General features: G+C 37.0%; 4 protein-coding genes across 7 annotated transcripts; all 4 read right to left on the minus strand.

Annotated features, from left to right (window-relative positions):
- Positions 1-12444: 12444 nt before the first annotated feature.
- Positions 12445-15746, minus strand: cyp26a1 (cytochrome P450, family 26, subfamily A, polypeptide 1). The gene is made up of 7 exons (XM_067429529.1): positions 15453-15746; positions 15067-15291; positions 14505-14786; positions 14259-14414; positions 14022-14156; positions 13767-13919; positions 12445-13677 (listed from the first exon to the last, which is right to left on the minus strand). Exons 1-7 carry the CDS (start codon positions 15639-15641, stop codon positions 13339-13341), a joined length of 1479 nt encoding a protein of 492 aa, XP_067285630.1. The 5' UTR covers positions 15642-15746; the 3' UTR covers positions 12445-13338.
- A 13248-nt stretch (positions 15747-28994) lies between these two features.
- Positions 28995-95048, minus strand: exoc6 (exocyst complex component 6). 4 transcript variants are annotated; one of them, XM_067429222.1, is made up of 24 exons: positions 94892-95048; positions 77730-77901; positions 75669-75716; positions 75437-75527; positions 74991-75036; positions 71108-71312; positions 68449-68598; positions 66403-66471; positions 64661-64744; positions 64534-64580; positions 64297-64417; positions 58149-58220; positions 57902-57999; positions 57693-57798; positions 57401-57510; positions 51799-51910; positions 51581-51715; positions 49590-49769; positions 48957-48986; positions 44615-44756; positions 41085-41158; positions 35427-35539; positions 32093-32104; positions 28995-30119 (listed from the first exon to the last, which is right to left on the minus strand). In XM_067429222.1, the coding sequence occupies exons 1-24, from the start codon at positions 94987-94989 to the stop codon at positions 29987-29989; spliced, it is 2448 nt and encodes an 815-aa protein (XP_067285323.1). In that variant the 5' UTR covers positions 94990-95048; the 3' UTR covers positions 28995-29986. The 4 variants fall into 4 exon arrangements, with proteins under 4 accessions (XP_067285323.1, XP_067285325.1, XP_067285324.1 ...); XM_067429224.1 differs by lacking the exon at positions 48957-48986; XM_067429223.1 differs by lacking the exon at positions 32093-32104.
- An 8191-nt stretch (positions 95049-103239) lies between these two features.
- adam8b (ADAM metallopeptidase domain 8b) lies at positions 103240-121167 on the minus strand. Its single transcript, XM_067429925.1, has 23 exons — positions 121031-121167; positions 120637-120719; positions 120388-120494; positions 120214-120289; positions 119711-119787; positions 119379-119562; positions 119211-119264; positions 118889-118960; positions 117881-118047; positions 117445-117526; positions 117159-117301; positions 116002-116179; positions 115764-115853; positions 110807-111002; positions 109350-109452; positions 109050-109221; positions 108878-108958; positions 108688-108772; positions 108476-108587; positions 106624-106783; positions 105934-105978; positions 103877-103951; positions 103240-103628 (listed from the first exon to the last, which is right to left on the minus strand). Exons 1-23 carry the CDS (start codon positions 121083-121085, stop codon positions 103572-103574), a joined length of 2454 nt encoding a protein of 817 aa, XP_067286026.1. The 5' UTR covers positions 121086-121167; the 3' UTR covers positions 103240-103571.
- A 15760-nt stretch (positions 121168-136927) lies between these two features.
- LOC137056233 (orexin receptor type 2) lies at positions 136928-138210 on the minus strand. Its single transcript, XM_067430252.1, has one exon. It carries the CDS (start codon positions 138084-138086, stop codon positions 136968-136970), a length of 1119 nt encoding a protein of 372 aa, XP_067286353.1. The 5' UTR covers positions 138087-138210; the 3' UTR covers positions 136928-136967.
- Between the last annotated feature and the right edge of the window lie 1621 nt (positions 138211-139831).

The following is a 139831-nucleotide window of genomic DNA, read 5'->3' on the forward strand; positions in this document are numbered from 1 at the left end:
TGTCTCTCAGAAATCAAGATGGGCAGAGGATCACCAAAACCCCCAATGCTGCGAAGAAAAATAGTGGAGCAATATCAGAAAGGAGTTTCTCAGAGAAAAATTGCAAAGAGTTTGAAGTTATCATCATCTACTGCGCATAATATCATTCAAAGATTCAGAGAATCTGGGACAATCTCTCTGCGTAAAGGTCAAGGCCGGAAAACCATACTGGATGCCCGTGATCTTTGAGCCCTTAGACGGCACTGCATCACATACAGGAATGCTACTGTAATAAAAAATCACAACATGGGCTCAGGAATACTTCCAGAAAACATTGTCCGTGAATACAATCCACCATGCCATTCGCCGTTGCCGGCTAAAACTCTATAGGTCAAAAAAGAAGCCACATCTAAACATATTCCAGGATCGCAGGTATTTTCTCTGGGCCAAGGCTCATTTAAAATGGATGTGGCAAAGTGGAAAACTGTTCTGTGGTCAGACGAATCAAAATTTGAAGTTATTTTTGGAAAACTGGGACGCCATGTCATCCGGACTAAAAAGACAATGACAACCCAAGTTGTTATCAGCGCTCATTTCAGAAGCCTGCATTTCTGATGATATGGGGCTGCATGAGTGTGTGTGGCATGGGCAGCTTACACATCTGGAAAGGCACCATCAATGCTTAGAACATATGTTGTTCTAAGTTCTAGAACAACATATGATCCAGATGTCGTCTCTTTCAGGGAAGACCTTGCATTTTCCAACATGACAATGTCACGCCCGTTTCACACATACTCCGTCTACAGTGCGTGTGCGTTGCGTGTTGGGTTGCGTGTGCATTGCAGGAGCCCCACACCCTGTAGTGCTTTCACATATGCTGCGTTTGCAGTCCGCAACTGATCCACTGTTGCATACCACAAACACAGCATTTATTCATTATTTTTTAAAATCCAAAAGTTTTTACTGAACATGCCTCGTCAGAATTCAAATTCTCTTTGTTTACTCTTTAATAGAAGTCAGGTTACGCAGCCTATTTAAACAACATTTTATTAAATTCATTTATTCATATTTATATACTTTAGATTTAGCTCACACAAATGGCAAAACATTTAAACACAGGTTATAGCCTTAAATCACAAACATTTTAAATTAGAAACTTACAATAGTATATTCAAAAACAGCCGACTCTCATCTTTTCTTTCGTTTTAAAAGTACACCCTTTTAAAAGAAATCCTGCAGGTCAAAAAGAACTTTGCTTTTCACCTCCAAGAAAGTATGAGTGCTATACATTATGGCACATTTTTTTACCTAAATGCCAGGTAAGGTGTCGTTTGGTTGCTTTACTTGAAACAAGAGTATATTTTAAATGATATGCATCTGTGGTGAAATTACTAGATTTTCGCGTCAGCACATGTTTATTTTAATGCGAACATTGTTCTATCACTTTAATGCAGCAACGCAGCGCAGCAAAAAATAGACTCGGTACGAAAACGATCCGTGCACTGCTGCAGACGCAACGCTCCTGGAACCGACTGACGGACCGCATCCGCGTGCAGTGTGAAAGCTGTCATCCGTTAACATGGGTACTGAAAAAAATACGCAACGCACACGCACTGCAGACGGAGTATGTGTGAAACGGGCGTCAGACCACATACTGCATCAATTGCAACATCATGGCTGCGTAGAAGAAGGATCCGGGTACTGAAATGGTCAGCCTGCAGTCGAGATCTTTCCCCCAATAGAAAACATTTGGCGCATCATAAAGAGGAAGATGCGACAAAGAAGACCTAATACAGTTGAGCAACTAGAAGCCTGTATTAGACAAGAATAGGACAACATTCCTATTCCTAAACTTGAGCAACTTGTCTCCTCAGTCCCCAGACGTTTGACGACTGTTAAAAATCAATTTAAAATCAATTTATTTTTCCCTTAAAATTATACATTTTCTCAGTTTAAACATTTGATATGTCATCTATGATGTATTCTGAATAAAATATTGAAATGTGAAACTTCCACATTGCATTCAGTTTTTATTCACAATTTGTACAGTGTCCCAACTTTTTTGGAATTGGGTTTGTACATTTAGCAATATAGTGGGTTAATTTTGTACAGTATGATGAATATTATGATGTTATGATTATCTACGTCTTTCTCAAATGACTAAATTCTAAGTTCTAAGTTGTTCAAAGCGCTGCTGATTTTTAGAGGCCAGACTGAGATGGCGAACTGAAACATGGCTTGTGTAATTAATTGCTGATTTAGTTTAAGATGTCCTACACGTGTTATTTGAAATAATAAAATAATCCTTAATGCTGTTATTGGGTGACATTTCTCTAATCTGGCCTTGAGGTCTTCTTATGACAAACAAGATATTTTCACGTATTCATTCATAAATATATGACAAGGGAGAGGTTTCCACATCTTATCTGGATGAAGTTCGGCCCTGTTATGGCTCGTATGACCTCGGAGCAACCACTTCTGAAGTGTGCAGAGTAATAAAACACTAGAAGATAAAACGCTATGACGTTTATTGTTGTTTTTAATTCCCTACTGTTTGTTTGGCCATCTATTTCAGTACTGGAAGCGATGCATTTTTCAGTAAAGCAAGTAAATAGACATTTATATTGAAAGGAATGTAACCCGCATAATTACTTTCACAATCATTTTATTGCTGTTCTCCACAGAAATCTGTGTTACTCAGGACAGAGCGTGGGTGAAAATATTGCGACTGCAGAACAACTGGAGTCCTGACAAAGTTCATGGCTAGACTGAACTTTTGAACTTTTGCTGGTATGTGGCTTTGTGCTGGAGTCCAAATCAAACATGTAGCATAAAGATGCAGTTGTAGATTTGCTCACGTCTCACATGGATCTCGCAGGTTATCTGCCTTTGATTTGCCACTGAAAGCCAAGTGCACCGGGCTAAACATCAACAAAACTCAAACATCTCCAAAGATTCATTTATTGCATTCATCAAAGCTGAGCTCAACACATAAACCTTTACTTAGAACCCCAAATAACATTTATCAAGCCATTCATTAAATTACAATACATTTTGTGTTGTGACTTAAAAAAAAAAAAAAGATAATTAAGCACATTTTCCAGTCATATTTTCAAGTTTGACTGGAAAATCTTTTTTTATAATTGTTTCCACCACACAATAAAAAGTAGGTAATTGCAATTTAGTGTTAGGTTTAGGGTAAGTTACTTGTAATTATGCATAATTTACAGTTTGTATGTACCCAACTTTTATATATATATAAATACAAATACAAAATATGGTATACAAAATACAAAAAAGGTCTAACTTTTTATCTCACAATAACTCTGACTTTTTGTTGAAATATATCACACAATAAAAAAGTACTTAAATGTGACTTTAATCCATAGACTGTAAGAAAATATGTATGTAGTGTCCGTAGCATCACCCATAGGATTCTAAAGAGCAGTTTTGAAGCATAAAGTAGCCTGTGGATGCCAGCCAAACTTAGCCCCGCCCACAACATTCAAGGTTGGGAAGTTCGGTCTGGATCAAATTGAGCTGTTCGGACCAATCAAATTGTCAGGGCGGGGTTTATTCGATGATAGACAGATGATAAACAGTGACGTATTATCCACTTCACAAAAGAGCGCTTAGGTTAAATTTGTTTACTAAACTGAAAACTTGTTCATATATGCATTCACCTTTACTCTCAAAAATAATGATTGTCTTGGTAAGTACTTTGTGTATCCTTAAAAAATGTTTATAACACCGGCAAAGATTGTTTACACTCATCTTCTTCTACTTCCAGAATGCGTGCAGTTGAGTTCTGTTGACTACTATGCTTCGCTCAAGTCAACATACATCACTTACTCCGTTGCTCTGACTGGTTGTAGGTCTATTCAGTTGAGTTGAGAGACATTTTCTTTCCTGGTTTGTTTAAAACACGCCCCATAATAACAGGAGCAGTATCACACTCATATTCTGACTAGAATCTGAGTATTTGCCTCACAATTGCAAGAAAAATTTGCAGTTGCGAGTTACGAAGTCAGAATTATGTCATTCCAATTGTATGTCTTGCAATTCTGACTTTATTTTAGAGTTGATTCTGTGTTCACCCTCACACAATTCTGAGTTTATATCTCAAAATTCTGAGGGAAAAAAGCCAGAAATGTGAGATATAAACTCAGAATTGCAAGAGGGTGAGGGGTGGGGAGAGACAGAAATGTAAAAAAATAAGCTCCCAATTAAAAAAAAGTTATTGCGACTTTTTATCTCACAATTCAATTTTTTTTTTTTCTCGGATATGCAAGTTTATAACTCACAATTGCGAGTTTATCAGTTATGCTTTTTTTCCCTTGCAATTGTGAGACAAAGTCACAATTGCGATAAAAAAGTAACAATTGTGAGGTTGAAGTCGCAATTTCCTACTTTTTTATTGTGTGATATAAACTTGCAATGTCAACAAAAAAGTCAGAATTGTGAGATCAAACGTTAGACCCTTTTTGTATTATTATTAAAAAAAGTTGAGTGCTTACAAATAACTGTACATTTTGCATAATTACAAGTTACTAACCCTAACCGTAACTCTATAGTAAGTAGTTAATTAATATTACGCAGTTGAGTAAGTACAATGTAAATACATCACCTTTGCTTGAAAGTACAATCATCTTGGATGTTTAAGAAATTTCAACTTAAATTACATTAAACTGGCTTAAAAATTTGTTGAATCTATTATAACTTATAAATTAAGTTTTTTTTTAACATATGTTGTCATAACTTATTGATCATACAGTTTTTACAGTGTGGCAAAAAAGCTTCCATAGTTTTCTTTTTTTGTGTGTTTGTTTGCTACACATCCTTAAACAACTGGCATTTTAAACTTTTTTAATGCGGGAAAAGAAGTCTTTTCATGTTTTTACGGGTCTTTTCAGTAACTGAGATGTGTTGTAAAGAGAATCTATAGCACTAACGTACGTTTGTTCAGGTTTATGTGTAGGACACAGAGACGCCGCAAACCTCAGAATGAGCAGCTTGAGGCCACCACGAGGCATGAACTCTGAGGACTGTTTGAACTTGCCTTAAAAGTGCGTCAGAAGGCCATGATAGCAGATGTTGTCTCAGAAAGTCAATCATTAGTTCCCACCTCAGCGGATCGCACAGTAATTGGTTGTCTTGCGTCTTGTCTGGATGTCTTGAGGTGTTTTAAGGTTGTCAAAAACAAATGTACTTGGGAGGCAAGTGGATTCGATGTCAGGATAATTGCTGTTTTCGTCTTATAGTTGATAAAAGAAATTACATTTGAATATTCTCATTTTCAAGCCTTATTTCAAGGATTACTCAAGTCCACAAATTATTTAGTTATTAATTATTTTCAGCATTATGACTGAAATTCATTTAATTCAGTTTGAATCATTTTAGTAAATCAGTTCTTTTGGACTGTTCAGTGCAATAAATAAATTCATTCATTCATTCATTCATTTAATTTTTTTTTTAAATATGGATTTTAATATTTATTAATATGGACAACCATAATTCTGCTCTGATTGCACACATAAATTATATAATTTAAAAGTTACATGTTTGAAATTTCGAATACAGTCGCCTTAAAGGGGTGGTTGATTGTCTTTGAGTGTGTATGTGAAGTTTTAGCTCAAAATACCCCACAGATCATTTTTATAGCATGTTAAAATTGTCGCTATTTGAGGGTGATCAAAAACTTGCTGTTTTTGTGTGTCCCTTTAAATGCGAATAAGCTGCGGAGGTGGGCGGAGCTTCAAGGACTCCATTTAGCAGCTCTGATTACCTCATGCAGACAGGCAATGATACTGTTCAGCCTTTATATTCAAACCAGAGTCGGACAATGAGGGAAAAACACAAGAAGGACTGACAACGTGTAGATTCAAACAAGATGTTCTTGGATGGTTAGTTGATGAATGTATGTAGAAAGTGTGACGTTAACTATCTTCAAGTCATTGGTTAGCATATTCTGTCATGATAATCTCACCTGGGAGCAGGGTGTATGTAAATTTCAGGGTAAGTGATGTCAGTAACCCGAGAGAAAGCTTGTGTAGTCTCTACCAGCAATTTGATGTAGACTTTAAATAGCAATTTCTTTAAAAGAAAATATCTCTCTTCGCTTTGAACTTTGAGCATCATAACTTTGCTCAAACAGCAATATTACACACTAACTAAAGTTTAAAAAGTGAAATCATAATCAACCACATATTTTGTTAATCCAGGAACATGTCTTACTTGGCTAAATGAAGCTTAGGGACATGTTTAGTGGTGTGGGTAGGTTTAAGGGTGGGTTAGGGGGTCATTAAAACAGTGTAATTAAAGATGAAATTACATAAATGAACTACAACTGTAATTACATTCAGGTATTCTTTAAAGGGGTAGTTGCATGCGATTTCACTTTTTTAACTTTAGTTAGTGTGTAATTTCTTTTAAAGTTACGGCTGGAAACGGAGATATTGTCTTTTAAAGTTACGGCAGTTTATTGCCTACAAAAACGGCCGGTTTGGACTACAGTGAGCTTCTTCCCGGGTTGGTGACATCATAAACCCTTGCTAGTCACCGCAGATGTGACTTCTTCCCGTAATGGTAAGGGCTGTGGTGTTTCCGGAAAACCTGTGCTTGGCACTTCAGCCAATAAAAACACATGAAACTACATTTGGCCATCTAACCAATCTAATACCATTGTGTTTTTCGGAGGGATGGGCTTCATAGAAGCAGGAAGCACACCAGCCGTTCAAAGGACAGTGGAGACAGCGGTGTGGAATAAAGGTCAAATATATGAAAAATACAGTGTTTAAAAAAAAAGAAGTATTAGGACATGTTATACTGTGCACCATAAACACAAACAAGCCTAGAAAAAACCACGGAACCACCCCTTTAAATATAAGTACAATCTAAAACATGTATGTACGCAATATGTGTGTTGTTTCAAATGATTAATTTAAAGCTTTGTACATAGTTAAAGACACTAAATTTAAAGTGTCTTGGGGAGACACTTTTCAACTATAGCTTTCAACAACTGGAAATAAAGCCAAAACAGCCTCACTAATGGTTATAGTCATGCAACTTCACCTGAAAGCCACAGGTAAAAGCAATAAATCATCTTCACTTTCAATAGGCTCCTGTTATTTAGCTGCCTAGACTGGAACAAGGTCTTCTTTCCAGGAGATTTAGGGAATTTGTTTTCACTTGTTGGCTGCTAGCATTGATGTCATTCTAAGGACTAAAAGGTGCATGCTTGCTGTTTGCGCTGCTGATCGAGTGAGAAACTCGAGCCGCGTCGCTCGACCAGAGTCAAGCTGCCTCTTGAACTGTGTTGGGTGTGGGACTGTATCCTCGCTCAAACAGAGTAATCATTCATCATTAGATTTGACCACAGGTTCTCACCTATACCTTGTTTGACATGATAGAATGAGCTCATCAAACAGAGAGTTATTCATCTTTGTTTACTGTGATGTGAAACACTTATGCATATATTTCTATCATAATGAATATAACATAATGGATATGACATTGTTGATATGTTTGGTCTTGGCGAAATAGATCTGCTACGCTGCTGCTGTTGAGCAAGTACGGGACTTGCTACTGCTAATACATACACAACCGCACTGAGTAAGTAAAACATGCTGCTGCTGTACAATATGAATTACCCATAGTAGATCTATACAGGTGGAGCTGGGGGAGCTAGGTGGAGGGTTTCTAAAAGCCTGCTGCAACTGCTACAGAAAATGCTGACCAGTATTTGAAAGTTTAGCAGCGAGCTCATTGGCTACTGATACAGCAGGAACCAATCAGCAGTGCCCTATAGAGAATAATGTGATTGCAAGAAGATTAAGTTAAGGAAAAGGAAGCAGCGCCTGAAAATAGGCTAACTTCCGTCAACAACCTGCTATACTTGACTTGACAGAGAGCGTGCTGGGGATTATTTTCAGACGCTACGTAATATCATTGCACCGCTGCACCCATCGCACGGCACGGCAGCAATGTTCCTTATTACGCAGGAATGAGAGTATAGTTCCATATCGGTCTAGAAAATTTTGCTCAATTTTCCGTTGGCCTTATAACATGATGTAACTACAGAAGAATCAAATTTTAAACAGGAAAAACGAAACTCTATGGTCTTTTTTTTTTTTTTTTTGCGAGATGCTAACGGCCTAATCAGATTCAATGATCTATGCTAAGATATGCTAAAAGTGCTACCGCCAGAACTGGAGATTGGCTGAATCGATTTAAAAACAGTAAAATGCAACTGTTTAACTCTAGGGGAGTTGAAAAATGACCCTATCTTTAAAAAAGTGGCATGTTCCTTTAAATAGGGCATTATTTGAAGGGTCAGCACAAGGGTTTCGACTCAGCCTTGAACTTTACTTAAGTATACTAAATAAAATGTACTTTTGAACACCCTGAACTTAAACTTTTCCTCCACTACTGTCAGCTGATGGTGTTTTCCTCCTTGCCATTTTTAGTTTTGGCTTGCTTAGTTGTGGTTTAAAAGACGATTAATATTTAGTAACGAGTTGGATAGTGACTTATGAGCTGAATAATGACTCTAGCTTTGCAACATTGACACTGTTATTGGACTGAACTGGGCTGAATAATGACGCTATTGTCGTCCCCAGAGCTGATAATAGCTGAATTGAACTTGTTTCATAATAGATGAACTTTGTAACACTGACACAGTTATGTGAAATGAATTGAAACAACACTGAAAAAAATGAGTTGAATAATGACACTATCATCTTATTCTGTAAAGCTGCTTAACCATTGAAATTGAATGAGTGGATTTTACAATATTAACATTATTTTCCTGTTTATCAATTTAAAGCTGCTTTGAAACATCCGTATTGTATAAAACACTATAAATAAACGTGACTTGACTAGTTTAATATTTACAGTTAGAGGTTTGCACAAATCACTAACCCAAAGAATGAGCAAAGCTGTTCACAAATGATCTTAAAAATAAGTGTTTAAATGTGTCTGAATGATGTATACATGAGGTAGGTCACATACTTATTTCACTTTCTTGTACAATTGGTCTTCGCATGATATTTTAAACTCATTTTCCCCCATCAATAGTACTAAAACAGACCTGCAAAACTTCCAGCTCGCGAGAAATGGATAAATTAATGTCTCTGTGAGGTCATGCCTCTTTTTGTAAATGACTGAACTTTTCCTGACCCTGGAGACCCGTGAAAAGCCCCCTCTTGATTATAAATAATAGCAATGGGCTGCTAATAGTTAATCCGATTGAGAGCTGGAAAAGTCTGATATGATTCAGCAGGAGGGCAAGAGGGCAGCAGACGTGTAAATGCTTTTAGAAACGTTCTCGTTGACCCTCGTGCTAATGAAAAAGTCATTTTCACTTCAGTGTTGGAGAGCAGTATCAGACATCTTTAACACTCCCCCTGTGAAGTTTAGCTGACGTTATGGTTGTGAATCAACCACTAACCCTAAGTTAATGTAACAGACGGGAACTATGACTCAAATAATGCAGCTTTTTGTGCCAAAAAGCAAAGTCAAGTCACATTTATTCATATAGCACTTGCAGCAAAGATTGACAAAACAGATTCACAAGTGTAATTTAGCCACGTGCAGCTCTATAGAAGGCAATAGTGCTATTAAAGGGATAGTCACCCAGAAATGAAAATGTGATGTTTATCTGTAGCCTGGATGCCAGACGAACTCAGCCTCACCCACAACATTTTTAGGTCGGGCAGTTCGGTCTGGCCTCGATCCATAGAGGAGTAATTATCCCCAAACAGAAACTGTTCGGACCAATGAAATCATCAGGGCGGGCTTTAGACGATGACGGACAGATGATAAACAGTAACGTAATCATCGACGTCATCAAAGGGGCTTGGATTATAGTTTATATATGCATTCACCTTCAGTATTTCTCTCAAAAATGATGATCATGTTGGGTAAGTACTCCGTGTATCATTAAATAATTCTTTTATTTTTTTTGCAACACCGGCAAAGATTGTTTATTCCAGCGTGCGTGCAGACAGGGTTGCCAAGTTTTTACAATAAAACCCTTCAACTACTAGCCCAAAACAATAGCTTCTCGGGGGGGGTTCTCCGAGGAAAAAATGGTGTTTGCGGGATAAAATGTGTGTTATTTTGGCAAGGTTGCCTGCTAAAATTCACACTCATGGGTCTATATATCACATAATAGTCGCTTCAACCCACGGACACAGAAAGCAACCCGCGGAAAAAAACGCAGACTTGGCAACACAGGTTAGTTGAGCTCTGTTGACATTTGACAACTAGCATAATGCGTCGCTTCGTTGCTCTGACTGGTTCTCGGCCTGTCCAATTGAGGTCTTTCCTGGTTCGGTTGAAACACGCCCCTTAATCACAGCCCAATGGATATGACCACGTCAGGCTAGTTTATCTGCTTACCCCCAGTGCATCCAAGATGTAGGTGTCTTTGTTTTGTCAGTATAACGCAAATTAAGATTTTTAACTTCAACTGTTGCAGTCTGCCAGTCATAATGCATGTGAATAGGTAACAACTCTATGAGTTTTTTTTTGAATGCTTAGACAACACGCACAAAACCCCTGGTGCTTGTGAAGACACATTAATGTCTTAAGACATGAACCGGTTTCTGTAAGAAACCCAACAGTAATTATGTTGTTGTTTTTTTAACTCAAATCCAGACGAATCTCATCTAGTGTTCCCATCCGCTATTACTATTTAACTGGTAAGGTCAAAACCGCCGTGATCATAGATATATATAGGTCCCTCATTAGTGCCTGTACGGATCTGCCGAATGAGGCATCTACATAATATATATCTATGATCATGCTGGTTAACAGACGGAAGTAATGACGGATGGGAACACTAGATGAGATTCGTCTGGATGTGAGGTAAAAAAATAACAGAAACCGTTCGGTTGTCTTAAGACATCAATGTGTCGCCACGAGCACCAGGGGTTTTGTGCATGTTGTCTAAGCATGTTTTTTTTTACTCTCATAGAGTTGTTACCCATTTACATGCATTATGACTGGTAGACTGGAACGTTTGAAGTTAAAAATCTTTATTTGTGTTCTACTGAAGAAACAAAGACACCTACATGTTGGATGCACTGGGGGTAAGCAGATAAACATCACATTTTCATTTCTTAAACTATCCCTTTAAGCTCAGTTCAGTGTTGGTTTAATTCAGTTCAGTGTCTGTTAGGGTTCATTTCCAATAGTGGGAGTCAAATTCCGAATATTAATTGTAATGCATTGCAATAGCTCTGGCTTAAGTAACATGACTTTGCACAGGCATCACTTACATTTTGTGCAGAAAAAAGGGACTTCTCAGCTGAAAATGCTTCTTTTGTCCCCTTCCCTTATGCTAAATAACAAGCAGTTCAGTGTCTGAGGGAAAACACCCTGCAATTACACTGATTTACACTGTGTTCAGTTCAGGGGAGTGAATAAAAACAGGCCTCTTTCATTTGCTTGCTATAAATTCTGTATATACTCACAAATTTCGAGAAAAAATGGCTCTGGGAATAAAAAGTTTTGTTGTCGCCCCTAGATGTCAAACAATAGGCCGGACAGACGTTCTTTACAAGGTGATAGGAGGAAAAGTTCAGCTGCATCTCTCCCAAGGCCTGGACCTGCAGCGATAGGGTGGCTGAACATAAAGGTGTCAGCCCTGCGGCGGGACGCGTGTAAATCAGCAGCAGAGAAAAGCCGAGAAATGGCTGAGAGAGGCATCCGCCAGCATCTCACCGCCTTCTCTGTCTCCCTTGCCGTGTCACACAAGGACACGTCCCTTCCACATGACCCCTGTGCGCTGGGAGACGCGCCTCCTCCGGGGGGTAATGCGCTCGGGGGTCGTTGGAATAACCGGACCCCAGCCTAATGAGTTTTTCAAACGAGCTCGTACCACAATGATGATGACTGCACTGTAACATTTGTCCTTTGCAAGTATACTTAACAAAACATTATTACTCAAAAAAGCAGGGACAGCACAGTAAAGTATCATTAAATAATATGTAAATACATTTTAATTTAATTAAATAAGTACTTGCATGACTTGTTGAAATATCGATAGAAATTTAAGAATCAAGTCTTTTTTCTAATGATTTAAGAGTTAACCTTGTGAAGACTGACATATGAATAATAGTTAGAAAAGTGTTTTTTTTATTTTTATGGAACAGTTTATTGAACCTTTAGACAAAATATTTTAATAAATTGTGTGTGTGTGTGTGTGTGTGGGTTCTTTTGTTAAGAATCATATTTGATACATATGGCTCATATAGTATGAGGAGAATATGGAGCTCATATTTATGGAGGCCCAAACTGTGCAACAAAAAAAAAAAGCAGTTGCTGGTTTTTATTTGACCAAAAAATACAATAAAATACTGATAGCTTGTAATGTAACTATAAGATCTTTATAAAAGTATAGCAGATACTTTTATAGCTTTATAAAAGTATAGCATTAGTTTTTATTGTGGAGGAGGAACATATCAAGGCACTGCAATACAACGATGCTTTAGAGATTAACAAACATGCCTCAAAAGCCTGATGTTTCATATTGATACACATATTTTAACATGATGCCAGTAAATGTTCATATATATTGCGAACAATACATAAAAGGTATTCTTTTTAGAAAAATCAGTAAAGATTTCACAGCAAAAAGACGTGTACAATGAGCTGACGGTGGACGTTTTTACATTATATAAGAAGGCCCAAGTACAATTACAAACAGGGCATATTAAAGCATAGTTCAACATCCATCTACTTCCAGACAGAGAGCAGTCTGGACGTTTAATCTGATTGCCACTGATCATTTACGGTCATGAAGTTTGACTGTGTTCTATTCAAAACCATCCTCCTTATCTGCACCCACATTTGGTCTGTTTCAGGGCTCCGGGTACTTTGCATTACATAACGCTTTAGCTGTTTGAGATCTCAACAGGGTCATGTTTGCAGATTTAAAGCCTTTTCAGATAACATACTGATTCCCTTTTTTACATGAGAAAGGATCAGGGAATTGTCCAGGACGTTTAATCTTGAAATTTGCATTTGCATCCATGTGAATCAATACTTAAAACCTCTTGTAAACAACTTTGTTTTATTAAATAAAACCCATATGATAAAGAGTAAGTTAAATAAGTTGCATACAGTACAAAAGCTATATAACACAACTACATTATAAATATACATCACAGACACTTTGTAAAATTACAGTGATCCATGAAAAAGTAGTGCCCTCGTTTTTTGCTTTCTTGTATAGACTTATATACACATCTGTTTTATATATATATATATATATAAACAAAATATAAAATATCCAATACATCACAGATCTTCTAAAAACATATGTACAATGTTAGTTCAGGGCTCATTTCCAGACTAATTTCTGACGTAACTACTGAACTTGGTGGGGAGATTGTCCACTGGGTACACTGTTGGGCCCGTTTTCATTGTCGGGGGTCCGTTGGAAAGAATCCAGTTACATTGCTGCGTTAGCTCAACTAAAAAGATCTTGAGTAACACTTTGGCGAATTCTTTGCCCACACACATCCGGGAACCGCCGCCGAAGGGGATGTAGTTAAACCTAGAGCCGTCCTCCAAGCCTTTGCTCATGAATCTCTCCGGCTGGAACTCATCTTTGTTAGGAAACACCTCTGCGACGTCATGCGTGTCACAAATGCTGTAAATGACATTCCATCCTTTAGGAATCTGGTAACCCTGAAGAGAAAAATAAAACAATTCAGTGTTAAATTATAATAGAGCCTTAAATTATAATATTAAATGAACAGCCTTGAAGTTTAACTCACATTCAATTCAAAGGTTTTGAGCGCCACTCTGAAACCTCCAGGTACAGGAGGGTTGATTCTGAGGGTTTCTTTAATCACACATCCAGTGTACTTCAGTTGTTCCAAAAGCTCCATACTTAAGGTCTTTCCAGGTGAGTAGATGCCCAGCTCAACCTGCGGATTAAAAAAAAACAAAAAAACACATTAGCCCTCACATTGGTTTACGTAATGCAATCAGATTGAGAAGAACTCAATGCAAAACTTTTTGCATCATACCTTCTCCTGAATCTCCTCTCTAACTTTCTGCACCACCTCTGAATTCAGACCCAAGAACATCACCAGTGAGGTTGCAGTGCTGGCGGTGGTCTCGTGACCTCCAAACAGAAGCTCAGTAGCGGCTTCTTTCATTGCCTGAGGAGGAAAAAACTCTTTGTTAATGATATTTGAAGACTGGTTCCCACCTCACTTTTGGGCATGAAACAATATCAGATATGTCTAATAGGAAATAATCACCTGCAGACTGAAAGGCTCTTCACTTCTCCTGCTGTTCTCAATCAACAGCTGAAGAGCATCTTTGTGTTGTTGCTCATTTTCGTTGTCATCATCTTGAATTTTCTTCCTGATGTTCTCCTCGATTTTGGAGTGAATGAAATTGCGTGCTCTCAGACCCTGCCAAACAAAATTACAGATTATTATTACGTGAAATGTATTAAACGTACCAAAAGAGACATCTTCGAACGTCATCCTACAATAGCTTACCCTGTACAAGCCACTGAAGGGAACATCAATAGGCAAGGAGAATAAGTTTTTGATCATTTCCTCGAAAGCTTCCACCAGTTCCTGCTCGTCCGTCTTGATTTGCTCCGGCTCGAAACCAAGCAGGATTCTCATGGCTATACGGAACATGAGCCGCTTCATCTCCGGGTAAACCAGCACACACGCATCTCTTTGGAGCCAGTCTTGTATGGCACTCTTCACCTCCTCCTGGATCACTGGGATGTAGTGCTCTAGAGCATCTCTTGAGAACGCTCTCATAATGGCCTAAACAGAACATTAAAAAATGAAATAAAATTCAATGCAACGATTAAAGTTGAGCTTTAAGATTTACATTGAGAAAAAACTTGTGAAACCATTTGAGGTTCCTCAGAAAATCTGCAGATGATGCCTCAAATATTTTTTGTTTTTTTTTAAATCAAGGAGCATCAAATATAGCAGCTTTAGTCCCTCAGAGAGCAGTATAGGAGAAAGTCCTTTTGTAAATGACTCCCAATGCAACTTAATATACAAAACGCAATACAAAAGTATTCATTAGCATCCTTACCTTTTTCTTGTTTTTGTGTTGAGTGCCATGAACATTAGAGAGTGTATCAGAGCCCAGGATAGTTCTGACTGATGCTGGCCATTGAACGGAGACCAGCTTGTGTTCGCCCAGCAGAATCTGCCTCACGTTATCAGCTCCCATCACCCTGACAGTCGGGTTCCCAAAGAGGTGCGTTTTGTAGATGCATCCGTATTTCTGGCGTTTCATCCGGAGGAACTTCCTTCTCTGTGTAAAAGGACAATGTGTTATTTGCGCAAAGTTTCCAAACGCATGTTTTGTTTCACATGTATCCGAAATTAACACAGCAAAACATTCGCGAGCATCGCATTTACAAAGAAATACAATCAGATGAAATAGTGCAAATTGCAATAAAGACGCACGCGTACCTGGAGGATCAGCTGGAGCGTTTCTCCAATGAAGGGTAAGCCCATTGTACCTGGCGGCAGCGGACTACCGCAGCTCGGATCGACCCGTCGAATCAATAACATCTCCCACAACTTAACCGCGGCGAGAAAGAGCAGAACGGGAAGCACTATGGTGCAGAGAAAGGTGACTATGAGAATGTACAGCCCCATTCTTGAAACGCGCAACGAGAGAACTTCTGGATAGGAGACGCGTCTTTACGCGCAGACTGAGAGCGTTCTGGCTTGTGCGCCCTTATATATCCATTGCGCGCAGGTCTCCTCCTGTTACCTTCCTCAGATAAATTAGTTCACACAAAGTTCATCTTTAATTGTGGTGTCATCTCGCCCCGCCCACAGGGCAGAAGCTGCTCCAAACTCTGAACCATTTGTTATAGGCGCATTTTAATACCACCTCCTGTAGAAGGCAGACAATCCTGAGATTTCACTTTGAAAAGGTGTTAATTCCCCCGACACAAAAGGAAGCATCCGAGGCTCTTTTGTTGCCAATATTCCCGTCGTTTACACCCATTACTCTGGGCTTGTGTGCCATCAGAAATGCCGTAGAGGATTTAATTGAGGAGCTTAAACTGTGAAGCTCTACTTTTACATTTTAAATCCCTTAAATGTCCCTCTTTTTGTCCTTCTTTGGCGTGGGGGTCCTTTACACAGACCATTACACAGGTTAGACAGCTTACCTGAGCAGTTAAATTACAATATTTTATCTCAATTTAAAAATATAAACATATTTAAACATTTAATTTATCACTAAAAAATAAAATTAAAAAAAGTTTAACGTTAAAACATTAAGATTATTTATAATAGTGACTTTCTAACTAACATGCTATGTTTCTATTAATATAGACACATTTTTTGTATCTTTGCTAATGGATCTGATTACTATATACATTGGAGTCTAATTTTATAAATATGTATTTCTGTCTGTTTATCTAACTAGACATCACTGTGTTTCAAATAAGCTATGACGTGTTGTCAGGACTGTGGATCTGATCTCATATTAGACTTTAACCTGGAACAGTGCCATAGATGCAATGCCCTGTTTTCAAGTGGAGCAGAGTGTGCAGTAATATCATAAATATGATGATTGTCTCGCTGCGGGTTCAAACCCAGGTCAGCTTAAAAAGTGACGGAGCAGAGCAAGGTTACCAGTACATGAAGAGGAAACACCCACCGCAGTCTGAATTACTGTTTTTACGACAGCCATAACGTGGAAAAAACAAGCTGGGAAGGCAGTCAATTAAAGAGACAGGATGGCTCCAAATTTTTCCCTCTCTTCATTCTTTGATGTGCGTCTGCCCTGCATTTCACCTTTCATCCTGTGTGATGGGATGGGCAAAACTCACGCATGACATATCTATGTTTGCGGGTATTTTAGGTATGTGTCTATGTAAGCAACTCGTGCATATGTTAACCCATTACACGACCGTTGCCATATTTATTCTTCGACATGACCCGACCGTGCCAAATGCCCAAAGCGAACCTTCAAACTTGGCCTTATTTGTGAATTTGTGCAATTATGACTCCTGTTTTCCCTCGTAAGAGTCGTGGCGGTGTGTGAAATGCTTTGACGAACCCAATAAACTCTTTCAACCAGAGCCAAGAGCAATGCAACCTGAAGTTCAAGGATAGTTCACTAAAGAAAGCTTGTATAAATTCTTTCTATAGCTTCTTTCAATTATATTCTACATGTAAACTGTGGTGTTATTCTACTCTGTAGTGCTGAACTTTATCTCATTTAATCCACCAGCAACATTTGTGACCAAACTTTACAGTTGAGTTTGAAGAATTTAATTTTTTTTCTTTATATTCAACTATAAATGAAAATGGATTTTGAAGATGAGCTATATATAGAACCATAAAAGTGTGTGTGTGTGTGTGTGTGTGTGTGTGTGTGTGTGTGTGTGTGTGTGTGTGTGTGTGTGTGTGTGTGTGTGTGTGTGTGTGTGTGTGTGTGTGTGTGTGTGTGTGTGTGTGTGTGTGTGTGTGTGTGTGTGTGTGTGTGTGGCCTGGTAATCCCTACATTATGGGGACAAAATGTCCCCACAAAGATGGCAACATCCAAAATCCTTGTCCTTGTGGGGACATTTTTAGGTCCCCATGAGGAAAACATCTTATAAATCACACAGAAGGAGTTTTTTTGAGAAAGTAAAAATGCAGAATGTTTCCTGTGATGGGTAGGTTTAGTGGCAGGGGCAGTGTAGGGGGATAGAATGTCCAGTTTGTACAGTATGAAATCCATTACGCCTATGGAAAGTCCCCATAAAACATGGAAACACGACGTGTGTGTGTGTGTGTGTGTGTGTGTGTGTGTGTGTGTGTGTGTGTGTGTGTGTGTGTGTGTGTGTGTGTGTGTGGTCCTGATTGACCTTATGTTTTGGGGATGATATAAGTGATGTTTTTTTTTAAATGTAAAAATGCAGATAGTTTTCTGTGATAGGTAGGTTTAGGGGATAGAATATACAGTTTGTACATTACAAAAATCATCATAACTATGGAATGTCCCCATAAGAGATGATGTGTGTGTGTTCATGTTTGTTCCCAGTGGGGACTTCAACCTGAATGCATACACTCATGGGGACTCATGTCACCGTGGGCACCTAAATTGAGGTCCCCTTGAGGAAACAAACTTTTAGTTTATACAATTATAAACTAAAAGTCCTGACAACAAAGTTTAAATTCCAACGAACTGAGCTGAATAACGTCCCAAATGTAGGCTATGCATTGATTTTAGTTACTTTCATTTTTCATGAAGCTAAATCAAACAGTAAAAGTTTTCATTAAAAAGACCCCAGCTTAAAAAAGACGCTTTCCACCACCCTCTGTTTATTTCTCATTTCGATGCTTATTCGGCGATCTTGAGAGTTATGAGTCATCGCTATCAAAACGTGTCTCGCATGATCTGTAATCTCCAACGCTGAGTTTGTGTTGATCTCAGTGCTCGTTCCCGGGCGCTGGTGACCCGCTGGTGACCCTGCAGCGCGGACCCTGACATCTCTGTGAACTCTGGGCGCAAAGCTCGCCAAGTTCACTGTCCATCAAATAATGAGATACGCAGCCTGAGCAGCAGTAATTATCCACACTGCCATCTATTCTGCGCTGTCCATCACAAAAATCAAATCAAGAGCATCATTAAAGCCACTTACAGTAATGTTCTAATTGGGTCAGATTGGGAGATAAACAGCCTTTCACTGGTGTGTGTGTGTGTGTGTGTGTGTGTGAGAGAGAGAGAGAGAGAGAGAGAGAGAGAGAGAGAGAGAGAGAGAGAGAGAGAGAGAGAGAGAGAGAGAGAGAGAGAGAGAGAGAGAGAGAGAGAGTTTTAATTGGAGATTTGGATGTTGATCGTCGCCTTTATCACAGTTTCACCCCCATCCATAACAGAGGTCCGCCGCCTATAGCCCATTTAGCTATAAACAGGTTTTTTTGTGTGTGTTTTTTTAAAGGTGGTGTAAAGTGGTCTGCCAATTATAATGGCTTTAAGTCGGGGAAGACTCTTGCAAATTAATTTCTAACAGCAATTTTCGGTGCGTCACGTGCGCATTAAAAAAAATCGTATTTTGTTAAACGTCGCCAACCGTATGAAATGCATTTTAAACAAAACACTTTTGTGACAAACATGCGATATGTCTATAGCTACTAAAAGAGTCAAATAAAGAATTGTCTGACTTTAGTTCGACACATTTCAGAACATATAAGCGTATTGTTATTGTTTCCTGAAACAATGAAACTTTTGTGCTGACTAAAAATGTATGAAAATGTTGGCAAAAAGTAGAACCCCATATATATATATATGTGCGTCCGATTCCCCCACATCGCACCACGATGAAAATTAATCGTTTTCGATAACCACGTATGGAAATGACTTTATACAGCCTACCACATGAGCATATACAATTATTGTGTCAGCTAGTTCAAAATGATACTCGAATGATACAACGCGCATTTCTTAGGACGACGTACCCAGACTGCTGGAGCTACTGGTTGTTGTTTACTCGCATAAAATGACTCGCATTAGTGACACGTGGCACAGCTATAGGTAGTGAATTTGTCTTTGATTTATGAGTTTACATGACATATAGACCCGCGAACGCAGTTTGAACCGTGAGCACCACAGGAGGGGGTCACGAGAGCACAGCCAAACAGTTCACTAAAGGGTCAGACTGAAGACTTTAAGCTATAACCTCGAGCCTCTGGAGCCTCATTCTGTCTTTTATTTGCATTTAAAAAATACTGCTGCTATTAAAGGCCCCTTCCTCGCCAAACAAAACAAAACGATTAGATGGTAGAATATATAAAACGTTCTTAACTGTGTCACTAATGGCTTATATGGTGATTCCTGTTCTGCAGTGGCTTTTGAAGGCTCTTGCTTTTGTACAAAAAATAAATAAATAAAAAGATTATCACTGCGTTGTATTTTAAAGAATGGTTTCTTTAAAGAGTAGGATATAGCATTATTAAAATATGCTTCTGGCAAGATTATGCACTTACATTGTAATTACCTTAATTACTTACCGAATGGGATGAGCTGAAGTTAGCCATTGCTTAGCGAGGTCTCACCTTGAAGTTCATTTTGATATTTTTTTTAATTAGGTTTCAGCATTAATTAATTCTATAATGATGTTGTAGGCTAATTCTGTACTTTTACATATTTTTTGTTAGCACTTTATTTTAGAGCCCTGTTTTGCATAAACATATGTACATAATGCCACTATTTGGGTAATAACTAGTAATCCTGAACCTACCGCTAAACCTTAACCCATATAGTTACGTTAAACTACTCTTTTGTGGGTAAGCAGTTTTTTTGTGGATTTGTGGGTAAAATTGAAAGTGCACATACTCTTAAATAAAATGCAACCCATATTTTATTAATCTTTGTTTGTACAGTTACCTGTATTTTCAGTGTTCTGAAGTTGAGTCCCATTATCTCTTAGCCTGACAAGCAAGACCCACATCAAGATGTTTGGTCTGGAAACTCACCATTGACAGGGCTCAATCCGAGGGGCGGGATAAACGGTTGTCTTTCAAACTCCCTCTGCACGCGATAGGATAGCGCTACAACCAACCAGAGCAACGAAGGTAATGCGGAGCTCATTGATAGATTAAACATTCGCCGTTCACACATCTTCCCGTCTTAAGAATGACTTCAGTGCCATTCTTTGTTCTTTTCTCAGAGAAAAGCTTAACTCCAAGTCTTCCAGAGTCGCGGTCAGAGCTGATTTGAAAGACCGCCGTTCGCCAGCTTCTGTAGTAGCATGCAAGTGAAACTCGGCCGTCATTATGTTAAGCCCCGCCCACCAACTCTATACTTGATGTGATTGGCCTGACCAGAGTTTGGTTTTTACAGCTCAGATGTGTATTGAGAGTTGCTAGACGATACTCGCGGCAGATTAGATTTGCTGCCGCTAGGGTGTGTCTAGATTTCTAGGCTAATTATGTCAGGATCTGGGCTGCTTCTCTGGTCTCTCCCCTTCTCATTTCACAACACACACACACACACACACACACACACACACACACACACACACACACACACACACACACACACACACACACACACACACACACACACACACACACACACACACACACACACACACACACACACATACACACACACACACACTCTCTCTCTCTCTCTCTCTCTCTCTCTCTCTCTCTCTCTCTCTCTATTACCACTACACACACTCATTGACACACCCATCTCTCTCACTCCCCAGCGCACACACTTACTGTCTTGTGTCACACTCTGGCTTCACCTGATGATCATCACCATCAGCGTTCCCACGGCTCAGCACCCACACCTGTGCCGTGTTCTGTCTCAGCCTACTTCTAGTGTTGTCCCCTCTGTTCAGTGTCGGATTATTGTGTGAGTATGCTCTCTTTCTCTTTACCAGTTTAAGTTCTTACCACTGTCTTGTCTTGTGTAGCAGTTATCGCCAGATTGTGCCCTGTTTGGATCCTCTTGCTTCACACTTGACAAATTATCTCTTTAAGTAGCTACTGATGTTTTAGCTGTTATTATGAAATCACCCCCCCCCCCCCCCCCCCCCACACACACACACATCCACATCCACATCCACATCCACACACATCATCATCATCATCTCTTCTCTGATTTGTTTGGCATCACTCACAACCTGTCACTCACATAAGATTTACAAATAGCAACCATCCATTGACAAAATACCATCCTACATTTTTCTTGTTTGAGATGCCAAGTTTCATTTGGATATACACACTCACCTAAAGGATTATTAGGAACACCTGTTCAATTTCTCATGAATGCAATTATCTAATCAACCAATCACATGGCAGTTGCTTCACTGCATTTAGGGGTGTGGTCCTGGTCAAGACAATCTCCTGAACTCCAAACTGAATGTCAGAATGGGAAAGAAAGGTGATTTAAGCAATTTTGAGCGTGGCATGGTTTTTGGTGCCAGACGGGCCGGTCTGAGTATTTTCAGATTTTCACGTACAGCAATTTCTAGGGTTTACAAAGAATGGTGTGAAAAGGGAAAAAAATCCAGTATGCGGCAGTCCTGTGGGCGAAAATGGCTTGTTGATGCTAGAGGTCAGAGGAGAATGGGCCGACTGATTCAAGCTGATAGAAGAGCAACTTTGACTGAAATAACCACTCGTTACAACCGAGGTATGCAGCAAAGCATTTGTGAAGCCACAACATGCACAACCTTGAGGCGGATGGGCTACAACAGCAGAAGACCCCACCGGGTACCACTCATCTCCACTACAAATAGGAAAAAAAAGCTATAATTTGCACAAGCTCACCAAAATTGGATAGTTGTAGACTGGAAAAATGTTGCCTGGTGTGATGAGTCTCGATTTCTGTTAGGACATTCAAATGGTCAGAATTTGACGTAAAAAGAATGAGATAATGGATCCATCACCTTGTTACCACTGTGCAGGCTGGTGGTGGTGGTGTAATGGTGTGGGGGATGTGTTCTTGGCATACTTTAGGCCCCTTAGTGCCAATTGGGCTTCGTTTAAATGCCACAGCCTACCTGAGCATTGTTTCTGACCATGTCCATCCCTTCATGACCACCATGTATTCATCCTCTGATGGCTACTTCCAGCAGGATAATGCACCATGTCACAAAGCTCAAATCATTTCAAATTGGTTTCTTGAACATGAAAATGAGTTCACTGTACTAAAATGGCCCCCACAGTCACCAGATCTCAAACCAATAGAGCATCTTCGGGATAAGGTGGAAAGGGGATTTTTTTGCATTAAACACCAGTCAACCGTTCCTCTGATCCACACCTGGGTGATCCTGATATATATATATATATATATATATATATATATATATATATATATATATATATATATATATATATATATATATATATATATATATATATATATATATATATATATATATATTTATAAACACAGTGCCTTGTGAAAGTATTCGGCCCCCTTGAACTTTGCGACCTTTTGCCACATTTCAGGCTTCAAACATAAAGATATAAAACTGTAATTTTTTGTGAAGAATCAACAACAAGTGGGACACAATCATGAAGTGGAACGAAATTTATTGGATATTTCAAACTTTTTTAACAAATCAAAAACTGAAAAATTGGGCGTGCAAAATTATTCGGCCCCCTTAAGTTAATACTTTGTAAAGCCACCTTTTGCTGTGATTACAGCTGTAAGTCACTTGGGGTATGTCTCTATCAGTTTTGCACATCGAGAGACTGAAATTTTTGCCCATTCCTCCTGCAGAACAGCTCGAGCTCAGTGAGGTTGGATGGAGAGCGTTTGTGAACAGCAGTTTTCAGTTCTTTCCACAGATTCTCGATCGGATTCAGGTCTGGACTTTGACTTGGCCATTCTAACACCTGGATAGGTTTATTTTTGAACCTTTCCATTGTAGATTTTGTTTTATGTTTTGGATCATTGTCTTGTTGGAAGACATATCTCCGTCCCAGTCTCAGGTCTTTTGCAGACTCCATCAGGTTTTCTTCCAGAATGGTCCTGTATTTGGCTCCATCCATCATTCCATCAATTTTAAAGGGGGGGTGAAACACTCAGTTTCAGTCAGTGTCATGTCAATCTTGAGTACCTATAGAGTAGCATTGCATCCTGCATATCTCCGAAAAGTCTTTATTTTTTTAATAATTATATAAGAAAGATGCGCTGTTCTGAGTCTTTCCGAAAAAAGCCGAGCGGGTGGGGGCGTGTCGTGTGAGCGAAGCTAAATAATGACGTGTGCAGCAGCGCGCTGCTATTGTGTTGAGTCGAGTCCGTCATCCCTAACAGCGGGAAAAAAACTTTATTCAAAATAAAAATATGGCTTTTAATCAGATACAGCCATACATCTATGATCCGGAATCAGACCCAGAGGCTGCAGTTGAACAGGAGCAGCAGCAAAAACGACTAGAGCAGGACGTCTCTATGTGGTACAAGTTATACACTAACTATATAATATGCTTAGCGGCTTGTGTTATTTACATATTTATACTTGAATTATATCGTCGTATTTTTGTCTTTGAAGGTGTACATGTGGGAAGTGCAGTTGTGCACGTGTGTTTGTGTGTTTGCGCGTGGTTTGTGTAGACAGTAAGCGGACTAAAAAAAAAACAGACATTTGAAGCAGTCTCACTCACCCTTCTAACGTTGGGACTGCTCCATCCTTCAGCATTAGGCGATTGGGAAAAGCCGGCGTCGAGCTGGGCCTTGTTTATGAAACAGTCGGCACCGAAATGCAGCGAACAGATATAAACATTCGCGCAACTCAGTTGCTGATCCAGAAAAGCAAATTACATCCACTGTTGCCTTAACGCGGGGTTTTGGCGAATCTGTGCAGGACTGTCTTGGTCTGGCAACCAAAAACGCACTTTTTTGGTGACATTGTTATGTGCACATTACCTGTGCAGCGCAGCCTACAAGCCAGCGCTTTGATGGGCGTAGCCTGTTACTTTCGCTCTCTCCCTCGCTCTCTCTCACGCGCTTCCGGTAGAATTGTCCGTAAGGCCCATACAAGGAAATTCCGCCCCCATTAACGTCAAAGGGGACGCATGATCTCAAAAAACTTGCCGAAACTTATGACTAACCGGAAGTAGTATTTTTGACAAAGAAATACTCCCATCAAACGTCCACCTTAACTTTTGAAACTTTGTCTATGTTTAGTATGGGATTCCAAGTCTTTAACAGTGTAAAAAGATCAGTATGCATGAAACAGCATTTCACCCCCCCTTTAACCATCTTCCCTGTCCCTGCTGAAGAAAAGCAGGCCCAAACCATGATGCTGCCACCACCATGTTTGAAAGTTCAATTTTGGTTTCATCTGACCAGAGCACCTTCTTCCACATGTTTGGTGTGTCTCCCAGGTGGCTTGTGACAAATTTTAAACGACACTTTTTATAGATATCTTTAAGAAATCACTTTCTTCGTGCCACTCTTCCAGAAAGGCCAGATTTGTGCAGTATACGACTGATTGTTGTCCTATGGACAGAGTCTCCCACCTCAGCTGTAGATCTCTGCAGTTCATCCAGAGATATTATGGGCCTCTTGGCTGCATCTCTGATCAGTCTTCTCCTTGTATGAGCTGAAAGTTTAGAGGGATGGCCAGGTCTTGGTAGATTTGCAGTGGTCTGATACTCCATTTTTCAATATTATCGCTTGCACAGTGCTCCTTGGGATGTTTAAAGCTTGGGAAATCTTTTTGTATCCAAATCCAGCTTTAAACTTCTCCACAACAGTATCTCGGACCTGCCTGGTGTGTTCCTTGTTCTTCATGATGCTCTCTGCGCTTTAAACGGACCTCTGAGACTATCACAGTGCAGGTGCATTTATACGGAGACTTGATGACACACAGCTGGATTCTATTTATCGTCATTTAGGCCAACATTGGATCTTTTAGAAATCCTCACTGAACTTCTGGAGAGAGTTTGCTGCACTGAAAGTAGAGGGGCCAAATAATTTTGCACGCCCAATTTTTCCGTTTTTGATTTGTTAAAATTTTTTGAAATATACAATACATTTCTTTCCACTTCATGATTGTGTCCCACTTGTTGATTTTTCACAAAACATTACAGTTTTATATCTATTTATGTTTAATTAAAGCCTGAAATGTGGCAAAAGGTCGCAAAGTTCAAGGGGGGCCAAATATGTTCGTAAGGCACTATATATATATATATATATATATATATATATACATATACAGAGAGAGAGAGAGAGAGAGAGAGAGAGAGAGAGAGAGCAGATTAGTTTGTAATAATATAAACAATATTTGGACTATTGTAATGGCCTTCTCACCAGCCTTCCCAAAAAGACCATTAGACAGCTGCAGCTCATACAGAACGCTGCTGCCAGGATTCTGAGCAGAACCAGAAAATATGACCATATCACACCAGTCCTCAGGTCTTTACACCGGCTTCCAGTAACATCTAGGATCAATTTTAAAGTACTAATACTTGTTTATAAATCTCTCAATGACCTAGGACCTCAATACATCGCAGATATGCTGATTAAATACAAACCCAACAGATCACTCAGATCAGCAGGATCAAATCAGATTACCAAGAGTTCACTCAAAGCGAGGAGAGTCTGCTTTTAGCTATTATGCCAGCCGCAGCTGAACCAGCTTCCTGAACAGATCAGATGAGCTCCAACAGTAGCCACATTCAAATCCAGACTCAAAACACATCTGTTTAACTGCATGTGCATTTACTGAATGAGCTCTGAGCACTGTACGTCCGACTGATTGCACCTTATCTATGCATCATTTTTTAAATTATTTGTATAACTGTTTTAGTTTACCTTTGTTATTTTCTTTGGTTATCATCATTCTATTATTTTTAATTCTCTTTACATTGTATTCTTTTTCTTATGCATTTTTATCCCTATTTTAATTCCTTTCTAAAGCACTTTCAATTGCCATTGTGTATGAAATGTGCTATATAAATAAACTTGCCTTGCCTTACTCTTCTGCACAATGGTAACGGTCAAAACTTCAACAATGTCAAACATAAATGAACATTATACATTAACAGATGATTCCCTTCGCTCAAAAACACATTAAACAACACTTCATTTCAATATTAATCTCCATTTCCAGCCATATGCAAAGCATGCTGGGAACCAACAGTGGTGTCTCTAAATAAAACTGCATAATTGAGCTAAATCTCTTAAAATAAACTTTTAAATAATAAAATAATTGTATTAGCTTAATCGGTTCTTCAATTCAAGTCTCCAATATTGCTTACATTTCCTTTAAAACAGGAAAGTCTTGGTTTTATTTCTTTACAACACGGAACCACAATTTTCTTAAGAAAAAATAGTCACTATTTTTAACTATCACCTTTTTTTCTTCTTTTTTTGGGGGTGAAAATGACAAGACCCATGATTATTTTTTTACACTGTCACTCCTCAACCCTGCATACATTTTGAAAATACAGATAATGATACATTTAAACAAATTAACCCCTCAATGTTGTTTAATTTGTTTTGTTCCAATGTTATTTTAATTTCAAAATAATAAATAGAACAAGCTTGTTGTAAATGCAGTTATCATTAATTCTAATGCAAAATTCTCTCAACAGGTGCAGATGAAGCTGCTATGGCAAGACGGACATGTATATGAATTTCTTTGAATTTTTCTTGAATTTCAATTCTACTTCCTTTTTTCAAATCGAATTATAATTCTACATCCTGTTTTTGATATCAATTCAAATTCAAGAATTGAATTGGAATTTAGGAGTCATTCTCAATTCAATTCTGAATTGTGCACAAGCCTGTTCTCCACTGAGCGGCCGGCCCATAGAGCCCGTGCATGGGGAAGGGCAGACGGCTCGAGTCCGTGTGCTGGACCAGCGCGGGGCTCAGAGCTGCCGGTGTTGTGTAGAATTCTGACCCCCGCCATGCAGTCCCCAGTAGGTAGGTTTAGTATCAAGTGTGGGGGTGGGGTTCGGATTAGGCAACCAGGCAGCGGTCTCAACGAGGGGGGTAATAATTTGGAAGGGAGTTAAAATTCGGCACAACACCGGACCACCGTCATCTGCACTGAAGCCACCGCGACTGCCAACGATATAACCCCCGAGTCCCTCCCAAAGCCTCATCTTCAGGATCCACTGCTGTGTGTTACTGCTGTATCAGCAACAACACAAAAGCTGCTTGAGAGGCAGAGAAGGACGAGGGATCTTTCATTATATATCGATGTAAAAGTTGGCTATGTTCCTTGTTTTTGTGAATGGTGCAATAAACAAACCGCCTGGGGCATCTGTAGTGCTGCTTTTTGGAGGCGTTTGGTCTAACTTCAGTGATGACGTAGGCTACTGAATGAAGAGCCTTTATAATGTCAGATAAATGTATAGCCTATATTCCTAGAAAACATGTTATTGGGAATTATTAAAGCGTTGTTTAGAAATATTATTTACAAAAAACGAATCTTTTCAAACATATATATTACTTCAAATGCATTCTTCTAAAAAAATAAAATCAACATTTATATATATATATATATATATATATATATATATATATATATATATATATATATATATATATATATATATATATATATATGTGTGTGTGTGTGTGTTCTTAAGTGTCACATGATCCTTCGTAAATCATTCTAATATGCTGATTTTATAATCAGTTATAAATCTAAATTAATATAAATCTTCACTATCACTTAGTTTATATATATATATATATATATATATATATATATATATATATATATATATATATATATATATATATATATATATATATATATATATCAATCCTTGCTGTACATTCTTGCTGAATAAAATTATGAATTTCTTTCATAAAAAAGAAAGAACAAAACATTTACTAACCCGAACGTTTGAATGCTAGTGTGTATTGTTACAAAATATTTCTATTTGTACTTTAAACATTTCATCAAAGAATCCTGAAAAATGTATCACGTTATAAAAAAAAAAATATTGAGTAGTCCAACTGTTTCCTCACATTAATAATAAATCAAGAGGACATACACACACACACACACATATTTGTCTGACATGAACTCTTTATATTTAAATAGATCTGTACAGAGCTACAAGACTGTAATATATTAAGAAGCAAAAACAATAAATAATAAAAAAATATCAAATGTACTGTATTTTTGTGATAATATTTTATTAAAGCACACAAATAAAACTGAATGGGCTTTGAAAACAACTGAAGTCACTTGAGTTTGTGTAACTTCAGGTAATGCCAGTGAGATTTATGGATATTGTGATTCTGCCTGTCTTATTGAAATGTTGAATATCAGGGTGACGCTTTATAGTAACTTTCATTTATAATGTTAACAAACAGTATATAATGCTCAACAGATCATTGGTTAATGCACATTCAAATACTTGGAATGTCTTGAAACCATAATTCATCTGTTTTGATATCTGAATATTATGGATCTACTGCTTTGCCTTTAAATTATGAGAGTTATTTTAAAGTGAAACCAATATTAGTGTTGTTACAGCCATGAGATAACAGGAAATGAAAATATGGAAACACTCTCAGAGCTAATGACAAAGGTTTTATCTTTACATTCCATTTCCCCCCCCCAATTTTAACAAAATATTGTGGTATATACAATGGTACTTTAAATACATAAGCATACAGTTGCTTATTAAAACATAAATCATTTTCAGTGCAAAATGCCTGTTAAAAATAAATTTTAAGAAACAAAAAACCATAAGCGATAATCAAATGAATGTGAATTTTTTTCAATGCAACTTTGCACAGTCTGTAGCTGGACCAATTATTGCTTATTTATTTTCATCTTAAAATGAGATTCTAAAGCATTTGAACCCAAAGCTTTCATTTCACCCTGAGAAAATAAAAATTAAATAGAATTCTGTGGCGCATTTGTACATCAGTGAAATGTAGGTGACAATTTTAGATTCTTTTACATTAAGAAGTGCTTTTCTGTGCACATAAGTTTAAACAAAGTCTGCCAACTTAAAAAATAAAACAAAAAATGAAGCATTCTCATGCAAATGTTTCTATAATTTTGAAGTTACCTAATCTGAGTTCAATTCAACTCAAGGCAGACCGATGGGAAGCATGACTCCATAGCAGTGTTAAATACATTTAAAAATATTTACAATAAAAACTTCATTCTTGTTACACTAGGGAGAATTTCATACAGGTTGCAATATGACCATTAGCATCAGCAGTCACACACACACCTCCGCTCTCTCAAGTGTAGTGTTACAGTCATTGCACTTTCACAACGTACAAAACATAATTCTCAACCTTTAAAAATACATTACAAAAAATTACTGCATAACTTTTTTTTTTTCTTCTTCATCAATTTACATTATTAGCCTACAGTGGTGAATATTTTGGCAGAAGACATGGAGGATGCAGTCAAAATATACCACAGTACTTTGAGAGTTGTTAAATTACAGCGACTTGAAAAAAAGGGCCAAAGCAAAAAGTATAATATAGTTTATAAGTTACATTGTCAAACCCAGCCCAGTGTTTGGAGTTCATGTCAACGACTCTAGGAATGCTGGGACATTCCATTCACCAGACTTCTCAGCTGCTTCACCACCGTCTCGATCAATTTCTGCTTGTCACGGTCGTTCTTTCTGAACTGAGAGAAGATGTTGTTCTTTTTACTTGTGTCTTTCATCCTGGCAATAAAAGCAATAAGACAATATTATAACAGTTTATAATAGCAATCGAACATATGAAGTATACACATAATTAATATAATATAATATATAATATAATATAAATATAAATATAATATAATATAATATAATATAATATAATATAATATAATATAATATAATATAATATAATATAATATAATATAATTAATATAATATAATAGTGAATGGGGAATGGGTAGTTCAAAAACTAAAAAGACTAAAACAAAAGAACATAAAAGTTGTTCTCATATGATTCATACTCTATGTTTCAGGTCTTATGTCATAATATACACTATAATGCCAAAAGATTTAGGTCGCCTTCCTTCACATACACATGAACTTTAATGACATCTCATTCTTAATCAGTAGGGTTTAATATGGAGTTTTGCAGATTTTTGCAGCTCTAACAGCTTCAACTCTTCTGCGAAGGCTTTCCACAAGGTTTAGGAGTGTGTTTATGGGAATTTATGACCATTCTTTTAGAAGCGCATTTGTGAGGTCAGGCACTGATGTTGGACGAGAAGGCCTGGCTCTCAGTCTCCGCTCTAATTCATCCCAAAGGTGTTCTATCAGGTTGAGGTCAGGACTCTGTACAGGCCAGTCAAGTTCCTCCACACCAAACTCGCTCATCCATGTCTTTATGGACCTTTGCTTTGTGCATTGGTGCGTAGTCATGTTGGAACAGGAAGGAGCTGTTCCCAAACTGTTCCCACAAAGTTAGGAGCATGAAATTGTTCAAAATGTCTTGGTATGCTGAAGCATTAGAGCTCCTTTTGCTAGAACTAAGGAACTAAGAACTATGGTGTGGGGTTGTTTTTCAACCCCTGAAAAACAACCCCACACCATAATCCCCCCTTCACCAAACTTTACACGTGGCACGATGCAGTCAGACAATTACCGTTCTCCTGGCAACTGACAAACTCAGACTTGTCCATCGGATTGTCAGACAGAAAAGCGTGATCCGTCACTCCAGAGAACACGTCTCCTCTGCTCTAGAGTCCAGTGGCGGTGTGCTTTTCACCACTGCATCCCACGCTTTGCATTGCACTTGGTGATGTAAGGCTTGGATGCAGCTGCTCAGCCATGGAAACCCATTCCATGAAGCTCTCTACACACTGTTCTTGAGCTAATCTGAAGACTGCACAAAGTTTGGAGGTCTGTAGCTTTTGACTCTGCAGAAAGTTGGCGACTTCTATACACTGACACCGCTCTGTGATTTCAGTGACCTAACACTTCGTGGCTGAGTTGCTGTTGTTCCCAATTGCTTCCACTTTGTTATAATACCACTAACAGTTGACCGTGGAATATTTAGTAGTGAGGAAATTTCACGAATGTACAGGTGTCAACCTATCACGGTACCACACTTGAGTTCACTGAGCTCCTGAGAGCGACCCATTCTTTCACAAATGTTTGTAGAAGCGTCTGCAAGTCTAGGTGCTTGATTTTACACCTGTGGCCATGGAAGTGATTGAAACATCTGAATTCAATGATTTGGAGGGGTGCCTCAATACTTTTGGCAATATATATATAAATGACAATACATTCAAATGCATATCTGTGTAATTGCATTTTTAATTATATATATATATATATATATATATATATATATATATATATATATATATATATATATATATATATATATATGCTACATCGAATGCTGAATATTCAGTGTAAAGACTTCTAAATGCACATAAAAAACAGTACTTTAGTAATGATTTAGTTAAGATATGGTGATGCATGACTTATTCTCATTATTACTCATTTTATTATTCAGCAACTCTGTACAGTATATATGCTGAAATGGGTGTGGGATGAATAAATGATGGAGAAATAAAAGATATTTATTCTAAAAATAACAATATCCATATCTCATAACGTAAGAGTCTAATCATGCAGCACATCACATTACTATGGAGAGAGAGAGAGAAATCCATGTTGGATCTACGTACCCCCTGTTGACCCTGGCGTTGGTTAGTAAAAAAAAAGAAAGAAAGAGGACGAGATTATATATTAGATTGAAAGGACAAAGCAGAGCTCCACTGTTCAGATCACTTCATCTTTTGTTCACTGATTGGTAGAGGTTCTGTTCCAAAACCAGTGAGCTGCCAGCTGCTTTCTGGGTGTGTTCACACTTGGCAGTTTTGGTTCTATTAAAAGAAACTCTGGTGTGATTGTTCTGTTTGTGCATTCATTTTAATAAGTGTGAACGCTGCCATCTGAACCCTGATGTGAAATACGTGGACCAAGACTAAGACCGAAGTGGTTTGACTGAAATATGAACACAACATGGATCGAAGGCATCTAAACTAACCAAAAACAGGACAGGATGTCACGAGATGCAACTCTAAAAGAGTCCATTTAGCCCAGCCAGCACACAGCATTGTTTTGGATGTTCAATAAGTTCCATAGCAAAACAAATCAGGAAAGCCATTATATTGTTTTGCATCTTTAGGTTCTGAGTTAAAATCGACAGTGTGAACGCTAAGTGAACCAGAAATAAACGTATCATTTTCATAGGCAGAGGATGAGCAAACGCCAGGGTAAATCTAACCTTTTAAACGTTAGCTTTGGGCTTTAGCTGAGCTTTAGCTTTTGGGTGAGCTTTAGCTTTAACACCTAGATGGGTGAACTAACCTTTTAAAGCATCTAGACAAACAAACCACTGTTAACTCTTTCCCTGCCAGTGTTTTTAAGAAATGTTGCCAGCCACCGCCAGGGTTTTTGACCATTTTCACCAAAATGTAATTGCCCATAGAATATTTTGTTTTATAAATATCAGAGCATGCAATATATCAAAAGAAAGAACTGTCCCTCTTCTTTTAAACAAACAGAAAACTTTTATTCTAGCTTACTGCATTCTTTTTTTATCGACACTTGAATATGGGTAAGTTTCATAAAAAAGCAACATTTTGAACAAAAAGCTGAGAATATCATGTTTTTGTGAAAGATTTTTGTATCCAGATCAGATTCAGAGCGATGATCAAACACAGATGGAGTAGATCGAGTCCATCAACACCCCTAATGCTTCCACAGCCCTGTAATTTGCCCCGAGTCCACATTTTATTCAGTAACATAGTTTTGATTCATATGCTGTTTAATGTTGATGATCAAGTTATTTTTCATATGCATATGATTACATGCGATCACTTGTTTTACTCCGTCTTCCTCGCGTGTGTTTTGATCAGGAGATTAAGTACTCATTCAGAAGATGTGTAATAGCCCCCTGGCATCTAAAAGTAAAAACACGGAAAATTCAGTTTTTGGCCTGGAAGCGTTTTCTCACAAATAACAGAAAATTCTTAGCCTGACAAGCCAGACCCACATCAAGATGTTTGGTCTGGAAACTCTCCATAGACAGGGATCAATCCGAGGGGCGGGATAAACGGTTGTCTTCCAAACTCCCTCTGCACCCGATTGGATAGCGCTACACCAACCAGAGCAACGAAGGTGAAGCAGAGCTCGTTGATAGATTAAACATTCGCCGTATACGGTCGGCTAAACTCCGAACACATCTTCCCTTTTTAAGAATGACTTCAGTGCCGTTCTTTGTTCTTTTCTCAGAGAAAAGCTTAACTCCAAGTCTTCCAGAGTCGCGGTCAAAGCTGATTCGAAAGACCGCCGTTCGCCAGTTTCTGTGTTTACTAGAAGCACGCAAACGCAACTCGGCCGTCGTCATTATGGCCCCGCCCACCGACTCTATACACGATGTGATTGGCCCGGCAAGAGTTAGGCGAATCCAGCTCAGAAGGGTATTGAGAGTTGCTAGACGACACTTGCGGGCAGATTAAATTTGCTGCCGCTAGGGTGCGTCTAGAATTCTTGGCTAGAAAATTCTGTGTTTGGTGGGGAAATAGTTCATTTTAAAAGAAAAACAATAAAATTGCTGGGATTGACATAACCGAAAGCATGCAAGTCTACATTATTTGCAATAATGAGAGGATTTACGAGGATTCACTCTCATTGCTTAAAATGCCATTTCTTGTTCAGTGCTAATTTAAACACCTCTGATTGGCCATTGCGTTCAAGAAATCAACAGATATTTTTGTGCTTGGCTACTCTGCTCAATGCTGCAAAAACATTCACAGAAACCTTTGACGTTCTTTAGTGGGCAAACACAGACACGCATTGCAATGTTTGCCAAAACTTTTATCAATATACTATTATTACAGTGAAAACTGCTCCTAGATCAGCAGTTATGGGTAGCTTTTCCCTATAAAGTTATCAGAAGCTAGCCTAACGTGGTCATACTCAATTCTAGTCAGAATATGAGTCTGAAACTGCTCCATTGGGCTTTAATTATGGGGCGTGTTTCAATCAAACCAGGAAAGACATCAATTGGATAGACCGACAACCAATCAGAGCAATGGAGCGACGCATAACGTTAGTTGTCAAATGTCAACAGAGCTCAACTGCACTGTGTTGCCAAGTCTTCATTTTTTCCCCGCGGGTTGCTTTCTATGTCCGCGGGTTGAGGGACCTCAGTTATGCAATATATAGACCCAGGAATACGAATTTTAGCAGGCAACCTTGCCCAAATAACACACATTTTACCCCTCAAACGCCATTTTTTTTCCAGAGAACCCCCCTTAAGAAGCTATTGTTTTGGGCTAGTAGTTGGCGGGTTTTGTTGTAAAAACTTGGCAACCCTGTCTGCACGTACGCTGAAATAAACGATCTTTGCCGGTGTTGTAAAAGAAAGATTTTAATAATACACAGAGTACTCACCCAACATGATCATCATTTCAGAGAGAAATAGTGACGGTGAATGCATAGCAAACAAGCGCTCCGTTTTGGATTCGAACAAATATAATCCAAGCCCCTTTGATGACATGCATGATTACGTTACTGTTTATCATCTGTCCATCATGGTCTAAAGCCCGCCCTGACAATTTGATTGGTCCGAACAGTTTCTGTTCAGGCATAATCACTCCTCTATGGATCGAATCCAGACCGAACCGCCCGAGCTCAAATGTTGTGGGCGGGGCAGAGAACGGCTGGCATCCAGGCTAATCAGAAGCAGCAGCAGGCAGTGGTTTGAGATTCCACGCTCGTCTTAAGTCCGTGGCCAGGGGAAGGACAAGCCTTGCCCAATCTTACACATGCTCCACCTATGATCATTTTATTTGTTTTTGGGTCTGGACAAAAATAACCAAAAGAAGCAAACTACAAGTGTGAACACACCCTAAGGCAGCAGGCACGTTATGAAGTTCAACTGATTTCAATGGAGTTTGATTTTAGCACTTCTTCATTGAGCTGAAGGAAAGAGTTAAAAACACTACGTACTTCTCCAAAAGTGCTAGTGCAGTGGAGGGGTTAACCCGCAGGTACTTTGAGGTGGGCTGTCCGTAGTCTGCCAGGTATGTGGACCAGTCCCACACCATAAACAGATCTAGAAGCTTAAAGAGAAACAGAGAAACAGATGTTCAATATAATCACTGAATAAATCAAAAATCAACAAAAGTGTCAAGAACAGAACTTTGTGTGAACAAACAGAATAGGTTAAGGTTAGGATTAGAACAATAAACAATACTGAAGATGAATAAATATAATTTGCATTTGTTCTCATTTGGCATTTTAATAATCAGGGCAGAATTTATAAAATTAAGAATTTCAAAGGATTTCTATTTTTTTATAGAGATACATACATAATTCAAGCCAATGAAATATATCAGAGATGAGAATAAAGTGAAATAGATTCAAATGTATGTTCATTTTCAATATTTTATGTATTTGCATGAGTTTTCCAGATATTTCAGACTTTTTCCATGTGAAAACCCTGATCACAAGTGCACTGTAAAAAATTCCACTTGCAAAAACCTATTTTAACAAATGTATTAAAAAAAATGTAAATAAAAAGTAGCTTGTACTGAGTTGAGTTGGTTTACTCAGTGTTTTTGAACAAAAATACTCTAAAGATTTTGCCGACAAGCCTTAAATATTAAAGTATTGTTGAAAGCCTGTCCCAATGTTCCCAGCATGTATTATAGCATGAAACAATTATGTGGTAAATATTACTAAAACATTAGCACCGTTTTACATTTCACTGGATTAACCCTGTTATTAAGCCTGACATAAAAATAAAAAAACTAAACAAAAAAAATATATAATATATAGTATAATAGGGTGAGAATATGAAGAAAAAAAAACACCTATTCAGGTGAGCCCAAACTGAGCAAACATGCCAAAAAGATGAGAACTGTCCTGACCTGATTACTTGTAATGTAAATCAATTAAATCTTTATAACAGTAAAACAAATACTTACATAAAATGCATATAAATATCAGCTGTTACTCTCCCAATAACATGTCTTATTAAGATGATATTTAAATGCTTAGTTTTATGACCAAGGGTCTGTAGTTTTAATTGTGGGGGCAAAACATAAGCCTGATGTATCATATGTATCATTAAAATTATGTATTTATTTTATTTTTTATTTATTTCTCCTTTGTTTTACCAGGGTAGTCACATTGAGACAGTAGTCTCTTTTTCAAGTGAGCCCTGGCCAAGAAAAGGCAGCACATAGTTAAAAAGACATATAAAAACAATGATGGACACAACATAAAACATAAATACAATTTACAAGTGAGAATATGCAGGCTGTACACAACAAAAAGTCTAGACACATTCACATGTATGATGCAGAATGTCTGCCAGATACGACTTAAAATCAGAGATGGAAATAAACATGTTTAGTTTCAGATTTTTCTGTAGTGCGTTCCAGGTTGATGGAGCATTGTAACGGTAGGCTGTTTTACCAAATTCGAAATGAACAGTAGGCAATTTAAAAAGTATGATATTGTTTGACCTGAGGTTATATCTATTGTTTGTTGCCAATGAAAAAACTGATAAATATGATGGTAATAATCCAGTAATTGCTTTATAAATAAAAATCAACCAATTGCGTTTTCTGCGTTTAGACAGTGGTAACCAACCAGATAAGCTGTCCAAATTGCAGTGATGTGTATTATAGTCTGCTTTTGTTATAAATCGTAGTGCTGAATGGTAGACAGAATCAAGTGAACGCATTACAGACTTTGAGGCATGCATATAGATAATGTCGCCATAATCCAGAACAGATAAAAATGTGGCTGCTACAAGTTCTTTTCTAGCTTTCAAATTAAAACAAGCCTTATTTCGAAAAAAGAAACCTAGCTTTACTCTAAGTTTCTTTACCACATGCATAACATGAGGATTAAAAGAAATATTTTCATCCAATAAAAAACCTAGATATGTGTAGCATGACACCTTCTCTATTTCCTGTCCCTGTGCAGTTACAATTGGAGGTAGTGAATTTACTTTGAACTTTGAGTGCGTGAACAACATGTATTTGTTTTTTTTAGCATTAAGCACTAACTTTAATTTCCTTAAATTTTCTTGCAAGACTGTGAAAGCCTCCTGCAGTTTTATTAAAGCCTCACATGGAGAGGGTGCAGTGCAATAGATGATGGTGTCATCCGCATAAAGGTGTACATTTGCATTTACACGTTCAGAGATAGAATTTATGTAGATGGTAAACAAAAGTGGCCCTAAAATGGAGCCTTGTGGAACACCGATTGTAATTGCAGCCTTCCCTGATGTAATACCATCACATGTAATACATTGAAATCTCCCTGTAAGATAATTTTTAAACCAACTTACCGCATTTAAGGACACCCCAATTTTACCTATACATTTTAAAAGAATGCTGTGATCCACTGTATCAAAAGCCTTAGAAAGGTCAATAAACAGACCAATAACAGAATAAATTTAATGATGAACTTAAACCTAAAGTTGCTTCAGGCCAGTAAATGTTCATCTTGAGTTAGTGTTATATTTAAGTTAGTGTATTAAATATAACACAAGTTAGTGTTATATTTAATCAGTAAAGATTTTACAGCAAAACTACACATGTACGACAACCTGAAGGGGGACTTTTATAAAGGTTCCTTGTGAAGTTTCCTCTTCTTTAAAAAAAAAAAAAAAGTCAGAAGTTGTCCAAAGAGAAGTGTGTGAGGTCATACACTAATGACGGGGGTGACTAGGGCACTTATTGGGGAGCTGGGAGCACTTTAAATGCAAAAGGAAGAGAAATCCCTCCGTGACCTCTAGATAACCCAAAGAGGAGCTAATCCTGGCTCCACGGTGCTCTGGTCGGTGGGCTCCCTGCCACTTTGCAACTCTGATTCAAAGCAAGGCTCTGGACACATTGAACTTAATTTGCTGGAGAAGGGCCAGATCACTCACCTCTATGTATGCAAATCAATATCAATCAATGGGGGACAATTCCTGGATGGCTCGTTCATTATGGAGGGCTGGGAGAGGAGGGTTCAGGGGGCTAATAGCACTTCACACCTACTATGTGGTCCGTATTGAGGAGGTCTGTTTTTCGGACCGTTATTTAGTGCTGTTTGCTGCTCCTGCTGGGCTGTGACAATATTGCTGCTAAACACACCAATGACCCTGTGGAGCATCATGGGCAACAAGACTGTGCTTGTAAATGTCAATATTTGCAGACCCTGGGCGGTTCGATATAGCTAATTTAATAGAATTTATACCTATGCATTTCGTAGACATTAAAGGTATAAGTGATTTGAGTTCATGCATTCACTGGATATAAAACCACTGACTACTTTGCACTGTTATGAATTAGATTTTGATGTTTTTTTTCAGCCTTTTGAGGGAATTCGATAAACAGTGGAATCTCAAAGTCCGGGACCACAATGAAAATCTGGGATGCTAAATTTAATTACATGTTTAGAAACAAATTTAAAAAGCAATATTTTAAAGAGTTTAATCGAAGATTTAAATGGTTAGTTCATACAAAAATGAAAATTATTTAATGAATTACTCACCCTCATGTAGTTGGACACCCGTAAGACCTCCGTTCATCTTCAGAACACAGTTTAAGATATTTTATATTTAGTCCAAGAGCATATGGAAGTGTATGCACACTATACTGTCCATGTCCAGAAAGGGAATAAAAACATCATCAAAGTAGTCCATATGTTACATCAGTGGGTTAATTAGAATTTCTTGAAGCATCGAAAATACATTTTGGTCAAAAATCACAAATACTACGACTTTATTCAGCATTGTCTTCTCTTCCTGGTTTGTTTTCAATCCTCAAATAAAGTTTCAAACGGTTATGAATCAGTGTTTTGGTTCATGATTCGGATCACCAATGTCACGTGATTTCAGCAGTTTGACACGCGATCCGAATCATGAATCAGAACGCTGATTCATAACCATTCAAAACTTTATTTGAGGTTTGAAAACAAACATGGAAGAGAAGACAATGCTGAATAAAGTCATAGTTTTTGTTATTTTTTGACCAAAATGTATTTTCAGTGCTTCAAGAGATTCTAATTAACCAACTGATGTCACATATGGACTACTTTGATGATGTTTTTATTCCCTTTCTGGACATGGACAGTATAGTGTGCATACACTTCCATATGCTCTTGGACTAAACATAAAATATCTTAAACTGTGTTCTGAAGATGAACGGAGGTCTTACAGGTGTGGATCGACATTATGGTGAGTCATTAATGACATCAATTTCATTTTTGGGTGAACAAACCCTTTAAGGGGCATTTATTATTACAGTTACGTTGTAATGATTCAATGTTGTGTTTTAATTGCTAATTGTTGCAAAAAGTACCTAGATAATGGAAAAGCTGGACTAATAGAACAACTGTTCTATTGTTACACTACTGAAAAGGAGTAGTGTTGCTACTCTTAATTACTTATTCGTAACGTTGGTGAAAGCGAAGAACACCGTAAACTAGGCATGTTCAAAAATGTGCCTTAAGACATTTTTCTCTCTGTTAAGTGATGTGAACAAGAGCATTTTTACCAGTATTAGTACAACCCTGCACAGTATCACCTTACAGACAACAAGGGCTTAAGGAAATGTTGAAAACACGACAGAGTAAACAAGAGTCTCCATTAGCCGCTGCGTGATTGGCAGGGACACTGTGACCTCTCTATTCGGTGTCGGCACATGCTCAAAAGGAAAAAACGTTAGCCCGGAATCTACTCCACGTGAACCTGCGATAAGAGCTCGAGGGCAGATCTGCGTCATAATGCGTGATGGGAAGGTTATCTACGTTGGGTGTTGGGGTGAATAGGTAAATTCTGATCGCCAGCTCTGCTCTCCTTATCTCTGACCCTGTCCAAGCTCGCGCCGTCAGAATTGGAGCCAGAGCTCGCTGAGTGCACTTGAGAGAAGCTGTCAGCAAATCCTCCAAGAAACCAGGCGAGGATCAAAGCGGCGTCATGCTAATGGTAATCGAGAGGTCTTGGCGGACGGCCGCAGTCGTGACACGCTGAAAGACGCCACCCTGACTGAAGTGTGGCCTGCAGATAAAGCCAGGGCTGCGCGTTTCTTCATTTCCCATGAACAGGTGGTATATGTGATTCACAGTGAGGATTGAAACTGAAGGGATGTTTTCATAGGATTTGCAATTTTTCAGAAGGATGTTAAATACATTTTTGTTAATAGAAATCCAAATAGAAAACATGTATGTCAGGATGTTTTTGATTATTGTGCATGTGATTTGAAGACACATGCATTTAGTTTTGAGAAGCTGTATTACATCAAAAGAGGTATTAGAAACCAGAGGGATTTTGTAATTAGTAACACCACACCCCAATAATACTTCCTTATATGACATAGCTTTGTAGAAGAAACCTTGACATGACCTCAGTTTATACCTTAAGCACCTCAGGCCCAGATTAAAAGTTCAAACTCCAAGCAGCCCAAAACACAGGAGCAAACGGAAAAAAAGGCATAATGAACCCCACTGCGACTAAGTGATTTCCCCTCCTGAAGGTAGGAGTGTTCAGGTAGGGATAATCCATTAGTGCCTGTTAATGCTGTGTGTTCTCCACCCTTGCCCTCAGCTCCACTCACAGGGACTGTGGATCAAGAATAGTCATGTCTGCAGAGAGGTCTGTACCTGTCGGAGGTCAATGAAGGCCAACTGCAGTGTGTCCCCCTGGAATCCTGGCACGGGCTCTGAACTGGCAAACACTGCAAAAGGAATAGGAAAATAAATCATATTAATATGGGTTATTTAGATTAATTCGTTGGAGTGCATCACGACATCAAATCAAACTCTTGAACAATCACAAAGCATTATTGTTACTCTAAAATGTTTACCATGTGACTAAAGAAAGCCAACATACTGATCTACTATTTAAACGTTGTCATATTTTTTCGAAATTTTCTAACACTATCTCATTCTAAAGCGTCCAAAAATCCACCAAACTCAGGTCAGACCTTCAGACTGCGATTGATCTCAGAATTGAGTTGGTGTATCTGTTTGTAACTGATCAGCCCGAAGGGTTTCCAAAGCCAGATGATCCATCAAATGGTGATCAATGATTTTTGGAAAAAGTTGTTTGGGTGGTTGGATATCAATGATTTTTGGAAAAGATGGATTGATGGATGGATGGATTAATTAAATCTATCCATCCATCCATCCATCCATCCATCTTTTCCAAAAATCATCGATCACCCACTTACCAACCTTTTCCAAAAATCCAGTTAGTTAGGTGGTCCGTTCATTATATTTGATCATCTGTTTTTGGAAAACCATGGCTGGATGGATGGACGGATGGATAGATGGATCTAATGGATCCATCTATGCATCAGTCCATCTTTTCCAAAAACATCAATCACCAACCAACCAACCTTTTCCAAAAATTCACTAAGTTAGATGGTTCGTTAATTATATTTGATCATCTGTTTTTGGAAAACCATGGATGGATCCATTAGATCCATCCATTCACCTTTTCCAAAAATCATCGATCACCAACCAACCAACCTTTTCCAAAAATCCAGTTAGTTAGATGGTTCTTTCATTATATTTGATCATCTGTTTGTGGAAAACCATGGATGGATGGATAGTTGGATCTAATGGATCCATCCATGCATCAATCCATCTTTTCCAAAAAATCATCAATCACCTACCAACCAACCTTTTCCAAAAATCCATATATTTAGATGGTTCTTTCATAACATGTGATCATCTGTTTTTGGAAAACCATGGATGGATGGAGGGATCCATCTTAACTAACTAACATTGAATATTGAATTATAGTTTTCCAAAACCATTTGATCAAATATAACTGACTGTATAACTATCTTTTTGAACCAAGATCAATGTTTATTTTTTATTTTTTAATGCAATTATTTGAATTATATGAGGGGAAAAAGACAACCGAGCAAAAGTAGCACAACAATGTTAGAAATCTGTCAATTATTAAGATTAGGCAAGGATTTCTGCAAGAACCTCTGACCACTGAATGCTGGATCAACAATCAGAATTAAGTATTCCAGAGATCTTTGCAATAAAGTGTGACAAATTATGAGAAGAACAGTTCAAACAGTGATCAGAACAGGTACACAGCCAGCACAGATCATTATCACAGATATTTTTTTTTAAAATAACATATAAACAGATCAACAATAAGCCCTGAATTTAATCAATAGTCAGTCATTATGTGTTCATATGCACTTATAATTGAGCTAAAGTGAGTTTTTTCAGTAGTCGAGCTGCAGTCTTCATCTGTCTGTCCAAGAATGCATGATGCAAAAACATGCTCAAAAGGACCTAGGTTTGAGTCCGATCTTGGTAATATCCCAAAACTCATGTCACCTACCTGTTCCTCCACTTTCTGGTCAACTATCCACTGAGCCACTATATAATAAAATCAAAATTTAAACAAATCAGACTGTATACTCACACATGGGAAAAGTATCTAAACTCTGTGTTTTGACTAGCGTAAGATGAACTCCCGCTAATGGGACGAACACCATTCAGACCTTCGAGAAGGGTCAGACGATCCCTGCCGTACCTGTGCAGTTGAACCCTCACAAACTCTACTTCACCCCGAGACGTGCGAGACCCGGGGCCACAGGTACGAGCACGCACACAGCCTTTTCACTTCTGCTGACAGTGATGTAGCGTGACCGAAACCTTAAATGGCCGAGGAGCAGAAGATGCGATGCTAGAACCAAAGAGCTGTCTACATATTAACATTATTGATGAACACTTTGCTCTGACATCTCTATTGTGCCATTCAGAACTAAAGGGGCGTATGTGCTTCCCCAGGGAGATATCAGAGATGAAACCTCAACAAGATCAGGTTCTGCATTTCACACAAAAATTGAGAACACCATAAAGACTTTGGACGGTGTTATTTTAAGGTCAACCCCACTAGTTGACTTAAAATTGACCCAAAAATGTAAATATTTGTAATACATATCATATGTAATAGAGTTACCAATTCACTACTGTACAAAAGAGCCTTATGGTCTTATGTTCACAGAGGCTGCATTCATTTGATTAAAAAAATTAGGAATAAAATAAACATTTTATATTTTATCACATAAAAAATCGGAACCAACTTCCGTGTTGTGAAACGTGTATTAAATATATTTAAATATATATATATAAATATATATTTTTGTGATTCAGCAGGTTTGAGTGTTGTGCAATATTTTTTTGGTTTATGTTGTACATTTAATCGTTACACCTGCTACAGGTTTGGGTGTGTGAGGTAGTATATATTTTTGCATTATATTTTACATATAATTTGCATGTCATTTATTCCTGTGATGCAAAGCTGAATTATCAGCGGCATTAATTCCAGTCTTCAGTGACACATGATCTTCCAGAAATCATTCTAATATGCTGATTTGTGGCTCAAGAAACATGTATTATGAATGTTGCGCTGATTTATATATTTTTTTGAAAATAGTGATAGTTTTTTTAGGATTCTTTGACTAATAAAAAGTTCAAAAGAACAGCATTTATTTGAAATAAAAATTAATTGTAACAACATTCAATTTTTGCTGTCACTTTTAAAAACACATTTAATGTGTAATAGTCCTCACTGATTTAAAGTATTAATTTCTTATTTTGTTCCACAGACAGCCTTGTCATATGGCTTTGAAAAACAGCATTAATATGTAAATTTCTTTCTTTTTCGGGTGAACTATTCCTAATATAGGTGGGTATTGCATGCAAATACAGCAAAAGAATGAATTTTGAAATGGATAAGTGATTAATGTCGCACTAAATTCTTCCGTATCAGTTCATATCAGAACAGGTGTGGATTTCCAAGAGCAGGCGGAGTGCGGGTAATCAGGAATGTTCTTTGAAAGACTATAACTAAGATTACTGCTTCTGAGAACAGCTGATAATATCAATAATATCTGCTGCATGAGTGCATCTCATCGTCATGCTGCGCTTCACAGAGCAAGAAACTAACATGCCTGCCTGTTAGTGCATTAGCCACATTCTGCTCTGAAAATGGTTTATGCGTAAACTTTCACTTTCAGAATGGGACATATTTTTTAAGGGGACTGAGAGAGAGGAAGATATATTATGACAGAAGCTTTCACTACTGGGCGATCTGTTGAAAAGTGTTGAAAGTGGAGCTGGCATTGTAAATATTGTAAAAATGATTAGCTACTCACGTTCACACTGTATGACGTCCAGGTTGAACTGCTGAATGGCTCCCATGCTGATCTGTTTGAGTTCAGTGTCCAGCAGCATCTGCATCAGCGATGTGGCCAGGTGTTTACAGGCAGACATACACGCCGTCTGTGCCACCTTACCCTGAGGAGCGGCACACAAACACACCAACTAACTGTTACTACAGGTGTCCTCTTCTACATACAGCAACAGTGTTGGGGTCATCTTAAAAAGTCTTAATTAATTCATAGTGTGAACCTGAAACAGTCTCTGAATAGCAGTTTCTTATATTCTTCTTTGTCTTACACTATTGCTCAAATATTTGTGGTCAGTAAGATTATTTTATGGTTTCAATATGCCTGTATTTATCAAAATGCATTGATCAAAAATGCTGTAAAAACAGTAATATTGTCAAATATAATTAGAATTTCAAATAAGTGTTTTCTATTTAAATATATTTAAAAGGCACAGCTGTTTTTCAACATTGATAATGAGAGGACATGTTTCTTGAGCAGCAACTCAGCATACATTAGAATAATTTCTGAAGGATCAGTTTCATAAAATGTTTTGCCATCACAGGAATAAATTACAATTTAAAATGAATTCAAATATAAAACAGCTATTTTCAACTGTAAAAAGCATTTTGTAGTACTACTGTTTTTACTGTATTTCTGCTCAAATAAAGTCAGCTTTGCTGAGCCCAAAATACTTTTTTCAAAAACATTAAAAAAAAAATCCAGACCTGTCGAAAAAAAATCCAGACCTGTCGAGTGTGTGTGTGTGTGTGTGTGTGTGTGTGTGTGTGTGTGTGTGTGCGCATGCGTGCGTGCGTGCGTATGTATGTATATGTATGTATATATATATATATATATATATATATATATATATATATATATATATATATATATATACACACACTCACCTAAAGGATTATTAGGAACACCATACTAATACTGTGTTTGACCCAGGTTCGCCTTCAGAACTGCCTTAATTCTACGTGGCACTGATTCAACAAGGTGCTGAAAGCATTCTTTAGAAATGTTGGCCCATATTGATAGGATAGCATCTTGTAGTTGATGGAGATTTGTGGGATGCACATCCAGGGCACGAAACTCCCGTTCCACCACATCCCAAAGATGCTCTATTGGGTTGAGATCTGGTGACTGTGGGGGTCATTTTAGTACAGTGAACTCATTGTCATGTTCAGGAACCCAATTTGAAATGATTCGAGCTTTGTGACATGGTGCATTATCCTGCTGGAAGTAGCCATCAGAGGATGAGTACATGGTGGTCATAAAGGGATGGACATGGTCAGAAACAATGCTCAGGTAGGCCCTGGCATTTAAACAATGCCCAATCGGCACTAAGGGGCCTAAAGTGTGCCAATAACACATCCCCCACACCATTACACCACCACCACCACCAGTCTGCACAGTGGTAAATAGGCATGATGGATCCATGTTCTCATTCTGTTTACGCCAAATTCTGACTCTACCATCTGAGTGTCTGAACAGAAATCGAGACTCATCAGTCTTCAACTGTCCAATTTTGGTGAGCTCGGTGCAAATTGTAGCCACTTTTTCCTATTTGTAGTGGAGATGAGTGGTACCCGGTGGGGTCTTTTGCTGTTGTAGCCCATCCGCCTCAAGGTTGTGCGTGTTGTGGCTTCACAAATGCTTTGCCGCTTACCTCGGTTGTAACGAGTGGTTATTTCAGTCAAAGTTGCTCTTCTATCAGCTTGAATCAATCGGTCCATTCACCTCTGACCTCTAGCATCAACAAGGCATTTTTGCCCCCAGGACTGCTGCATGCTGGATGTTTTTCCCTTTTCACACCATTCTTTCTAAACCCTAGAAATGGTTGTGCGTGAAAATCCGAGTAACTGAGCAGATTGTGAAATACTCAGACCGGCCCGTCGGGCACCAACAACCATGCCATACTCAAAATTGCTTAAATCACCTTTCTTTCCCATTCTGACATTCAGTTTGGAATTCAGGAGATTGTCTTGACCAGGACCACACCCCTAAATGCAGTGAAGCAACTGCCATGTGATTGGTTGATTAGATAATTGCATTAATGAGAAATTGAACAGGTGTTCCTAATAATCCTTTAGGTGAGTGTATATATATTATTATATATATTATATATATATATATAGTATTTATAAATACATAATTATACACAGTACACACATATATTATGTAAACTCAAACTTTTATTTTGGATGTGATTAATCAATTTGACAGCACTTGGCATGGATATTCTTCAAAAATTCACCTTTAGTGTTCCCCTAAGGACAGACAATCATCTGAGTTTGGAACAGCATTATGGTGAGTAAAAACTGACAGAAAAGGTGAACTATTTTTGGATGAATGTATGACAGTAAGCACAGCGATAATGTGTCGATTAATTTCCAAATATATACCAGAATTCATAAAATCCTTAAACAACATACAATCAGTGGACATAATCCAATTAAGCACAACACAGAAATGACAAAGCCTTCCAACTCTTGAAAATCCACCATCTGATGGATTTCAATTCAGAAACGGACACACAAACACACAGTAACAAGTCTCATGTCTGCAGCAGTCGTTCATGCAAGCCGACGCGGCTCATAATCAGCAGGGTTGTAAAGAGGAAAGAGGTGAAAGACCAGTCAAACCCAGCAACAACACTCAAACACATGTAAAACTCATGCAACAGCTGCTTCACCAGTACATGCTGACAACTAGCAAATAAATAAATGTAAAAAAAAAAAAAAAAAAAATCCTTTTGGTTATTCTACCCAAAGCAAAAAATGTAAACAAAGCTCTCCCCAAAAAACAAAATCTAAAAAAAAAATGTATTATTTTATGTGTAAGCAACACTTAAGCACCACATTGAACAACCAAACCCATTTAACAAACATATGCATAATTAAAAAATACAAAGCCAAAACCTTCAGAAAGCACCGAGACGTGAACGCATTGACATTCCTCTTTATTTCTAGAAATGTATATAAACATTGCAAATTGATGCTATAAAAGCATGACCTATAAAACATAAAATGTCACCCTTAAAAAGACACAACTATTTTGCACAAAAAAAGCGTAAATGTTGCAACAACAAAAAACTGTCCAAACCAGAATGACATAACACCAGAGGAAGATACTTTATGTTTAATTTACAGTTATGTGAAGTAAGATTAATATAGTTAATAATAAAATCTGATTATTACATGACATTAACAAAAAAAAAAAAATGTATTTGTCAGGCAATTGACCGATTGTCAGGGCAACATTTCTGATTTTTTTTTAGTTTAACTTAATATACTAACATGAATAAAATGGGGGAAAAGTAATATAAACTACAGTATATAGACATACAAAAAAAACAGAAATTATATAAAAAAAACTATTTAAAAATATGAATAAACAAATCTCAATAATACTTAAATAACACTGATGTGGAGTGGACTTTTCGAACCAATGAGATTTATCTGTGGGCGGGACCCATCGCAACACCGGATATAAAAACCAAGCGATCAAAAAACTATCTTGCCGTTTGCCACATCCCATTGTGTTAGAAACTGCGAATGGTTTAATTTAAGCATGAACTGAACCACTATATGCTGTGCTCACATCTTTCAACCACAAATGCAATAATTAATGGACAATATTTATACTGTCTACGTTTGCTTAAATTAGTGAATTAGTGTATATTAATTGATTATGTAATATCTAAATATACTTATTAAAGGTAATGACATACAGCTGTACTGATAGTGTAGTAGGTTAAAATGTTTTATTATGCAGCATAAATAAAGCAGCATTCTGATTTGAGACACACTCATTGTTATGACTATCATCTTAAAGGGACAGATCACATAAAATCAAAATAAAACTGAAACATAATAGAAGATATTTAGACAAATTTGCTTTTGTCCATACAATGAAAGTCAATAAGGTCCAGTGTTCTTCACAAACCCATTCACTTTCATTTTATAGGCAAAATATTTTTAGAAAGAAAGAAAGAACATCATGAGGCTGAGAATATGGTAATGATTTTTTGGGTGAACCGTCTCTTTAAATGCTGGTACTAGTGCTAGTGAATCTCAAATAAGAATGGCACGTGTTCTGCAGATACTGGTATCAGCTTCAGACAATCATGGGCAGCAGATCAGGGGTAGCATGCCAATTGAACTGGTTAACATTCTGCATTACACGTGAAAAGGGAAGCAAAACAAGGCTGGCAGCAAGTCCACAGAGCTGACATGAACATGCAGTTTTAAACTTTTTTTTTGCTTTTTAATAATTGTAATTTTACTCTTCCTCCTCTACAGTTCGAAGAGGGTCTACTTACCGACATTGCAGCATGATCATTGTTGTTATTCTGAGGCGGAAACCCCAAGAAAATAAAACACGGACAGGGAAAGAAAGTATAGCGATAATAAATGGACAGACAAAGGAAAATCAGAAATACCAAGCATGCCTGGCAGAAAATAAATCAAAGGATACATTCACTTAGAGGAAATATGTTACATTGTTGAGAAACCAAAGCATAACCAACTTAAACTGGAGGTTAAAGCAATTTGTTTAAGAGGACAGGGCAGCTGAAGAGAAAAGCGAGCAAGCTGTATTGTTCTTTTTTTTTAATTGGATGGGTTGGGAGTTATCTGTGCTGATTATGTGAAGGAATATACAGAGATTAGACTGGGTTTGGGAATGGATGTCTTTGCGAATATTATAATTGTGTAACGACACCTACACAACATTTCTCTGTGCTTATGTTTTGATTTACACCTAATGTCAAACAATGAAAATTAGAAAATGTGTCATTCTGGAGGGCAACTAGAACAAACGCCCAGATATGACCATCTAAACAGCTACAAATGCAACATAAATTGACACCACACACATTACATGAACCCACAGGTGAAGTATGATAACGAAACAATGACAAGAGTGCGTGCGAATAGGATGACTTGGAACTCACCGGAAGGTGCGTGAAGACCTGGAAGGTGCTGCGAAGGAAGTTAATGAGGTCCATGAGGTAGCCGCTGGCCCTGCCGTCCGACTCTGCCATGCCCCATTCGTAATCAGCAAGCTGAATGAACTCATCGATCTTCTGGTTGAGTTTGGTGTATATCTCTCCTTCAGCTGCATGTCTGGCATCCTAAAATAAGAAACCAGGCATTCAACTTCCTCCAGATGTGTACAACCAGTTAAATCCTGGAATGCTTTTAAACTATTTATTTATAATATTAGTATTGTGTTGATCCCCCTTTTTGCTGCCAAAACAGCCCTGACCCATCGAAACATGGACTCCACTAGACCTCTGAAGGTGTGCTGTGGTAGCTGGCACCAAGATGTTAGCAGCAGATCCTTTACGTCCTGGAAATTATGAGTTGTTTGTTCAGCACATCCAACAGATGCTCGACTGGATTGAGATCTGGGGAATCTGGAGGCCAAGTCAACACCTCAAACTCATGCTCCTCAAACCAATCCCGAACCATTTTTTTGTGGCAGGGTGCATTATCCTGTTGAAAGATGCCCCAACCACCAGGGAGCACACGGCCGGCCTTAGCTCCCCACGTGCATCAATGAGCCTTGGCCGCCCAATGACCCCCGTTGACGGTTCACCACTGTTCCTTCCTTGGACCACTTTTGATAGATACTGACCACTGCAGACAAGAGCTGCAGTTTTGGAGATACTCTCTCGCTCGCATCCTTACACTTGCCATTTTTCCTGCTTCTAATGTCGCCTTCACGTGCTATCGGAAGTTTTCTACTTCCCTCTTTAGAAGTCGTGATTATGAGCTTGTTGCGTTCAGGTGCTTTGTTGTCGGAAAGAATGTAGGACACCAGGTTCATACTTTTGTGCGTCTTAGGAAAATTTTATTTTAACACTATAACCGTTTCAGTCATTTCCCGGTCCCAGAAAATCATAGAATCACTGGCAAACATAGCAGCACAACACGAACGCATATTGTTTATAATCACATTCACAATAAAGGCATAATGTAGACAAGATAAGGCTGCTTAAAGACTAAAATGGCAATAGATTTCAGCCATACATGAACCTATTGTATAGCTACTTTTACCACACTATCTAGATAGTCAGTCACACTATCATAATACACAATTTGCTTCAAATGTTTATTAATTATGTAAATATGTACTACTTTAACAACAAGACAATGCAATTATTGTGTGAAAAAAACGAAATAAAACACCTGCCACGGCAGAAATTCGTCTCCCATCTGCCCTTTTTTACCTTTATGCCGCGCCCATCTCGGGAACTTGGGTTTTTGAAATTATTTCCAAACTTCTCAGTGATAAACACGACATCAGAGGGTGTTCATGTGCAGTTTTTACCTCGGAAAATTGTATTTACGATAATTCTGATAGCACGTGAAGGCTGCATAACACATCAACTTTGAGGACAAAATGTTCACTTGCTTCATAATATATCCCACCCACGAACAGGTGCTGTGATGAAGAGATGATCAGTGTTATGCACTTCACCTGTCATAATGTTATGCCTGATCTGTGTATGTCTGTTTTTTTGTTTAACTTTTCATGCTAAAATCTAAAATTTTTGCATGCACATTAAATGCTACACATTTTGTGGATCTTCAATAGTAAACGGATTCAAATGCACTAAAACAACAAAACGTGGAAAGACGGGGTGAATACTTATGCAACATTAACTTGAGCAATGCCAACATGCTACGACGTGCTCAATGACTGAAGAAGAGGTCACCTGATAACACTTCGGTTTAAATACATTTAACACACTGGCATCAAAACAAGCTCTCTATGGAGTTCATGAAGCCCGAGGCGGCTCCTGTCCCATGCTGTCGATGACAGCTTTACTTTGAGCGCACCGCTCCAGACGGCTGATCTCTGATCAGAGTGTGCCCATGGCGGTAATACGAGTGAGTGAAATGTGTAATTAAAGAACATGTCTGTGAATGACTTTACCTTGAAGGTGGAAAGCCCGTAGAGTCTTGTGGTGTGAACTGTTTCCGGGGAAACATTGGTGATGTTCGTGATAAAATCCTCCAGGTATTTACATGCGTGCTCTAAGTGGGTGGTGTTGATGATAATTTGAACTAGCTGCAAAACATAACAGAAAGGAAGGCTTATGTTATTTTTGAACTGGGCTTTGCAGAAAGAACAGGGCATTGCTTCAACACTACCTCTGTTAATCCTATGTGCGGCTTTTTGATGAGGTTTTGTAAGCAGCTGCTCAACGTCCTTGTCAGCAGCAGGTTGGTGGATTTACGGAGCATGTCATCAATCTCGGTTGAGCTGAAACACAAGTTAACAAAAAATATGTTCAACCATTTCATTCCAGTATATAGTTTTGGCAAGCTTTCTATACAGGATATGCTTTTGAGTACAAAATTAAGGTAACCGTGACTGTTTTTTTTTTTTCATATTTCTGAGCTTATATCTCGCAATACTTAAAAAAAGGCAGATTTGTGAAATATAAAATTGCAATTGAGAATTTTGTGTTGTTGTTGAGAAACTGTATGGCACTACATACTCTAATTAAAGGTCAGTTTACCCAATAATTCGAATTCTGTCATTAATTACTTACCCTCATGTCGTTCCAAACCTTTTAACAAAGATATTTTTTATAAAATCCTAGAGGATTCTGAATCTCTTCTCTTCAACGTCATTCCCCTACACTGTTCATATAGTAAACAGTGCAGCGCCTCTGGGTTCTATGTCAGAACGTCATTACAACGCGTGTGTGTAATGCTGACACAGGAGCCAGCCAATAACGTACAACCTGGAAGCGCTCCACTGTTTTTACTAACAGTGTAGGGGAATGACGTTCAAGAGAATAGATTGTCTAATAAAGTAGTTATTTTTTTCACACAAAAATATTTTCATTGATTAATAACACTAAGGTCACATGGACTACTTTAATAATGTTTTTACTACCTTTCTGGGCCTTGTACGTTCCAATCCACTCAGAATTCATCAAAAAGACCTTAATTTTGTGTATTATTGGTTTGGAACGGCATGAGGGTGAGTAATTAATAACTGAATTTTCATTTTTGGGTGAACTAACCCTTTCATTCAGCCCTATGTACAGGAACCTTTTAAAAATAACTTTATGAACTGTATTGTTTGAAGATATCTATATGATTTTCTCAGCATGGTTACTAAGGGCAGGACATTTATTTTAAATACATTTAAGAGAAGTTGGGCAAACTCCAACCTGTGTGGATATAAAATTCATCATCATCAGTGGACACAGTCACCCAGTAGTTAACTATGTTACAGGGTAACTTAGCTGACAGGAGGTAACAATTGACAATGCCACCATTTTGAATCATAATTTTAATTGCAGGCTTTGTCTGGCCAACCACGTTATATTCTTGATCCGGTTAGGCAAGTTAACCTTAAAGTCCCCCAGCAGTCAATAATTGTATCCCTTAAAACTCATCTTTGATAATCATAGCACTAAAACATGTGAAAATAATTTCTTTATGCCTTAAAATAGCTACAATGTATCTCTACACCTTTGCTTCATTTAGTATACGGGGACCCATGAATGTGCAAATTAGTCCCCACCTCAACTCAATCACACCAGCTCAGACTGACTACCTGATCTGAAGAACTGATTCAGAAGAAGAACAGCAAGAACAATTCATACAGGGTCATCTACAAGTATAATGCATCGGAATGGTAATGTGTTTTGTGTATCGCTCTCTACAACGCCGGACACGTATCTATAATTGATATGATTAGCCTTTGGCTTGACTATGTTATCAAACACTTAATAATGTGTTGCTAATGTTACACAAACCATGTTCCCTTTCACCATCTCAGAGTCAGACTGCTGCCTTCTAAAACTCAGCATCCTTATAAAAGCTTTGAGAGTCAGTGGAGAAAGGCATATATTTCATCACAATCACAACATCGTAATATACATCACATACATATTTTACCCGCTATATTACTATTTGCACCCAATTTTTTTTCTGTATCTTCTTAAAGGTGTTCTTGTGCTCACTGTGCTAAATGCCCACAGAGCATGAAAGAAAAAGCCCAGCCATGATTGTGAAGTTATGAAACCAAGGCGATTTTAAACTGTGTTTTTGAAACTGTCTTTGGTTCGCTGCAGTTTTAAAGAGAAAATAATTAGCAATAGTATTGACTGATGAATTTGCACATGGTTTGTCTTAAAGCATATTAAAAACACCACATAGACATAAAAACAACAACTTTACATTTTAATATATCTTTAAATTTATATCATAAAAATATTGTACACTTCAAATTCAAATTTCAATTTATTTTGAAATGATTTGGTTGGCTGCAGCAGTCTGTTGTTGTATAATTTTGTATAATGACGATACATTGAACGTTTTACCAGGCCATACGTTTCTACATAAGTGTGCTAATTTTTAAAATCAACCACAACAGTTATGCTTTCTTTTGACATAATGAAATGGTTTAAATTTAAAACAATATTTCATGTCCATTTATTTATTTATTTGGTAAGTAGACAAGGAACATGGCTTTGCAAGGGTACTTCAGCAAGAAACACTGCTACATGCCAAAAAAATTATCTTGTTAACTGAATGCTATATTTGATTTGAAATGTTAAAAAAATATTTGTATTGCTACTTTGGTTAGTAAGTCCCCAAAATGGCTTTCTTCTATGCAAAGCAAAATAATACATTTTTTAAAAAGTGCAGGGTTGAAACAATACTGGACTTTCATTGCATGGACAAAAAAAACAACAAACCAAAACACTTTTCAAATATCACCCATCATTATTGGGGTCCACAACTAGCCCTACTGCTGCCAGAACGCTTGTAAGGTGTGAGTGTTTACAGGACGCTGCTGGTCGGTGTTGATTTTGCCGTTGGGGTCTATATGCCCCAGTGTGAGGTGTTAATTAGGAGTGATCAGGTGGGAAACGCTCCATGAAGAGGTGTAGATATACTTTGCTCATTATCGCTTGCTTAATAAAACAAAGAAACCACAAGAGAGGAGTGTGAAATCTGCAGTCGTTTGCATTGATTAGCAGAGAGACAGGAGGGGAAAAGACTGTTAAATCAATCTAGAAGTGTTCTGACACCCTCTTCTCACCGCTCTAACCAACAAAAGTTTCATCGTTTGGCTCATAGTCTGTGGAAATGCCTAGGCAAGCACTGGCGAGTGCAAATACTGGTCAGAATATCGGCCTTGGCGAAACTACTAAAGCCACCACTACGCATGACTAGAACAAACTGGTGTGACCTAATTTCGAATTAAAAAATTAAGCCAAAACTAAACACAGATATGCACATGGCAAAGTTCTTTTTCTTTCTTCATTTAGGGGTAAAACGAAGTTTAAAATACATACCAGCGACATACTGTTATCGAGGATCCGACACGCCCACTTTGGATGCGGTATTTGGATGAATATGTAAATATGTGCTTTCCTCTCAATAACAAAATAAAAACAACAAAACTGAAAAAAACCACAAGATTTTAATAAAGCATAAGAAAAGCATCTGATTATATCAACGTGGATATGTTTGCTCTACGGCACTCCAGTAAAGTCACGTTTATCACTTTATACAATAGATTTTTTTACTGTACTAAACATGAAAAACATGTCAGTGTCTCGTTTCATCAGAAGTACAACTTCATGTTCTACTATAAAGCAGCTCTCCAGAGTTTTCATGTTTTCACTCGCAGATGTCTGACCTTGACGGACTGAAAAGGCCAAATGAACCAGAAAAGATTTTTACGTGAAAGGCAGCGAAGCCTCTGGTAGTATAAAGTTGCTTACTAGCCAAAGCAAACTATTCCAGAAAGCTGTTTGAAATTCCCAGAACGAATGCCAAACGAACTTACATTCGTAAAACTTAATTTGATTATGTTTGCAATTACATCACATCAGTTTATTCTTTCAACAATCCCCCTTTTTTTTTTTTTTTTGAAGTATATCAGGGCCTTATCATATTTTCCGGTCACACTTTTTTTTCATAGTTTGGCTGTCCCTGCGACTTATATATCAAATTTAATTCATACTGACTGACAAGAATAAACATATTCGGGCGAGAGGGCGCTATAACTGAATAACTGAAAACAGAAAAGAACTCTTAACTGAAAAATTAACTTAAAGACAACAACTTAGATAGACTGAAGACAAACAAAATGCCTCTCATAAAAATAAAAATAAACATATTCTGCAAATTTCAAACTGCATGTAGTAAAATATGCAGCAGAAAAATATTCACACAGTGTTCGTCCGGCAGAGCGTTGTTCAAGCACCCATCTGTAGACTTGTTCCTTCAGCTCTGGTCATCTTGCTTTCAGTCCGCGATTAGCTTTCTTTGTTTTCTTCATTACAGTTAAAGTAACCTCTGCTTTTCGCCAGTCCCTCACATGTGTACCATCTGGCGCGTTTTCAGTTCATGCCTTTGGAAGCTTAACTTCCATAGGAATTATTTTGAGAAGTTGAAAAACTCACTTTGCTCCGCATAGCTCCGTTTACATGAATGCCTGCAGCTGTGAGCTGAGCTGTGAGTGCGATCTCCCATCCCCCATGCGCGGGTTGAAAACATGTGGAAATATCTCCCTCTACTTACTGTAGTCTTGCGTCATCGGAGGAATTTTTCCAGAAATAAAATGCATAAATCTCTTGTCTTTGAATATACTCCAGGGTACAAAGCCATATGCTAATCGCTGAAGTAACCCTTTAAAGGAAATCTATTGCATAAAGTGCTACATAAATAGCAGAGCATGTACAGACATATCCCTATCGTTATGATAAGATGCTTTCTTAAAGGAACACTCTACTTTTTTTGAAAATAGGCTCATTTTCCAAGTCCCTTAGAGTTATACAGTTGAGTTTTAATGTTTTTGAATCCATTCAGCCAATCTCTGTATCTGGCGGTACCACTTTTAGCATAGCTTAGCATACATCATTGAATCATACAAGTCCATTAGCATCGGTCTCAAAAATGACCAAAGACTTTCAATATTTTTCCTATTTAAAACTTGACCCTTCTGTAGTTACATTGTGTACTAAGACCAACGAAAAATGAAATGTTTCTATTTTTTTAGACCGTTATAGCTAGGAACTACAGTAAAACAACAGTATAAAGTGGAGTGTTCCTTTAACTGTGTTTTTTTGTGTGATTATTTCGTTATTGAGAGGAAAATGCAGCACATATTTACATATTCACTAAACGGCGCACCCAGCAGTGTGGGCGGCGTCCGATGTTCACTAACAGTATACCAGTTCAAAGGCATTTCAAACTTCTTTTTACCCCTAAGCGAAGAACAAAAAAATGAACTTTGCTGTGAGTGGGCCTTAATCTCTTCAGCTACTCGCCTGGAAGGGATGAGGTTGAAGGTAAAATCCACTGGCTATGTGCACATCTAACCCTCTGGGAAAGAATTTGGGGTGCCAGTGACAAGCACAACACAGACCCCTCACATCAGCCAGCCGAATGCCACAGAGCTTAAAGAGAACAAATATTGTCAGAAGGGATGGCTGGAGGTGGAGGGAGGGTGGTGGTTTTAAAGACAGTGCAGACCCATAAATGAGGGCTTCCCATGAAGACAGTCACACCACGATAACAGCTCCACAAGCCCATACTGACAAGAGATGAGTGACAGGACTGTATGACTGAAGATCTGCTTCTAAGTGTCTTCTATTGGGTTGTACGGATAACAACAGTGAGTCTGCATCCAAAGCAGGATTTCCATCTTATCTTAATTTCGTTCTGAACAGAAACAAGCTGATGAAGATTTATGGGTGTTGTGTAGTCTGCTCACCTGCGATGGAGTGACTCTGAGAACTTCAAGCTGGCGTAAATGAACTCCTTTACTTGAGAGTATATTTGAGGCACTGAATGGGACATGGGCAGCTTCTTTGGAAATTGTTGCTGTTTAATGAAGAAAGATACATATCTAGTCAACATGAAATGACATTCACAACCCATTTAACTTCTGTAATGTGATATCTTTCAAAGAAATATTTACATTTCAGCTTTTATGAATAATCAGTTTTGGTAAATATGAGACAATACCGACACAATATAAGGTGTGTTCCAAGTGTTTGACAAACCTTTTCTATCTCTGCATCATGGAAGGGGAAGCGACTGACCACAGCCTTGTACTCCTCTTCATTCTCCACTGGAATGGGGCTGTAGTTGTCCTGCTCAAAAATATCCCTGTTTCAGCAGAGGAAACACAGATGTCATTAAATAACAACGAAAAGAACCGTATAATTCACTAATATCAAAAACAAAGCAGTTGTAGTTCTGTTCAGCTCACCTGAACACCAGGGCCCATTTCTTGAGCAATGTTTCATTGTACTGATCTCGAACCTCAAACAAAAGGTCAAAAAGTCTGTTCACAGGGAAGCCATAACCCTACAAAAGCAAAACAATCATAGTGAGTAAGCAGCAAATGTAGAAATTGACCAGAACTTATTGATATATTACAGATACAGATTCATATAAATGTCAATAAAATGAATTGTAATTGGAAAGCAATATGGATATGATTGATGGGAGAATACCTGTAAAGTGTCTGCAAATATAACAATCAGGTTCTTCAGTTCTAGGACCAGGTCGGGATCACTGCAGTAGGACTATTGGGTTAAAAAAAATAATGATAAGAATGACAACAAAATGTAACAACTTATGGTATTAACATTTTTAACAATCACAAATGTGTTTAGAACAAAGCATCTATGAGTGAATCTCTCCAGAAATGTCTAGGTCATATATACAATATATAATGCACACAAAAACAAAGTGATAGAATGTATAGTTTTGTTAAGGGTGCACTTTTTCCCCCAAGGTTGATAAATGTCAATGCATTTTTTTATAATGTATTTGAAAATCATGTGAATTTTATATACTTTCCACATTATCATGCACTAAAGGTTGAATAGATGGCTTTCTTAAAAATGTATATACATTTGTGTTAATGACTAAGTTGTTAAGTGCAGATAAACCATAGTTCTGTTAAACCCTTTTTGTTACTAAGTATTGTGGCACCTTACACAAAAAACAAAAACATTTGAAGAGTCAGGACTGACGTTTGCAATTATAATTAGTTTCATCAGTGCATCTTAGATTTTCTATTCTTCTAGGTGCACAAACTGCAGATTTTTAAGAAAATTATAATATAAAAATATGAATTGATTGGTCATCGGTATCTGTATCGGCCATGAGAAGGACTTAATTATCAGTTATCTGTATCAGTTAAAATTATTTATATTTATATTTATATATATATATATATATATATATATATATATATATATATATATATATATATATATATATATATATATATATATATATATATATATATAAACTGCAGATATCACAAAATATATTCTTATATATATATATATGACATATAATAAATAATAAATGACTTGTTTAAATATAATAAAATTGAGAACAGTTGTTTTACATTGCAATAATTTGTTTAAAATCGGACGCATTTTTACTGTATCTTTGATTAAATAAATGCAGCCTTGGTGCCAAAATGCCGTAAGAGTCTTAGATTTAAGCTTAAATATCTTTCTTTCTTTCCTTTAAATTTGGGTGAAATATGAGCCAATTATTTAATTCGATTTGCTACAACTGCACAATAAAAACTTGTGTTATCCATTCATTCATTCATACAGAGGAACCAATACTCACTGAACCACATTTCTGTGGACCAGATTAGTTTAGGTTCAGCATTTCTCTCTAAATGGGTAACTCACAGCCAGTCACTTATTGATTAAATACACTTGTGTCTTAATGAGTTTTTAGGTGACATTAGCATCTAAATGAGGGCAATACGGCCCTCCCCCCACCGCTGATAGAGGCCTGTCCATGAGGTTAAATAGGAGAGAGCAGTGCTTGACCCAGGCAGGGGAGTGATGACTGACAGGGTTAGTGAATGTCTGAGCACACAGGCCTGCCCACCCACTGTTGTTTGAAACCACACGGCACCGGGCAGCACAGACGATCTGAACCAATACTTGAGGATTTGAGTGTTCACAACTTCACACACACAAACACATTTCGTTATCATTAAAAAAAAATATTCAAGCTAGAACTGCAAAAGAAACGTGTTGTTGCCACAGTTTTTGGCAATTTAATGCTATTAATGCTAAAGTTCTAAGTCTATGGAAGTTTGATTCTATTAAAAATAAAGTTTAAATAAACTTTCTTTCCTCATAACTGTAAGTTTATATGTTCCACCAGAAAGTTCAACCTAGCAATTGTGATTTTGCATTTGGAATTTTGACTTTGTGTTTTGGAAATCTATGTTTAGATCTTGCAAAGCTGACGTTTTTCCTTCAGAAGAGTTTACGTCTCACAATTCTGACTTTTTGTCCTCACATAAATCTAAATGTACATCTCACAATTCTGACATTCCCCCCTCAGAATTCAGAATTTACATCTCACAATTCTGACTTTTTCCCCCTCAGAATTCTGAATTTACATCTGACAATTCTGACTTTTCCCCTCAGAATTCTGAATTTACATCTGACAATTCTGACTTTTCCCCTCAGAATTCTGAATTTACATCTCACAATTCTGACTTTCCCCCTCAGAATTCGAATTTACATCTCACAATTCTGACCTGACTTTTCCCCTCACAATTCTGAATTTACATCTCACAATTCTGACTTTTCCCCCTCAGAATTCTGAATTTACATCTCACAATTCTGACTTTTCCCCTCACAATTCTGAATTTACATCTCACAATTCTGACTTTTCCCCTCACAATTCTGAATTTACATCTCACAATGCTGACTTTTTCCCCCACAGAATTCAGAATTTACATATCACAATTCTGACTTTTTCCCCTCACAATTTTGTTTACATCTCGCAATTCTGACTTTTTTCCCCTCAGAATTCAGAATTTACATCTCACAATTCTGACTTTTCCCCCTCACAATTTTGTTTACATCTCGCAATTCTGACTTTTTTCCCCTCAGAATTCAGAATTTACATCTCACAATTCTGACTTTTCCCCCTCACAATTTTGTTTACATCTCGCAATTCTGACTTTTTTCCCCTCAGAATTCAGAATTTACATATCACAATTCTGACTTTTTTTCCCCTCAGAATTCAGAATTTACATATCACAATTCTGACTTTTTCCCCTCACAATTTTGTTACATCTCGCAATTCTGACTTTTTCCCTCCACATTCAAAGTTTACGTCTTGCGATTTTGGCTGTCCCCCTCAGAATTCTGTGTTTACATCTTACAATTTTGACTTTTTTCCCCTCAGAATTCATAGTTTACAGCTTTCCTGTAGCTCAACCAGTAGAGCGTGGCGTTAGCAACGCCAAGGTCATGGGTTCGCTTTGGATAAAAGCATCTGCCAAATGCATAAATGTAAATGTAAACATATCACAATTTTGGCTTTGTCCCCTTCAGAATTCTGAGATAACTTCTTTCAATTTTTACATTTTTGGCTTGGAATTCTAAGTTTGCAATTCTCAATTTTTTCCTAAAATGTCTGAATTTACGTCTCAAATATTTTTTTTTCAAAAAGGCTTTTTCCCCCTCTCAAATGCAAGTTTATCTTGCAATTCTGACTTTTCTTTTAAGAAGTTTATATCTCATGGTGAAAAAAAGCTCCCATACAATCACTTACTAATGAGTGTTTTTAAGTTAATGATTCACAGTAAACTGCAGATGTGATTTTGTCCTAACGCTATGAGATATACCATACGGCTGCGGCATTGGCAAAGATCTCCAGAGCTTTTAACCTTGAGCCAGACGAGTCTCTTCCAGGTTGGTGGGGTTTGATAGTGAGGGTGGTTGTACAGGAGCTGCAGGTTTGATTTACAGCCCCTTGCACTAGTGTGATTCTCTTGTTAAACATTTAGATAGGGCGCAGTGGCCTGCCTCTCAGACGCGGGGAGTGAGTGCGTAAATCACACGGTTAAATAAGCACTGGTCAAGCTGCAACACACGCTGTCACTCCACACTTCAGGACATGATGTACTTCATTGACAAAGCATGTGAACGTGAACACAGAACACACACATATGCATATAAAACCCCTGAAAGAAGAACAAAGCAAAGACCTTAGAAAATGACAGTCAAGCAAATATTTTTATAGACTACTATTGAAATTATTTATAACTTCATTTTTATTTAATGATCTAAATGAATTTTAATAATAATGTAATTTAAAAATAAAATATTTAAAATTACATTTGTTATTTATAATAACAACTATATTATTAATATTTAGATTATACTTAGATTAGATATTTCACACAATGATGCTTCAAGAAAACAACCATGACACACACATTTTAACATGAAATCATATTTTCTAAACTAACAAATTATGTTGAGAAAATGCTATCATGAGAGTATGAATGCAGCCTGACCAGTGAGTCACACACTCAAGGTTCCCACACATTTTGATGATCGACTCTCCAAGACTTTTAAAGTCATTAATTATGACTATTACAATTTTATAGAGGTTTCTGGGGTTTTAATTTAGCATGCCAGGAATCAATTCGATTTAAATGACTGTACAATCATCTCCAAAAATCATTTTTTTTCTTTGAGGCAGGTCAGGAGCTAAGAGGGCTTTAGTCATGTCTTTCGGTGAAGTTTATTTTCAAAACAAGGCATTTGGAATGATAATTGGAAGCATTTCCTGGTGAGCCCTTTCAGTGGCCATCCATTCAATCTGATCTAATGGAGAGGTCAGTTGGGCCTAATGAGGACAGATTGCAACAATAACAGCAGATTAACTGTGAATATTCTAAACTGCTGGGGCTGAGAGTGTGTTTGGATGGCCAGTCAGTTGTAAATCAGTGAGGGATTATGCAAATACCCTGCGGCTGGAGCTCACAGCCTGAGACCTGTGGCCGAACAAAGGGGTCAAGCCTGCTCTCTCCCACTGCTAGTTAACTTTCAATCACAAAAAAGAGACTTGGGCCAGAGCACAGCAGAAAGAGAGAGAGAGAGAGCAAGAGAGAGAGGTCAAATCTTTACATGAGACTCCTTAGTGCATCTCCTACATACTCAGACTCAGTCAAGACTAGTGTTGTAAATAGTACCAGTATTTTGGTACAAAGTTGATACTTAAAGGGATAGTTCAACCAAAAAAATTTATTCTGTCATTAATTACTCACCCACTTGTCGCACCAAAGACTTTTTTTCATCTTCGGAACACAAATGAAGAACTTTTTGATAAAATCTGAGAGAATTATGTCCCTCCATTGACAGCTGCAACGACCACTTAAGACACCACTTTGACAAAAAGTACATAAAGACATTGTAAAACTAATCCATATGAACAGAGTGGTTTAGTCCAAATTTTCTTGAAGAGACTTAATTGCTTTATATGATGAACAAATATTTAGACTTTAATATAATATTAAACATTAATCAACGCACACATCAGTTGCGGTAAACGGAAGCTGTGTCAGATGTGTGAAAACCAATGAGATTCATTCTCATGTTATGAGCACGTTTGAGCTTCCTCCAGAACCAATGAGGTTTATTCTCGTGTTATGAGCACGTTTGAGCTTCCTCAAGAACCAATGAGATTCATTCTCATGTTACGCAGCACGTTTGAGCTTCCTTAAGAACCAATGAGATTCCTTCTATTGTTACACAGCATGTTTGAGCTTCCTCAAGAACCAATAAGGTTCATTCTTGTGTTATGCAGCACATTTGAGCTTCTACAAGAACCAATGAGGTTCATTCTATTGTTATACAGCACGTTAATGCTTCTACAAGAACCAATGAGGTTCATTCTCGTGTTATGCAGCACGTTTGAGCTTCTACAAGAACCAATGAGGTTCATTCTATTGTTATACAGCACGTTAATGCTTCTACAAGAACCAATGAGGTTCATTCTCATGTTATGAGCACGTTTGAGCTTCCTTAAGAACCAATGAGGTTCATTCTATTGTTATACAGCACGTTAATGCTTATACAAGAACCAATGAGGTTCATTCTCGTGTTATGCAGCACGTTTGAGCTTCCTTAAGAACCAATAAGGTTCATTCTCGTGTTACGCAGCACATTTAAGCTTCTTCAATAACCAATGATGTTTGTTCTCGTGTGTGAAGCAGGTTCTGCTGAGCTTCTCTTCGCTGGTCAATGTTTATATGTGAATAATATATGTGAAGCCTAAATTTAACATATTCATCATATAGTGATCACGTCTATTCAGAAAATTTTGACTAAACCGCTCAATTCATATGAATTAGTTTTACCTTTATCTCTCAGATTTCATATGAAATCTTTTCATTTGTTTCGAAGATGAACAGATGTCTTAAGGGTTTGGAACAACAAGAGGGTGTGTAATTAATGACAGAATTTTCATTTTTAAATTTAAAATTATTGCAGTGTAAGTGTAGTAGACCATGTGTTCTGTTATCTGTAATGTTTTTATTTATTTATTTTTATTAACTTTTCAGTTGATGTCTTAGTTGAACAGTATTTGAAGGCTATACAAATATATGATATACTTAAAATCATAAATAGTATTAATAATTTCCTAATTTAATTGTAATAATATTTTTAAATGTATTTTGTTTTCTTTTGCTATTGCCTATTGGTTTGTTAAGGTACAGAGATGCATACCAATAACCAGTATCGGCACAGACTACTGAATGTTTGGTATCATGACAATAGATATTGAGACAAGTGTGTTTGCAGGACTCACAGAGTGTGTGCGAAGCACTGCGATGATTTTGGACAGGGCCATGTTCCACAGCTCATCTGTGAAGGCTCTGGTCACCAGACCTTGTGTGGCATGTAATATGTGATCTTCCACCACAAAGAACCTGCAAAGCATGATAGTATTTGGCATCACATAGTGTAAATCAACTTTGTAGATAAGACAATAGACATATTGCCATGCACATAAATAACTTTACAAATAAATCCAGATTTTTCTTACCCAACAATCTGATTAAAGTACTTCCTGTAGCCCTCCACTGTTTCATGCTGGAGTGGAAAACGTAAAATTAAAGCATATGAAAACAAATAAATGTGATGGGATTGTTTAAAGAGCCAAGAATACCAACCATGTTAGATTGAGGCTGCAGGACTAGTCTTGCTTGTTTTTTTCTTTGCTTCCTATAGTAATTTTCAAACGTTTCTCTGTCTCCCTAAAAGAAGAAATATGGAATTAATGTAGGTTTAAATAACAAATTAATATATAATTTAATTTATACACAAGGCTTTAACTTTGGATGTGCACAACATGTAATTGTGCATTTTACCCCAGAATAAATCGTATCTAGAATTTATCAAATTAGTTTCTGAGAACTGAACAAAATCTTGTGTTGAAACTAAACCAGGCTCATTGTACATACAGCATGTCACTCTTTTCAGGTAAAATGTCAACAAGAGGTGAAATTTTTCTCCATTGAAGATTTGGGTTTATTAAACAGCCAAGTGTGAGGGAAAAAATGCCTGTGGGTACATTTTTGCAAAATGATATTGTGTAACATGTAGCACATTTCATAGCACTTTCTAAGTGAAATGTCCAGTGACTGGTGCTTAAAAGCGTGTTAAATTTTCATGGAAACTGTTAAAACGAGATTGTTGGTTGTTGTACATATCATGGTACTTTGAAAATAAAATGTCCAGTGACTGGTGCTAAAATAAATCATGAGAACCTACACTAAACACTACCCCAAACCTAGCTAATAGTGTTAACAAAAGCAAATGTGTGAGGAGAAAAAAAAAACATTTGCTGAACAAATCATGCCATTTTAGCTTGCTTCTACAAGGCTTTGAGATCTTTTAGCGCAATAGCTACAGAGCAAGTTTACCACATCAGAAAACCCGTACACATGGAGTTGGTTGTGATGCAAAAATCTAAATGTGTACAAAATCATGAACTATGGTAAAGTGTTTTGAGGTCATAACATAGTATTGCTCAAGGAACTGCATTAAAATAAGTAATTTGACCTTTAATAATAAATGGTGAGAAAAGGAATAGTTGATGTTTTCCTGCCTCTAGTGGTCATTTTAGCTGGATGCTGCATTTACTGTATGTTTATAGCTTTTGTGTTTTTTCAGAAATTAGTCAAATATACATCCAATAAGCACAGTGGTTTAAACAAACAAAACCTCTTTGAATGTTAAGAACCTGCGCCCCCTTTCTCTCTCTGTGTGGCTGAAGAGTGGCTCTCGGCTCCTGCCAGCACCTGTGAGCCCTTGGGTAGCACAGCGGTCAAAAGCGCTCGTGTTCTCATTAACTGAACCACTGAGGGGAAAGCCCTCGACTCATCCTATGCCCAGTGAATGCACTGCAGTTTGTGCACAATCTGAATGCCGAAGTGAAGAACTTTTTCACTGCTTTGTTTTTATGGCGAACGGAGGTTACTGCTCGGTCAATCCCATTAGATGCTGCAGTCTGACCCCTTTTGTTGGCATGCTGATGGACTCTGGATTAGTTCTGACCAGATGAGCGATGGCACCAAGCGGTAACAAACTCGATCTCACCTCTCTAGAGTTTGCATTTGGTCTAAAGCAAAAATAATATTGATGGCATGACCGTCAAAACTCTGGAAATCCCTTTGCTTATTTAAGCCATTAATGTTTGAGAAGCAGCTTGGGAGAAAGCGTTTTAGTGAAAACGCACTGTCAACTCAGAGGCCAGGCACCTATTAGAAACAGATCAACAGGAATGTTTCTCAGTAAAACACATGTTCTGTTGTACTGCAGAACCCAAAACTGATTTCATAACATGTTATGAGATGGGCTGTTGTTATATCAGTTGTTCACTGTCTGTAGTGAAGGAGACACTGAGAATTACCAAAACAGTGTAGATGTGAAGACATCGGTAGACTGGCGAAAAATCCACCAGATCCTGCGCCGTCAAGACCTTAAAAAGAAAACAAACAAGGTTCAAGAAACATTTCTGGACCAGAGCAGCTTTGCTGGTAAAGGATATTATGGTTAGAACAACTGTTGCCAAACATATTATAAGTTAGAAACAAGCCTATTTAAATCCAAACAGCAACGTTTATATATATATATATATATATATATATATATATATATATATATATATATATATATATATATATATATATATATATATATATATATATATATATATATATATATATATATATATATATATATATTAGGGCTGTCAATCGATTAAAATATTTAATAATCGCAATTTAACCGCACATTTTTAGCAATTGTAAATGTATCTTAAATTAAGTTTCAATTAAGTTTTTAGTACTCTAATCAACATGGGTATGGACAAGTATGCATGCTTTATGCAAATGTACATTGATTAATAGTGAAACCATACTTATTCAATAATAATCAATACAGTATGAAGACTAGACGTATCAAAGGTCATAGATGTTTAGCTAAGAAATTGTTCATGTCTCTTAAGCCTAAACTTAAAAATGAAGAGTAAGTAGTGATTTGTCTCGTATTAAGAATATAAAGGGAGTTTTTACACTGGCAGTTTAATTCAGAGCAGGGCACAGTTTGCATGAAAAATTGGTAATGTGTACCAGTGAGCGCACCAGAACCACACCATACCTGGAGGAGGTCCATATTCCACGAGTAGGAAAGAGATCCGCATTCCCTATTGAACTGCCGGTATTTTGCGTGTGGGCGCCGAACTGGGCCGTAATTCATGTGGACAGTGTGAAGAACACGGACTCGAGAGCACGCTTGTTCAGGAAAGTAACCTGTGCATTTGTTTTAGCCGATTGTAATGTATTTAGTTCAATAAAACACGTGTACTGTAAGCGGCGATGGTGTTAATGATTTACCTCAGACATGAGCGAGAGTGAGCTGCAGTGCATCACGCTCAGACTGCATAGAATCTGCTCAGTGAAAAAACGCACTTTTCTTTCTGGAGTCTAATGAAAATTAAACAGAAAATATGGTAGCTTATGAGGGCAATAACTGCACTTTTGGTTTAGAATATTAATATTAATGTCAACCCTTTTCTTTCCCTATCAATGTTTGCTGCTGCATCCTTTGGGTCTGACTGCTCTCACTTTTTCCAACAATGGGCTATGCCACGGATCAAACGGAAAATATGTGCTGTGTTAACGAGCATTGATAAATTTAGTGCCGTTAAAATGAATTTGCGTTAACGTGTTATTAACACGTTAACTTTTGAGAGATTTTTTTAAATGTCAAATACACTGCCAAGCCAAAAAAACATTGCTGTTTGGATTTAAATAGGCTTGTTTTTTCTAACTTGTAATATGTTTGACAACAGTTCTTCTAACCCTAGTTGAAGGAATGTGTAGCTTTTCCTTTCTTAGACAACAGTGTAGGAAATGTAGACAAAAGTCAAAAATATCTTCACTCTTGCATTGTCATTACAAGATCTTGACCAAAAGAGCTGCCAATTCATGTGTGAAAATGATTCTTCATGCTCCCTCCTAACAATTCTTTCACAGTTTGAGCCTGATTAATCTTGACATTGTCATTCTGGAATATGGCCACGGTGCGTCTTCCTACATGATTGTTTAAGAAATTAAAATCTACACTCCATCATTTAGGGTTAGAACATGCTAGAAACATAAAAACCAATGCAATAATGATCCAATCATAGTATCTGTTATAGTATTTGTCTATTTTAATTATTTAAATGTATATAAAGTGCTTCAAAAAAACAACAACACAAGCATTCATTTGGACTAGTGTTGTCAAAAGTGCCGACCACAATACTAAATCGGTTTACAATTCCGATCAACAGCGCTCAAAGGGTCACATTTTTTAAATTTCAGTACCGATTTGGTATCGCGGTCGGTACTTTTGACAACACTAATTTGTACACTATGATACTAAACTTCCTCAAAATGTGTCTACGTCATACCTCTTCATCCATCTCCTCTTCATCCACTGCCTCTGTGCTCAGGCCGTTGTGATGGAGGGGTGTTCGGCCGTTCAGACCGTACAGAGGTTTGGCACAGCTCAGGGCATCCTGTTTTTGCACTGCACTGTTAAAGGTACGATGCTGCTGAGCCTGCGAAAACAAGGTGAAGGAGAGAAGAAATAAAATAATTACTTAAACAGCCTAGAATACCAGCCACGAGAGTTTGCAACTTTAGATTTCTATTAGCTAATTCAGTACACGTTTCAATACCTAGTTAGGTGTCTACATAGACAGCATTTTAAAGCATCCCAGTTTTGCTCAGGCTGTTCTAAAAGGTAGGCAGCATTAAAGGACAACTCCTGCAAATTTTTAAGTTTATCTTGATCGTTATACCTTGGTGAGTACAGTCAATAGAAAAAAAACGAACCGGATTGGTGCTTGCAACATTACAAAAAAATTCCCCGGAGTTGTCCTTTAACATGCTTAAGTCAAGCTCCACTAAAATCAATCAATCGGCTCAAAACTCCTATTCACTTAGCATGATATGTAGACGCCTATGTACAGTAGTTATGTTCAATTCTTGAACAAATCTTTCAAGTTGGTAACCAGTTGAGAACCAGTTCGGAATTAACCGATAAAAAAGAACAGACTCATAAAGAACCAACAATCTGGTTCTGTCGAATTTTAGAAGATAACCTTGCAGAAATTCGGTGCCATGCGCTACTTTTTGCATGTTTTAGATCATCAACTAGGAACTAAAGTTTGATTCAGTTAAATTCTGTGAACTGGTTTGACTGGCAACTAGCTTGAAAGATTTGTTTAAGAATCAAACATCACTAATGTACAGCATTCCAAAGTCAATGGCTACCATCAACTGTTTGATTACCAACATTCTTTAAAATACAGTGGGTACGGAAAGTATTCAGACCCCTTTACATTTTTCCCTCTTTTTTATATTGCAGCCATTTGCTAAAATCCCTTAAGTTCATTTTTTTTCTCATTAACGTACACTCAGTACCCCATATTGACAGAAAAACACAGAATTGTCAACATTTTTGCAGATTTATTAAAAAAGAAAGACTGAAATATCACCCTTTCGCCTTCAGAACTGACGTAATTATACGAGGCATTGATTCAACAAGGAACAAGGCACGAAGCTCCCGTTTCATCACATCCCAAAGATGCTCTATTGGTTTGAGATCTGGTGACTGTGGGGGCCATTTTAGTACAGTGAACTCATTGTCATGTTCAAGAAACCAATTTGAAATTATTTGAGCTTTGTGACATGGTGCATTATAATGCTGGAAGTAGCCATCAGAGGATAAGTACATGGTGGTCATAAAGGGATGGACATGTTTAGAAACAATGCTCAGATAGGCCGTGGCATTTAAACAATGCCCAATTGGCACAAAGGGGCCTCAAGTGTGCCAAGAAAATATTCCCCACACCATTACACCACCACCACCAGCCTGCACAGTGGTAACAAGACATGATGGATCCATGTTCTCATTCTGTTTACACCAAATTCTGACTACCATCTGAATGTCTCAACAGAAATAGCCTCTTTTTCCTATTTGTAGTGGAGATGAGTGGTACCCGGTGGGGTCTTCTGCTGTTGTAGCCCATCCGCCTCACGGTTGTGAGTGTTGTGGCTTCACAAAAACTTTGCTGCATACCTTGTTTGTAACTAGTGGTTATTTCAGTCAAAGTTTCTCTTCTATCAGCTTGAATCAGTCGGCCCATTCTCCAGGACTTGGTCTGATGAGACCAAGATAGAACTTTATGACCTTAATTGTCTGGAGATAACCAGGCACAGCTCATCACCGATGCAATACAGTCCCAACAGTGAAGCGTGGGGGTGGCAGCATCATGCTATGGGGGTGTTTTTCAGTTGCAGGGACAGGACTGGTTGCAATAGAGGGAAAGACAAATGCGGCTAAGTACAGGGATATCCTAGACGAAAACCTCCAGAGTGTTCAAGACCTCTCAGACTGGGACGAAAGTTCACCTTCCAACAAGACAATGACCCTAAGCACACAGCTAAAATAACGAAGGAGGCTTCACAACAACTCCGTAACTAGAGCCCTGACTTAAACCCAATTGAGCATCTCTGGAGAGACCTGAAAATGGCTGTCCGCCAACCAGGTTTACCATCCAACCTGACAAAACTGCAGAGGATCTGCAAGGAGAAATGGCAGAGGATCCCCAAATCTAGGTGTGAAAAATTGGTTGCATCTTTCCCAAAAAGACTCACGGCTGTATTAGATTCAAAAGGGTGCTTCTACTAAATACTGAGCAAAGGGTCTGAATACTTAGGACCATGTGATATTTCAGTTTTTCTTGTTTAATGAATCTGCAAAAGTGTCAACAATTCTGTATTTTTCTGTCAATATGGGGTGCTGTGTGTAATGAGAACAAAAAATTACTTAAATGATTTTAGCAAATGGCTGTAATATAACAAAGAGTGAACATTTTAAGGGGGTCTGAATATTTTCCGTACCCACTCTATCTTCTTCCGTGTTCAACAGAAGAAAGAAACCTCATACAGGCTTGGGACAACTTGAGGGAGAGTAAGTGATGACAGAATTTTAATTTTTGGGTGAACTATCCCTTTAAGATGTATAACCAGTTTAAATGGAAAGGATGGAAATAATCCCACCTGTCTCATTGCGGTTTCACCGATCTTGTCTGAGTGTTTTCGGATACTCTCCAAGAAGTCTTTCAGGTCGGACATGGAGATCTCCTTAATCTCCTCTCTGAGTTTAGGGAGTGTCTCAGCCATAATTTGGCAAAACCTGTACTGGCTCACTCTGGGAATATAAATGTTTTCTAGCTGCTCCATAGTTTTCAACGCAGAGTAGTATCTGAAATGGAAAATATTCATGTCACTGATGTCAGTCACAACTTTATTAGTCCATAAAAGATAAAACCTCTTAAAATCATTGCAACTTCTATATGACGAGCAATATGATGATCAATATAGAGTAAGATGGGATCAATATTCTAAAAAAGAAAAAACTGTTGGGTTACAGTGAGGCACTTTTTTGGGGTGTAACAATACATTTATATAAATTGATATTTCCAAATATTTGACAAGTTTATGACGAATCATATCATGATAAAACATCCAATTTACACCCATAATCCAGAAAAGCTTTAACATTTTTTGCATTTTTTGTCAGAGTTTTCATAGTTAACAACAGACTGTTCATGGCTATTAAACAATTCTGCAACATTACGGCGCTAATATAAAGTGTCTGGGGTATCACAAACTTTGGGAAGAATAGACCAATAACTGAAGTTGTCACATCAAAGTGCTGCAGAAAAAAATATGATAAGAAGTTTATAAAAGCTAAAGAAGTTACGCTGCATTCTCATTTACATTGAATGGGTGACGTCATATGTTGCCGAACTGAATTGTATTTGTTTCCGTTGCGTCACTGGTGTGGCTCACGGCAGACACTAACCAATTGCGTTCATGCAACACTGTAAAAGTAATATGATTGGCTGTTGTCACTATTTCGGTCGTGTCAGTGTGAATGCAGAATTATAAAGAAGTTAATTAAAGGCTTATGTTCTTACTAGCCTGTTCTCCACACACATTGATCTGATTTTTTACAACTTGCCATCTATATTCACATCAAAGAGTTTTTGTTTTTAGACATGGTTTCAAAAATAACAATCTAGTACAATGTAAGATTGTGCCTATCCATATTCAACGTATTAATACGTTTATTATTAACTTGTACCACACTAGCTGGTGCCTCTGAATGCTCCCTGACCTCACCGCTCTGAAGTGCGCGTGCGTCCGTGTGGAAGGCCAAAGTGGCGCCCTTCCCAGCGAGTGTTACATGTGAACTGCGAAAGAATCCCTGCCTGATTAGACCATGTCCCAGCCTAGTCATTAGCGCGCAGTGGCGACACACAGATTAATGGAAAAACACATTGTGCTAATTGCCTCAATTTGGAGGAGGCCTGTCATGGGCCTGCCGGTACAGGGCAGTGCTGTGAAGAAGGGCACACACAAGGTCAATTGTCTTTGCGTTTGAATAGTTTATTTATTCATGATGTGTTATGACTGACTAAGAAGACATTAATAGACAAAGAAGGGTCATTATTTTCAAGTTCAACGTGACCTTACATTCATCCCTTCATTCCAGGAGAAAACGAACACTTCTTCATGAAAGGGGTTTGAATGCGTTTTAGCTGAGTTATAATAGTTCAATAGATTCCTGCAGAATTGTAGCACTTTTCACAAACTCCTTTTTAAAGTAAAGGCACACACATCTTCTTTGAAATTAAAACTATTAGATTTCTTCGATAAATTACTATTTTCCGTAAAACTATAACTTTTTTGATTATATACACACAACATGAAAAAATCATCATCAATCATATTTCATTGCTTTCGGTCACATGACCATCACATTATGGAAGCCCGTTTCCGCCAATAAAAAATAAAGAGTAACTGTGACTTTTTATCCCAGAATTCTCACAATTGCGAGTTTATATCTCTGAATTCTGACTTTATAATTGTGCAATTGTGAGAAAAAAAGTCTGAATTCTGTGATAAAAAGTCGCAATTACTCTTTTTATATTTTTTATTTAGTAGCAGAAATGGGCTTCTATTTCACATGACTTTCACCCTATTTCAAAAAATGAATTTGTGCCTGTGCTGCAAGGAAGTGACATCATTTGGACCCTTTCTACAGCAAGTTGTAAATAATCATTTATTTTTATTCATTCATTTTCCTTTAATTTACACTAATTGTAGTTTTGTTTACATTCATCAAGCTCATTCATTCATGACAGATATTACATGGTCACAAGTATTATTTTTTCCCCCATTAATTTAAGAAATAGGTATGCATAACAACCAACAATCCAACCTGTTTCCTAAACAGGCCTACTTAAAGGTGCACTATGCAACTTTGGTCCACTGAAGGGCGCCTATTCAAAACAAGGGTGTAGTTTGATGATGCCAAGTGTGAGCGCAGTATATTGGGACATGTGGTCTTCACCTCACAGCTGGTGGAAAATAGGACTCGGGCAGAAATCATGTTCATGAATGCAGTTATTAACGTTACTGTAGTGTAAAGCAGAGCAGGACCAAGTGTTGTGGAGCTGAGCACGGCCGCTGAAGCGATTTTTATACAAACACCCGGCTCGCGAGTACCAGGACTTTTATTATGACGGGACGGGACACAGTCGCCGGGCGCGCACTTCTGCTTTTTCCGGTCATGATTATAAGTTAAAGCAGCTCTGTTTGTCATATTAGATACATTTAAAGGGTTACTTCAGCGATTAGCATATGCTTTGTATCAGTAGAAACCCTGGAGTATATTCAAATGATTGTGCTTTCCACTCTCATATCACCCTCAGACAAGAGATTTATGCATTTTATTTCTGGAAAAATTCCTCCTATAACGCAAATTGACGATATTTCCATTATAGGAGGAATGTTTGGCCAAAGGCTAAAGACTACAGCCAGCAGAGGGAGCCATTTCCTCATGTTTTACACCCGCGCATGGGGGATGGGAGATCGGACTCAGAGCTCAAGTACTGGCACTCATTTAAACAGAGCTATGGTGAGTAATGTAAGTATTTTAACTTCTCCAATAATTTCTATGAAAGTTAAGCTTGCAAAGGCATGAACTGAAATGCGCCAGACTGAACGCGCGTTGTGAATGTATGCCGCGAGTGTAATCGCGATTACCTCAGCTCTCATCATGAGAGCTCATCAGCTCATTTATCTGACTCCTGCAGTTAGTGCTCAGTGCTGTGATACTCGCGCGGTGACTCACTCATTATATTGAACAGACACGTTCAGTTTTTAATTGTAGTGTCTTCTCCAACTCAGTCACAGTAATCCAGTAGCGGTGGCTTTGGGAATGGCCTCACAGGGCAGCGAAGCATTCTGGGAATTGTAGTCTTTCACCCCCATGAGACAAAAATACACTTTCTGTCTTTTCTCAGTCTAGAAAGCACCAAATTCAAAAATAATTTCTCATTTCTACTACATTGATGACCCAGTTCAAATACAGATTAATCTTCCCAGCACTGAAGTACCCCTTTAAGTGTGTTTAAAATGATGTTATGACGTTACTCTGTGCGTTTGCTTGGCACTGCTGTGACTTGTTTACACTGCTAAGAGTAAAGCGCTTCTGCAGAATAAAACCGAGGATAACGCAGATATGACGTGATTGACAGGCGACTCGCTCAAACGCTACATAGTGCACATTTAATGACATAATTTTGATAAATCAGCAAACTTGCTGATAGTAACCATCATTGTTTATATGCATTTTATTTAATGTTCATTTAATTTTTATTTCTAGAACATATCAAATCACTCAAATAATAGTTTAAAATGGCAAACCTTAAACTTAACTCATATAAGCTCATAATATTTAGTTGCATGCGGTGGAAGAAAAACACTGTCTGAAGGTTCAGCGCCTTTTGCTGAACTCCTTTTGGAAGAGTTTCATCACCATTAATGACTATGACTGATTTGCAATAAAGATAAAAACTGAGTTTGTTACCTTTTTGAATCAAGCTGCTCCTTCAATTTGCTGTACATTTCCAGGACTGTAGAAATGTAAATAAAAGAGGTTAATACGGTGGAAAAAGACATTGTATTAAAAAGTAAATCAAACTGAAACATTTTGTTCATTCAGTGTACTGAAAGCACTTGCTCAATCTCTATTATTCCTCACTTTATTTGTCTAGAACATCATCCAATAGGTTTCTTTTCCATTGTTGTATTAAGTTTTTTTTTTTTTAAGTCAGAGAGACAGTAAGATATAAACACAGAGCCCTGTTTAATGAGAACCTGGACTCATTATGGTAATAAGAAACCTGGGAACATTCACATTTACTGTTTCCTGATTGTTTTTAATAGTCTTTGATAAAATCTCTAGAGTGGTTCGCAGGCCATACGGAGAGATTTTAACGAGCGCCTTTCGGTTACGCAAACGCGCCGTCTCACCGGGAATGCAGAGCTGCAACTTCTCCACCGTGGTAGCCATGTTTCTCTGTTGAACCCGGCAGCGGATGACCTCCTCCGTTTGGGCCGTCACCTTACATAAGGGAAGGTCAAAGAGTGTGAAGCCCTCTCAATTAACGAGACAGTCCTCTCTGTGCTATTGTCTGATAATCGACATTCTTTTCTTCTGCCCATATAACGGCAGACATGCTAACAAAGCCAGATTGTGCCATACCTCCCGTCCGGCGTCTTGAAGTCTTCGATTGGTGTCACTCACTTGGCCCTTAAAACATAATATCACTTTTGTTAGACAAATAAGCCCACAATTCCCTGTTGTAACTGCTCACCCTTGTAATCAGATCATACTTCATGAGGAGTCAAGAACAAAGCCATGCAAATTCAAATTAAATGTGCAGCGGGAACTTGAACTTTTGGTCGGTAGGGAGCTTTTATGGCCGGTAATCACTTCTGACAGCCCTTTCTAACAGATTCTGTGACAAACTTCTCAATTTTACTTGGGATTTTTGAACTTTGGTTGTTCCTCTGGCTCTGTCAAACAATTCAAATCAATGACCCAATTGACCATTGGTCCCTTGTTGGTAACTTCAATGAGCTCTATGTGCCATTCATTGTCTGGGGTAAAAAGCGGATAGCATTTTCTGGTAATTAAACAATCTTTTTTTTCCTTCTTTTTTTCGGCTGAACACAAACGCTGGGTGGCTGATTAACATCAAATGTGAAGACCTCCACACCACTGCGCTAGTATAGTGACCCAGGTGCAGGGACCGTACGGCCGCAGACTTTCCCACATATTAAGTCTCATTAGGTCATCGTAATATGGAACCGCTTTTTGAGTTTATTAAAAATCTCATTTATTCATGAACAAAGCAGGCCCAGCGACCTCATTGATGCCGTATGTGCTCTCTTGTTATCTGAATATGCTTTATATAATGTGGTTCTAATTACGAGGATTGGTGAGCCACTCCTGTGCCGTTTGGTCACCATATTTCACTCTGGGAAGTGGAAAGGGAGCTAAAGAGAATTGGCTTGCAATTCCAGTGCGAGATCTGAAGCGCACCGCTGAACCCCATGAGCGCGCGTTGACCGATCCGTCGTGGATGAAATCTAGACGCAATGGGCGTCTCTCCATCCAATGGGAGTTTGCGCAAAACCAACTAATAATAGCGCTAACTATAAAAATTCAATTGTGCATTCAAACTTTGTTCTGGAGGATGGTGCTTAACCTTAACCTATCGTATCAAGACAACAGTAATAGTCTACTGTAAACTACACTGTAGAAGAATGTTTATGAGCCGTTATAAAGGTTGATACCAAACATGCATTTCAAATTAAATACGCCGCTCTATGGCCAAAATACCGACATTATGCACAAAAAAAAATTGAGAAAAAATTGCTTCATGTCTGTAAATCATTGTTAAAAGACATTTTTTTATATTGTTTTTAACTAAATGAAAACAAGGAATAATATTTTATTCATTATTATTTTCCTTTATATACCACCATTCAAAAGTGTGGGGTCCTTCAGATTTTTCAAAAATAGATTAATTAGTCTTTTTCAGCAAGAACGTAAAATTAATCAAAAGTGCCAGTAAAGAAATGTATAACGTTAAGAAAGATTTGCTATTCTTTTGAACTCCCTATTCAGCAAAGAATCCTGAAAAAGAAAATCTATCCCAGTTTTCACAAAACTATTAATCAGCATAATTGTTTTCCACATTGATAAAAATAAGAAATGCTTCTTGAGCAGCAAATCAGTTTTTTAGAATAACTTTGAAGGGGAATGTGTCACTGAAGACTGGAGCAATGATGCTGTAAAATCCTCTAATCCTCTAATAAGTTTATTTAAAATTATGATAATATTTCACACTATTACAGGTTTTACTGTATTCATGAAAGAAAATGCATCCTTGTTGAGCATAAGAGACTTATTTCAAAAATATTTAAAAAATCTTACCGACCACAGACTTTTGAACGGTAATGTATATTTAGTAATATAAAAATACCAATAATAATAATAATAATAATAATAATAATAATAATAATAATAAGTAATATTTACCTACATGTATTTCATATTACAACATTTGAATATGTAAAAAAAATGCCACAAGGACCAACAAAGAATTTTGAATTGATTCTATGGAAATGTAATAAAAAGCTTTTCAACAAGATTTAATCACAGCAACATTCACACAATGTTGAAAAATATTTAGCTAGAAAAAAATATAAATAACAATTTCTAATCCTTAAAAATTTGATCACAATTTCCACGTACCATCAGTTTCTCCGCATCCGCTCGGACTTTCAGCAGTTCTGTGATGGCGTCTACGAATCCCTGATGATGGAAGTTGCACATTTTCTCAATCTCTCTGTCATGGTTGCGTATTCTGGCATCAAGTTTCTCCATAAACCTTTTGTGTGCGTTGGGCTGATCATCGTAAACGGATCTATAAAACAAACATCAAATGAGTACATTATTTAAACAACAAAGAAATCTTCTTTAAATTGTCCCAGATTTCATCACAAACAAAAAGGGTGAATTTAATATTTTCACATTTATAAACCCTTTAAAACAATTCTGCTAGAATGGCTCATAAATGTCATTAACAGTAATACACTTGGGAGTTTTTTCGTGGAGAAGCACCACTACAGAAAATTTAAAAGTTCTATCATTTTAATGTAATTACAGGACAGAAACACACTTGGCAGTTGGCGCTAATGTCCACACCTTGCGTTTCCCCTTCAGATAACACACACGCTTATCCTTCAATACTCTGCAGGTGGTGTTCTCAATCTAAGAGCTGTGGTAGCCTGTGTACAGCAGTGAGAGCTGGCGAAGCAAGGCCAACAGATGGGCCGCTTCTTCAGTGTGCTGTGAGATCACAAGAGTGTTTTGCCCTCCTCACTGCTCCAGATGGCCAAGAGAGCCGTCTCTCACAGTGAAGAAGAACAGTCCCGAGATGATTCAGGGTCTGCACTCTCTTCCTGACACAGACGGGAAGTGTGAAGGGAACTGACACTGTACAAGTGCAGCATGAATTATCATTTACAATTTCTTGGGACTTTTTACCCATTAGTGATTGACTGTATTCAGAAAAGTGGTATAAATTGCCATGGCATTACCATGATTTATAACCCAAGGGGGGATGTTACACATTTCCAGAGGATCCACGACATATCTAAAGGTATAAAAAATGTATTCTATAAATTTAGCTTAAGATTATAATGAAATATGTTTACGGCCTATGTTAATAAGGTTTTTATATCATTCAATATAACATTTATTTTATTTCAAGTAACAGATGTTTTTTTTAAAATGGTTTTAGTTTTGTCTTGTACCAAAGAAATTGGTACAAGACAAAACTAAAACCATTTAAAAAAAAACATCTGTTACTTGAAATAAAATAAATGTTATATTAAATTATATAAAAACCTTATTTAAATGTAGCTAGTTGCCAAGGCAACATCTCATTTTAAAGAACTAAAACAATAAAAGTTATAGCTTTGAAAAAAAAACGAATAAAAAAGACAACAAAATTATTAAAACTAAAATTAAATATGGAACATATAAAATAATCAAAAATATTAATAAGAACTATAATAGTATATAAATGATACTAACACTGGTGCAATGGCTATATATATTATATATATATATATATGTATATATATATATATATATATATATATATATATATATATATATATATATATATATATATATATATATATATATATATATATATATATATATTCGTCTTTACAATAGAACACTTTTTTACACCATATAAATGTTTTTTTGTTGTTGTTGTTTGTTTGTTTTATATTCACATATATTTTATACATGAGAAAATTTAGCTGTATTTGTATTTTAGGAAGTGAGTCCTTCAAAGAAGGATTGTAAAATGTAAAAAAAAAAAAAAAAAAGGTGGATTGTGGATGCATAAATTGTTCTCCAAGTGCGCCATCCTGTGGACAACAAGGGATGTTGATTCGCTGATGCATAAATATTTGACCCAAACCAGCCACCATAGATCAGTGCTACTGCAGGAGCCGGAGTTTACACTAAACATGAAGCAGTTACTCAACATACGTAACAAAAGTGATGTACATAAGTAATCCTAAAAATCAAAAACTAATATGACAGTCCTGACAACATTTAGAAGGGGAATGTGTTTGAACAACATATAACACACTATATCACACTATATCACCAACTCAAACCGTTCATTTTTGACAGTTTCTATGGATAATTGAATTAATTATTTAAAATGATATCCCTTTCATGTGTGCAAATATAAATCATATATAGATTAAAAATAAAATACAGTCTTTTCTCTACAGTCTAGTCTTTTCATGTGCCATTTTAGAAAATCAATAGTTTATCCATACTGTTAAAGTGGCACTATACAAAAAAATAAACAATAATAAAAAAAAATAATAAAAAAAAATATATATTATATATATATATATATATATATATATATATATATATATATATATATATATATATATATATATATATATATATATATAGGTTGCCACCTGTGCAATATACGTCCATTCAAGAAATGTTCTCACTACTAAATATTCAAGGTCAACTGTTGCTGAGGATCACAGTGCACACAAGTCTCCAACTTCTGATAGCTGAGTCAATAGCTACCGAGTTGATAGCTACAGACCTCCAAACTTTGTTATTTATTTATTTATTTTTATTTAATAATTTATTTGATAGGGACAGATACCACCAACATAGATCATTTAAACTAAACAATCTGATGTCTGTATCACAGTGTTTAGCCAAAGGCAACACTTGTCTCTAGAAGGGCCTTTATCAATCAAATACAATAAATACAAAAATATCTAAAAACTGATTCATACATTAATAAAAACTCAAACAATTATACTCTATAACTTCCAAACATACAAAATATAATCACAATATTATAAGTGAGTACAAGTCTGATTTATCTTTAACCATGTCTTAAGTCTAGAAGAAAAACATTTTAAATTCAGGAATAGTTTTTATATCAGGTGGCAATAAATTCCAGAGTTTAGAGCTTCTAACAGAAAAAGCTGTCTGACCAAAACTAGTCATGGTGTGTGTATTACTTCTCGTAACTCTACTGCTGTTCAGTTTCTCCACAAATTTACTTATCGGTTCAGGCGTTAAATGATTAATACATTTATACAATAATTTAAAAAAAACTAAAATTAATAAAACTATCAAAACTCATTAAAATATATTTCTTAAGAATAGCACAGTGATGATATCGAATCGTTTTTTTTGTCCATGATTTTAATTGCACGATTATATAATGAACCTATACTTTTAATTACAGTAGCAGCCTGTGCCCATGCTGTTACGCAATATGAAATATGAGAAAATACCATAGCGTGCATGTACAACAGTGCTGCCTGGTTTGGGATGTAATTTCTAATTAATTTAAAACAATTAAGGTTACTTTGTATTGTTCTTGAAATGTTCTTTATATGTTTTTCAAATTTAAGCTGAGAATCTAAAACCAATCCAAGAAATTTAAAATCTGTAACAGAATCAATTTTTCCATTTTGTAAATTAATAATAACATTTCCTTTTAAATCATGTTTCCTAATAGAAAAACACATAGAAACTGTTTTAGAAACATTTAAGACTAACTGATTTTGACTAAGCCACTGTTGAATAGGAGACATACATACAGACAATGCCTCTGCAGCCTGTTTAGGCGACTTAGCAGCAATGTAAAAAATTGCATCATCTGCATAAAGTTGACAGCTGGCCCCTGCACAGTGCATAGGTAAGTCATTTATAAAGAGACTGAACAGCAACGGTCCAAGTATAGAGCCTTGCGGAATACCGATTTTAATATTTGAAAATGCTGACATATCTTGATCTATTCTAACACCCGGTACACTAGACTGAAGATAAGAAGTAAACCACATAACTGCCTCAGTAGAAAAATTAAAACCAAACATTTTAGATAAAAGGAAGCCATGATTGACCTTATCAAAGGCCTTTTTGAGGTCAATGAAGACAGCACCCACCACCATACCCTTATCTAGTGATTTTTTCATATTTTCAATTAAACAGCAGTTTGCCATTTCAGTTGAGTACCCTGGTCTGAAGCCAAACTGCTGTGGGTGGAGGAGCTGTCTGGATACTAGATAGTCAATCAATTGAGCTGCTACAACTTTTTCGATAACTTTAGATATAACTGGTAAAATTGATATAGGACGATAATTGCACATAGAATCTTGACTTCCTGTTTTGAATACTGGGATGATTACTGCTTTTTTCTAGAAATATTGAAGAAAAATGTGATATGCGATACCTTGTTAAATAATACGATATTCGATATGCGATACGATCTATTTTAAATTACTTTTTTTTATTTTTTTATTAAAAACTGAGAATGATACCATGTGTGCGTTTTAGGGATGGGACGATACACTTAAACTCACGATACGATGCACCTCGATATGCCAGGGTTACGATACGATACGTCACGATACGATATCAAAAAAAAAAAGTCTTTCCAAATCTGTGATTTTTTTTTTTTTTTTTACCACCAAAGTAATGTACTTAAACGAAAGGTAGGATTTTTCTTTTTTTTTGCATTTTGGTTCTATGTTGTTTAAAAAAAAGGAGAATTTTTAGAAGTCCGCGACCACATCTTAAACTGCGGTGCCAATAATTGTGGAGGGCACGGTAGGGATGTCAATCGATTAAAATATTGAATAGCGATTAACTGCATGATTGTCATGAGTTAACTCGCGATTAATCGCAATTTAATCGCACCTTTTTAGCAATTGTAAATGTATCTTAAATTAAGTTTAAATTAAGTTTTTAATATTCTAATCAACATAGGTATGGACAAATATGCATGCTTTATGCAAATGTACATTTATTATTAGTGAAACCATACTTATTCAATAATAATCAATATAGCATGAAGACTAGACATATCAAAGGTCATAGATATGTTTATCTAAGAAATTGTTCATGTCTCTTAAGCCTAAACTTAAAAATAATGAGTAAGTAGTGATTTCTCTCATTTTAACAATATAAAGGGAGTTTTTACACTGGCAGTTTAATTCAGAACAGGGCACAGTTCATATGAAAAATTGTTAATGTGTACCAGTGAGCAAACCAGAACCACACCATACCTGGAGGAGGTCCATATTACACGAGTAGGAATATACTGTGGCCCCTTTAAGAGATCCGCATTCCCTATTGAACTGCCGGTATTTTAAGTGTGCGCCGAACTGGGCCGCGATTCACGTGGACAGTGTGAAGAACACGGACGACTCGGGAGCGCGCTTGTTCAGGAAAGTAACCTGTGCATTAGTTTTAGCCGATTGTAATGTATTTAGCTCAATAAAACACGTGTTCTGTAAGGGGTTATGGTGTTAATGATTTACCTCAGACATGAGCGAGTGAGCTGCAGTGCATCGCGCTCAGACTGCAGAGAATGTGCTCAGTGAAAAAACACACTTTTCTTTCTGGAGTCTTATAAAAGTTAAACAGAAAATATGGTAGCTTATGTAGGCAATAACTGCATTTTTGGTTTAGAATATTAATGCTAATGTCAACCCTTTTCTTTCCCTTTTAATGTTTGCTGTTGCATCGCGTCTGACTGCTCTCACTTTTTCCAGCTATGCCTCAGATCAAACAGAAAATGCGCGCTGCGTTTTGTTATGTCTGCCCCCCCCCACACACACACACACATATAATACACTAAATTATTTATATACTACGCAAATCATGCAGCAGTGCCATCTATCTTTATTTCGCGATCCATTTTTTTCGACCTCGATGCGTTTCGTCACGTTTTGTATCGCGAAATTTTGTCAAACGATATTTCGTCCCATCCCTAGTGCGTTTCACATTCTTTCTGGGAAAAGAAAGCGTTGCTTCAACTTCTGAAAGTGACCAGCAGCGTTTTAGCAAAAATTTGTCACAAATCTGACAATATAATTTTAACATCAACGTACACAAACAAAAACGTAGGTTCGTGCAGGAAGAGAGACTGGAATTACTGACAGCTCATTTCAGGCAGTTCAGAATTGGTGCTCTCTTTTGGGAGACAAAAACTTGGGAGACATTCATCTCACTTTGATCTTTGAAACTTTGCAGAACTTTTACATTCATAAACAGCTATAGTATGCACTACATGACAGGTAACATCCGAAAAACGCACAATAGGGGCACTTTTAAATTCAAGATAAATAAGCAGAACAAAGTGTTATGACAGTGTTAGGCTAACAAAGTTCTGCTATCCTTCTGCTTCCTTCTTTTATAGAGGGGACTGTCTTGACAGAAAATGCAAAGGAACTCATTACAAAACATTATGAATCATGATGGGAATAATAGATTTCCAAGATTTACTCATTTGTAGAAAGGATGAATGGTTAGTCTGTCTATGACTCTGATGTGAGTATCAGCCTGCAGAAGCAGGTGCTTCCTCTGTTTACAGGTGTGTCTGTGTCAGAGTTTCAGATTTTGCTTTGAAATACTTCATGAGACATTCCGGAAAGACATGCAACATCCTAACAGTGGCAGCAATTAGCATGGGGGTCATATGAAACAAACTGCATTAAATGATTTTAACCAAAACTACAAAAAGATAATCATAACAACAAATTAGCAAAGTCTTGGATGGCTGACGGCTAATAAAACCGCCAGCTGGCTCTCGGATGCATTGGATGCCAACAAGACGGTTCGGATGAAATCCAGGTTGCCATTGGCAACACGGCCTCAACGTCTAGACTGTGAATGGCAACCTTTAAAACGGCACAACTAAACAATGTTGCTAGTTCTGAGTTATTTTTTCCACAGTGTGATACAACTGGTGTTCTGAGTGGCTGCTAGCAGGGCTGAGAAACCTGATTTGAAATGTTTACACAATATTTCCAAAAGTCTATTTTCTATTTAATAGAGGAATGATGTAGCCTGACAAACCAGACCCACATCAAGATGTTTGGTCTGGAAACTCACCATTGACAGGGCTCAATCCGAGGGGCGGGATAAACGGTTGTCTTTCAAACTCACTCTGCAAGACGTGCACGCAATTGGATAGCGCTACACCAACCAGAGCAACGAAGGTGAAGCAGAGCACCTAGAGTGGGATGCACATCCAGGGCACGAAGCTCCCACCACATCCCAAAGATGCTCTATTGGGTTGAGATCTGGTGACAAGAAACCAATTTGAAATGATTCGAGCTTTGTGACATGGTGCATTATCCTGCTGGAAGTAGCCATCAGAGGATGGGTACATGGTGGTCATAAAGGGATGGACATAGTCAGAAACAATGCCCTAAGCCGTGGCATTTAAACAATGCCCAATTGGCACTAAGGGTCCTAAAGTGTGCCAGGAAAACATCCCCCACACCATTACACCACCACCATCATTGGTAACAGAAATCGAGACTCATCAGACCAGGCAACATTTTTCCAGTCTTCAACTGTCCAATTCTTGTGAGCTTGTGCAAATTGTAGCCTCTTTTTCCTATTTGTAGTGGAGATGAGTGGTACCCGGTGGGGTCTTCTGCTGTTGTAGCCCATCCGCCTCAAGGTTGTGCGTGTTGTGGCTTCACAAATGCTTTGCCGCTTACCTCGGTTGTAACGAGTGGTTATTTCAGTCAAATTTGCTCTTCTATCAGCTTGAATCAGTCGGCCCATTCTCCTCTGACCTCTAGCATCAACAAGGCATTTTCGCCCCCAGGACTGCTGCATGCTGGATGTTTTTCCCTTTGCACAGCATTCTTTGTAAATCCTAGAAATGGTTGTGTGTGAAAATCCCAGTAACTGAGCACCAACAACCATGCCACACTCAAGATTGCTTAAATCACCTTTCTTTCCCATTCTGACATTCAGTTTGGAGTTCAGGAGATTGTCTTGATCAGGACCACACCCATAAATGCAGTGAAGCAACAGCCATGTGATTGGTTGATTAGATAATTGCATTAATGAGAAATTGAACAGGTGTTCCTAATAATCCTTTAGGTAAGTGTTTTTTTTAAGTTTATGTTAGTATATATCAGATTAAACTCATAGAAGATTTGTTTGATACTCAATTAACCTACTGATAAAGTACTTTCATTTACCAGTGTTCATTCACTGTTTTGCTTCAGCTCATGCAGCTCAAAGTGGTCAATAGAGTGCATTAGAGCCTGTCCACTAAGAACTTTTTCCATTCATTTTTCACATTGGGATTTTTAAAAAGTATTTGTTAAATTGTTATAAGCTATGAACCAAACCATCTACAAGGTGACTTTTAACCTAACAAACTTTAATTTGAAGCAAAACGTATTTGAAAATTGGACAAAAAGACAGAGATAAAAGGCTGTGTACTTCATGGCTTTAATGAGGGAAAGGGAAAATACAATCCCATGAAGTATTGGGAATGACGTAGGGTGCTTTCACACTAGCACTTTTGGTGCGCACCCGAGTTCGATTAACTAAATGATGACGTACGATTCGATAAAAGTGTGTTTGTCCTCATTCACTTCCCTTCAGCAGAAATTGACTCTTTTGTTCTTTCGCACATTTCAACCATTTGCAGATAGATGTAACTGCCATTATGTGCTGAAAACAAAATGTTATGCTTTTGTAAAATATTGAAAACAATCAGGATGCGCTTTCTGTCGTCTCGGTCTCAGTGAACTGGAGCGTCACAAAAATGAACAGAAACTCAGCGCTCAGCTTTTGGTACATAATATATTGCATAGCCTACATTACATTCACTGTATTTGTTTATAGCCTTCAATATCAACATTGTTTTTAAGACATCATTGGGCAAATAGAAATTGTGAAAGAATTATTATTAAAATAAATACTACGATTGCTTATTTATTATTTATTCTTTTTAAATTACTGAGTGTTTTTTTATCTTTAATAATGCTTTAAATTAATATTCATAGGTGCCATGTGTAAAAAATGGAGGTAAAAATATATAAAAAATGACCTACACACATCAAAAGAATGAGAAGAAATAAGGGCGATGATGTAATTAAAAAAATGTCACGTTATAGTGCTGCAGAGATATCAACCTTAATTAGCAGTAGCATTACTAGCCCCGGCCCGACAGGTGTCGTAATACCAGTCTCGGCCATGGGAGGCGGTATGCGGGCAACATAACCACCGGCCAACCTGCAATACACGAATAACTTGCACGGCTTGTGGGCGTACTTGAACCTGATGTCAATCGTGTGGAAAGTACAGCCCACTACTTCATTTCAGTTCAGGGAAGAGAGCGGAAGGATGGCCGAAGCCCTTGGCAAGAGACACCTACCACCACCACCCGCTACAGGGAAACAGCCGCGATCGGAATCAAAATATGATATCTAATAGTATCTAATATGATAAACAGAGCTCCATTACCTCATAATCATAACCGGAAGAGCGGATCAGTGCACATGCCCGGCGATTGTGTCCCGTCCCGTCATAATAAAAGACCCGGTATTTGCAAGGCGGGTATTTGTTTAACAATCGCTCCAGCAGCCATGCTCAGCTTCACAACACTCGGTCCTGCTCTGCTTCACACTACAGTAATGTTAATAACCGCATGCATGATCGTGATTTCTGCCTGTGTCCTATTTTCCACCGGCTGTGATGTGAAAACCACTTGTCCGAAGATACTTCACTCAAACTTTGCGTCATCAAACTACGCATTTGTTTTGAATAGGCGCCCTCCAGTGGACGGAAAGTTGCACCTTTAACAAGGCTAGTTGTTTTATGGTATTTTAAACCATTGGCAAAAGTTCCTTGTGTAAATGTTTAGTCTGCTGAATTATGTTCATGGTATTTTGCTACAATTATATGTTATGTTATTTATTAAATGTATGTGTATATTTGTATATTTCGACTGCATATCAAGCAAACATTTGACAAACGCTGCAGTAGAAAACTGTGCTTGAATTTTAAGGCCTATGCCAACTAGTATTCAGCTTTACAAAACAGTTTGCTCTATATATATGTTGTTGTTTTTTTATCTTTTTTTTTCTTTTGTGCGGTTACTGGGTCGGCCCTTTCCTGCCACCCAGATGGAAAATGCTGAGGGCCAATTCCTTTTGAAAACACGCAAAGCTTTCTAAAATCGGTACCCACTTCCATTGCATTTCAGAAGGTCATATTACACACCATAATGTGATATCCTTTCTACGAATCTGCACACATGGACACATAACTACTATCAGCAGAACCATAGTCACAATGAGTTTCCTCCTTCCTGTTATTGAATTCAACAGACCAAAGAGCGGCAAGTTCCGGACAACTGCCAGGAGGTACTGAAGGAAAAAGAGCGAGCAAAAGTCAAGCCTCTTCACTTACAGCTCAAACACAAAACACAGAACATTATACATCTACAACTACTGCCACGGGGTAGTTAATGAAACCAAACTACACCATTTTGTAACACAAGCTTGAAGGAGTGTCAATACCTGTGTTTACATGCACTTTTAAGAAAATATTTTTAGGAAATAAGGTTATTCCAGGGTTTTTGCAAAAAGCAACATTCTGAAACATGTAAACATTAATGGCTTCATATGCTGTTTAAAGACCCCCTGTGGTTAAGGTTTTAATGTACCTTTAAACCAATCACGTCAACTTGCTGACGGGCTTTAGCATATCATTATTCTCTGAAGCAGTGGAGGAGTCTTAAGAAAAGCCAGGATATATTTTTCTCTTGACATTAAAAACCAGGTATATTTAGCAATATAACTGGTGAATTATGTATATTATGATATTATGAACTATGCTTTTCTCCATTGATGTTCTAAGTTGTTCAAAGAGTTTCTTAGGATACTGATGTTTAGAATCCAGATTGAGATGGCGAACAGGAAGATGGTTTGTATAACATTAGCAACACATTATTAGTGGTTTAACAACGTTGTAAAGATCGATACCATTGTGCAACGTGTACCTCAGTAAGTTGGCTGACTGTGATGGTGATAATATGCATATTCATGAATCCACGTATACTAAATGAAGCAAGGGTGGAGTCTAACATTCAAGCTATTTTAAGGCACGGAGACATTTTTTCACAGGAAAAATGCTTAAATATTTAATTTTGGTGATCAAAGATGAGTTAAGGGATAAAATTATGACTACAAGGGGACTTGGGATTAAGACAAAATGGTTTACGACACTTTATTTAACCACTTTTAACTTTCAAAGAACTGCAACGAATGACTCATTTGGACTACAACATGTTTTTTCCAGATCATGTGAAGTCACAATGTTACTCATTTAAATAAAATCTGCCTATGGAATACGCAAAAAAGGTGCAAGGCCTGGTTTAGCTGCATTAGAGAAGAGTGTTGTCGCTATGTCAAAGAGACACTTCTCCCACACCGTTTCCAAAACTCATTTGTTTGACCTTCCTAAAGCTTGCTACATACAAGCTTGAACAAAGAAATGTTTTCGTTTTCTAGGTGGCAAGAAGAACAAATTTCATTCTAGCCAGGACATTCCGTACTTCACGAGAAAAGCAGGCGCCAAACTTCTGCGGAGTCCTGCATTAACACCGCCCACTTTAAATTTCTGCCCAATCACGTAGTAATTCTCGGGACACCCACACAAAAAAAGAAGTTCTGCTTAGATGATGTGCCGAGAACAAGCTGCAAGAAGTCCCACACCAGGTCTGCGAGAACAAAATTACGTAATTTTGTTCTTGCAGCCCTGCACGGGAACACAATTTTTTTTTTTCAAGGCAAGGCAAGTCTATTTGTATAGCAAATTTATACACAGTGGCAATACAATGCGCTTTACACAGAAATGGAATAAAAATATTCATAAGAAGAAAAAATAAGGGGAAAAAATAGTATAACCTGATTTACCTCTATCTGGAATGGAAGAAAATGGAGAGTTAGGTTTACAATTGTACTATTTATATTTGTCAGGTAACTGCGTTTAAACGGTACCCTTGCAGACAAATCATCTTGGAATCACCAGGACTATACTTACATCTATCCATCAGAGCAGATCTAAACTCAGTTTAGTCAATTTCAGAATAAAAATATTTATAAAAATCTTTATGTTTAAACACTACACTATTATAACCCGAACGTTTATCTGTTAGAACAGCTTCCAGAAAAACTTCTCCTGAAATGGAGCCGTTCCCACTTTGTCGGGACAATCTGTTGTTTGAAGATAACAACTTGTAAAGTACTCTCTTAAAAATAAAGGTTCTTAAATGGTTCTTTCGCAGGGTGTATGGTTCCATGAAGAACCTTTAATATCCAAAGAACCTTTCCATTGCACAAAAGGTTCTTTGTAGTGCAAAAAGGTTCTTTAGACTATAAAATAAGCCCTGTTTCCACCAAAATTACCCGGAACAATTTGTACCAGGAACTTTTTAACAGGTACTTTTCTCCCCCAAGACCTGCAACTGTCTGCATTTCCACCGCGATCTAAAGTTCCGTTAAGATTAGGCAAATTAGTCCGTTGATGTAGGACTGCGTGTGACTGCTCCTCCAAGTCAGTGACGGACAGTAATCATTTGTGTGTGTACCGATTGAAAGATTTAGTGGACTGTTTACATGAGATGTTATCTAAACCGATCTGGTGTTTACATGTGATGACTTTCAATCGCAATCATTTTGTCACATGCAGTTTGTCTGCCGCATCAAAAATGTCAACGCTGTTTTCTCCAGCAGCTGGAATGTGTTGACTGTAGCCATAGCAACTCTTAACGGCCACCAGGACTAATAAGCTATTTATTTGTTGTAAAGTGTAATAATCATCTCAAAAAAAAAAAAAAAAATATTCTGTCAGGCGCAGTTAAAGTAAAAACTGCCTGGGGCAATATACGCTGTGTCATTATTCCAACATTATCTTCATAACTTACGAAATAAAAAGTTTACCCCTCAGAAAAATTATCTTTTACACTTAACACGATGAGTACACTTAAAAGTAATCAGTCAGGTTGTTTACATGGTGAAAAATAGACTGTAAAAAAATTAATAACGAGTATGGAAGAGGTTCAAGCTGTGCTGCTTTTGCTGGTTATGTATAGGTTTACTAAAGAGGTAATTAACAACGACAGAAAAAAACACTAATTTGCAGATTCAGCAGCATGCAGCATATTCAGAAAGCTTGTAAAGCTAGATTTAAAATGACAATGTATATTATTATCAGCTATTACGGACATTGCACGTGAGATGGCTGAGACGAACACGCGCCATCAGACAGAGAGCAAGACTGATATTTACTGAACGTAAACCGAACCTCGCAAAAGACTTTTAAAAATGCCGGTTGAAATAAAATGCTAAACCAATCAGCATGTTCAGCGCCCAAGTCCCGCCCTCGAAAGTTCCTGAACTTTGAAAAAGTACTAGCTCGCGAGCAGGGCTGTTTGGAGGGGGAAATATTTACCCAGAACTTCATTTAGACCCTGGTTCCTGCGGTCAAAACACACCGAGTACCACCCAAAGTTCTTGGGTAAAGTTCCTGCGGTGGAAACGCGGCTATAGTTAGAAAAAAAATGGTTCTTTAAAGAACCTTTCACAAAACAGTTCTTTGGGGAACCAAAAATGGTTCTTCTATGGCATCACTGTAGCAAAACCACATTTTTGGTTCTTCCTGTCACCTTTATTTTTAAGGTTGTATGTCTTATTTCTAGTTGCGATTTCTATTAACAGTTCTAATTTTATGTTTAATGTTGTTGCCCCGATGTAAACAAAGGGCAAAGCTTTGCCTCTGCTCGACTGCTTGTCAACATTAGTGTTGATATAGTGTTTACAGTAGCGTTTGCAAAGGTCATAATGCAGATAAAGGCCAACAAACAAGTCTGTAGAAATGTGTTGGATCAGTGTGTTATCAGTGTGTCGGCAACTGTTGCCATTGGTCTGAGTTTGTTTTCTTCCGACTGAACATGTTCAATGAACAACGTTTGTTGGGTCATGCAATGTCTGAGCAGTTTGGTATTGTTTTTTCCAACAAACGACAAAATTTGATGTAATCTGACCTGGACACGAACTGTTGCTATGATGATGAGGCTCTTGCAAAGACTCCGAACTTAAATTATCCTTGTATTGAAAATGGCAGATTTCTGGACAAATCTGAAGACAATTCTAGAGAAAGGTGTGCACGGCACGCTCCAAATTTGTCCAGAGTGCCCTCTGACAACGTATGAAATATGTTTTGCATTATGGTAATTTCAAATAAGCATTTCTGTTTAGAACGAATAAACATGATTATGTTTCCGTTTTTATATTCATGTTAAAATTCGTTTTTTGAACTGGTTCAAAGCCTTGGTGCCAGACTTTGATTACTACTAGAAACATTTATAATATTAAATATTTTAATGAAACCTGATAGGTTTCTGTCCCTCCATTGAAAGCCAGTACACCATGTTTATTATACCATAATTTTTATATTACTTTTTACTTAATGGTCACACCACTTGACCTTTTTAGTCATTTAATAAAAAATGATGAAGAATTAATTTCAATCTAATATGAATAGATTGAAAGTTGCTCCAAAATCCCTTTTTTTAATCAAACTGACTGTCAAATTTAAACATATAGTGCAACCAAGAGAAAAAGCTGAGGCACATAGTGATAAAGCACTTTCCCTGCACACCTTTAAGATACAATGTGACATTGTTAAGCAGAGGAAGCTTCCCTTCAAAGACTTGATAACTTCTGTGGAATGAGAAAATACGGCTTTTGTACTGGTAATGATCAGTGTGAATATCAGTACAGCAGAACGTGTGGCCTTAGGACATGTCGCACATGCTGGAATGTCGACAAATTTGCATGTCCAGAAGGTCTGCTTTTCTGGAGGCCTTTATCAATAGCTGGTTTGGTTAACATCCAAATGAATGAATCACATAGTTCAATATCATAATATCAACTGTGTAATATGAACCATCCAGAAATTCTGTTGCATAACAGAAGTCTAATTTCTAATTCACAATAAATTGCAAAGTGAATTATGGCTTCCAAAAGTGTAAGTATAGCCTAAAAGGCTAGTATCTTGAGTTTACATTCATTTCCAGATATAGATCTGAGCATGTTTACAATTTTCCATTCTTGAAAAACTCTTTCAACAGAGGGAACAAACATGCTCAGAGCATGCATTTATAGTGCAAAAAGTCAACTGAATTCTGCTGAAAATCACATTCTCTACTTTAATGTTCAAGCAAAGACCTCCCAATGAGATTCAGCGGAGCGCTACTGAAATCTATAATTTCATAAATGCATGATGTGATGTAGCCAAACTTAAATCAAAAAGCATAATGACTAAAGCTAAAAATCTAATGATGGGATACATGCTCTATTCACTAGTGGAATAAAAAAAACGAACAAAAAGTCATGTCAAGATCATGAGTCACAACATCACAAATTCCAATGAAATTCTTATGAAGTCTAAGATGTCATTATCATTCATGGTATTTGAATAGAATTTGTGATTTACCAAAGAGCTATTGAAATCATGATTTATCAGAAATAATGAAACCTAAAATGCCCTTATGGTTGAGTGCTAAAGAAATATACTTTTTGAATTCCTAAAGTGAAATATGTCATGATGAAATTCAGCTGAGCACTACAGAAATCTTGATTTTATCAGAAATCATAAAGCCAAGGACTCGTGACTGAATGCAGCTCAGCACTACAGAAATCATGTTGGTTTTTTTTAAATCATAAAGCCAAAGATGACACAATGGGACGCAGCTGAGCACTACTGAAATCATAACTTTATCAGAAATCAAATCATAAAGTCAAAGTCATCATGACAGAATGCAGCGGAGCACTAAATAAATGTTTTTAGAATTCATAAAGCCAAATATTATGGAATTCAGCTAGACATTACAGAAATCATGATTTTATCAGAAATCAGAAATCCAAAGGACATCATGAAGGAACACAGCTGAGCACTACAGAAATCATGTTGTTGTTTTTTAATGATAAAGCCGAAGATGACATAATGGAATGAAGCTGAGAGCTACTGAAATCATAATTTTATCAGAAATCATAAAGCCAAATATGCCAAGATGGAATTCATCCGAACAACTACAGAAATCATGATTTCATCAGAAATCATAAAGCCAAAGACGTCATGACAGAATGCAGTTGAGCATTAATAAATATGTTTTAGAATTCATAAAGCCAAAAGGCCTAGTGACAGAATGCAGCTGAGCACTAATATGTTTTAGAATACATAAAGCATAAATACATGTCATGATGTAATTCAGCTGGACATTACAGAAATCATGATCCAATGACATCATGATTCATGACGGAATGCACCACAGAAATTAAGATTTTATCAGAAATCATAAAGCCAAAGACAACATGACGGCACACAGCGGAGCTCTACTGAAATCATGTTGTTGTTGTTGTTGTTGTTTTAATCATAATGCCAAAGATGACATAATAGAATGAAGCTGAGAGCTACTGAAATCATAATTTTATCAGAAATAATAAAGCCAAATATGTCATGATGGAATTCAGCTGAACACTACAGAAATCATGTAGTTGTGTTTTCACAAAGCCAAAGTTGTCATGGAAGCAAATCACAATTTTAGCACAAATCACAAAGCAAAAACATCTCATTATGGGACGTAATGCTACTGAAATCAAGATTTTATAATAAAATCAAGAAAACAAACACGTCATGACAAGACTTAGCCAATCTCTACTGGAATAAAACGCAACATCATCAAATCGTTATTTCTACTGAAATAGTCAAGCCGATATGTCATGATGAAATGCAACTGTGCTGACATTATCAAATTGTGAGTGACATCATGATTTCTGCTGAAATGATCCAGCTACAGCTGAGCTCAGAGCAGAATATTAATGTATAGCTCAACCCAGACTCATTTGCTAACGCCACACCCACCCAATATTTCGTCAGATTTCATCCTTCCGTAGTTGAAATGTGTTCAGAAAAGGAAATAAAGAGTATACTGCAGGGTATTAAACCTGACAGAGCTGTCCATTTGGAAAAACTAAAGCTATTTTGCTCCGAGCTTCCACCTGTCGACAGCCCCATCATATTCATAATGCAGTGAGACCGTCACTGGGCCTGTGCTGCTTCACCTCAGATGTTTACGTCTTATATTATTAAATCACAACACCACACAGACAGACAGATGAATGGCACATTATGACAAATAATTCACGCATAACATCAGCCGACCATACTAGCTGAATGACAGGAAAACAACGACCAGCAGCCTGTGTCATTGAATGTGTTTGAATAAGTGTGAGGACAGCATACAGCGACCATTCAAATAATTCATATGGAAAAACACGAAATCACATCCAGTCGATCAGCAGTTTATTTAATAGCTTTATCAGCAATGACAAAGTCCTGCTGAGCTGCATCTTTAGCAAACAAAGGCCTGTTTCCCATCCATTAGACAGGAGAAAACATCACATCACCGTCTGAACGTTAAATAAGAGCAGACGATGCACATCTCTCACCGTAGCGTCGGCCCCACGCACGCCGTGTCCGTGCTCTCGATCTCCTGTAATATTCGTTCATGTTCGGTGATAGTCTCCAAGCTCTCGCTCTCCGCCATGTTGGCTCTAATCGTCACAGTTCATTTGTGACAATACCGAGAGAGATGCAGTAACACGAATCCACCGAGAGGGGGAGCTGCGCCAGTCTGGCGGACTGTGTGCAGGCCAGAATATAGAGGGCCACGCTAAAATAAGTGGAACCTTATAACCTTTTTTTTACCATAGATGACACAGAATCTCATCTCAACACACTGGATTAATGGCTTTTGACATTTTTTTCTGAACATCAACATTTGTAAGATTTGGTAAAGAAAAAATAAAAATACAAAAAGGTTATAGGCTATTTATCTAATTTAGTGTCTAAATTAGATAAATATAGTGTCTATCTAACTGGAAAATGTTGTGACAATAAAGTATCAAATAAAAATGTGAAAGGTTTTTGTGGCTGTTTGTTAATGAGGGATTTGTGGACACATTAATGTTGTTGTTTTTTATTTGTGGAAAAATGTATTGTTTTCATTTTGAATTGAAACGATAAATGTAGACCTCATCCTTGCTTATAATTTTTTTTCTAAACTTTTGAATGAAACATTTGAATGGTGGTCTAAAACAGTTCCTACAAAAATATTAGGGGGAAAAACATAATAATATATCATTTCTTGAGAAGCAAATCTGCATATTAGAATGATTTCTGAAGGATCATGTGACACTGAAGACTGGTGGTCCTTAGAATACCTTTCAGATGAATGGCATCCAAAATAAAAGTTTGTGTTTACATAATATATTTGTGTTTACTGTGTATAATTATTATGCATATATAAATAAACACCCATGCATAAGAAATATATGTTCTTTTATAAAAGATTTATATATATATATATATATATATATATATATATATATATATATATATATATATATATATATATATATATATATATATATATATATATATATATATATATATATATTTATATGTACATAATAATTATACAAAGTACACACACATTATGTAAACACAAACTTTTATTTTGGATGTGATTAATCGTGATTAATCGATTGCCCAGCACTAATAATGATATTGTATTATTCCCTTTCAAAAGTAACAAAGTGAATTAATTATTTACTTTTATGGAAAGTAATGTGTTACATTACTTTTCCATTACCTTTTCCCATGGATCTGGTCTGAGTAATTTTTTTTACAATCTATGGTCTGAGCTTGCTTTTTTGTTTTTCAGCTGGGCTTCTATTCTGGATTGCAGTAGAAATTCCCCACTTTTACTTCAGCAATAAAAAACGAAATATGAAACAAATTTATTTAAGGTAGTTTTGCTTGATATATGGTTGAATTGGACCGTCGAAGGTCAGCAGCAAAGACAATAAAGTTGGATTAAATACATAAAGTATATTAATCACACCCAAAATAAAAGTTTGTGTTTACATAATATGTGTGTGTGCTGTATAATTATTATGTATATATATATATATATATATATATATATATATATATATATATATATATATATATATATATATATATATATATATGTATGTATGTATATGCAAATATTTATTAAATATAGCGTGTGTGTTTATTCAAATATACATAATAATTATACACAGTGCACACATACTGTACATTATGCACTGTACATTATGTAAACACAAACTTTTATTTTGGATACGATTAATCGTTTCACCGCCCTAAATGTAACATATTTAATCATTGGTTTCTGAGTTTGCATTTCACTGTTTTTATTTAATTTGAGAAATCCTAAATCTCACTTTTGTACAAGTGAGATGAGTGAATGTGTGCTCACATTTAGATTACTCTAGACCTACAATAAGCATCATGTTCACACAGCACACACAACGCCTCTGAGCTACCTTTGATTCTCTCAACATGGGGACAGGACAGCTGTCAGTCAATAAATGTGGGGAAAAAAGCAACAGATGTTTTAATGTAAATTTACAAGTAATGTGTTACTAGTTACTTGAAAAAAGTAATCTGATTACATAACTCACGTTACTTGAGTTACTCCCAACACTGATCATTACCATTCTGCACATGCTAAATGTATCTAAACATTTTACAATTTACAAGTAAAGCGTTTTAATGGGGGGCATCTTCACCCATCTCTTACCGTGGTACCCGAGCCATAACCATCATGGACAATGAGAGGCACACATCCCTGAAACCTTCACAATTTTGTTTTCCCAATTTGAAATATTTGTTTATCAGTACAGCAATGATATTTTAAGTCTTTAGGGTACTACTATATTGTCTTATACAGCACCTTTTCAATAGCAAATTGCTTGGCATGCCTTTTACAATATATTTGCGTTGTGTGTAATAGTAGATAAGTCATAAATATGTTTTATTACATGTAATTGTGGGAATTAAAAGGAATTGAAAATGTACAACATCAAAAACACTATTATTTTATAACTTTACCTTAAAGTCGTTCCTAGGGGAAGGTCTACTGATTCCAGTTCTGCAAAAACATTCCCATAGACCTTTCCTTCTTCTTTGTCCTCTTCTTGGGGACTTGTGGGAGTCTTTAGACTGCTATTGCTGTCGTACATGTCTGTTAGTGTAGTGCTGGAAGAGCCGTGCTCCAGCAGGACATACACATACTATAGTCAGCAGAAAACTGCAACTAAGGAAAAGGGACAGACCTTGTGATCCCTAGAACTTTGAATCCAACAAAACAGGACTAAGTGCTGTCCTGTTAAATATTTTCCAATTGTGCTTGAAGATTTTTCACACTGCTGAAATAAGAGCTTTATTTTATGGTACCTGAGTCATAAAAGATTCAGAAAAGGAATGTAAAAAATGCTTTACAAAAGTTTTTGACAAAAGTTAATTTATACGTTTTTAAATGCATTAAAGCTATTTGTAAGAATAAACTCAAATTATATAGCATATGTCTTAAATATATTCACTTATTCACAAAAGTTATATTCATAAAAGTTTTTAAAATACACTAAGTATTGGGACACTCCTCCAAATAATTGAAAATCACTTCCATGGCTTCCACTTCCACAGCCGCCACTGGACTCTAGAGCAGAGGAGACATGTTCTCTGGAGTGACGAATCGCACTTCTCTGTCTGGCAATCTGATGGACGAGTCTGAGTTTGGTGGTTGCCATGAGAACGGTCACTGTAAAAAAAAAAATTAATAATGTTTCCAATTGAACATTTTCTAGTGACTGATCACATCTAAATTTTTCAGTTGGCCAAATTGAATTTCTTTAATGCAATTTATGTTTATATTATATAGGTTGGGGGGAAATGGTGTTGGGTTGTTTTTCAGTGGTCGGCCTTTGTCCCTTAGTTCCAGTGAAAGGAATTCTTAAAGGTCCCATGGCAGGAAAATTTTATTTTATGAGGTTTTTCAACATTAATATGAGTTTCCCTAGCCTGAATATTGTCCCCAGCAAGAGGCTAGAAAATTTGATCGGTGTAAACCGAGTTCTGGCTGTCTTTCTCTGCCTTTGAGAAACTGAGAGCCCATACGAGCTGATCTTAAATATTCCTGTTATGACGTCATACCAGGAAAGGTTTCCTCCCCTTCCTCTGCTTTGCCCGCCCAGATAATTAGTAGAGAATGATTCAGTTTATCAGTCGCGATGTCAGCACAGGCTTTACCATATGGATTCAACAGCACCACCACAAACAGTGAGTAACAGTGTACATTAATTCCTGATCTGGGATCAGTGAGTTCTGATGTGTAGCAAATCATTCAAGTTCACATAGACTTTCTTTTTAAATCGTTTAATACTGTCAGTCCCGCCGCTGACCGTCTTGATGCATCAGTGAATCAAGCCAGTGACTGTAACTTCAAGTCGATTCTGTTAGTAGCATGAAACAAATCTGTTATTTAAATGATTAAACTACAGAGAGCGATCAAAGAACACTCTTTATAATGTTCGGATCTGTCAATCACACGTATATCTGCAGTGCTCACTTGCCAAAACCGCCGTTATAATGAATGACACTGCTCTAGTAATTATGCTCAACAGAAGCTCTTACTGTATTTATGTTGTGTGTTTGCTGTTAGCTGTGGTGAAAGCATTTTGTGAGAGAAATAACGTTGCAAAGTTTACTAGTGTTTATTCAGAGCTTTTAGATACAAACATAATAAACTTGCGCTCTCAACAACTCAGTACAATAATGCATTCTAAGCAATCTTTCCCCAGCTCCGTATCTCTCTGTCTCTCTCGACTGGCAGTGAGTGCTGCTCAAGAGGCAACCTCCCGTGATCTCTCTTGAAGCCAATACGGAAGTAATGTAAACTGCTATTCCTCGACTGGCCACTAGGCACAGGCTCCAGAAGGGAGCAGAATCTCATTGAGCCCCATGTTAAAATTCAACTTTACAGCAGAAAAAAACATGTTTACAGTCTGGTACAAATTGTGCTTTTTGGCCTATATGGAAAATTTTGCCCTTCATGACAACTGTAAGGGGGGTGAAATTTTTTATAACTCATTCGTTTACGTTATATAATGCCTTAAAGTTCTGCATAATTAAGAGCGTGGTTACTTTGAGTGACAGGTGGATAGCCATTTATCCGCCGTCTATAGTCATCTCGTCACCTCAGCTCCGCCCACGTCCCGCCTCTTTGCCCATTTTCTGTTATCCGGGAGCGACACGCGATGACTCGCTCGCAAGATGGCAACCGCCAGCTCGCCCATACTTTAAGCTTCAGAACAGCTTATCGGAATCCTATGGGTGACGTCACAGACACTATGTCCATATTTTTTTTACGGTCTATGGTGCTGCTGCTCACGCCTGACTAAACCACGCCCCCTCCGCACGTAATCTCATTTCAAATGCAAAGATGTCAGCCAATCACAACAGTGGATGTTTTCACTGAAGTCTCACAGCAGACATGCCCCTTGAAACAGAGCATTCCAGCCAGAGGGCTAATGTCAGTATAGAAAAAATGCCTTTTATTTCTAAATTATGAATTTTTTTGATGTAACAACCATGCTAACAATATAAGTACACCTCAGGAAACATTATAAAATAATAAAAGAATACATGCCATCGAAACCTTAAATGATTCAGCATACCAAGATATTTTGGACAATTTTATGCTCCCAACTTTGTGGGAACATTTTGGGAATAGCCACTTCCTGTTCAACATGACTACGCACCAGCAAGGTCCATAAAGACATGGATGAGCGAGTTTGGTGTTGAGGAACTTGACTGGCCTGTACAGAGTCCTGACCTCAACCTGATAGATCACCTTTGGGATGAATTAGAGCGGAGACTGAGAGCCAGGCCTTCTCGTCCAACATCAGTGCCTGACCTCACAAATGTGCTTCTAGAAGAATGGTCATAAATTCCCATAAACACACACCTAAACCTTGTGGAAAGCCTTCCCAGAAGAGCTGGAGCTGTTATAGAAAGGGTGGACAAACTCCTTATTAAACCCTTTGGATTAAGAATGATGTCATTAAAGTTCATGTGAAAGCCAGACTTCCTAAAACTTTTGGCAATATAGTTTATATTCACATAGAAAACAGTTAGTTTATATTGTAATAATCTTTCACAATATCACTATTTTTATTGTATTTTTGATCAAGAAAATGCACCCTTGGTAAGCTTAAGAAACAATCAAATTATTTCTTTCTTTAAAATACCTTTTTTTCTAAACTTTTGACCAGCAGATTCACTTGTAAAAACTGAAAAGTGGATAAAGGAAGAACTCAGAAATAATTAAATAATTTAGCCATTACAGCAATGTTTGATTGCATGTAAGGATGTTTATTTTGCACATCATCTTACAAATTACATCGATTACAAAACAGTGTTCTTACTGCAAATTGATGTCTTAACAAATGGTTTCCTCACTGCTTTACAAGAAAAGTTTGTGACCTTACAGGAAACAACTATGAACCCTCAAAAATGTTTGCATATGCTCTTTACTGTAACGTGTCTTTAAAAGCAACACATTTTACAAACCTCGGGTTGGTCTTGTTTTTAATGTCAGTTTGTGACTGGGCTGAGGAGGATCACACTGCCTAAACACATTCTGTAAATTGTTGTTTGTCCTCTATTATAGAAGGCTATCATCCACATTATATCTTAAGGCTTTATATTTTTTAAACATTTGTATGGGTAAAACATTATTTTGGGACCAATTCTCACTATTAACTAGTTGCTTATAGCTTGTGTACTTATAAAGCACATATTCTCAGAATTCATATTCTCAGAGAATAATGCCTTATTCTCAGAGATGGTAAGTACGGATTACACCTTTTTTACTCAAGTTAAAGTAACGAAGTATGGGCTCTGACATAATTAAGTAAAAAGCAGCCATTACTACCTGTTTTAATGCCACGCTGGTAACTGGACCTCATGTCATATACATTATAAACATCATAATACATTAATACAAAAGAACCAAATTTTGTCAGCTAATGAATGTATCAGGCTGAAGGACTACCGTGTAGAACAGGACCAGACTGGGACAACATTCCAGGCCAGGAAATCCCACACTCATCCAGGCCATCCCATATACCCACAACAAAATCAGACACCACAGACAGCATTGTTTTTTTGTATGACCATCACATAAAAAAGGTTTAAATCCTTATAGGCTGAGGCCATGCAAAATAATCAAAAGTTCTCTCTTTAACTGCACCTTCACTTCCATTTTCCTTTTCAGTCTCTTCAATTTCCCTGATATCTCTCATATATCTCTCACGTGTGTGTGTGGTGTGGTGTGTGTGTGTGTGTGTGTGTGTGTGTGTGTGTGTGTGTGTATGTATGTGTGCCCTTGTTTATATTACATTGGGGGGACCAAATGTCCCCATAAGGATAGTAAAACCTTACATTGTGGGAACCAGCCAGCGGTCCCCACTTTTCAAAAGGCTTATAAATCATATAGGATGAAATCTCTTTTTTGAGAAACTAAAAATGCAGAATGTTTCCTGTGATGGGTAGGTTTAGGGGCTGGGGCAGTGTAGGGGGACAGAAAATACAGTATAAAAGTATAAAAGTTTGAACAGTATAGAAACCATTATGCCTATGGAGAGTCCCCACAAAGATAGTGAACCAGACATGTGTGTGTGTGTATGTGTGTGTGTAAGTGTCTGTGTATGTGTGTGTGTAAGTGTCTGTGTCTGTGTGTGTGTGCGTGTGTGTACATGCGATAGAGGTGTGATGTTACTAGCACAAATTTAACAATCACAAATTATATCACATTTTTTTCTTATGAGTAGCCTTTTATACACTTCTGTTTTATGAATTTTAAAAATGTTTGCTTTTACTACAGATAGATAACAAGTATATAAGCAACCTCAAGACAAGCACAGACAATTTTATCACTTTATTCTCTCACTCGAGCCCAGGATGTACTTTATTTCCATCTTCACCCACAGGAAAATTAAACAGCTGCACCATGTGAATCACAATGAATCACACTTCACAAAGAATCAAAAAGGAACAATGAATCAGTGTACAGCCCGTATCTCAAAGGTTAGGGAAAAATTCTTGCACTAAATACAGGATCAGTCATGTACAGTATTATCTGGGTTCGTCAGGGGTTGAGCAGGGTGTGAGGACATTGTGTGCTCATTGTATGTGTGTGTGTGTGTGCGTGTGTGTGTGTGTGTGTGTGTGTTTTCTAACTTTGTTTTGCAATTTTGCACACACACACACACACACACACACACACACACACACACACACACACACACACACACACACACACACACACACACACACACACACACGCACACAAATAAAAATGTCAAAAAAAGAAAATTTACTTAATTTTAAATGGACATTTTTTACTAAATTAATTCAACTAGAGGCTGAACACCACATTAGTTCAAAGTGTTGAACTTTTATGCTTAATAATATTTATAGTTGCCTTCATTGTTTTAAGATATGAATCAAGTTGTTTTAAGATATGAATCTAATATTAAGATGTAATATTAATAATAGTATTATTACTAATATTTCTTAAAAGAAGCCTTTTCAAAGAAGCACTTAAACCATTTTTTATTAAGTTAGGTAAAAATGTATTTATTGCTAAAAGTTTAACTTATTATCAAAAGACCATTTACCGATTAATTCATATCTGACAATGCCTAATGTGTCTGTGTACAATCATAAACTCGTAATTATCATGTCATAATTGACCACAATCATAAATAATGTTGACTGAAAAATGTAATTGACTACTTGTGTATTTTATTTAAGTAACATCTTTATTTTATGATATTCATTTATTACTAATATTCTGCATATTCCATTTTCAATCAGTTATTTAAAACCCAGGCAGATTAGGAAAAGTGAAATAACTTTTATTTAGAATTAAATACATACATGTGAAAACAATAGTCTGTAAATGTTCAATTAAATTAATTACTGTAAAAAACATTTTGGAATGTTGATTTTTTTTTCCAACCAAATTAAGTTTTAAATAAATATACCATCATAAACACTACTTTACAAGATAAAAAAAATAGCTCTTACTCAAGGCCAAGCATAACAGTGCATGTGTTTCGTAAAGCATGGTTTTAAAAAAGCACTTTGTGATTCAGCCACTCCCACACTATAAAAGAGAACGAGAAGGACTGTAATTTGTTTAACTGAGTCACATTATGATTTCACGTCTGGTCATCTTCTTGGAACGGTGGGTGGTCTCAACACAACCGTCACTCTATCTCCTGTGACCTGCAATGTAAAAAGTCTACAGTTTACTAATAGGTGAATGCAACATTTCTAAAGATTCTAAAGAATTTTTTTACACTATAAAGAGCCTCTTGTGGAATGAAAAGATTCAGGATGTTAAAGGTTCTTCGTGGAACCATAGATGACATTTAAGATTTTTTGTTTTTAGTTTAACATTAACATTACAGGACAAACTGTTTATTATGCAAGCGTACAATACAATCATTTTAGAGTACACGCAAGTAACTAACTTGATCTGTCCTCCAGGATCCTGTTGCTAAAGATGGTTTCACTGGTGGAACAGGAGGTGCAGTCGGCTTGATTGCCTACAATTACACAGAGGATTTTCAAACTGAGAGAATGTATTAACAGCAGCTCAAACACAATGGCCCTCATTTATCAATCTTGCGTAGAAACTGGTGTATATGTTGGCGTAAGATTATGCTTACAGTCCTCTCACCGCCTGATTTCTGAAACTGTGCGCACCTCTGCAATCCAGGTGTACGCAATACTTGGCCTTGATAAATCCCGCGGCTGAAAACGATCGTCATTAGAATAACACGCCCCTATATATTCAAGTCTCCGCCTCTCCCACGCCCTCATTTTACGCCACAGAAGACGGCAAAGAAGCGAAACTTCTCCGACGTGGAGATCGGGCTCGCTCAATCATCTCACTAGTCCACTAGTCAGGGCACTGATTAGGACATAAGTCAATGGGCTTACTCCCTGATCAGTGCTCTGACTACTGAACTAGAGAGATGATTGAGATGCGCCCATCGAGACCATCACCAGGGAAGTGAAAAAAAACAAAAACAAAATTGTTTTATTTGGGAGTTTAAAGAGTGGGAATAAAGGCACAGACAAAAACAAAATATGGACCCAAATTACGAGTACTCTTAATAATGTGGAGGTTGAGAAGCGCACTCCAGCAGTTTAAAGCTGTTTGGATGATAAATTACAATGCATTATTTTACAAAACGTTTTGAAAAAATTAGCAATTTCGTATCACGGCACATGTATTGGGGTGTACAATAGTGATGATGATGTGATTAGGAGTACTACCATTCATTCACAATAATATTTACATGACAATTTGTAAGATTATTATTATTATTATTATGATTATTATTCTTAATGACGCTTGTTATTCAGAAGAAGAATGTCGTTTTTATTGATTTAATTATTATTTAAAAGAAGGTGGTCATTTTTATTATTTTGTCAGTCTGAATTATTTTAGTCCCAGTCCGTGCGCAGCTGCCGGGCCAGGCGGGCCTGAAACGTCAGATAAAGCGCACAGACTCGCGACTGGAGGAATACATATGCCTACAAATCAAACGCTTTGGTAAAGTCACACAAATTAAACATTGACGTTCATGTTACACAAAAATAAACACTGAATGTTGTTGTTGTGGTTTTTAACAGTGGGTCATATAGCATATCTTGTCAGTGCGTTTTGTGGTGTTAGGAATTGCATTTTCACACTAACTCAAACGTGCGTACACCACCTCCTGAGCTGGCGTAGGATTTGAGCGTGCCGTACGCCAACGTCCATATTGATAAATCTCAAAGTCACTGTGGGTTTGGGTGTACGCAAGGTGTACGCTGGAAATTTGGTGTACGCACTTTTGATAAATGAGGGCCAATGAAACTACACAAACCTCATTAGATCTGTTACAAAACCTACATTCTAACTGAAATGTAACAAAAGGTGGATAATGTGTACATTTTACACAATAAAATATAGACAATACAAGCTTTTACAAACTGGTGAATGAGTCAATCCTTTTCGGTGGTAATCGACGTGCCACGCAATGCGACGCCAGGCGCAACACCAGTGTTTTTTGCTAGTTTCAGCCCAACACTGTTATCATTTTCCCATCCAGCGTCACATTGTTTAAATAGCGTGTGTTCAGGCACATTGTTGGCGTGTTGCTATTTTGAGCCAGCTGAAAACTACTGTGCCATTGACCAAAAAAACCTGATCTAAAGTCAATAGTGTTATTTAAAGGGTGCGTTAGTAATATGCGCCTATAGGCGGGTGCACAACGCACGTCCACTCTACTTATTACACACAAAGGGATGCGCTGCAGCACAAACATTTTTAAAATAAAAAGGATTTTTTTGATGTTTTGGGAAAATGTGTGTTTTAAAATAGATTCAAACGCAACATTTTATCTTCTTTAACGTTCAACAGAAGACAGAAATTCTTACAGGTGTAATAACCGGGAGAGTGAATAATGACAGAATGTTCATTTTTAGGTAAAGCTTTTTTAAACATTAAAACTGTCACCAAAAATAAGGATCTTACCTTTTTACCTATGGTCTGTTGGGGTTTAGCGCTCTGTTGCGGAGGCTGCAAGCAGAATATGAGAACAAATGTATTTTTATGTTTCTACTGAGAAGCAAAAAGGCAGCTTGATTCTGTCGTGGAAGGGAATTTTATGTGAAACTACAAGAATTTAACCCTAGTCTTACCTTTAGTCTGTCTATATGCACATAATATATTACGTTATATATTGCACACAAAACTGGAAAGCATTGCTGTAACAATTGTGGACTCAAATCTCTGAACAATACTCAATTTAGGTTAACTAAAAATCCATGAGCAGAACTTATATTCAAATTGTTCAAGATATTATCAATACTTAAAACTTTTGAGCAGAGAAATTCTGATCCCAAGTCTAGTCAAAAAAAAAATTCAGCAGTCTATTATTCTTGTATGAATCATTTTAGATTTACCCAGCCCTAAATGGCATGTAGAAACAGTGACTGGGTGCATATGTTGGCCAGAAGGTCTATTTTCATCAAGATGGGTGGTTCCTGACCAGAATATGCTGCAATGTGGATTACTTTATGCAAAACATTATGCAAATATCCAAGTATGGTAACAAGACCAATTTGACCCTACAAATATCTCAAATGGGGGAAAAATATACATTTTATGCAGTGAGAATATTTTGTTTTGGATGGGCAGCATCATAATAAAGGTTATACTAACTGGGGGGGCAGGACGGGCCGGGCTCACTCTAGCAGTTAGAGGGGTGCAGGGTTGAGTTACGGTGGTCTCCATGAATATGGGCTGGCTGATCGGAGGGCGTTCCTTCATGGCACTATTGTTCTCAATAAGAAGGCTCAACTGCCCTGCAGTTGGAGCTTTTCTGTAAACAAACAGACAGATGTAAAACGAACGGACAGATTATAATTACATAAACTCACAGCTAGCCACACATTCTAACCAATAAATTTCCAATAGACTTCCAGCAAATAATTTGAAGGGAAACTACGCACCATAACATATTTAACAGTAATTTTACCGTTATTAACACACAAGGCATGAATTGTACTTCTGAAAAAAATTATGTACCCTCACATGAGTTGAACTCGCATTATTTCTGACAACATTTACTATCAGTTTTTTTACTAACTCTGGCGCAATATATTTTGAGGAACAAAATCATGATGAGTCTATTTTATCACACATTTGATGGTGTCTAAAATATGCAAAGAAAAATAGGTTAAAAAAAATCCAGCTGACCATTCATTCTCAAAACTGCTAACTGAGCCTAGTTTCTCCCAAAAAAGTTTTTCCCCCTACACTATACTGTCACTTGGCTCCTTGCCACTGTCACCTTTGGCTTGCTCGGTTGGGGTTTAAAAGCCAGTTAATGTTCTGACTGTAATATTATCGATTTAACTGCAATGACATTACTGAATGAGAACTAAATCTAAACCCTAATGAGCTTGATAATGACACTAACTTTGCAACATTGACACTGATATTGAACTAAATTGAGCCAACATTCAACTTATCTGAATAATGAATAATAATGAATAATAGCTGAATTGAATTGTTTCATAATTGATCAACTTTGCAACACTGACGCAGTTACTGAACTTAATTAAAACAGTATTGAGCTAAATTGAGTTGAATAATGACACGATTATCTTATTCTGTAGATAATTCTGCTTTACAGCTGAAATTGAATTAGTTATTGTGCTGTTTGTTATTTTGAAGCTGCTTTTCTGTATTGTATAAAGCCCTATATAAATAAATATGACATGACTTATATAGGGTCATGGAGATGCTGGAGGGACACCCTGGAAGGATGGCTAGTGGGTCAAAAAATACATTTAAAAAAAAATGCTAATTGGTTTTATGGCCACTAAAAATACTAATAGTTGGGGGGGGCGGGTTAATTTTAGTTTATTTAAAGGGATAGTTCACCAAAAAAATGTAAATTACCCCATGATTTACTCACCCTCAAGCCATCCTATTTGTATATGACATCATTCTTTCAGACAAATACAGCTCTTCCAAGCTTTATAATGTCAGTGAATTGCATCCCAAAAAAAATGCATCCATCCATTATAAAAGTACTCCACACTGCTCCGGGGGGTTAATAGAGGTCTTCTGAAGTGGATCAATGGGTTTTTGTAAGAAAAATATCCATATTTAACAAGTTTTAAAGTAAAATATCTAGCTTCCAACAGAGCGCCTTCTGTATTAAACTTACGGAAACAGTGTATCGATGACGTCAGACGTAGCATAAGCATTTTGAACTGCGAGATGCGCTCCCCATGAGGTCCCCGTGTGGATTACTTTTATAATGTATAGATGCACCTTTTTGGTCTTCAAATTTGGAGCTGCCATTCACTGTCATTATAATGCTTGGAAGGGCCAAGACATTTTTTTATATAACTCCTATTCATCTGAAAGAAGAATGTCATATACACCTAACATGACTTGAGGGTGAGTAAATCATGGGGTAATTTTCTATTTTGGGTGAACTATCCCTTTAAAACCTTGTTCATGATCCATTTGGCAAAGTATGTGAAATCAAACAACTCACGTTTTGTGGCTGATGATCCCTTTTCTTTTTTTACGATAAAGCACTACTCCACATACTAGTACAAGTAGAGCGATTGCAACTGCTACTAAGATGCCAATAGTCTTTGCTTGTCCTATGAAAAGAGTAGAAGTTGTTAAAATGGCACATTACTGCAGGTAATTTAAACGCATTTATGAATTTTCAGGGAAGGAAAAAGATTTGAGTTTGATTACCAGATGGCAATTCAGAATATTTGACTGCACATAAAGGAGGTGCCCAACCAGGCTCACAGTGGCATTGTTTTTTATGATTACAAATCTGTAAAATAGGAAACAATAACATTCTAAGCATGGCTTTTTATGTTATGAATTATAAATATGCTATTTTCCTGTTGGTTTCAATTAAATGGAGGTTTGATCTCACCCCTTTACCACTGCATTTCAGTGAGCAGTTTTCATCATTGCCGTAAACATTCAGGTCTTGGCACATATAATCATAGCAAACCTGTTGAAACATAACCGAGAGATTTCATTTTTGTCCCAACAAGACAGAAATACCTGCTGTGATAGTTCAAATAAAATTCTTACAAGCTTACCTTATTTTGTCCACATTTTGTGCCAGTAGGAACCATGCTGAGGGCCTCCTCCTCTGATTGGTCCCCAGCTATGTTGCACACAGCTCCCGTAAATGTTAATATGACGGCTTTCTGACCGGTAACAGGATAGTTGTTTCCTCCATCACAAAATATCTTTCCACAAAACTTGTTTCTATATAAGGAAAAAAGTCAATAATGTGTCAAAATCAGTCTACACCAGGTGCTGTAAATACTAATGCTGGAAAAGTTGATTTGCTAGATATTTTCACATAGAAAATGATTTTTTTAAAAATCACATACGGTTTTGTACAGGCTCTGTAGCCATCTTTGGTCTTTCCACAGTGAGAGTCATTTTTTCCGAATGTGTTTCGATTGAAGCATATATCAGAAGCCACTTTGGCATCTAGTAAAATAATCAGAGACACAACATTGAAGCAAGTATTCATTTCTTTTAGTTTTTGAAGAATGAATCACTGGTCTTGGAGATTTGGTAAACGAATCAGCTCATTAATCTTTTTTTTCTCACATTAAAATCAGACTGCAAGGTTCACAACTATGAAGGCCCTATTTAAACAATCTGAGCGCATGGCGCAAGTGTACTTGGTGCGTGTCTGAATACACTTTAGCTAGTTTAACGGTGGAAAAAACGGTTGGCACGCCAAGTGCATGGTCCAAAAGGGCGGTACCTTTTCTCTTAATGAGTATTGGGTGTGTTCTGGACGTAACATGCAATAAACCAATTAGAGTCCCATCTCCCATTCCCTTTAAAAGCCATCTGCGCTTGCACCATGGCGGATTCGCTATTTACATGGCAGAATTTATAGGCACATATTGGACGGTATTCTGGTGTTGGCTAATGGTCATTTGACGTAGAAAAAATATTGAATTTTTTTTTACCAAGCGTTTTTAAATTAATTATATATAGGGCTGCATGACTTGGTCACAAATTAATATTGTAAATATTTAGCCATATATTGCAATTTGAGCTACGAAATGACATTTTATATGTATCATACATTACATAGGTATCATATCGCAAATGTCATATTGCCTTTGCTGAGATAACCATAAATGAAGAACAAAGATTCTACTGCTAATGGAAATAGTTGCCATGTGTCAAAGTAGGGAATAATACAAAGATCGTTGAAATACATTTTATAAGAAAATACTATTTCATTCTTTCTACTTTAAAATTGAATTGTTTCATTCAATGTGTTCCTTGCCATTTATTTGTAATTAATTGTGCAATTTACTTGTATTTTCGGTGTTCATACTTGGGTTCACAAGACACAACTGACAAGTTACAATCAAATTCTTGAATTTCAAACCCTCGAGCTTTCAGTGTCGAATCATCAAGCTTTTATTTTGGTAGAATATTAATGAAATGCTGTAAAAATCTGTCCACAAAAACTTGGGCAATTATGCAAATGTAGCCCTTAAATAAAGTGAACCTAGTCCACAATGCCCGTGAGTTTGTGAGAAGCAGCATTTACTGTGAACCGAGCTGCTCTTCACTCTGAAACATGCAGTGCAGCGGAATATATACTTTAAATCACTTTTGATTTGATAATTGCGGTTTGCTAAGATTTATTACTATTTCAGTTTGTGCAGCCCCATTTGTTTATTTAAATGTTAAATTCGATTTAATGATTACGTTTCCACAACTCGCAAAGCCCCTTTTCCTTGTGAACCCTGCGCTAGGGAATGTCTGTTAAAAGACGAAATAGACGTTGGACAAGCTTTGGGCTCATGCTTACTTGTTCCCCAAAGTCTTTGGCAGTGCTGGAGGTGAGTGGGGCATTGGCCATTGTAGCAGTAACCCAGGCCAGAGCTGCAAGGTATGCCATTCATCTTAAAATCATTCTCCGGGCACTGCTCTGAGAGCCCTGTGCAATACTCTGGAACATCACACTCATTTACAACTGCTCGACACAAGCTTCCAGCATCTTTTATCTAGCATGGAAAGAGAGGAAAAAAAGCTGTAACTAACAAACATTTTCAACCACAGTCTCACCTCAGCCTCAGACGTCATGGCCACGGACTGTCGGCTGAACGTCTGGTGCGTATGACACACTTATCTGGAAACACTTCAGGAGTTTTGAAGTCATCATCTGATTGGTTGAATTCTACAGGATGTCTGCAAGACGTGTGTGTTGCGTTCTTTAACGGTCCGTCTGGAAACAAATGCTGTGACGCCAAACCCTCTCATGGAAGAAGAACGCTGTTGTGTTTATGACTGTGACAAAGAGCACTTACCAGGATCAACTAAACGCTGAAGTACTTGAAGTTCGCGCCTCCATTGTTGCATTAAACTTGCACAATGTTCTTGAATGAATAATTTAACAGTTGCAGGGACATCAACTTAGCATTTTGGAACTTAGCATTTTGGAACCAATCCCTGTTCAATTTCGGAACAAAATGAACAGGGATTGGTTGTCAGTTAAGTAAAAAATAAAATCAGCGATAGAGTCCAGACCTTCTGCTGTCTGTCTGAATATCTGACTACAGGAGACTAAGCATAGACTAATCTAGAGTTAATGTTAACATATCATTAACCTCTAGAACCTTTCATTTCGCACACGCGCTTAACACGTAAAATAAAAAGGGCATTGGGTCACTTGTGTCTCCCTCACGCATTTTGAAAGCGAACAGGTTGAAAAGAAAATAAATAAGTGTAGCTCATGAAGGAATGGTTTGAAAATATTAAATATTACCCTGTACCTCACTCAAATGGCCCTCATGTTGGAATTTTTCTTTCCTTTTAAAACACATAAACGGATGTCCCGGTGCTCCGTATTCCATGTTACTTTTGAAAGGTGAACTTTTGAAATGCACTGCTGCTTCAATATAACTGTATATATCCTAAATAAATTCATAATCAAAGCCTTAATCAATATTTATCTTTCTTTATTGTTATAATAATTATTTCCAGTTAAGATTTTGTTTAAGAGAACCACTGATTGTTTCTTGTTTTCTAAAGTGTGTATTTGGTCTCTGAGAATGACTTAGCGTCTGGCCTAGAGATGTGTGATTTGTCACTAAACACTTGATAGCAACAAGGTCGTGTGTTTGGATTTTGGAGGTCTCACACACCCCTAATATGACAGGAATGCAGTAAAAGTGTTTGCTCACTTAGCCCGGCTTCCAGATATGAAATATGCATGTGTCTTTCATTTAATTTATTATATTTTTTTAATTTTATATTTCTTTTACTGAAACAATAAAGAGTGAAGATGAATACTGCCTGTATTATTTTATGTACCTCTCACTGAGAGCCAGCACATGTTATCAGTATGTTTCGGGGAACATTCTGGTCAGAACTGGAGCTTAATCAGCTCCAACCTTGGAGAGACTGTCTATGTGCGCAATATTCTATGTTACAGATCAGTGTATAATGGGCACCCTAAGAGATGGGTGGGCCTGTTGTTCTGGGCAAGCTGGCGCCTGCTTCAGACCTGGAAGGTCACTACGGGCCTAATTACAGAGTGAAAGCTTCAACACCTGATCTATGGACACATGCATCTGATTAACTGACAATGTGTGGAAATTTACCATGAGTGTTCATTTTCTCTGAGCCAATCAGAATCATCCACCTTGCAGTAATGATGTGGACAGACCTTGAAAACAGTATAACTTTTGGGACAACTGTATGTACGGTGCGACGAGTAATGTTCCCTCTAATATCTGTTCTCGCTGAGCAAAACTTTTCACTATTAGGCAGACACTTTGGTCACCTGAGTTAAAACATTCTTTATACCAAACCTGTACAGCATAGGTAAACACACAGACAAAAATGTGGTTGCATTATGCAGTTATAACTTTTAACTTTAATATGCCATTTCTCTTTTTATTTAACAATTAATGCAACTTAGTAATATATTAAATATATATAAAGCAGTTAATTCAAAAGTCAAATTAAGCACATTAAATATTTTTGTTAACTGTGCAAATATTCTTTACCAAGCCAAACTATGAGAAATCTCCCCCAAAGCAGTTAAATTATTTATAATACTGTATATAATATATTAAAAAATTAAAAAATTCGAAAATAGAATTAGTATGTCCCAAATTGTAGTATACTGAAAAGAGTATTCCAAAGATGGTCTCCTATTTCTGGTCAGAATTTGAAGTGCAGATCAATACACACTCTTAATGGCTGATATTGCCCACAACCCATTGCGAGTTGGACGAGGATTCGATTAGAACTAAAAATGCTGATAAAAAGTGTTAAAAAACTACAAACATGATGGATGTGCGATTCCGACGGTAAAGTTGAGAGGTTTAGATAAAGGTTTGTGTGATCAATTATCAGTATTTAACCTGATGAAAAGATATTTATTCAGTGTTGTCCACATTATATTTCACCTTCAGCAGCAATCTGAACTTTTGTAATGAAACGTTTGGCCATTAACTTTTAAATGCGTCATTATATTTAAACAGTAAACTCATGAGGAGAGTCTCTGCATTAAAGACCCACACATGGCAAATCAATGTGCCACTACATTTCTCTCCAATATGGTAGAAAATGAAACTGAACATGGAGGATTTAAAATGTGACGAATCTGACGATGATTGACAGGACAGTTAAACGTTGATGGGATGCACGTAACAGAGTCTGTTAAAGATGACTGTGGTGTGACAGGCAGCGGGGCGAGGGACCGCGAGAGCGGGCCGGTGATTAATGTTCACGAGTGCCAGCTGCGTGGCACACTGGTCTCGTCTCGCGGCCATGTGACGGGAGCATATAAGGAGGAGCAAGAGCTGCGTAAGACGAGAGAGGACCAGGCCTGGATTTTATGTTATGTTATGTTTTGTTTGTGTGTTACCGTGTTACAGTGGTGCCAAAACCCGGGGGGGGGGGGGGGGGGGACACCACTGTAACACGGTTTGTAGATGGGAAGGAAGGAGGCGGGAACCGGCGAACGTTTCACAAACTTTAATTCAACATTAATAAACAAAACGAAAGTAAAACCGCGGGCAGCCCCTCACGGACGACTGCCCGCGAACACACAAACAAAACATAACATAACATAAAATCCAGGCCTGGTCCTCTCTCGTCTTCCGCAGCCCTTGCTTCTCCTTATATGCTCCCATCACATGGCCGCGAGACGAGACCGATGTGCCACGCAGCTGGCACTCGTGAACATTAATCACCGGCCCGCTCTCGCGGTCCCTCGCCCCGCTGCCTGTCACACCACAATGACGAAGTAGTATGTCCCGAAGCTTGCAAAGTTTTCTGATACACACTCAAAAGTATGTACTTTTTCTTCACAAAAAGAGTACATACTTTTAGGACGTAGTATAAGTAGGCGAATTGGGACGCAGAGCATGTTCACACTGTCATTCTCTGCAAAGTCTTGTTTTGTGTAACACTGCAATTCTGAGTATTCTCCCTGGTTTCTTGGATTATTTGCCTGTTCCATGGATTACCCTTTTGCCTGTCTCTCCTGCCTTGATGTTCTGCCTGGTGATTCAACCTCAGCCTGTTTGTACTTTGACACTGTTTTACTTAAATAAACTGCATATGGATCCCAACCTGCCTCAGTCTGCGTTACAGCGCCGTAGTACAGACTGCGAAGACGGAGGTGTTTGAAAACGATGATGCATGTTTAGTCATGTGACGCATATTGTACCAATAGATATGTATCTTTATACCGCTATTGTGCCAGTTATGTGCTATTCACTTTAACACAGTTGCTAAAATACGTCACTTTGCACACTTCACATCACAGTCCTGCATGCCATGGGTGACAGAAAATGTTCTTGCATTTGCTGTCCTGTGGCAAAACACGAGTGAAGTTAGTGAATGGTGAGATATTTCGCTAAATAAAAGGATCCTGCCAGAAGAATTGTGTGATAATTTTGTCTGATCATCTCAGTTAGCTTTTATGAGGTTTTACGCATGCGCAGTAATTTTTGGAAGACGCTAGTGTGGATTGGATTCAAATTTATCCGGATTAATGTAGACGTAGCTTTAATTGATTACCTGGGGTATTATTATTCATTGTTTGATTATCAGTTACACCTGTGGATTGTTTTTGTTGATTTGTTTGTTTGTCTGTTTAAGCCTTGTGTTTCTTCTGTTCTTTTTCTATGTTAGTTTGGTTTTTCTGTTCTAATTTAATAGGTGCTATGTGACCCTGGACTACAAATTTTTTATTTTTTTATTTAGATTAATACTGAAATCTGAGAGATAAATAAATAAGCTGAAGTATGGTTTATTAGGATATGACAATATTTGGCCGAGATACAACTATCTGGAATCTGAGGGTGCAAAAAAATCCTTATCAACGCATATTACTACTACTAATAATACATTTTTTGTATATATATGGTAGAAAATTTATGAAATATCTTTAATATCTTATCCAAATGATTTTTGGCATAAAAGAAAAATGAATAATTTTGACCCATGCAATGTGTTGTTGGCTACTGTCCCAAACATACCCGTTGGACTTTTGACTAGTTTTGTGGTCCAGGGTAACATTATTCCTTTAATAAATACATATCCTAGAGTGTATGTTCATAGTTCATAGTATGTTCATTTTGTTATAAAATGGGCTTGAAGAACTTTTATAGTAGTAGCAGAGTATCATTTTATTCCACCACTCACACAAGCTAACTTCATCCCAGTCATTGTATACAATCTACAGTGAAATTAAAAATATACAATATTGTCTAGTGAAATGACAATAAGTCACTTATTGACATTACCTGGCAATTCTCACAGCATTCTCCATAAGCACAACGTGAGCCTTCAGTGAGTCGGCAGGTCTTGGGATCACAGCATGGATTTTCACATTCCTTAGAAGACGGTAAATCATAGTCAATGAGTTATCAGATGTGAGTCAAAGATGAACCAACATTAATGCATTAATGATGTCATTTCAGAGGGATCATTTCAAAGCTGGGCTTGATGAGCCACAACAGACAAAGGATGTGTGCGCAATACCTCCACTGTTCCACAGTCACACTCTTCTCCAGGGTCCAGGAAAGCATTACCACAGACAGGCCCACTGTAGAGGCTTTGTGAGCTGGGGATATCCAGCAGGCAGCTGGGGTTGGCGTTGTCAAGGAAAACACTCAGCTGCTCTAGACTACAGTCACTAAACTGCTCCGGGAACTTTGTGCTAGATAGACAATTTCAGAATATGTCGTTTTCAACAGCGCACACTTTAAACCGCTACAAGGCAGATCAGTTCACATACAATGTTGTCTTTTACTATATTTTGTGTTTTCAGTATAGTGAAAAGTAAAGGTTTAAAGAGTTTCATGCACTTGTGTAACTACCCTAAAAAAGAAGTGCGCTTAATTGTCCTGAATGTAGTGTACTAGTGCTGTGTGTACTTGTAGTGTACTTACAAAGAATATTAATGAAATAAAAGGCCACTTAGGTGTACTTAACACACTTAAGTACACTTTTAAATGGTGCACTTCGTAACTTTTTAGATCATTGTTTTAATAATCTTTTGTCTTGCCTTAAAGAAGACCACATATTTTTACGCGTTGACATAAAACCACATTGATTACAGTAAAATACTTATTTTATCATTTAAATGTACTAAACTTTAAATGTGGAATTACAAATATATTTAAATACATGACATCCAAGTTTAAAAAGAAATTACATTAAAGTATATATATGTTTACCATAAATACTTGTCAGCAGAACACTTTAAACATATTTCAAAGACAAAAAGTAATTATGAAATTATATGCAAGTGGATCAAAATAGCGCACTTATTGCATTTTTTATTTAAATTACCAGTATAATACATTTTTATTTAACTGCAAATAATCTTCAATCAATTGTCCGTAAACATTACATGAAGTTTACACATAAGTATATTCTATTATTTCCATAATAAGTTGTTTTTTCAAGTGTACTTCTTTTTCACAAGGGTATGCTCAGTGGTTGCTTGGGCATTGTAGGTTGTTGCTAGTTGGCTTCTATGTGGTTGCTAAGGTGTTATGAGTGGTTGCCAGGGCATTTTTGGTGCCTAGGCATTGATCAGTGGTTGTATAGGGAGTGAATGACAGATAGATCTGATTTCTAATAAAGCAAAAATAAAAAGTACATTGAAAATATATTACTCAAATACTGCTTACCCCACATGCTCTGTCATGATACAGATGGAATTTAACATTGAGCCACACGTGCAGTGATCTTCATCGTGGGACAGGCCCATGTTATGACCCATCTCATGTGCAATTGTAGATGCCAAGCCCAGCAGTGAGTTCTCATTATGATCCTGAAAAATAACAGCATATAGCCATTTAAGTAATGTAACCATTATATGTAATCATAATATGTCTTTAAAGAAATCATCTTTTTTGTTGAATTATAGGAAGTAATTCACTACCAGAAAATCATTATTAACTGTATCATAAATACCTGATTGACTCCTGCTGAGCTTTCTGCACACATTGAATTTTTGTTTGCCAAGCCAACTGTGTCACCCAAAAAATCAATTCCACTGGAAGAAAAGAAAACCAACAAATAAAACAGAACCACTTTACATTATGCTTTTGTTTCTAAACATTATTTAATGCATTAGCTAACATGAATTAAGCCATATATTGTTACCACATTTATAAATCTTTGTTAATAAAAATACAATTGTTCAATATTTGTTCAGGTTAGTTAGTTCAGGTTAGTAAATATGATTAATAAATGGGTTAGAAGTATTGTTTATTGGTAATTCATGTTATGTGTGGATGTCATAACAAATGAAACCTTATTGTAAGCGTTAAATTAAAGTACGCTAGGTTTTGCTATGCTGTAGTGTAGTGAAGGTCTTAGTAAATGGTTAATAAGATCATATACTCACGTCACAAACTGAGCGTTGTCATGCTTGAATTTAAGCAGATTGCTCTTTCTCCAATCAATAAACCGACTAAGAGTGTCATCAGAACTCACACTGACTACAAACTGGTCCTGTGTTGTCCAAACCTCAAGACCCACCACCATAACCCGGATATTAACGGGTCGATACAACTGACAAGAAAAAAAGTGTTAATTATGTTATATATATATATATATATATATATATATATATATATATATATATATATATATATATATACATATATATAATTTTTTTTTTTTTTTTTTTTTTAACATTAACTAAAGTGGAGCTATTATGCTATTATACCTATTAAAGTGTCAACCAAATGCGCACTTTAGAATCTCGTGTAAGTCATCCGGGGACTTTTCGCCTGTTTCTCAAATACTATGAATTCAGACATACTACTTTGTTCTTCTCATACTATATAGTAAGGAAGTATTCGACTTACAGCAATTAATTTCGTTTTTAGGGTCTATTGGAATAGGTTTTCATACGTGGGTGTTCAAAAAACATTATTTTTAAAATTGTTGAAGCACATCTCTTCACAGTCTGTCAGTAACTCTCTGTTTAGTTGCTGATTTTCTCTGATTGGTCAGCTGGACCCGTGCGTTGTGATTGGTCAAGCGCTTCAAGCACGTTTGTGAAATGTCACACTCCTTACCGTAACTCAACGTAACTCAACCCAACCTTTTTTGTGTATGCTTTGGGAATTATTTAAATGAGGAATACTATAATGTGTACATTTCCGGAAATAAACTCAAGACTACAACAGTGGCATTTAAGGGAATTCAGAAACAGTTCTTACTGATATAGAAAATATCTCCCTTTGGAGTGACTTTGTCATTTTGCAGACCTTTCTCATGCTAAAAGAGCAGCATTACACGCTAAAGAAAGTTGAAAGAAAAACAAAAAGGACCCCTTTTAAGTGATTTTCAAATATTGCACAAGTAAATATTTGTATGTTTGATTCTGTTAGAATAAAATTTATACCTTGTCAACGTGATTTGCAACCTCCAGCATCCTGGCGCTGATAATGTCCATGTTAGACCCATATTTTCTGTACTGTAAGAGTAAAAAATAGCAATCATTTGTTTTGTTTTGGAAAATTTACTTTCTTGAAGTATCGTGACCAGTACTACTGTACTCAATAAAGCATAAATATTAGTGATTCACTAATATATTATCCAGGAAGACAATCAAACAGACAATATTCGACCATTTTTAAATTAATGTCATTAGCCTATAAATGTTTTTTTTTCATTTCAGAATTTTTTTTAATATCAGAAAGATTTTAATGCTTAGATATTCTTACCTCAGTGTTATCGACCACAAGAAACAGTTCCACAAATCTGGGAGTGGGAAAATGCTTTAAAAGACGATATATAAATGCTTTAAAATGCATGGTATATAAAAACATTGTATATAAAATCTCTTTAATATGCAGAACATTTACTAGAATTGTGCTAGAATATGTTATTACCCATTTGCTGGACTTTAAGGGGACAGCCACTGGTGGTTCGTGGTCATAAATGGTGGCGGCTGGTTTACCATAAGAACCTCTCTTCCACCTCAGATGTTGGTGCTTATAGATCGCATGATCTCCATCAGTGTGGTTGGTCAGGGGCTCAATCAGGTATACTTGCTTTTTCACTCTAACAAAACCTCTATGGACATAGGACAGAATGCTACTGTTCAAGAGCATACAAACATGGCCTCTAATACTAGTACATTTCCATTAGGATTAGGAAATGTATGAAAAATGTCTCGTCATAAACTGATGTAATAGAAGCATGCAGTTGTGCTGCATGATACCTGATTCCAGAACAGATTGTCACACTGGCTGAGGAATCCTCCATATCCTGAATATGGCCATGATAATAGCAATTTTCCTGATACAAATGATGCAAAAGTATATATGTCATGCACTTCAATAAATCCTATGTGACTTGAATGTAGAGTATGTTTAGAATAGAACACTACCAGGAACTACACACTATACCATGTAAATACTATTTTAAATAGTATGTAAAAAGGATTTTAAAACAATAAACATTTCAAACATTGGCATGCTACATTGCTGTCACATGACCTTGCATGTTTAGTTATTTATATGGTTTATGGTCATCATCTTAGATATACAGACATGTTTAGAATCCTATATCTAGTTATTTCCAATTCTTTTAGCAAGTGATATGGAGTTAGTAAATGTTGGTAAAGGTAATAGTTTATCTACTGTAAAATACTACAGTATATACAGCATAAATAGTATGAGAAGTATTCTGTTCTGAACATATTGTTAAATTACAGTATGTTACCTTTTTTGGATTGCTGCTCACAATCAGTCCATCATCTTGATAGTATATTTCAGTATAATTATGTCCAATGAGTTGCCTAAACCACAGTAAATATATATTTAGACCTACTTTAGAGTACAGTGGTGTAAAATAAATGTACATATCTTCGTGTGAAATATCATACGCAACACTCACCTGTTCTTTTCCAAATTAATCATATGATTTTCCCCTCCAAAGAATAATTTGTATGTGAGTCTATCAGGATATATTTCATGGCTTTGTGGACTTTTATCAGACTGTACCTGCATATGATTAATGTGTTAATCCAAATAATTCACATTGTTGCTTTTACAGAATCTAAGAATTAAGCAGTTTGTTACTTGTTGTTTTTATAGGCTACTGTTTTAAGGCATGTCTTGCTGCTGTAATTGGAACTAACGTTACCTTATTGATGCTCTGTCTTTTAGGTCTCACCACATCAAACTGCTCTACATGAGGTAAAGTACGCATACTCTCTAGAACACACCCTGATGAAGAATCAAAATATAATTTAATGTTTCATAAATGCATACCATCTACAAGAGTTAAAAACATCACTGATGACGTTAAAAAATAAGAAATTGGGAGTTTCTAAAAATTCAACAAGAATATAAATAAAAACAAACTAATAAAGGATTAAAAGAACACGGTAAGTTCACATGAATGTCATTTGCCTTTATATAAACATAAATAAATTTTTAAAATAGATAAAAGCGACGGGTAAAATATTTCAGCGCATATGCTTTATAATTACAGGTATTGGACTAACTTACATCATTTAAAAAAAATCGGTACATACCCCAAAGACAAAGACAGCAAAGTGCATGAGCTGTGAATAAGGCAGAACACCGCATGTTTACTGCGCGTTATGGTACGTGTCCGGCGAACATGTCAAAAAATAAACTTGAGTTCCGCCCAAGTGGGTTGTATTTTCACTTTATCAGAAGGACATACGCAAAAATACTAAATACGTAGAATGGCATTTAGCACGAAACATGAGTTTTGAAGGGGGCGGGGTTAATATACGTCACGAAGGAATCGAAATAATAATTCTATTAATTTGACAAAATAAATTTGTATTTTTGATTTCGTAAGAATGTACACTATCTCAGTGTAATTAATTAGGTGTAAATGATTGTCCATACTGCTGATTAAATAGAGTCTCGACGATGCTGTCACGTGGCAGTTAGTACTTTTCTCTACGCTGATGGACGTTGTGGACCAATCACAACCATTTAAGATTACAAGATTCATATATTTTTTTAAATATTTTTTAAATTGAACGAAGGGGTAACTTTTAATGTTTAATGTTTTAATGTTTTAGATCAAAATTATTAATATAAAAGAAAATAACTTATTTTTGGTTTTCGTGTGCAAAACAAGACTTGGGATTTGAATGCGTCTCAATGGAGCATCCAGTGATTTGGGCCTCGCTGCATAGACTGTAAAAAAAAAAAGACACTTTGGATGAACACAGCCGTGTTTCCTTTTTTTACCACCCAGTGGGTCAGATCGCAACATATCCCGTAACCACAGTGACTCATTGCATTACAGGAAACACAAATGACATGGTATGATTATAGCGTTTACCTTTAGAGTTTAATTCCTTAAATCTTGCAATTATTGTAAAATTGATGTAGGCTAAGTAGCCAAGTGATAAATGTTTATTTACCGTGTATATATATATATATATATAAACCTAAACATTATGACCATTGATAGGAAAAAAAGGCAAGAGTAAGGATATGAGCGAGTTTAACAAGGGCCAAATTGTAATGCTAGATGACTGTGTCAGAGCATCTCCAAAACTGCAGCTCTTGTGGGGTCTTCCAAGTCTGCGGTTGCCAGTATCTATCAAAAGTGGTCCAAGGAAGGTACAGTGGTGAATCGTCAACGGGGTCATGGGCGGCCAAGGCTCATTGATGCACGTGGGGAGCGAAGGCTGGCCCGTGTGGTCCAATGAAAAAGGCAGGCCACACAGTTAAGGGTTAGTTCACCCAAAAATGAAATTAATGTCATTAATGAAAGTCGTATTGATTCATGATTCGGATTGCCAATGTCACATGATTTCAGCAGTTTGGCAGTTTGACACGCGATCCGAATCATGAATCATTCTGCTGATTACCGTTTGAATCTTTATTTGAGGTTTGAAAACAAACGCCGAAGAGAAGACAATGTTGAATAAAGTCGTAGTTTTTGTTATTTTTGGACCCAAATGTATTTTTGATGCTTCAAGAAATTCTAATTAACTAACTGATGTCACATATGGACTACTTTGATTATGTTTTTATTCTCTTTCTGGACATGAACAGTATAGTGTGCATACACTTGGATACGCTCTCGAACTAAATATAAAATATATTAAACTGTGTCTGAAGATGAACGGATGTCTTACGGGTGTGGAACGACATTAGGGTGAGTCATTAGTTACATAAATTTCATTTTGGGGTGAACTAACCCTTTAATGTTGGTCCTGATAGAAAGGTGTCAGAATACACAGTGCATCGCAGTTTGTTGTGTATGAGGCTGCCGCAGATCAGTCAGGGTGCCCATGCTGACTACTGTCCACCGCCGAAAGCGTCAACAGTGGGCAATTGAGCATCAGAACTGGACCACGGAGCAGTGGAAAAAGGGGGCTTTGTCTGATGAATCACTTATTCTTTTACATCATGTGGATGGCTAGGTGCATGTGGTACCTGGGGAAAACATGGCACCAGGATGCATATGGGAAGAAGGCAAACTGGCAGAAGCAGTGTGATGCTTTGGGCAATGATCTGCTGGGAAAATTTGGGTCCTGCCATCCATGTGGATGTTACTTTTTTCACACGTACCACCTTACTGAACATTGTTGCAGGCCATGTGCACCATTTCATGAAAACAGTACAAGCATAACAACGAGTCTAAAGTGTTGTCTTGGCCTTCATATTCCCCAGATCTCAATCCAATCGAGCATCTGTGGGATGTGCTGTACAAACAAGTCCGATCCATGGAGGTCCATCTCGCAACTTACAGGACTTAGAATCAGCTGCTTACATCTTGGTGCCAGATACCACAGCACACCTTCAGGGGTCTAGTGGAGTCCATGCCTCGAAGGGTCAGGGCTGTTTTGGCAGCAAAAGAGGGACCTTTTTCACTTGCGTATCACAACCACTAGAGGACAGATCGTAGACACAAATTTAGCCTACATCACACAAAAGCTTGTCTCAGTCAGTCATAACAAGCCCCATGTGTTGCACACTAAATAAGGTTCAAATAGCCTAAACCTAAAATATACTTCTGGACGGTATATAAAGGATTTTTTTCTGCCTCAAAATAGGTTGAACACACATTAACGCTTGTAGGCCTAATGTTGTGACTTGAATAAATAAATAATTATATGTATGCATATATCCACACACACCATCAGCCTTTTTTTGGCTGAGATTCTTTGATGAAAAAACTTTTTTTAACTTGCATAGAGGACAGATCATAGACAAATTTCTGCAATACATAACACAAGTAGCTTACGTGTCACAGATTCTTACATTGCACACTACTTCACTATGTACATTTATTTATGTATTTATTTATTGTTAGATGAGAGAATTTTTATTCTGTCTCTTCTTAAGAAATTGAAACAGAGGACCTTTTTGTTGTTGTTGTTGTTGTTGTTTGCTGGTTGAATGTTGAAGGATTTCTATTTTGACATGCAGTCTTTGAATGCCACATTTAGAAGAATAACAACTTGGGGTAGTGGTTGACCCAGTGCCAAAAATCATACTCCGTGAATGATGTGAAAAGCAAGAATATTGTTTAGCCTGCTCTCCATACTCCATGCCTGAGAATCATTCAGCAGTAAATCAAGAAGCAAGAAGACAAATCACAACAAAACAGGTGCTTCCACTTAATTAAATGCCATGGAAAAATAAAAATGTTTATAATCTGGCGTAGCACTTGGTTCTGTACAGTGTAAATATGGCTGTGACACTGTTGTATATTTTATACCAACATTGTTATAATATTAGTTCATGTAAAGGTTGATTACATTGAATTATTGTGGAGCTGCTGTCAATAGATGCTTTTGAAAATGCGCCTTTTAGCTAGTCTCTTTCACAGAAGCTTGGATTTTTGTCCAATTTCCTAAACTGCAATAATTATCATCATGAGATTGCAGCTGGCATTCATAGTGGTTGCTTGTGTGATTCACTGACTCATTAAAAAATGTAGAATGTATCGTCGTAGTTCACAAGTTTTGCAAGAGACAAGCTGTAAAAGATGAATGGTCCTTTTTAAGAAGTCCATCATACGCACAAAACCTGCTGATGTCAAAGATATATTACATCATATTACGGCAGATGGAAATGATCCTTTCAGAAAGCAAAGTGAGTAATATGTGTTCCTGAGCTGAGGAATATTTGTGTGAGCTTTAGCACTGCTGTACAGATGCTGTCACTATGGTTTTATTAGTTCTTTTAGGTTATTTTCAGACTGTATTGATAATTTTCTGTGACACAGTTACAGAGGCAGTGTTTGTTCTCATGCCTGTTTCACACCCCACACAAAAGCAGTGTGTATTTATTTCACAACCAGTATGTTAGCTTCTTTAATTGTTTTGCTTTAGGAGCCAGATTTTATACCTCAGACATCCAGTGGCAACTAATAATACAATTATGTATACAAAAAAATGTCTTAAAAACATTAAAAGTAAAATGTTGTTCATAAATATATGAAATAATGGTAGGAAAAAAATCTTAAAATTTGTTTGACTGTGTTTTTATCATGAGAGGAAAAAACAAATACATTTTATTCAGAGGTGACAGAAAATGAATATAAATATCAACTATCATGCTACAGTGGGGCAAAAAAAGTATTTAGTCAGCCACCAATTGTGCAAGTTCTTCCACTTAAAAAGAGATGCCTGTAATTTTCATCATAGGTACACTTCAACTATGAGAGAAAGAATGAGAAAAACAAATCCAGAAAATCACATTGTCTGATTTTTAAAGAATTGCTTTCACACAAGAAACTAACCGTACCTTTGTTCAGTTTGGTCCGGACCGAGACTACCTCTTGTTTGGTCCGGACCGTGGTCCGAGCTCCGAGGGAGGTTTCACACCTGTAATTTTTAGACGGACCAAACTGAAAAGTCTAAAAATCCGGACCAAACAAGGTAGTTGTAAAAGCCCCTTTTCCTCAAGTATCTCATGATAAAAACACAGTCAAACATATTTTACGAATTTTTTTCTACCATTATTAATGTTTTTAAGACAGTTGCAACGCAATTAAATGATCGCTCCGTCACGGTTTGTCTGCTATATTATTTATTAAAGCTTATTTATTAAATTCAGGCAAATTATGAAACATTTATTAAAATTAAGATACAATTTATGCAAAGCTTTCTATAAAACAAAACTTAATGAAGTGGTCAAAATAATTTCTGAACCGGTGTCTTTTGTGCGTGAAAATCCCAATAGGCAGATTGTGAAATACTCAGACCGGCCGTCTGGCACCAACAACCATGCCATGCTCAAAATTGCTTAAATCACCTTTCCCATTCTGACATTCAGTTTGGAGTTCAGGAGATTGTCTTGATCAGGACCACACCCCTAAATGCATTGAAGCAACTTGTGATTGGTTGATTAGATAATTGCATTAATGAGAAATTGAACAGGTGTTCCTTATAATATATATCAAGCTGAGTCTTCCTGCAGGCTTTCTATACCATGCTAGAATGGCTTGAAACAAGGTAACCAGGGCATTTTTTCCACAACATTTTCTACAGAGTCCATGGTAGAACTTCAGACATTACCACAAATGAAATAAGTGTGGCAGTCCACCCCTTTAATTAAATGTCCGTCATCAACCCAAAATAAGTGTGTAATATGCAATGGGAAAATGGTTTCATTGTCACTTTTACAGAAATTACAAAAGAATTCCATCCATTCTATTACATGTTTTTGCATCTTAGTTTCTAAACAAGATATTGCAGTTTAATGGACCCATTGTCACTCATTTTAAATTTAAATTTAATTAAATTAAATTTTTACATTTAGGGAGCCCTTGCCAATGCTTATGTGTGGTGGTGATAGGGAAGTATGAGTAGTGTTTGAATACTCCAGGTAGGCAACCCTAACAGGTGTTTAAATTAAATGATCCTATATCAACACCATTTATCTTCCTCAGATAGTGTTAATTTGCGCATCCCAAAAACTTTCCAGTCAGATGATATATTACAGGATATTTCCTGATTTGCTTGTCATGTGTTATAGAGACTAGCGTTTTGGGAGTCTTTCTCCAGCTTAGCTCAGACCCTGTGCCTGACAGCAGGATTAAAATGACATTACATTCTCCACAGATGGGCAAAGACTTTCAAAACTGCAGCCTTGAGGATTTAGGTAATAAACCAGAGAAAGTGAAGCTGTACTTCTACTGTCTCTCCTAAACACATGAAATCAAATGATTTTAAGGTAAAAGTTATCTTAATTGGTTATCTTAAACTTAAATCATTTTATTAAAACAAGCAGTTATCCACAACTTAACCATACTATCTAATCTACTGCACAATGGCAATGCAAAACTTCAACATAAACTCTTTAAAAAGACAAACATAACTGACCATTAAACATTAACCAGTTTCCCTTCACTCAAAAACACATAAAATATACACTTAATTTCAATATTAATGATCATAAAAATGTCTCTAAAAATACAGAATGAACAAATTCTCTTAAAATAAATAGGTAGCCTTTCCCCCCGTCATTTTATCAGCGTAATCGGTTCCTCAATTCAAGCCTCAAAATTGCTTACGTTTTCTCTTAAAAATTAGGAAAATATATCTTCTTTTATTGAAATGTTCTTAATATTTTCTATACAACACTGAACAATTTTCTTAAGAAAATATACATACTGTTTTTAATTATCACCCAGTTTGTGTAAAAAAATTACAAGACCCATGATTCTTTTTTTTTTTACAGTACTTCAAATTTTAAAAAATGTCTATTTTTATATAATGTTAAAATTGGCATGAAATCTCTTCTTTCCTGTTGTGATATATATCTGAGTGAAATGGCTTTGCAAACAAGAAAATAGGACGGTACTTGATTTTGTCTATCGGGAATTGAAGAGAAGCCATTATCGTTATATTTTTCTGTGTATATCAAAAATCGTATAGTACATTTATCAATATATCGTGTTAATTTTATATGTGATGTATATTATGATGTTATGATGAACTATATGTCTTTCTCCACTGATATTCTAAGTTGTTCAAACCATTTCTAAGGACGCTGACTTTTAAAAAGCAGACCGAGATGACGAACGGGAACACGGTTTGTGTAACATTAGCAACACATTATTAGCTGTTTGATATGTAGTCAAGCCAAAATATAATCATATCAATAACTTTGTGTCCGATGTTGTGCAACGTTTAACGTGAGTAAAAGTTGACCGAGTGGATCACGAGCTGGTGTGAGCGAGTGGAGGCGGGGCTAAATTAAGTTACATTCAAGCTATTTTAAACCCACACAGTGTGATATTTCCCCCCATCTAGTGGTGTAAATGTATATGACCATCCAGTAAATATTAGTTTCTGTTCCTCTTAATTCTGATTTCGTTTGAACTCATACGGTGGCCGATTTAGTCCAACATGGCAATCCCCTCTTCACATTCGACATGGTGCCTCCAGTGTTAAAACGTGAAAGTCGAAGCTTGAATTTACGGGTATGTCCCTCTTTGGCTATTGTACTTTCAAGATGGAGGGGCAACATGGCGACCAGCATTCGAACCCCTCACCCTTATGTATTTTCAACGGCATATTATAAACTTACGAGAATACTTTATTACTTGAAAGAAGTAAATATACATTAATGAGCACATTTATTTTTTAAAGAACTAAGTGTTTTTAGCTAAGAATAAACTAAAAAAGTTACACAGTGTAGCTTTAAAGTTGTTGTTATTGTTGCATACATTTCTTGATATTACATTTAATGTTAATATATTGTACTGTTTTGCAATTTCATTATTACAAATGTGCAATTAAAGAACATTTGAAATACAGCAGTACACTTTAATCATATTTCAAAGACAATAAGTGATTATGAATTACATATGAAGACCAAAAAATCTAATTTAAAATACAGTACATGTATATTCTTTCAAACTTATTCCTATTTTCAAAAGTATGCTACAATGTGCATCTGTTTTTCAGAGCAAACTGATTGACAGTTGAAATTGCTTTTATCTAAATAAATGTTTCATGAACACAAGCTCAAAACAAGAGGTCTGCCCTTTGTTTTAAAAAAAATAATCTTAAGAATTTTTCAGTTGCAAGCCATCAACATGAATTGTGCCCCCATCAATAAACCACTCATCTTTACTCCTCTATTGCCTTGATTGTAAATCTAGTGCCAAATATAAGCAATATAGCGCACTGCTGAGAAACCACATTACAAATTCAAATGTCTCTGACACTGCAGGACTGGAGCGTTTGCATTGCTGTGTAACATTCATGTTTTCTGTCTGAGTCATTCATTTTCAGACTTGAAATATATGGTTTTATATCAGCTTCTCACTACTGAGATGAGGCAATGAATGTTTTATTGTGCTGGTTATTTAAATGACCTGACATATTAAGAACTTTATTTGTTCATGTCTGTTCTAAAATTAGAATGCAAAAGAAATTATTGCACTGATGATAGAATCATTCACTTAAAAGCATTTTGGTGGAAATAGAGCTCAGTATCTTTCTGGGAATTAATTTCTTGGCAAATATATAGTAAACTTTGTGAATTTTAAGTGTAAAATGAGGTGAAGTATTTAGGTCAACAATAAAGTTAACTTGTAATATTCAGCAGGCAAATGCATAATAACATAATCACTAAAACTGAATAAACATTGCACAAAATAATTATGCACAATTATGTAAGTGTGCCTTTTATATACTATTAAACTCACAGTTATATGCAAATCTACTCCTTTAACCCCACATTCCCCTGCTTCTGTGCAGCTCTTTGCAAATTATTCCAACTCTGTTATGGTCGATCACAGCTCTCAGTTTAAATTATTATAAACTATGCCCCTCTTTTTTGACTATACTCTTAAAGCTATGTAATTATCCTGACAATAGATAATAGAATGAGGAAATGGGAAAGAGCCTTTTGTATTCTGATAGTTAATATACAGCAGTGGTATTGGAACAAACAAGCATTCTAAACACCTGTCTTTAACATGCGGTGAAACTGACCTGATCCATGAATAATGCAATAAAATAAGACGTTATACTTAATCATGTGGGTTTTGTTTTTAGTTTTTAGTTGTTTTTTTAAAATATGGCAGATTTGTAGCTAATGAGATTTCCAGAAAATGTCATGGAAATGTGAAGACGCAAGACTTGTTTAAGGTCATTACAGTTTTTTGGTATTCGCTTTTTTTTCACAAGTAGTTTACTAATATACCAACACGTAATTTTGTTTTATAAAAGTAACAGTATAAAACTCATTGCAGCATTAAGTATTTCACCATTGTTAAGTTTGATGTTAGGTTCATATGCCGATTTTTGATATCTGTTAGCATCTAGAATTTTCCCTATTTATTTAAAAATCAAAATTCAGAATGTCTGATCCGTGGCAAAAAAGTATTGTTGGTGAAATTTTACATTTTTCAAAAAGTTTTTGTTCTTCTTTCAATTTGAACAGATTATGTGCTTTCACTGTAATAAAAAAAGACAAACTCACATTAAAAGCCAAGAGTCAAACTGCCCAACTGAAGGAAACACCGATCACCATAATGGTGACCAAACGTTTTCAATAAACCATCAACATCTAAACCTCTGTTAATTCTCAATGAGAGCTTCAATAGACATCTTTCAGGGTTGGAGCCAAACTGACAGCAACTCCCTAGGACTGAACTTGCCTACACCTGCTCTAAAGAAAATAATGGTATGATTTCTACCCTAAGGACCATTTGTGTACCTTTTAATGTACAGTTATACGTTTTGTTATCCTTTGTCCCAAGGAACACAATTGTACCTCCCCTGTACCTTTTTTTCGGAGAGTGCAGATCATTAAAAGTGCACTTCTTTCCTCCAAACATTTTAGCATATTTTCAATTGTGTTAGTACAAATACACAAAATCACAAAGCATCCTTTTCACAAACTAATAGTTTTGTCTATATAAATGTTTAATTCACAGTAACTGCCTTTCATGAAGCTCAAACTCTCTTTTTGATTGGGATCTCCTCTCATTCAGTTTAATACATGCACTGTAAAAAAAGTTTTTTTTTTAAAATTGCTCCAATTGAAAATGTTCTAGTGACTGATCACATCTAAATTTTTCAGTTGGCCAAATTGAAATTCTGTGAATCGATGCAATTTAAATCACAGGAATTCAATTTGGCTAATTGAAAAATTTAGTTGTGATCATGCAGTCACTTGAAAATTTTCAATTGGAGCAAAAAAATTTTTTTTTTACAGTGTGTGTCTTATACCGTACTCCAACTGATCTTAATGGTTAATCAATGTATCATTTGGTACACCTATAGATATTGATTTTATAGACATAATTTCTATAGAACTTGTTTGCAATTTCCTATGAATTACCAAAGGTAAAGGATTATTTTTAAATAAGTGATTTATCTTGAATGATAATTGCCACTTTGTTCAAAGTTTGTGCACGAATGACATGTGCGTGTGTGTGTGTGTGTGGGGGGGGGGGGGGGGCTGCTGGTAATCCCTACGTTATGGGGACAAAATGTCCCCACAAGAATGGCAAAATCCGAAATCCTTGTCCTTGTGGGGACATTTTTAGGTCCCCATGAGGAAAACATCTTATAAATCACACAGAAGGAGTTTTTTTGAGAAAGTAAAAATGCTGAATGTTTCCTGTGATGGGTAGGTTTAGGGGTAGGGGCAGTGTAAGGGGATAGGATGTACAGTTTGTACAGTATGAAATCCATTACGCCTATGGAAAGTCCCCATAAAACATGGAAACACGACATGTGTGTGTGTGTGTGTGTGTGTGTGTGTGTGTGTGTGTGTGTGTGTGTGTGTGTGTGTGTGTGTGTGTGTGTGTGTGTGTGTGTGTGTGTGAGAGAGAGAGAGAGAGAGAGAGAGAGAGAGAGAAAGAGAGAGAGAGATAGAGAACACTTTATTTATATACAGTACTTTATATAGCTTAATACACGTCAATAAATGTGGCCTTCAGAATGACAAGAATGACAAAATATGTTTTTTTGTTTGTTTTTGGTAATCTTTCTTACAGACTCTCCCCTATAAACCACTTTATTCGATTTTAGGTGGGAAATAACCCTGATTGGATTTTAAAAGGACCTTCATTGGGTGGGCTGACACATTAATTTAGACTCAGCAGCTGGGTTTAAGAGCTACAAAGTAAAAAGCCCATTTCTTGTTTAACAGATGGATAGCTTTAGATGTCAAGATGTCAAGATGAGAGAGAGTGTGTAACTGCAGCCAAAGTCTGACGAGAAAGCAAACTGTAATTTATTGAGTGTGCTCTCAAGTGTCTCCTCCATCCTCAAAATACAAAAGCAGAACGTGGTAGTAATGAATAACCGCAGGACATTAGTGCAGGACATTTCAAATGGTAATAGAATTTTCATTTGAACTACCTATTTAACTACCTTTAAGATAAATGTTAACGTGTGCCCCCAAAAAGCACAAGTGGCCCCCTGCCTGTTTTTGTTATTTGCCCAAGTCACAGGCCCTGTCCCAAATGACACCCTAAACCCTCACAGTCTTCCTCTGAGTCTGCACTTTCAAGCGTAATGCCACTTTGACTGCTGGGTAGAAGTCCTCTGCATAGCTCACTAACTTGTGGACACGAGCACCTTTCTTTAAGCTTAAAAAAACACTGCACCTTTTTAGAAATAGGGCTTATTCAACTTCTTTCCTACATTTAGATATGTGGGCAAATGCATTTTTGTCTCAGTGTATGCATTGTTATAGTTTGGCAGGGTTGCCGCTAACTTAGCTTAGCATAATGAGTGGAATCCTATGTTGCCAGCTAGCATGTCCCGGGTAAAAGTGATCCAAAAAAGCCCCCACCTTGGCCTGCGTATTCACGAGTACAAATAGCGATGCAGATTAAGACTATGCGATTTCCTAGGGAGATATTGACTTGGGACTATATTATGGGGAAGCACAGGCAAAGCACTGCTACTTGGGTGCAGACTCTGTGGAGAGATTCCACGGAACAAAGAGATTTTTTTTTTATAACTCATTCGTTTACATTATATAAAGCCTTAAAATTCTGCATAATTAAGTGCATGGTCACTTTGAGTGACAGGTAGCCATTTATCTGCTGTCTATTAGTCGTCTTGTCATCTCAGCTCCGCCCACATCCCGCCTCTTTGCCCATTTTCTGTTATACGGGCATGACGTGCTTCCAAGATGGCGACGCCCAGCTCGACCCTACTTTACACTTAAGAACTGCACTTCTGAATCCTAGGGTTACATCACGGACACTACGTCCATTTTTTTTTTTACACTGATTTTTACTCACAAATGTTTTGTAGTAAAGAGAACATATACTTTTTCAAAAATGTAATCAAGTAGAGAGTATCCTAACTGTTAATATTTTTATACTCACAAAGTAAAAAAGATATGTGCAGTAACTAATTATATTTACTCCAATGCTTTACAGCACTGCTTCATTGTATATTTTATTGAAATGTGACTGCATGCAAGCTATGCCGGTCTCTAATTGTAGGTTTTGAGGGAAGTGGTTAATTAATTTAAACACATAATCCACATTTGTAATCGTATTTGTTACAGTAACTTTGCCTGAATTTAAGAGATGAAATTGCTACTTTACATATACATTATTTTGAGGGCAGTTTGTCTTCGGGGCTTTGTTATAGCCTTTGGGTTCATGAGGTGTGAATTATTTAGCTGCAATAACCGACATTCCTTTTACTTTAAAACAGGACTGAATTGTTGACAGCACAAGCTCTTTGGGGTTATTAACAGAGGAACTACATCCATTATGGCACTCATTTATTTCACTGACGGGAGCCCATTTGTGCTAGACATTCAGTTTAAATAAATATAATCATAGGACACTCTTGATGTCTTTTAGAGCAAAAGAGAGGTCCTATACCCTCTATTTTGACTGTCTATAAACACTGAAAATGTTAAATTATGATTCAGGGCTATTCAGCACTTGTGAGGGTTTTTTTTTTCAGTGCTTCAAACAAGGACATTGTAATTGCTTTATCAAAACATTAGACAACACAGCATTCAATGCAATGTTTTTACATTTAAACAGAAACTCTCTATTTTTAAATATCATTAGAGACTATTATATTTCTCTGGTTATCGTTGTGTGTGTATTTTAAGCTTAAAAGTCAATATAATGGCGGCAACACCATCGTTTTAGTGTTTCATTAGAAATGCTATGTTTTGTCTTGAAAACAATAAAATGAGTATTTTAGTATTTAAAGCAGTTTCAGCACTTAAAGTAATGCTTATGTCACATTTACAACACTCAGCACTTATATAATAGCTCTGATGCATCTTGCCTGGATTCATTTCTTAGCAAATTATGCACAGTCAGTTTTCGGTTAATGACGCAAAGCTGCCTTAATTATTATTTCTGAATGTAGGCAGCATGCTTACACAGCAGATCACATCTTCAGGCACAGAAAATCATTTGCGCTTGGGGATAATCTTAGAATGTCATTAGTCCTGATTAATGAGAAATTGATTTAATTGCAGAGAAAATTCAAGAGATCTGTTTGTCAAATTGACTGTGTTACTATTCAGTGTCTGTGCTCAATTTTAGTGACAACAAATTATCATCTGTATATTAGTCACACTAAGTTGGAAATTACCTAGAATAAATCCATTACTCTCCGACAGAGTCGTTTTTCCCTCAAAGTTCAGCTTGTGTGATGGCGAGCATTGAAACAGCGTTATGGTTTATTATAGATCTCTAATTTGTCATTGACTCTTAATAATAAAGGTTCCAAAAGGGGGTTTTCAAAGGGATGCCACAAAATAATAATTTTTGGTTGCCCAAAGAAACGTTCAGTGAACATTTCTTAAAGGTGCTGTATGTACTTTTTTGACTGTAATAAAGCATAAAAATATTATCATATGTTTGCAGATATATATATATATATGAAACATGCTGAGTTCACATACTTGTTTCTCCTTTACCCCCGAATTTGAATCACAGACAGGTTTTGCGGAATCTCCGACAAATGCCCGAAAACACAGGTAAATCGGTGCTCATTCACGTGAGTGACAATCACGCAGTGTGAATGAACAAAGATGCGATTTGAGAGAATCGCAGACGAGTCGCCGCGAGATATTTGACATGCTAAATATCTGGACCTGTCTGTGATTCAAAATCCTGCTGTGTGAAATGTGTTCTGACTTAAAATTACATCTGCGATGACCTACAGCCAATGAGAGAGCAAGATACAGGCCAGCGGGAAGTTCGAGGAGGAGTATAGGACAGAATATCAGTATTTAAAATACATCTATTTACAATTATATCAAACAGAAACAAAGCACAAACATTTTCTTGACCAGCCGCAACAGCAGCACATTGCAGAATTATTTATTTCCTCTTTGTCGAACTCTATCCTCGATCCCCGCATCTCCGCAACCATTTCCTCCTCCATAATCTTTTTTGTTTATCTAATTTTTTTGTGTAAATAAGCACACAGACAATTTGGATCGCAAGCTTTGTGCAGTCTATACTTTTAATAACAATTCCAGTCTCGCACTAGAACTCCGGTCTGACGCACGTGTGATCTTGCATTGTTTCCTGTCTCTTCTTGTGTGTTTTTGGGTGTGAAACGTAGTTTGCCGACGGGACAGAGTTGTCTGCGATTCAGTCATGCAGTGTGAAACAATATTTTCACACAAAAAACAATTTGGACTGCAGTACCCATTTCAACCACTAGTGCACCACTATGTCATTCCTACATACAGCACCATTAAAACATGTTTCTCTTAGTTTGAAGAACATTAACTACAACCTGCTTACAACATTTTTTTTAAATTGCTGACGTTCCCATTACATTATGAAAACATTATTTCTGAATGTTTGCTGAATGTTTTTTAAATTTTTTTAAAACATTATGCAAATGTTAAAGGTGCACTATGCAACTTTCCATCCACTGGAGGGCGCCTTTTCAAAACAAATGCGTAGTTTGATGATGCAAAGTTTAAGCGCAGCATCTTGGGAGATGTGGTCTTCACATCACAGCCGGTGGAAAATAGGACTCGGGCAGAAATCATGTTCATGTATGCGGTTATTAACGTTACTGTAGTGTGAAGCAGAGCAGGACCGAGTGTTGTGAAGCTGAGCACGGCCGCCGGAGCGATTGTTAAACAAACACATGGCTCGCAAACACCGGGACTCTTATTTTGACGGGACGGGACACATTCGCCGGGCGCCCGCACTGATCCACTCTTCCGGTTATGATAATGAGGTAATGCAGCTCTGTTTATCATATTAGATAGGCCCTACATTTACGTGTGTTGAAAATTATGTAATGACGTTACTCTGCGTTCACTTGTTCACACTGCAAAGCGCTCCTGCCAAATAAAGCCCGAAACCAAGGGTAGCGCAGCTATGACGCAATTGACAGGCGACTTCCTTAAACGCTATGCTGAAACGTCCCGGTCCTTAGTTAAAATAGCAATTTTCTCACAATTTACAAATGGTTGGAAACATTTGGGATATTGTAGGTACTCAACTGAACAAAATATATAACACTGGCCAAGTGGTTTTTGGATATTTTACTGCAAAAATACTACATAGTGCACCTTTAAGGAAACATTCCATTTTAGCAGACACTATGGGAAAGTTATTTTGAAAAACATAACATTCTTGCGCTAACATTTTTAAAACATTATTAAACACCGGATAACTTTGAAAGAACGTTCCATTAATGTTGCTGAAAGAACTTTTCCAAACGTAACGTAAGAATGCAAGCCAAAGTTCTGGGGAAAGCCGTATGGTGGAATGGAAAGATGCCATGGATGTACAATAAATGCCAGTGAAGATCCTTTATTTTAAAGAGAATTTTTCTGAACTGTTCTGCCCACCAAATAGGAGCTATAAAGCTACATTTTTGGTGTCTTTCAGAAAGACTGTAAATGTAGTGCAGTGATAAAGGCAAAATATGACAGTAGGAATATTTATGGGATCTTTAGATTTCTGGTGGAGAGGAGTTGGTGGAATAACAGACAACCACACGTCAGGGCTAAAGCCCCTCAGCGGTACCATTAATCCTGGCTTGAGCCACACATTCTGGGTTTGCTTCCATATCAGACTACAATGTTCCACTCATATTGACTATTTTCAGGAAGAAAAAAAATCTGCTATTCATTTAAATAATTACAAACGAAAATGACAAAATAGCCAAAATATAGCCTAAAATTCACAACAACCGTTTATAATATATTATACCTTTTTTAGTTCGAATTTTCTTTCAATTCTAATCCTGAAATTTTTTTATTTTAATAAAAATGTATTTAAATAATAAAATAATGCAAATAATAAATAGCATTTTCACTAAGTATCAGACTTTTGTTCTCTACTGTACCTTCAAACTCAGGTTAGAAAAGCAAAGAAACTTCTAAAAAAATATTTTGATAGGCCTATGATTCTATTAAGCATTATATGTTTGTTGATGATTTATCAATAAAAGTTATGAAGCATCATCCCTTTTCACATTTCCATCGTTTCAAGTCTGTCTGTATTACATTCTCCTTATCCCCCAGTCAAATACTCTCACACACAGTCGTTGCAGACAAGCTTTTACTTCTGGTCAGCCTGAAAACATTGTAGCTCCTAGTTTCCGAATCAAATTTCCCAGATGAGCCAGAGTTGCGCTGCTGGATTTTAGAGGCAGAGTTTCTTATTGAAGACTTGTTGGTAAGACTGATGACAGATGAAATTTTCTCTCTGTAGCTCTCTCTGAACCTTTTGGCCGATCTGTACAAGTTTCCGACGAAGCAGTAGCAAAGAGGGTTGAGGGATGAGTTGGTGAGACCCAGCCATTGCGCAAAGGGTCTGCTCTGGAGAATCCAACGATGTTCAAGGTTGCTCAGCTCGTCATTTCGATCAGGAGAGCTGGGGATGTTGGAGTCGATCCAGATGTCCACGGCATAGAGCGGCAGCCAGGAGAAAGTGAACAGCAACACGAGCGCAAAGACCATTTTGGCGATCCTCTTGCGCGTTTTCAGGCGCGATCTTGAAGAGGTTAGTGCGAGCTGGTTGGGATCTGATATTGATGACGTGCCTCCCCTGCTCAATTTCCAGCCGGTTAAAAAGCAAATGATCAGGTTAAAGACTACTGGAAATCCATACAACGCGCAAAACAGTAAAAAGTTGTAACCCTGACGCAGTTTGACTTTAGACCAGCTCTCCACGCACACAGTCACTGTATGCAGCCCGTCTAGTAGGGAAAGCGTCTTAGTTGTGTTCATGAAACACAATGGCAAGCATAGCGCAGAAGATACGATCCACACCACAGCTATCATGCATATCATTCTGCTGGCCGTAAAGAAAGATCTGGCGTGCAGGGGACTGTGGACGCTGTAGTATCTGTTCAAACTGATCGCGGCCAGGCTCAGAACACTGGCAGAGACTGATACCGCTTGAACGAACGGCACGGCTCGACACAGAAAGTCTCCAAACACCCAGGCGTTGTACACCTGATGCCCTAAATTCACCGGCATGCAGACGCACACCACCATCATGTCGCACACCGCCAGGTTGACCAGGAGTCTCCTGGTGGCTGAAGCTCCAGACAAGCGATTCCTCCGGCGCGTCAGGACCCACAGAGCCATTATGTTCCCCACCAGCCCGGTCACGAACGATAGCACATACATCACCATTAAAACTATAGTGTCCGGTTCATGTCCCGCAAACAGAAAGTCGATGGAGAAAGGCGTCAAATCATGGACAGTCCAGTTCTTCGGGAGATGCTCCCAGAGAGAAAAGTTGTTAGGGAACAAGCGACCGAATGTGCTGTAAATGCTCGAGGTGTTCATGTTTCCTCTGTGTGCCATTTCATCTGACCATCCGCTTCTTTAGGATCTCCATAACGCCCCCACCCTCAGGAATATGATAAAAGAGCAATGATTCACCAAACGACAGAAAAAATATCTATCTATCTATCTATCTATCTATCTATCTATCTATCTATCTATCTATCTATCTATCTATCTATCTATCTATCTATCTATCTATCTATCTATCTATCTATCTATCTATCTATCTATCTATCTATCTATCTATCTATCTATCTATCTATCTATCTATCTATCACTGGACAGTGGGATTGAAGGAAGTATGCATTATGATAAATAAGAAATCTCAATAGAATACAATGAAATATGAAATCAAATGTTTTTTAAAATTCTAAATATGCACCAAAATATTATTTGTGGATAAGAGTTATCACTCAAAAGAAAAAGAAAAATCCATTAAAATAGGGCACAATGTACTAGTTTATTTTTACAGGGTTTTTGTATTTAAAATTTTTAACTTCACTGCGTTCTATGTTAGTGTTAACAGAAGGTTTGTAAAAATAATGGACAATGTCCATGTAATGTTTTCTGGCTATCACCAGACCACCTCAAGCTTTTACAGTTTTTCTCAGTCGCTTTGGTACGTTTCTCAGATCAGAATTGAAATTCTCAAATACCTGTTCAATTCTCACATCATTGTGTCACTTGTGCACGTCAAAAAAATAGTTTCTCATTTCATTGAACAAGTTGCAAATGCAAATGCTTTAAATGTATTATATATCCATGCAAATGATTATGTCTTATATTTATATTCTCTGTTGTTTCCTACATTATCAGGTGCTTATGTCATTTTGATCAAAATGTATTATATTGGGTCTCTGTTGAATAGTCTCACCCCCCACAACATTTAGGCATTAGCTCATTGCATAAGTCTTTACATGCAAAAAGGTTGAACAAGTTATCATAATATGTCAAGAATATTTATACATTTCCATTAGACGTTCACATTTCTGGTTTCGTTTTTTTTCTTTGTGCAGTGCTGTCTTTTTTTCTGTATTGCTATGAGATATCGCGAGAGGTCTGTCAACAAATGACGGTACAAACAGTAAAAGTGTAAATGTAAATCTTGTCCAGTTTCCTGCAATCAAACTCCAACATACACTAAGATAACCTACAATACAGTTTTTCACAGTCGCTTTTGTACATTTCTCAGATCAGAATTGAAATTCTCAAAACTACCTGTTCAATTCTCACATCATTGTGTCACTTGTGCACATCAAAAAAGCAGTTTCTGATTTCTTTGAACAAGTTGCAAATGCTTTGGTACATCCATGCAAATGATTATGTACATATCTCTGCTGTTTCCTACATTATCAGTTGCTTATGTCATGTTGATCAAAATGTATTATATTGGGTCTCTGTTGAATAGTCTCACCCCCACAACATTTAGGCACAAACTCATAGCATAAGTCTTTACATGCAAAATGGTTGAACAAGTTATCATAATATGTCAAGCATATATACTTTCTATATTTCCATTAGACTTTTTTCTAAATCTGTCCTTAATTGGTAAATTGCTCCCAGGAAGGTGCTTCTCATGAAACATCAAC

This window comes from Pseudorasbora parva, chromosome 21 (assembly GCF_024679245.1).
Source record: "Pseudorasbora parva isolate DD20220531a chromosome 21, ASM2467924v1, whole genome shotgun sequence".
Taxonomy (NCBI): Eukaryota; Metazoa; Chordata; class Actinopteri; order Cypriniformes; family Gobionidae; genus Pseudorasbora; species Pseudorasbora parva.

Coding starts and splice junctions, on each gene's coding strand:
- cyp26a1 (XM_067429529.1), bottom strand. CDS start 15,641: ATGGGGCTGTACATTCTCATAGTCACCTTTCTCTGCACCATAGTGCTT. Junction 15,292..15,452: donor CGCTCCAGCTGATCCTCCAG/GTACGCGTGCGT, acceptor CCTTTTACACAG/AGAAGGAAGTTCCTCCGGAT. Junction 13,678..13,766: donor TCAAAACCTTTGAATTGAAT/GTGAGTTAAACT, acceptor TTTTCTCTTCAG/GGTTACCAGATTCCTAAAGG.
- exoc6 (XM_067429222.1), bottom strand. CDS start 94,989: ATGGCGGAGAGCGAGAGCTTGGAGACTATCACCGAACATGAACGAATA. Junction 64,745..66,402: donor TTCACATCTACACTGTTTTG/GTAATTCTCAGT, acceptor TTCTTCTTTTAG/GGAGACAGAGAAACGTTTGA. Junction 48,987..49,589: donor AGGTCTTCACGCACCTTCCG/GTGAGTTCCAAG, acceptor TTTCCGCCTCAG/AATAACAACAATGATCATGC.
- adam8b (XM_067429925.1), bottom strand. CDS start 121,085: ATGCGGTGTTCTGCCTTATTCACAGCTCATGCACTTTGCTGTCTTTGT. Junction 117,302..117,444: donor GCTCAGCAGGAGTCAATCAG/GTATTTATGATA, acceptor GTTATTTTTCAG/GATCATAATGAGAACTCACT. Junction 116,180..117,158: donor ATCATGACAGAGCATGTGGG/GTAAGCAGTATT, acceptor TTGTCTATCTAG/CACAAAGTTCCCGGAGCAGT.
- LOC137056233 (XM_067430252.1), bottom strand. CDS start 138,086: ATGGTGATGTATGTGCTATCGTTCGTGACCGGGCTGGTGGGGAACATA.